This window comes from Schistocerca piceifrons, chromosome 3 (assembly GCF_021461385.2).
Source record: "Schistocerca piceifrons isolate TAMUIC-IGC-003096 chromosome 3, iqSchPice1.1, whole genome shotgun sequence".
NCBI lineage: Eukaryota > Metazoa > Arthropoda > Insecta > Orthoptera > Acrididae > Schistocerca > Schistocerca piceifrons.
Genome location: NC_060140.1, coordinates 783,483,873 through 783,628,051, shown reverse-complemented (window position 1 = coordinate 783,628,051; position 144,179 = coordinate 783,483,873).

Here is a 144,179-nt window from a genome sequence, read left to right as displayed (position 1 = left end):
TATATTAATCATGCGTGGCTTCCTGAACGAGCTATTTTAGTCACAAAAAATATCTATGTTGACGCTATTAACTTCAAAATACAACAGTCATTGCCCGGCAATGAGATGTTGTTCAAATCGATCGACACTGTTACCGATCCTGACGAAGCAGTCAATTGCCCTGTTGAATTTTTGAATTCGCTGGATTTACCAGGAATGCCTCCACATAACTTGCGATTGATAATTGGCTCACCTATCATTTTGCTTCGGAATTTAAATGTACCTAAGCTATACAACGGTACAAGATTAGTCATTAAAAATTATGGGCAATGCTACGATTTTGAATGGCAAATTTGAAGGTGAAGTTGTTCTCCTGCCACGAATCCCAATGATCCCTTCAGACTCACCCATTCCATTAAGACGTCTGCAATTTCCAATCCGCTTGGCATTTGCCATTACTATTAGTAAGTCACAAGGTCAAACAATGTCGATTTGTGGGGTTGGATCTGGGAAATCCGGTCATTTCACATGGCCAATTATATGTGGCGTGTTCTGGCAGTGGAAAACCGTCAAGTTTATTCATTTATACTTCCTCAGGAATTGACTAAAAGTATTCTTCATCAACTTGCATTAAGATAAAATTAAACAAACATTATTGATTATAACGAATTGTTTTGGGAAAAATTGATGTCATTTCAAAATAAAGTATAATGAAATTATTATATTATTTGTCTCTCATTTCATACTTTGTTTAATATCATAATCGCTTGAAATATCATGCAGGACAACGTTTGTCGGGTCTGCTAGTAATATATAAAGAGAATGTAAATGTGATTATTAGTAGGAGACAGTGCTTGAAACCACTGGCTCTAGAGCTAAAAAGACCGAAAATGTTAAGTAGGAGTACAATGCAAAACCTATCTCATCATCTACAGCAAGTTTTGAAACGATCTACTAATGAAACTAAAGTTTCAGACGTTGAAAAACCCAGTGGTATATGTCAAGTCTGTCCAAGACTCTAAAATCGGAAGATAAAATGCTTCTATCCATTGTCAAAAATTTTTGTATAATGAACATGCTGTAGTATTATGTGATACGTGCAAAGCCTAGATATATGACGAAGATTAAGTCACAAAAGGTAAAAAATAAGAAATAATTGTTTTCTTTGGTTTTTCAGTTTTTTTGTGACTCGGAAGACTGGAGATTGTAATTGTCCTAAGATTATTACCAACAATATAGATAAACTCATTGTTGTGTACTGCAAATAAATGTATTAAATATTAAAATATGTGTGTTTTATTATAAAAGTAACAAAAAACCTACTAATTTATACATTTCAGGTTCATTTCAGACTGCTTGCTGAGTGTGAGCAAAATGTTCGACACGCAAGCAATCTCGAAACTTTTAAAGGCGCGAGTTCTCGCTTGTTAAGAAAGAGAGAGGAGAAGTGGTAAATATTTACATAATCAAATTACCTTCCTTTAGGAATGTGGAATGCTTTGATATGACTTTCAACACGAAGAGCAGCAATCATTCGTCGTTTTACCTTTCCAGTTTTATTAAAGTAAAACTAGACTTCGGCTTGTAACTAGCCATTGTCAATGCAAAAAAATACATGAAGTACATAGGCGACAGTGCAAAAATCACAACTCGTTGCATAAGCCATATCGCTTGTACATTAGATTGCGTACCAGTACATCAGAGTGTTGCATTTGAAATGATCGTGTGGCATTTATTGGCCGGGATATCCCTTTCGGGGTTCGGCCGCCGTATTGCAAGTATTTTTAATTGACGCCACTTTGGCTACTTGCGTGTCAATGATGATGAAAATGGTTATGAAGGATACACAACACCCAATTTCCTGCCGGGAATCGAAGCCGAGCCCCCTTGCGTAGTAGTCGGTAGCGCTACCGCTGCACTACGGAGGCGAACTTCCGAGTGTTAATACTTGCCATAGTACGTCAATCCCTGCAGTTCATTCGAGACTACTGCACAATGGAGGTAGACGGAGAACCCATCAGTTGGCTGTATAAACTGTGTAATACGTAAAATTCATAGTAAAGCCGTTATGGTCTCTAACAAAACATAAAAAATTGCATAGGAATAAAATAAATTGAAATACAAGTAAAATTATTGACGTTGCTGTCTTACTTACTGTTACATTTAACAGTTAGTCTTGAAGGTGTAAAAAATGCCAGATTTGCTCCTTATGACTCAATAGTTTTGTTATTCTTTATAACGAACAGGTAACGCCATATACGTAAAAAAAAATTTAAAATATTTACAAAACACTAGGAGGCATATGATGCATGGTGCGACTATTAGAATTGATTTGATTTAAATATTTTTTCTTCTGTACTACTTTTCTCTTTATTTCATCATCGTGACGAGGTATGTGGTTCCTCTTGCTTAGTGAATCGTTCATAGATGGCGCCAAGTATCATTAAGATATTTCGTTGGTGTGAAGTATAGGTCCCAATGGGTACGAAATAGGTGCTGCCTTCTTCCCAGTATGTAGTAGCCATTAACGTACGATGTTCATAATGTTGAATATACAGAATTTTTTCCATGTCACATTGGTTTAGATCCATGTACATCGTTAATAACAGCAATTCAGTGTATGTTTTTATTGAATTGCTTTGAAGTTGCAAAGAGGTCAATACCCTCTACATCTGTTACGGAATGGTAAATCACACCATTTCAAATCAACTCTAATATTCGCAGCATGGTCGATGCAGCAATGACAACATGAAAAGCACGCTAACACTTACTAATAACTTGAATACAAAGTATTAATATTCCACATCAATTTTTATGTAATAGTTCGTTAGGAACCACCTTTTTCCTTCTTAGATCATCGTCAGGTACGTTATCTGATGATGGACTAAGAAGACGAAGCCAGTTCAAAACGAACTGTTAATTAAATATTAAAGTGGAACATTAATACTATGTATTCACTTTATTAATATGTCTGTGTTCCTCCAAGAACCGGTGGAATATTTCGCAGATACAGACTAGCACCGTCATTGTGGCACTCCTGGCTAAAGGAAGTCTACTACTATCAAGCATTGTCCTTGATCTGAGAAAGAAAGCTCTGAGAATATATCTGTGGAGCACAGGATTGTATGGGAGTGAATCTTGGAATGCGGGGAAAGAAAACAAAACAGAATCGAATCTTTTGAGGCGTGATGCTATAGCAAGTTGCTGAAAATTAGGTGAATTCAGAAGAAACGGGGAGGTTCTGCACAGAACAGCCAAGGAGCGAAGCATGTGACACACACATGCGTTTTTCTAAGACTTTTCCTCAAGTTTTTCTTGGTGCATGAGGGAACTGTAAGGGAAAAACCATAGATAATACGAAATTGGAATATGTATTTTCAGAGTTATCATTCTTCTGACAGGTTTGATGTTGCCTACCATGAATTCCTCTCCTGCACTAGCCTCTTAACCTAAGAGTACCATTTGCATCGTATTTGTTGAATGTATTCCATCTTCTCTCTTCACTTGCGGTTGGTACTCTCCATAGCTCGTACAAGTATCCTGGATGTTGTACCGTAATGTCTTATCTTATCTCATATGATCCAGTTCTTTATTCTTGAAAGTTTCTACACATTCCGTTTCTGGCCGAGCTTGCGGAGAACCTCCTCACGTCTTAGTTTAACAATCCATCTAAATTTCAGCATACATATATACCACCACATCTCTAACCCCTCGATTCTCTTTTTTTACAATTTTTTCACAGTGTATGATTCACTACCGTATAATACTGGATATGAAACGTACGTTTCCGGATAATTTCTTCCTCAGATTAAGGCCGATATTTGACATTACTCTAACTTTGCCTACTTTTAGTGTCGTCTTTGCTTCATCCGTGATCGTCATTTTGTTAACTTCATCTACTTCATAATCACCCGCCGTGATGTAAAGTTTTTCGCTAATTTCGTTTCTGAGAATCCTCAGTACTTTCGTCTTCCTCTGTTTGTGCTCAGCCCATTTTTCGTACTCATTAGACTAAACATTCCATTGAACCACTCCTGCAGTTCTTTCTCACTTTCGCTGAGGATATATCAGTGTCATCATCGAATCTTGTCACTAATTTTCTTTTTTCCTGAAATTTAAGCACACTCTTGAATTATTATTTCCGCCACTCCTTCTTCGATGTATTGATTGAACAGCAGCGTCTAGAGACTGTATCGCCTGTTTACATACTTCAACTGCGCAATTCCTTGGCAGGTCTTTTACTCTTAGTGCTCCCTCCTGGTCCCTGCAAATCTTGTATATTATCCGTCTTTCCCTATAGCTTACTCCTAATTTTCTGAGAATTTCAAGTATCTTGCATGTTTTGAGATTGTCCTGCAAATCATGTATATTATCGATCTTTCCCTATAGCTTACTCCTAATTTTCTGAGAATTTCAAACATCTTGTACGTTTGAGATTGTCGAATGCTTTTTCCAGGTGGACCTCAGTGAAACAGATTTACTAGTGCTGGATAAGTTCTGTGTAATCTGTCTTCGCTACCTAACCCTACTACCATCTGTAAAATGCTCAAAATAATACGAAAATATTAAACTTCGAAATTTAGTTTCTGCAGAAGCATATAAGAACTGAGCTGTGATTCTAAATGTGTGGAATGCTATGAAAGTACTCTAGAAATTTTTGGTATTCACACGGTCTCTGTACGTTATCTTGTTTCAGCTGGGTCACATACAAAACGCTTAGGAATATTGGGCCAAAACAGAAGTTATATTGAGTGAATGACAGGTCACATACAAAACGTTTAGGAATACTGGCCCAAAACTGATGTTAGAAGTTATATTGAGTGAATGACACAGGTACATGGTCTGGTGAACAGCTGTGAGGTTGTATCAGTTTTAGCAGTCACCTCCATTCTGCACTCATTGTATCGTACCGACGTCAGCTGGATTTCGCAGTACGTGTAACAGAATGGGCTGTGAAGTGAATAGGGCTGGGTCTGTGAAGATGTAATGATAATTTAGCAGTGACACAATTTGTTAAGACTACTGATGATCACAATCGCTAAACTATTAAGTAAAATTATTCTAAAACGATAATTTCAGAAAGCATAATAACATAAGAAATATCTTACTGGTTCGAAATTAATAATAATAATTCCCTGAAACAACAATACGAACTTTCCAGTGAAAGAAATAGCATTACATGTTGATCACTAACAGTGGAATTGGATCACTGCGTATGAGGGGTACTCAATTTAGTAATGAAACACGTTTCTTCGTAATTTTCGGTTGAAAAATACATTGTGCGGCTGGTCCTGGCGGAGGTTCGAGTCCTCCCTCGGGCATGGGTGTGTGTGTGTTTGTCCTTAGGATAATTTAGGTTAAATAGTGTGTAAGCTTAGGGACTGATGACCTTAGCAGTTAAGTCCCATAATATTTCACACACATTTGAACATTTTTTGAAAAATACCGTATCTGTTGTGGGATATTGTGGAATATTCCCGCTTCAGCTCCTATAATTTCATGATGTTCCGATGGATAGCGGCGCTATGCGAAGGCTATTACATAGTGTCGGTAAAGGAGTTGCATTTCAATCAGAGAGCTGTCATTGAGCTCCTTTTGACGGAAAATCAGAGCGACGTAGATATTCATAGGCTCTTGCAGAAAGTATGTGGAGACCTGGCAGTGAATAAAAGCACGGAGAGTCGTTGGGCGGGGCACCTGTCTGGTCCGAGCACGGGACTCACAAGCCGAACCACACGCCACTGTTAAGCACTAATGAAGGACTGGGTCCCTTACTTGGAGTGCACATAATTCATTAAGGTCAATCCAACACATTTATTTCAAATAACATAAATGAAATTACATTTGAATCTGTCTGACATTAAACAGGAATTAAAAAAAAAACAATTTCAATTTCAGCTGATTTAGTGCGTGAAGCGCGAGTTAAGCCAATAACCAGGTAAACTAAACAACTGACCGTGATTCAAAAGAAAGAGGAAAAGAGAAAAACAAAATTGAATCAAAACACCCCCCTGACAAATATCCAAAAATCATTACAATACTACTCAAAAGAATACACTGAAGTGGGGAGCAGTCATTCACCCGACAGAACACTTCAAAATGAGTTCACTAACACAGCTGCTTGCCCCAGAAAACAGCAAGACATTAAATACACTTCATTTGACGATTAACAAGTACTTATTAACATTATGCCACTCCTGTTTGAACTGCAGTGTCCCAAAGAAACAGGCGCTTATTACGAAAGAACGATTTTTTTTTGTATGTTTCAATTACAGCATTAAGGAATTCCAAATCTTTCCCCTTTCTAGGCGGAGGCTGAGCCAGAAACACAGAATGCCACAAAAACACAGCTTTGCTGTGAAATCTTACAGGACACCCGGAAGCAGTAACAGACAAGGGGTCGGCACCCACAAATAACACAGGCTACGAGTCAGGCTGGGAGCACATCCTACGAGAACTTGTTCACACTATGCTCACCCCAAACTGTAGACATTCCGGCCGAACATCCACTTGCGGTGGCTGCCAGAAGGGCGAAGCAACCAACAGGCCCACGCCGTGCTTCTCACACAGGCACCTCAATTTGTCCTAACATCTAGATCAACACCAACTCCGGACTCCCCTCTCTCTGCGAGGCTTGGCACAGTTTATATGAAATGCCTTCCAGGCAACCAGTAACCGCCGCAGGAGTTTCACGATTAGGTAACAGCCCCAGCGTAACAAATATCACACATGTGCTTACGCCCGAGCTACAACTCCTCCAGTGTCACCGGCAGCCCCCAAATCGACTGCCTCTCGCCGTCCCGCGCGCCCCAGCCGAAAACGCAAAGATGCTCATGCCCAGGGAGGCGCCAAAGATAACAAGCCGATCGCTGATGATCGACCAGCGATCTGGCCCACTGTCATCGCGACAAAGTCGCATAAACCTGCCCGGAGGGCCGCACACAGCTTTGATTCTGGAGTGCTGCAACGTGCAGACAGTCTTATTCGAGGTGATCGTCGGATCACAGTCAAACACCGAATGAAGGATCCTTCCCGCGGGAAGCAGTACGTCGATGGTTGGGAGGTTGCTGACAAAGCAATACATTGGCTCCGCCGTCCATCAGTGGAGTGGTAAAACGCGAGCATAGAGGCTCTCCCAGTACGGTAGTGTAAGACTGTCGCACTGAACGGACGTTATATTGAAAACTAGGTATTTGTACGCAAAAGAGTGGGAAATAATATGGTATTGGAATCCTGAATTAAACCAACCTATTTTTACAAAAAAAAAAAAATGTTGCATTACTTATTAAGCGCCACTAGTGTTTAACAAGTCTCACAATCCATATTGAGTTATAAGTCAATAATACTCGAAATCGTCAATGAGAGATTAGTCAAGAAATTAACACTAAAACCATAATCCAAGAGGTATAATATGATATTATAATTCAGACATACATATTGCACAGTACATCATAATCGAGCAGGTAAACCGTAATTCTACCTTAAGGGGGGTAGGACGTCAAACGGGCTGTCTTGGAGCAGGAGAGTCACCACAGGACCCTTTTAATTTCTACTGTCTATACTTTTTGAAACAAATGCATAAAACTTTGTCGCCATGACCAGGAAGGATTGAGGACTCACTGTCATCGCAGTGAAAGTTAAAAAAAGGAGCAAAATACCTCTTTTTACATGTGAAATTTCATCATTTTTTTCTCTTATTACTGGCTGCATTTGTTGCTATTGGTACACTTTTCTTCCTAAGTAAGAGAGATTCCTCGATGAATTTTTCATAGCATACAAACAGTAGTTACAGGTGAAACTTCCTGCAGATTAAAACTGTGTGCCGGACCGAGACTCGAACTCGGGACCTTTGCCTTTCGCGGGCAAGTACTCTACCGAGTGAGCTACCCAAGCACGACTCACGCCCCCTCCTCCCAGCTTTAATTCCGCCAGTAGTAGTTACAAGTGTATAAAACTCTAGAATTTTCCAAATCTATTAAAAAACTGTGGAAATAATTGAGATAATTAACTACAAAACTTGAATATTTTCTAAACATGATGTTTAAAATGTAACAGGTTACTCATTTCTTCATAAATTAAATAACCTCTAGAGTTTCATACACATGTAACTATGGTTCGTATGATGGGCAAAAGTCATCGAAGAATCTCTCTTACTTAGGAAGAAATGTGTACCTATAGCAACAAATGCAGCCAGTAGTAAGTGAAAAAATCATTGCACATGTAAAAAAAGGTGTATTTTTATGTTTTTGAGCTTCCATTGCTATGAGTATGAATCCTGAATCCTTCCTGGTCATGCTGTTAAGATTTTATGAATTTATTTGTAAAATTATAGACAGTGGAAATTAAAATGTCCTGTGGTGCCTCTCCTGTTCCAAGTCGGCCCGTTCGACGTCCTACCGCCCCCCCCCCCCCCCCTTAAGCCAAAATATTACAACAATTGAAAACCTTGCTCACAAACAGACGTCATCCGACTACACGAGTAACATCATCTGGTGAGAGTATTACAAGCTCCGGCTTTACTTTGAGCTTCCATTAACGAATAGAATAATCCGTAATGGCACACAGATGCGAAAGAGGTAACCAGTGGATGATATATACAGACTCGACTAATGGGCACCTGATCGGTACCACGATCCCATTTATGTTCGAGTGGTACGTGATTTTCGCGACATCCCTCTACAAAGTAAGTTATTTTCGTTTATTTTCGTGCTCTTTCTCCCTCTGACAGGCCTTCCTTTTGTCCCGGCACGAGCAGTCGCCTGGCGTGGCGCTGGGACGGTGAGCCAGTCGGCTACGCCCCACCCGCGCCGTCACACGGCAGCCAGTGGGCCCTCTCATTAGCGCCGTCATTAAATCAGGCTGGGATGCCGGCTGCTGCTAATGTATCCATCCGCCGCGCGCCCACAGAATGCAGTGCGGTGCTGTGCAGCGCCCTGGCGACGCACGCGCCACATCGATCAGACGCTCCAGAGTCCCGCCGCTACAGCCGCGGGGCCTCACCACTCACTCAAACCCCTCCTCCAGCGCACTGTGCCGCTACCTCCCACGGCGTCACCGTTCACAGATGCCACCCGAGCGTGACACTGCACTACGGATGGGAAAAACTGACACCGGTATTTTATTTCTCAATAACTGATATTTTTCAATATTTCTTCGGTCTCGGTTATACACTACTGGCCATTAAAATTGCTACACCAAGAAGAAATGGAGATGATAAACGGGTATTCATTGGACAAATATATTAAACTAGAACTGATATGTGATTACATTTTCACGCAATTTGGGTGCATAGATCCTGAGAAATCAGTACCCAGAACAACCACCTCTGGCCGTAATAACGGCCTTGATACGCCTGATCATTGAGTCAAACAGAACTTGGATGGCGTGTACAGGTACAGCTGCCCATGCAGCTTCAACACGATACCACAGTTCATCAACAGTAGTGACTGGCGTATTGTGACGAGCCAGTTGTTCGGACACCCTTGACCAGACGTCTTCAATTGGTGAGAGATCTGGTTAATGTGCTGGCCAGGGCAGCAGTCGAACATTTTCTGTATCCAGAGAGGCCCGTACAGGACCTGCAACATGCAGTCGTGCATTATCCTGCTGAAATGTAGGGTTTCGCAGTGATCGAATGAAGGGTAGAGCCACGGGTCGTAACACATCTGAAATGTAACGCCCAGTGTTCAAAGTGCCGTCAATGTGAACAAGAGGTGACCGAGACTTGTAAGCAATGGCGCTCCATACTTTCACGCCGGGTGATTCGCCAGTATGGCGATGACGAATACACGCTTCCTATGTGCGTTCACCGCGATGTCGCCTAACATGGATGCGACCATCATGATGCTGTAAACAGAACCTGGATTCATCCGAAAAATTGACATTTTGCCATTCGTGCACCCAGGTTCGTCATAGAGTACACCATCGCAGGCGCTCCTGTCTGTGATGCAGCGTCAAGGGTAACCGAAGCCATGGTCTCCGAGCAGATAGTCCTTGCTGCTGCAAACGTCGTCGAACTGTTCGTGCAGATGGTGGTTGTCTTGCAAACGTCCTCATCTGATCACTCAGGAATCGAGACGTGGCTGCACGATCCGTTACAGCCAAGCGGATAAGATGCCGGTCATCTCGACTGCTACTCATACGAGGACGTTGGGATCCAGCACGGCGTTCCGTATTACCCTCCTGAACCCTACGATTACATATTCTGCTAATAGTCATTGGATCTCGACCAACGCGAGCAGCAATGTCGCGATACGATAAACTGCAATCGCGATAGGCTACAATCCGACCTTTACCAAAGTCGGAAACGTGATGGTACGCGTTTCTCCTTCTTACACGAAGCATCACAACAACGTTTACCAGGCAACGCCGGTCCACTGCTGTTTGTGTATGAGAAATCGGTTGGAAACTTTCCTCGTGTCAGCACGTTGTAGGTGTCGCCACCGGCGCCAACCTTGTGTGAATGCTCTTAAAAGCTAGTCATTTCCATATCATAGCATCTTCTTCCTGTCGGTTAAATTTCGCGTCTGTAGCATGTCAACTTCGTGGTGTAGCAATTTTAATGGCCAGTAGTGTAAATCTTTTTTACTAATAAGTGTCTAAAAACCGAAACATCAATTAGCCAGAGTACTGAATACAATGTTTTAAAATAAACAGTTTTTGAAAAAATAATAAGTCTTATTAGTTATGTAATAGTTTTGAAACAGTTAAAAACAGAAAAGCGGTAAGTGCTATTTTAGTAACAATGTTGACAGAAATGATCAACAAACACACGGCTTTCGAATTAGTACAGGGCTGCTGACACAATAACGTGTCTTTTGTCGTGTGTATTTGCATACGTTAAGCGTGTACGTGCAGTGTGTATGACTTGCACCACCCTCCCCCTAATGCCGGACGTTGTGACCGAGCGGTTCTAGGCGCTTCAGTCTGGAACCGCGCGACCAGCTACGGTCGCAGGTTCGAATCCTGCCTTGGACATGAATGTGTGTGATGTCTTTAGGTTAGTTGGGTTTAATTAGTTCTAAGTTCTAGGAGACTGATGACCTCAGATGTTAAGTCCCATAGCACTCAGAGCCGTTTGAACCATTTGAACCTCCCCCTAATCACATGGTCTCTGCGGTGGTTTCTTGCTCTCATCGCCGGACAGCCGTTGCATTGCAAAGTGGCACCAGCCCTGGTCTGGAAATATTTTTTAAGGAGTAACATAACAGTGAATTTTAATGATTAATTGCTTAAAGGATTAAAGATTTGTCTCTCTTTTCAATGAAATAATAAAAGAGGCAGGAAATTATGATATCAGTACGAAACAACAAACTTAACAATGTGTTCATAGTCTACAACAAAAATAGAATGTATCTGACCTTTTGCCGCTGTCTACATGATATGCCTTTTATCTGCTTGTAACCCTCGAAAACGAACATATTAACGTGTAAAACAGAGTTCTCTAACTTCAGTTTTCTCCCTTTAGCATCATGACTATTCGTAAAGCCTAAATAATTATATTAACAGCGATTACATCACGATTCCTGAGTAGAGTTTAAAAACAGATTGAATCAATAGAGGAATACTGGTGTTTTTCTCCTTTTGTAGTAGCAACCACTTATCACTTTAAAAGAAAAGCAAAGGACGATGGCCGCACTGAGTTTTCTTTTATTTGTCTAATTAATGTAATATTGTGATTCTATATATCTTCATACTCAGAGAATTACTTTTTTTTCCAATCTGTGCTCGGTGTCTACGTTTATTACACGAAATACTGGGATTCAAAATCCTAAAATCGGTTTTTTCATAAGCAGGTTACTTTGAAGTGTTTCATCACTCAGGTTAAATTCAACGTCCTAATCATTGTTGCAACAGTCCATTGTGAGACTTGGCCTTCTGCATAATATTATTCCATACTTCCCTGTTTAGTGCCGAACTCCTCCAGTTTTAAATGCCAGTTTTCCTTATGTCCTCTCTGACACTCTACTCCCTCCTTAGTTTTGGCCTTTCTATTCTTCTGGTTCCTTCAGAAACTGCGCTGAATATCTTCTTAATCATTCTGTCGTTCACTCCTAGCACATGTCCTGCCCATTCCAGCCTTTTAATCTTAATGTAGCTGACAATATCTGGCTCAGTATATTAATTATACAAAGCGTATTTCAACCTGCTCCTCTACATACCATGTTCTTCCACTAGTCGCCGGCCGCTGTGACCTAGCGTTTCTAGGCGATTCAGTTTGGAACTGCGCTGCTGCTACGGTCGCAGTTTCGATTCCTGCCTCTGCCATGGATGTGTGTGATATCCTTAGGTTAGTTAGGTTTGAGTATTTCTAAGTCTAGGGGACTATTGACCTCAGGTGTTAAGTGCCAAAGTGATTAGAGCCATTTGAACCATTTTCTTCCACTAGTCCAAGAATATGTCTCAAGATCTTTCTTTCAAATTTTGTTAATGTTCATGTTAGAGCAACTTACTTAAGGACCGGCTTTTCCTGAGCAGCAACTTAGATTTCAGATATTTTCTGAGGCCATTGTACCATTTGTTGGCAGATAACATACGTTTTTGGATTTCAGAGCGACAGTGTTCTTACTGCTTACTTCTGATCCGAGGTAAGTGACGCTACGCATGACATCAATCTTACATGAACCAATTTCTACGGATGGGGAATCATCTGGATAATCTTTCATAGTCACAGGCATGTACTTAGTTTTCTCTTCATTTATTTGTAGGTTCATAGCATCTCTTTCTAGGCTTGTGAAGGCTTGTTTCATTGTTCTTCCAATTATATCAATATCATCTGCATATGCCAGCACCTGAACTGATTTACATAGGGTTGTACCTCTTGTATTGATTCCTGCATCTCTTATAACCTTTCCCAAGGCGATATGAAACATAACGCAGCATAATGTGTCTTCGTGTCTTACCCCATTTTTGGTGATAACAGCACCTGATAACATATTCTTACACTCAGACTACGGCTGTTTCCCATAGCAGAATCCTAATTTATTAGGAACGTGTAACTCTTCTACTGCTGTGCATAGTTCCATTATGTCAATTTTGTCATAGGCTGATATGAAGTCTACAAAGGGGCGATGTGTATAAATTCCAAATTGTTTGTATTTTTCTAATATTTTCCATATTGTCAAGAATTGATCAACAGTAGATCTTTTCTGGCGGAACTCACATTGATAGTCACCAACAGCATTTTCATCGTAGGGCGTAAGCCTATTAAGAAGGAATTTCGAAAATATTTTACATGCTGTAGGTAATAATCAGATTCCCCTGTAGTTGGAGCACACCATAGTATCGCCTATCTTGTAAATTCGGAAATTTGTGGTAAGGTCTTATGGGACCAAACTGCTGAGGACATCTGTCCCTAAACTTACACACTACTTAATCTAACTTAAACTAACTTACACTAAGGACGACACACACACACACACCCATTCCCGAGGGAGGACTCGAACCTCTGACAGGGAGACCCTTGCGGACCGTGACAAGACGCCTGAGACCGCGCAGCTACTCCGAGTGGCACGCCTATCTTGTGTATTTGGCATATCACAGCTCTGTTAAAATCATAAGGGATACTTTCATCTATTCAAATTGGCTGTATCGTGGAGTTTTCTCCGCCAGGGACTCTCTATCACCCTCATCGACTGCAGGTCGTCGAAGTGGCGTCAAATTAAAAAACCGGCACCCAGCGAACGGCCTGCCCGGCGGGGGGCCCTAGCCATACGATTAAAAAAAATCTATCCGAATGTTAACTACAAGTTGTGAAATTGTTTGACAACTCCCTTTCCTACAATTTTAATCAGTTCCGCTTGTATTAAAACCATTCTTGGGGACTGATCCTTCAGCTTCTTGATGGCTGCCTTCACTTCCTCAGCAGTTAGTACTGGTTTTTCCGTTTCTGCTTTACTTGTAATTACAGATGGTAAGATTCCTCAGTTCTCAGCTGTACGATTATTCAACGCTTCATCAAAGTGCTGAGCCCATCTTCTACACGTTGGTTCGTCACCATTCAAAATTGGATCCGTGTTTCTATGTCAACTCGGGTTAAGCGACCGTGCAAAAACCGATACAACAGAAAATTAGTTGTTTCAGCAACAACCGCCGTTCCTACGACTACACACCTCACTTTCACAGACTATGGTGAACGACTCCCCACCGGTACATGTCAACAGGCCTGTTTCAACGGCGCAAGCAACTCCATGCCTTCGGCTGCATCTTTCGTGCTCTTCCTGCTATTAACAAAATCATCCCACCTGGTGTGCCAGGCTTGTTAGATAGGTAAATAAGCTGAGACTTCAAGAAGAATATAATAATGTGGTGTCACCGCCAGAAACCACACTTGCTAGGTGGTAGCTTTAAATCGGCCGCGGCCATTAGTACATGTCGGACCCGCGTGTCGCCACTTTCAGTAATAGCAGACCGAGCGCCACCACACGGCAGGTCTAGAGAGACGTACTAGCACTCGCCCCAGTTGTACGGACGACGTAGCTAGCGATGCACACTGACGAAGCCTCGCTCATTTGCAGAGCAGATAGTTAGAATAGCCTTCAGCTCAGTCAATGGCTACGACCTAGCAAGGCGCCATTAGCAGTATATTATCTGAAATTACAGAGTCTCACTTGTATCATCAAGAACGCTGTATACAATGATGGATTAAAGTTAAGTATTCCAGAAGCTACGTACTTTTCTTTATAGCATTCATTACGTATCCTGTTTCAGACCTCACGCCATCCTGCGTAAGCTTATAGCGCGTGCCTTTCGGCTTCCTCTCATTGTGTCTAGGCTGTCTTGTCTAGACACAACAAATAATCCCCATTTCAAAGAACGAAGGCGCAAAGGGTATGAATATTAAAGAACTGCGAGGTTAACAAATAATTTACAGAAGACTGGAAAAACTGGCAGAAGCCGATCTCAAGCGAAACCAGGTTGGGTCCCGGACAAATGTTGCCACACGCGAGGCATTATTGACCATGTGATTTCTCTTAGCAGATACATTAAGGAAAAGCAAACCTACGTTCATTTGTAGATTTGGAGAGGAGGAGGTATACTAGAAAAAGGCCGGAATGTAAGGGAAGAGATTTCATCATGGTCGGGTAGAGATTCAAAAAATGGTTCAAATGGCTCTGAGCACTACGGGACGTAATATCTGAGGTCATCAGTCCCCTAGAACTTAAAACTACTTAAACCTAACCAACCTAAGGATATCACACAAATCCATGCCCGAGGCAGGATTCGAACCCGCGACCGTAGCAGTCGCGCGGTTCCGGACTGAAGCGCCTAGAACCGCTCGGCCACCGCGGCCGGAGTAGAGATTCCAAAATCAGATATTGGATTGTAAGGCATGCCCATGACTAGATATAGACCAAGATCACAATGTAGTAGTGATGAAGAGTAGGACAGTCAAAATAAGTTAAAAGTAAGGGTGGTAACTTTTAAGAGTGCAACGGGAATTCCACCGTTAAATGCAGAGGAGAGAGCTGGTAGGTCGAAAGAGTACGTTGAAGGCCTCTATCAGTGGGAAGATTTTTCTGACGTAATGGAAGAAGGAAAAGTACCCGATTTACAAGAGGAAGGGGTTCCAGTATTAGAATCAGAATGTAAGAGCCCTTTGGAAGACTTAATATCAACTAAGGCAGAAGGGTTTGATAACATTCCATCAGAACTTCAAAAATCGTTGTGGGAAGTGGCTACAAAACGACTATTCTCGTTGGTTTGTAGAGTGTATGAGTCGGGCGACACACCATCTGACCTTGGGAAAATATCATCCACACAGTTCCGAAGACGGTAAGAGCTGACAAGTGCGAGAATAACCGTACAATCAGCTTAACAGCACATGCATCCAAATTGCTTACCAGAATAATATACAGATGAATGGAACAGAAAATTGAGGATGCGCTAGATGACGATCAGTTTGGTTTTAGGAAAGGTAAAGGCACAAGAGAAGAAATTCTGACGTTGCGGTTGATAATGGAAACAAGACGAAAGGCAACCAACACGTTCATTGTTTTTGTCGACCTGGAAAAAGCACTCGACAATGTAAAATTATGCGAGGTGTTCAAAATCCTGAGAAAAATAGCGGTAAGCTGTAAGGAGAGACAGGTAATATACAACATGTACAGAGAGAAGAAGCAATAATAAGAGTGGACGACTAAGAACGAAGTGCTCTGATTGAAAAGAGTGTAACACAGGGATGTAGTTCTTCCCCCCAACTGTTCAATGTACACATCTAAAAAGGGATGCTGGAATTAAAAAAAAAGTTCAGGACTTTAATTAAAATTCACGGAGAAATGATATGTATGATACGATTCTCTGAGGACATTGCTATCTTGAGTCAAAGTGAAGAAGAATTATAGAATCTGCTGAATGGAATGAGCAGTCTAACGAGTTCAGAATGTGGACTGAGAATAGGTCGAAGAAAGACAAAAGTAATGAGAAGCAGCAGAGATGTGAACAGCGAGAAACTTGACATCGGGGTTGATGGTTACGAAGGTCATGAAGTTAAGGAATTCTGCTACATCGGCAGCAAAGTAATCAATGGTTACGAAGGTCATGAAGTTAAGGAATTCTGCTACATCGGCAGCAAACTAACCAATGTCGGACGGAGCAAGATAGTCATCAAAAGCAGATTACCACTGGCAGAAAGAGCATTCCTGGCTTAGAGAAGTATACTAGTATTAAACACAGGCCTCAGTTTGAGGAGGAAATTGTTAAATATGCACATTTGGAGCAGAGCATTGTATGGAAGTGAAACATGGACTGTGGGAAACTCAGAAGAGATCGAAGCATTTGAGAGGTGGTGCTAGAGACTAATGTTGAAAATTAGGTAGACTCATAAGGTAAGGAATGACGAGGTTCTGCGCAGAAACTGAGAGGAAAGGAATATATCGAAAACACTGAGAAGGAGGAGGGACAGAATGATAGAACATATGTTAAGACATCAGGGAATGGTGTCCATAACTTCCATGACATCCATGGTACTACAGGGAGCCTTCAAGGGCAAGAACTGTAGAGGAAGGCAGAGATTGGAATAACTGAGGACGTAGGTAGGAAGTGCCACTCCGAGATGAAGAGGTTGGCAAAGGAGAGGAACTCATGCCGGGCCGTATCAAATCACTCGAAGATGGATAACTCAGAAAAAGAAACAATAAAAAAGAATAAATGATTCAATTGCTACTCTGAGATGAAGAGGTAGGAGTAAGATATGAATCCGGTCAGAAGACTGATGGCTAAAAATAATAGGGGGAACAGAACGTTATTTACAACTTTTACAGAAATTGGACAGCATTTACGAAAGTCGAAGAGAATGAAGCAGTGGTATAAGGGCGGAAGCTCATGAAATGGAAGCAGTGGTTAAGAAGGGAGAGAGGCTGGTTTGTAGCCCATTTCCATTAGTACACTGAGCAAGCAGTAAAGGAAACCTAAGAACAATTTGGAAACGAAATTTACGTTGAGGAAGAAGAAATTAAAACTTTGAGGATTGACGATGACATTGAATTTTCTGTCAGTGGCAGTGGATAACTTGGAAGGGCAGTTGAATTGAATGGGTAGTGTCTTGAAACAAATATGTAAGATGAAGACCAATAAAGGCAAAATAAGTGTAATGGGATGTGGTCGATATAAATGAGGCGATGCTCTGAGAATGACTCGTGTAATAGAAATGCATTCACCAGCGCCAAATGGTCTCACATCTGCACGATGCCTGTTGCATGGGTTCTGAGACCATTCCCAGCTCCTTTAGGCGTTTGGCTGAGCTTCTGAACACACCTAGAATCGTTAGCAACTTGATAACTTGACCCTCCATTTGAAGCAGCGTTCCAAGAAACGATCGCGAACCTTTATTTTGCAGCCTAGAGGAACGAAACCAGAGGCTGTGTCGATCTCAGCTGCAAACATTTTACTTCCGCAGTCTGGAAAAGAATTGTGGGGCCCTGCCTCAATAGGTCACTTGTGCACTATGCAAAGGAATCCAGAGACGGCTGAGTACCTATGGCGCGCATAAGGGAGGTCTCTTTGGAACAATGATGAATTTCCTGGTGACAATGAAGAGAGATCAACCTTGCACATCAGAAACAGAAAATTCTGAATATGATGACAAACTATTACTGCATGGGTATTCAAGGTATTAAGAACAGAAAGCTGGCTGAAACTAGAAGTGAAAAACAACAAAATTCTAAACTCAGAGTGGAATTTAAGTCTCGAGGAGAAGCTAGACGCCAGTGGTGGCTACATATGTGGGTTGAAAGACCTCGTTAATGTCTAGCAGTTTCTAACAAGCTGAATGAGACGTGATCTGTGTAACGTTAAGCTACGAAGGTGGGTCAAACATGGTAATCGGATGCTTTTATAGACCACCTGCTGCAGAAGCCTTAGTAGCACAGCGCTTCAGATACCAGTTGTAGAATATCCCGTGTAAGTTTCCCGCCCACACCATTGTGACACCGTGCCATTGTAATAGGGGAGATTTCGGTTTGCTTTACAGGATGTTTCAAAATTAAATCGACAAACTACGTAGGGTATATAGAATGTATCTTGAGGAACAAAATGGGTATAGGAACCAGCGCCCGGAGACATCAGCTAACGAGGCTGTAGAGCGTCGAAGTTAAATGCATGCACCGGCGCATGCCGCTAGGTCTCCACTCGGGCAGCAGGCATCTGTTTGTACGAGAACAGACCGCGGGAAAAAGTCTCGCAATGAAACTGACAGCAGTCTGGACGTTAGATGGCACTGAAAGTGGCCACGTCTGTCAATAGCGGTAGAAGCAGAGAGGAACAGCAAAAATATAGCGTTATGAATCGTCGACACGACAGAGTTGGCCCTCTAAGCGTACGTTCACCATGACTTGCAGAGGACACATACCTACCTGCTAGAACCTGCGCTGTGGCACACGCAGTACAAAGATCCCACTCAGTGGTTTGGCGGGTGCTGCATGTTCAGAAGACACAGGCGCTGTTGACCAACGATTTTGATGTGTATGGAATCCTGAAACTTGGCACCAGGTATCCGTATTACCTTGCGTATGTGTTGCTCACGGATGAGACATCCTTCAACCGTGAGGGTTTCCTCTACGCCCACGATTGTCGTGTGTGAGCGGAGGCAAAACTCGACATCATCCAAGAACGCAGGAGTAGCTGACCATCAATGTGTGGGCTGGAGTAATCCACGACTACTTGATTGGCCCATATGTGCTTCCCTCTCGACAGCTACACAGCATTCACCTTGAAAGCGCCACTGGGATTACTGCTGGAGGTGTCTTCTGCAGTCTGTCGACGTACGTTGTTCCAGCAGGATGGAGAACGTACACCAATCGAGCTGCCATAACACCGGACGGATTTTTGGGTCTCTCTGGACTCGTCGAGGTGGCCCTGTAATGTGACCGCCTCGGTCGCCTGACCTCAACCTGTGGGACTTCATCCTTTGGCGCCAGCTGAAGTATGTGGTGTACGAAAGCCCGTTTGGAGTCAGCGAAAGACCTTGTGGCTTGGCTACATGTAACGTGTGAGTCAGTTCGCATCTTGCCCTGTATCTATGAGCAACTGTGGCAGTCATTGTTAAGCAGATGTCGGCATACGGCGACGCTAGGGGCAGATATTTTGAGCACTTACTGTAATTGTATTTCATTCGTGAGAGTTGAAAGCATTGTTACGGGGAGTACCAGCGATCCGATTACCTAATTTAAACAAGTGAAGAAAACAGTCTCGACCGCTATGGAACATTTAGTTTTTAACGTTTGTTGGTCGTATTTACTTTGTAGAATGTAATTTCATTTCCTGTACCACCAGAATAAATGGTAATGTACATTCATTGGATCCTGTTGTCTGATGCCTACCACAGCCTCTATACGTATGATTCCTCCCCGTTTCCTTGCATTCGTGGTCTCTGTCCTTAAATTCAATGAAGGCGCTGACGTCTCGGAATAGCTGTCGTTGTTCATGCAATGCGGCCGATATCGGCCACTCCAGCAAAGTAGACGCCGATGGCTGCTGCGTAGTCTACACCCGTAGCATCAGTGTTGTCGTTCCTCTATATTAGACCGGGAAACATCGAAGATTGTATAGAGGGATCGCCGGCCGCTGTCGCCGAGCGGTTCTAGGCGCTTCAGTCTGGAACCGCGTGACCGCTACAGTCTCAGGTTCGAATCCTGCCTCGGGCATGGATGTGTGTGATGTCCTTAGGTTAGTTAGGTTTAAGTAGTTCTAAGTTCTAGGGGACTGATGACCCTGATGTTAAGTCCCACAGTGCTCAGACCCATTTGAACCATTTGTGTAGAGATTTCCGGAAAACAACATACTGTGGATAGAATGCCGTGTCAGACACCGTCATCCAGAAAGTATAGCATCACATTCATATGAGAGAAGACCTGTCTATGCAGCACCTAGCACCATCTGCCTCCTATCGTTCGTGGCAACCAGTAGCGATCACAGAAGATCAAAAGCCACAGCGCACGACCTACCCGTGGTCTGTTCGCGTACGACAGGCGTTCAATGAGTAACGCAAGACATTTGTTTCTCGAGAAGTTTTGGTTTAAAAAAATTCGGACTTTGTTTAGGACATTGTGGATGAAGTCCGTATAGTCTCATTAGGTTCCGATATGTAGTGGAGCTTTACGTAACCTTAAAAATGGCGTCTGTAACAGGCAGTGAGCTGCAATTTTCTTTTGAAGGAAAAAGACAGCACCGCTGATATTCATAAGCGCTTGCAGAATGACTACAAAAACCTGGCAGTGAACAAAAGTACGATGAGTAGTTGGGCGAGGCGTCTGCCATCATCGCAACAAGGTCGCGCAAGCCCATCCGAACTCCCCTGTGCTGGCCAGCTGCGCACAGCTGTGGCTCCTGCGTTGTTGAAACGTGCAGACAGTCTCATTCGAGGTGACAAACATATCGCTTTCAAACATCTCACAGCTCAACTCGACTTCTCTGTTGGTAGTGCTGACTCACTCGTCCGCCAGTTTTTTTTTTGTTTTTTTTTTTTTTGTCATCAGTCTACTGACTGGTTTGATGCGGCCCGCCACGAATACCTTTCCTGTGCTAACCTCTTCATCTCAGAGTAGCACTTGCAACCTACGTCCTCAATTATTTGCTTGACGTATTCCAATCTCTGTCTTCCTCTACAGTTTTTGCCCTCTACAGCTCCCTCTATTACCATGGAAGTCATTCCCTCATGTCTTAGCAGATGTCCTATCATCCTGTCTCTTCTCCTTATCAGTGTTTTCCACATATTCCTTTCCTCTCCGATTCTGCGTAGAACCTCCTCATTCCTTACCTATCTGTCCACCTAATTTTCAACATTCGTCTATAGTACCACATCTCAAATGCTTCGATTCTCTTCTGTTCCGGTTTTCCCACAGTCCATGTTCCACTACCATACAATGGTTGTACTCCAGACGTACATCCTCAGAAATTTCTTCCACAAATTAAGGCCGGTCTTTGATATTAGTAGACTTCTCTTGGCCAGAAATGCCTTTTTTGCCATAGCGAGTCTGCTTTTGATGTCCTCCTTCCTCCGTCCGTCATTGGTTATTTTACTGCCTAGGTAGCAGAATTCCTTAACTTCATTGACTTCGTGACCATCAATACTGATGTTAAGTTTCTCGCTGTTCTCATTTCTACTACTTCTCATTACCTTCGTCTTTCTCCGATTTACTCTCAGACAATACTGTGTACTCATTAGACTGTTCATTCCGTTCAGCAGATCATTTAATTCTTCTTCACTTTCACTCAGGATAGCAATGTCATCAGCGAATCGTATGATTGATTTCCTTTCACCTTTTAATTCCACTCCTGAACCTTTCTTTTATTTTCAGCATTGCTTCCTCGATGTACAGATTGAAGAGTAGAGGCGAAAGGCTACAGCCTTGTCTTACACCCTTCTTAATACGAGCACTTCATTCTTGATCGTCCACTCTTATTATTCCCTCTTGGTTGTTGTACATATTGTATATGACCCGTCTCTCCCTATAGCTTACCCCTACTTTTTGCAGAATCTCGAACAGCTTGCACCATTTTATATTGTCGAACGCTTTTTCCAGGTCGACAAATCCTATGAAAGTGTCTTGATTTTTCTTTAGCCTTGCTTCCATTATTAGCCGTAACGTCAGAATCGCCTCTCTCGTCCCTTTATTTTTCCTAAAGCCAAACTGATCGTCACCTAGCGCATTCTCAATTTTCTTCTCCATTCTTCTGTATATTATTCTTGTAAGCAGCTTCGATGCATGAGCTGTTAAGCTGATTGTGCGATATTTCTCGCACTTGTCAGCTCTTGCCATCTTCGGAACTGTGTGGATGATGCTTTTCCGAAAGTCAGATGGTATATCGCCAAACTCATATATTCTACACACCAACGTGAATAGTCGTTTTGATACCACTTCCCCCAATGATTTTAGAAATTCTGATGGAATGTTATCTATCCCTTCTGCCCCCAAAGCTCTTTTAAATTCCGATTCTAATACTGGATCCCCTATCTCTTCTAAATCGACTCCTATTTCTTCTTCTATCACATCAGGCAAATCTTCACCCTCACAGAGGCTTTCAATGTATTCATTCCACCTATCTGCTCTCTCCTCTGCATTTAACAGTGGAATTCCCGTTGCACTCTTAATGTTACCACCGTAACGGTACTCAAAGGAGTGTGTCCGCTGGGTTGAACGAACATCCGTGCGGAATTACTTGCGAGTTAAGGGGCTCATCACTACAGTTTTTCTCGAACAACTTCACACTCAGTCTGAAATAGGTTCAACACTTCGAATGGGGACCAAAACGGCAGTAACTGGAGTGGCACCACACCGGATAAAAACGTTCAAAGCTTCATCCTCCGCCGGTAAAGTCAAGGCTATCGTCTTCTAGGACTCTGAAGGGATTTTTCTGTTTGACGTCCTTCCTGAGAGAGCAACGACCAACTCTGAAGTGCCACGTGCTACCCTCAGAAAATTGAAGAAACGACTTTAGCGTCTTCGTCGCCCCAAAAATGCAAACAAACATCTCCTTCTCCAAGAAAACGCAAGGCGTCTCACAAGTCTGCGTACCCGAGAGGAGCTCACAAAACTGCATCGGACTGTTCTTCCTCTTCTACCCTACAATCCGGATCTCGCAATTTCCGAATTCCACCTGTTTGGCCAAATGAAAGATTCATTCTTTGGGAAGCAGTACGTCGATTTTAGGGAGGTTATTGAGGGAGCAGCACGTTGGCGTCTACGTCACCCAGTAGATTGGTACCGTGCGGGCACACGGGGCCTTATACTAAGGTGGCGTAAGGATGACTTATTGAACGGAGATTATGTTGAAAAATAGGGTTTTGTAGCCAAAAGAGTGGGGAATAATATCGTGTATTGGAATTCTGAATGAAACCAACCAGATTTCATAAACAAATGTGGTGTCTTATTTACAGAGCTCCTCTTGCAGAATGTCACGCCTGCTGCCGAAGGAGAGACCTGGCGGTAGGGGCCAGCCCCTTAGCTCAGACGTTCTGTAGCGTCGTTTGATGACGTTTCCTATCCTCATATTTTTTCCTCAACACTCCTCGATGTCTATCGGTGTAATTTAGACTGTAAAATGGGAGCGTTATCTCATCAAATCTGGTATCATGGACAGGCATTCGTGACAGATTATTTTGAATTTCTCGTCCGAAAATAACTTCAAGCTCATAGAGAATCGACTCGCGACGATAAGAGCTTCGAACTTCTAGTTTATAATTGGCTGGAACTTTTAGAAACAGTAAATGTAGAGGAGGTTATTAGCGATAATAAGGCTGTTAAAGCATCATTGAGTATATGTATTAGAAGTAATGTTAACAAACGTACGAAAGTGTAATTGATTAGCAAGAGTGATAAAAATAAATTGCAAATTATCTGAGCAGTCTACTTCAAATAATGAACTCTGAGGACGAAGGTGTGGAGCAAAAATAGACAAAATTCAGAAGCATTATGCAGTACGCCTTCGAACAGTACCTGCCGAGCAAAGATGTGTGGGATGGTAAAGACCAACCGTGGCACAACAACAGGGTTAGACCTTTACTAAGAAAGCAAAGAGAACTTCATATCTGATTTAAGTGAAATAGAACCTAGTTGACAACTTCAAACAAATTTTTCACGTCATCGTGGGGTCAAGTAAAGAAACTGTTTCGAGGGCACCTGAATACCCGGCCTAGAGCTTCGGCGTCTACTGTGAATTCGCTAAAGTCGTTGCCCATGAGTGTAAGATATGCTCATCAGAAAGTCAATACAAGAGGGTATAAAACCCAATGTGGCTTCTATCTTCCGCCCACCACCTACATGTTTTGTCACCTTGCTAAACACACCATGAACCTCACATAGAGACTGATAATGAAATGCACTGTAACAGTCGCGTAAAAGTCAGTACTTTAATTTCAATTCTCAAGCTAATGCACGTAATTGTATCAAATTTTCAAATGAAATTAATGTTAATTACTTTTTCAGTGTGGAGAGAACACCCATCACATGTTGAAAGCGGCCTAAAAATTGCCTACTAATGCATTTTATTGTACGCCTCTATGGCGTTTACAGGCACCCATTGTAGCGTGCAAATTTCATATTAGACCGACTTCTCAATCTAAGGGAATAAAATTAACATACATTAAATTTCTGACAAACCGGTCCCATTTATTTTTTACTCGAGCACTAATAGTTTGCGAGATGTGGAGGATAGAAAAAATGCTGATTGCTAAAAATAGCGTAACGGAGTTTAGGGGAAGGTGGTTGACGGTATAAGCGTGATCTGACCTAGTTCGCCGGATTGTGGTCATCCACACCCCTCCATCTTAGCCTGGAAACTAAAGAGTGAACTGGCGAGTTCCCGTTCTCTGTACCTCACTGTGCCATAAGATACAACTAAATGCTGTTTCACAAAGCTACATCCACCCTTCCGCAGTGCGCAGACACGCTTGAGGAGTCTTAATCCTCCACAGGATGCGTTAACATCACATGAAATACAGATATGTGTTACTAACAATACTAAATCAAGAAACACTTACGTGCAAAGTCTAACTAAGGCTCTGCACATTGTTGTACACTCCCAGAGGAGAAACTGCTTTTTAGTAATAACTGGAAGTAACTCCATTACATAAACGCCAGGTCAGTGATGTCATTCATCCCACTCAATTTTAATAAAATATCGTGTGGCAAGACACTGACTTTTATAATCCAACCTGATGCAAAGGTCATCAGTTTCCTCATGAAGTTCAAACGGCCTCATTTCGCGAAATGGAGTTTTTTGGTCTCGAGGTTCCAAAAAAACATTTTTATCATATTTGACTCCTCATAATTTTAATAATATGGGATCAAAGGGATTTTTCAGCTATTCATTATTTAACCTAAAAATCACGTTCCAATGGAAGCATGCATACGTCTGTTCTAACCACTCTCGGTGCTTGGGCCGTTTGCGATTCCGATCAATATCTCCTTCTCTGTAAAATAACTGCAACATTCTAGGTCGAAGTATATATCGATATAGACGTTATAGTTGCCCACCAGATGTCTCAAGTGTATGCTTTTCGCAAAAATGTGGTGAAATAAACTGTTATGGCGACACCTCATCACAGGAGTTCAACGAATGACAATGCACAGCGCGATTACTTTTCTAAAAGTTGGTGTAAATAGAAGCAAGCTGAGATGAACAGGACGTCTGATACTTCTAATCATAAGACACCACTCAAGAATGAAGTGACTGAAGCTATTGCAGATATGTACAAACGTAAGACTGACGAAACTTTAATGGAGATATGTCTTGGAGCATGTACGCAGACCATGAATGAAGCACTTAATTGATCAGTTTGGACTTAACGCTGCATAACACATGTTTTAGAGTGTAAAAGTGGTCCAAATTGCTAACAATCGGACGTGTGCGTCATTTTTAACGATGTATGTAAGGGTGTCCTGCATAACATGAAAGTCATGGAAGTCGTTATCGGCACCACGACTTGCTTACTCCCACTGAAAAGGGACGAGACAGAGAGGAATTGTCCATTATGAAGAGGTGTACCATTGAAATTTCAACCGAGTACTTTCGGGGAAGGGTCGGACAACGTATTAATTCCCTCACACAAACGTCTCACGAAATGGTTACGATGAAAAAATTCGAGAAATTGGAGCTAATACAGAGTATTACCGACAATCGTTCTTTCCACGCGCCATTCGAGAGTGGAACAGGAAAGGAGGATCAGTTAGGTAACAGAAGTACCCTCTACTGCACACCGTCCGGTGACGTGAGGACGGGCGCTCCTTCCACTGCAAGATTGAAGCTAGAATTGCGGAGAGAGGGGTTCGCGCCTCAGAAAATGAGATCTGCGAAGAGAGGAAGGTTTGCTTTAAGGCCCAGAAATAGCAGTTTAGGGGCAAGGTGAAAACTTTTAAAGTTATACTCGTACACATAAAATCTGAACTCATACCTTTAAATGGGTCTTTCACGAGACATCGTTTGTTAAACTGGTTCGCATGATTTAAAAAATGAAAGTAAAAAATACGGCTTGATAGTATTCGATACTGTGTTGAATGTAATGAAATAGGCACTTTTAATTTAGGAGTGAACCTCACAAATAAATAAGTTTTCCAGAATATGTGTTTTTTATTTACATTTAAAAGCAGCAAAATCCGTCGATTTTCACTATCTATGTCTTCAGGTGGCAACCATTTTGAAATTCACTTCAGGAAGTATGCGTTTCGAGGCTCACGCCACAGAAAATTAATTTTGATAATGTACGTGTGCTTAACTTTGATTACAGACTGTTATTTTACCCTCAGTCGGTCGAATCATTTAGTTGCACAATCCGCACCGAAGTATTCTGAGCGCCATTGTGTGCTACAGAGGCTCATCAATTTACTAGCCAAAAATTATCTACATAGTATTTAAAATACGTACTTTTGTTTGTTAATAAATATTTGTATAAAAATACACAAAATAATGTGGAACGTGAGCATAAAACAAGTATCCGATACCAGAAAACCGTCTTAATAAATCAACACGCATTCCCACTCAATTGCTTGGCTGAGAGATTTATTATTTATAGTTTTGTAGGGAGCATCACAAAATACTCTCTGATATACGTCCGAATTTCGGTATTTGGCGTCCGGGTGTCCGTCCTCTGTGCAGAGTTTGCTGTGGCCCAGGTGACCATAAATCCATTTCCTCATCCGGAAATTTGACCTAGTGACTAACCATCTTATTAGTCATGTCTTGTCGTCAACATAATTTATTTTCGCAGTGGTTACTACTAGCAGACCGAAGGAGTCCATTTTCACGATTCATTGCCAACATGTATATGGAACATTTGCAGGAGGAAACCCTAGAATCATCCAAATAAAAGTATTATTCTTTTCGCCCCCGTCTTTTTCTGTCTTTACTTTCCTCAAATTTCATATTACCTGCTTCCACAGCCTCCTCCACTTCATTTTGCCACTTGTATTGTGGGAAACCCCATTTCTTCTGTGGTATCCTATCTGGAATACTTTCTTTATCCATCCTACTCATATGGCCAAATCATATCGATTGTTTTTATTGGGTGTTGTCACAGACATCCCTACCCATTTTCATCCTTTGCTGAATTACGTCCTTTCTCACCCTACTGATCTTTTTTATGCTAACGTCCCAGGCTTCTGTTCATACAAAACTACGCTCTTGACTATCATCTTATAAGTCTCATCTTCGTTGTTGTTCTTATTTTTTGTTTCAAAGAACAGAGTTTATTTCCCTTGTTCCAGCTCACCATTTATTAATCCTGCCAGTGATTTCATCATTACTTGTGCCTAGAAGAAAGAGAGACTTTTGTAAATAGAATTATTCATCCAGAAAAAGTTCTCTATGAGTAGATAGAAGTTCTTAAACAATTTCATTGATAATTGTAAATTTTTAGAGGACCTCTTTAAGCCTCTTTAATGTAACTTTTCTCAACTGTGCACCCCTCTTTTATTGCATCTCTTTCCCCCACCATCCACGAGCAGTTCCCAATGAGCTGATGGAACAGAAAAAAGAAAATTACTTAAACAATTTTGTTGAGAATTTTAAATACTTGTGTGCATCTCTTTAAGCTATTTTTAATATAACTTCCCTCAATTATGCCAGCCATTTTTATTTCATCTGTACTCTATCCCATCACCCCTCCCCCCTTACAAATCCTTTTGTTTTTTAGCCTACAGGGCTGTTTTACATATATGTTTTACTTTGATCTGTTGGTCATCCAGAAGGGATACCCTCCTGAATATTATTTTTATTTTTTACTTTTATTAAATTTTTATAATACATGGCAGGATGAATAATGTGTGAATCACTTACATGTAATTCATGCATCCACTTTCATTTATTACATTTCTATTACATGTTTCAACACTATCAACCAAAAATTATGGTTGATTAATTCACAGTTTTGATGCCCATATACTGCGTTTTCCTTTTAACTTTTAGCTATCTTTCTTCACCTTCCCCGTTCTCCCCCTCTCCCTTAATTATATTTTCAAATCCTTACAACTTAGTCTTCTTAACCCAATTTCAGAACTGGTGTAACATGAATATTGTCCTCTCTATAATAGACATTTCTTAATCACACCCTCATTTTTGGACAGTATCATGATTAACATTAAATATGATCCTAAATAATTTTGGGTTCTCTGGTCAGTAACCCTGATCAAAATCTGTATATTGTTATCTGTGTTCCATTTTTTAAAATTTTTCTGTTAAGAAACAACATGTATGTTAGGGTGGCTATAATTATTATGGTTTCTCTGTTTAACATTTCTGTATGTTCTATAGCTTTGTAGGGTCAATGCTCCTTAGTTACATACTCTTGTAACATTTTATGACTATCAATTTTTGAAACCATGTGTTTGATACTTTTATCACATATTTCATTCCTTTCCCTTGCCCTTCTTCCTATACACATCTACAACCCCATAATATTTCATTATTTTGACAGTTTAATTACTTTCATTATATGTTTAAGGTCAGGGTTAAAAGGCCAGTCTTATTTTTCCCATTTTAGCTTCTTTTGTCTCTATGTAATTGTTGTATAACATGATCATTTCTCTGTATTTTGATTTTCTAACTGAGTATTGTCTTCCTTTACTAATTTTTAGTCATAAGTTAAATGGTCTTTTACGATTTTGTCTTGTGATTAAGTAATAATTTTGATGAAGTTTATTTTTTAACCAATATGGCAAAGTGTATTTATTAATTTTTATCTCCATGACAAATAGAATCTTAATCGTTAACTCACTGAGATGAAATATTTTTATAATCAATATGTTAAAGTTTAGATTCATATCGTACTTCTTCATAAAAATTATTCATTAGATTTCGCCATATGTCTAAAATTCTATAGATTTTGCATCTACGTATTTTGCACTCATTTTATATTTTCCTTCACTCCTAAAAATTGTATTTCCTTCTTATAATTTATATTTAATATGTATTTTCATCTGGTGTGCCTTCATTGATTTAAATTTCATGGATTGTACTTCATGTGTTTACAGTTTTTGAATGGATTGTTAAATAGTTTATATATTTTTACTTTCATCAGTCCTATTTATCTGTTACTTTCTATTTTATGTTATTCCCGTTTTCATGTAATCCCAGCCAAGTGTTAAACTGTTAATACTTCAATTTTATAATCTGATTGTCATATAACTAGTTAATGACAACTTCTTTGGATTCAGTCTACACTGTGTTTGACCTTGAAGTTCTTTGATTTGTTCTGCAGTACATCACTTGTTATTGTTGTGTCAATGTGCAATCGTATTTTTTTCTTGTTACAATTTTCGAGTATAAATTACCTTGGCAATTATGCTTTACTGTGATAACTTATCTTAAAGCATATATTACATCTGATACATCTGTGATAATTTTCGTGAGTATTTTGATCGATTTTACACTTTTTCTGTTTTTCTTATTTTGTTTAGCATTGTGTGATTGTCCACTTTTGTATGTTGTACAGCTGCTGTTGATGATAGAATCTAAACCAGTAGGAAAATACAATAATGTTATGGTAGACAGCACAATGTTACACATTATTCACAAGTTGGGAATGTGGTTGCATGCTGAAATATTGTGTCTGTTATAACGGTACTTTGCGGGCAGGTGTGTCAATTAGAATCATATTAATTAAAATTGGGGATAAATAAACTCTATTTTGGAAGAATTAAAAAGGGGAAAGTAATACGAAACTATAATAACTGTACAGTATTACTAAGAAGCAATATAATGAAAAGTAATAAAAAGCAAAGTAGCAAGACCAAGCGGGACAGAAAGATATAGGGGCGTGTTTGTTTTTTAATACATATAAAAGATCATGTAAAACATTATTGAGCTCTCTACCTTCAGTTATCGCGATCGGGCTAGTGGATGAAACAGTGGTACGCGACTGCGAAATTTGTTAAGGAGATTATTTAAAGACTCTTCAAGCACGTTTAAAATACATTACGTGTGACGAAGTGATCAGAGACGTTAACTGTTGGGTGAAGTGAAAATGATTCCGACAACATAAATCGAACCTTGTATTAGCTGGGAAAAATACTCTTGGGAAACTATTACGGTTGTGGAACCCACGAAAGTTGTACGCAACGGAAAGCTATAGTTTACGTAATTCTGCATTTTTTTTAAATTGTAAAAGGCGTGTGCGTGGAACATTAAGAGAATCTTATTCTTGGACGGTTGCGGGGGTAACTGATACAAACAACGCGCCAGCATATAAATAATTCGCTTATGTACTACTAGATATTAATTAACGGGGACCTAAAATACTAAAAACAGTGCGTACACCGTTAAATTGAATCCTGCGTGTGAAGGACAATCACATAGAACATTTAGAGAGCGAAAAATAGACATTGAAGTGCCGAATTGAGAGCCTGGGCCGTGTCGATATTTGGACATTATATGACACGTGTTATTCAGAGCACGATATCGACCATCCTAATACTGAACAGAAGGATAGGATCATCACCTCCAATCCCGATTCATATTCCATATTTAGTTAGTGAAAAGAAAAGTGTTAACAAACAAACTACCGTACAATTTTATCCACGATTTTGGCTTCATTACGTAGTCTTGACTACATGATAAGCAATATCTGAGGAAGTTGTATACAACGTATCGTCATAATATCTAGCCAACCAATATTGTGGGACACCATAAATGTAAATGCATGAAATTGTTCTTGCAGCGGATGTATAATGTGTGATTGCGACGAACTATATTGAGAAACGGAACATCCATTACGTACTTGCATGTTTATCTGCGAAAATGGTCCTTGTCGGGACATCAGCATAAAGTTCAAATAGAATCGCTGTAACATTGCAAACCATTCAGATCAATCGAACATCTAAATACGCATAATGCTGGTATCACCAGGATGTGTTTTTTCTCCTCACCCCCGTGGCAGTAATTGAATTAAGAGTCAGCCGGGAATAACATTTAAATCAGTTGACGACCATTGAGCTAGCACCACGAATTTTCAAACGTCCACTTCCATGTATGAAGGCGAGTGACATTACGAGTGCTAGCGTCGTAGGGGTGTCGTAGTGATCGCATTGAATGACATTGAGCGGTCACACAGTGGAACACTGATATCAGGCTTTTAACCCATGAACTATTTTATCACGAATTATGCCAGAAGAAGTGGAAAAATCACGATACCAATGAAAGGAGATCAGCCGTTTGAAGGCTTTGCGGTTGAAGATCTGGGCCAACATGGCCTGAACACCTTCCGTTATACAAATTAATTTCAAATTAACAGTGAAAATGAGCAATATTAGTATAAATTGGAGAGAATAAATTTACGCACTGATGCCTCCACCTACTCGTTGAAGTTTGAGAAGTTTGTTACTCAGCTTAATTGAGTGACCGAGGGATGTGGCTGTCTCAGTTTTTGGCTACGATTTTCGTCATAGGGTGCCAGCTCACACCTGTTGTAAACTCAGTTTTTAGGCTGAAATAAAATACAGAACAACAATGCAGGCAGGTATTGCGGTGAAATTTAAAATATGACCACAGGTGTTGCGTCCCATAGTGCTTAGAGCCATTTTTTAATCTCTTTTTTTGTTTCTTCTCTCATACTTTCTTATTTAAGGTCCTTTCTGATATCTACGTTCCTTGCTCTGTCCATTCTTGGTTTTCACTCAACTGCTCTGAGAAATTTCATTTCCCCTGCTTGCAGTCTGCTCCAGTCCCTTTCTGTCATTGTCCATGTTTCTCCTCCACAGGTGATATACATCACTGAAAAATGTAGGTTGGTTTTCAATAAACGGAGGTTTTTGCCATTAAACTGACACGAGTCTTCAATCCTTCCGTCTAACTAATGATGTCAAAGTGAAAGGAGTAGCTAACAAAAGATGTCTTTAATTTAGTTCTGAGTTTCTAAAGAGTCTCAATTTATTGTCTCTAGTTAATCCTTTTAAAAACAACTTCAGGAACCACAGTCTACGAACTACAGAAAAAACATGAAAGTAAGATTAGAAAATGGCAGTTTGTGAACCTTATCCACAATACCGTATCACATCAACTAGCTTGGGTTCCGATATCCCGGAAGCCATGGAAGAGATAGTTACTTAGTGCAGTGCTTGATGATTTCTGAAATGCATCTGACTCAGTACACACCTACATTCCATATTTAACTTACGATTGTATAGGGTATGAAGCGAAATTGGTGACTGGATTGAAAATTTCTTGGTACGGAAGTTACAGTAAGTTAGCTTGGATGGTTAGTAATCGACAGATGTAGAAGTAACCTCAGGTGCGCGCTACAGAAATCTCTTAGGAGCATTGCTGTTAAAGATAGTACATAGATTGTCCATTTGCTTTAAATATTCAGAAATGTGAAACTGTACATTTCACAAGACTAAAATATTTTTGCCGTATCATTACATTATCATTAACGTAAAAACGTACTCGTATTATTCATACCAATATCTTGATGATACCATTTGTCGAGAGATAAAAGAGAAAAGTAACATAGGCTCAGTTGAAGACACAGCAGGTGGCCGACGTCGGTTCATTGCTAGGTTACTGGGAAACATACAACTTGTCTGCTAAAGAGGTAGCTTACAAGACACTTGCGATCAAGTGTTTGAAATTCTTACACAACAGGACTAACAGATGACATCGTACACACACAAAAAAAGAGCAGAACGAGTGGTCAGAAGTTTGTTTGACCCTTGGAAGAGTGTGAAGGACATGCCGAAAAAACTGAACTGGCAGACGCTCGAAGATAGACGAATACGATCCCATGAAATAAGCTGCTTTGAGGAATCTATGAATATACTACAACCATTTACGTAGCGCTCTCGTAAGTTTGCGTTCCTAAGCTCCATAATAATTCGAGTGTCAAGAAGTCCCAGGAACTGGCGCTTTGGGAAGTAATCTGCCACGCACTTTAAAGTGGTTGCAGATATAAATGTAAACATAGAAGTATCATGTTAGGTGTCTCATAACACTGGGGAACTCAATGCGGTGATTGTCTGCTAAGTTGCTCGAAGTACTGACTCGCAGTATCCTTGTAGCGTTCAATACGTATGAAGCGTGGCTCTGGGAAACGTTACATTTTCCTATTCAGTGCGCCTCAACTTTTGGTGCTCATGCAGTCTGAAGACATGTGCTACGACGTAGTTCATTCCTGGACATGTACAACTTTTTCGCTATTACTCATTAACAATCTGACGGCTTCTTATTTGATGACGACGAAGTAAACAGACACTTGTTATTAAATAGTCACTTCGTTTAACGGATCATAACAGACTGAGATGCGCGCAGCAGTGAAGTTTACAGTGACCCTGAGGCACCTACAGGCAGGCTACACCAGAAATGGCAAAAAAAGTGTTCCCCACATTTAAAGGCTATGTAATGTGATACGCAACGAGAGCATTATTTATGTGAAATAAGTTATAAAACCACAAACAGTGTTCAAATGAAGGAAAGTCTACGAGAAATTCGATCAAAATGTCAACGCTTGTTAAATGTGCAAGTGGTAATTATTAGCAAAAAAGGACCTTGTGTTAGGTGATCGCTAGTGTGAAAGCCGGAAGCAGTGTCGGGGGACAAGGGTTGTTCTGGCTCCTGGAGATAATGGCCCGGTCTTCCCATAATCCAGGAAAATGGGTGGTGGTCTGATACGATCAGGCTGTTTGCATAGGGCTGGCCGTAAGTAGCAAGTTGTAGCTAGTGTGCCATGAGTCGACACTCCTTTGACGTGAAGTAACCTGTGCTGGGCCCTAGTGTCACCCCGAGGTGGTGGCAGGAAGTGTGTTTGGCAGCTGCTGCGGCATTCACATTACAGAGCAGTGTGAGACGGATGGAAGGGACTTATAGCAAAGAAGATGTCCAAACAAATTTCGTACTTGTAGCCGGTCGTCATTTAATTCACCCCACGATATTTCGACTGGGCGCCTGCCGGCCTTCTTCAGGTGAACCATTGAGGACTGACGAAGACTTTTCTTTTCCTTTATTGAATTTCGATTCCGCCGCCCCCCCCTCCCGCACCCCCACCCAGGGGGGCGGGCTGCCAGCAGTTCAGTCCGCCGCTCTTCAGCCTGCAGAATTTTTAAGCCATAATAAGAAGATAATAAACAATAAATTGTAAAATGGCGGAAAATTGTGGAAGTTAAAACATAAAACAAAGGGTTGGTGATGCTAATAAAATACACAGGAAGCAGACAGGTAAAATAGTAGACAGACAATTAAAAAACACGGCGACATTCTGGTTTCCGTTCGCAAGAGATATAAAAATCATACCCAGCCACAGTATGATTTCTGTTCACAACAATTCAGAAAAGACGCACAACACTTAACACTCACTTGAAACACTGCACTAAAAAGTTGGCACGAAGATGACACATCATAGACAAGGGCAGGTGTGGGGGGGGGGGGCAGGACAGATGAGGGGTAAAAAGGCGGCAGGAGGGGGAAAGCGAAGTTGAAGGGGGGGAACCGACGGAGGGAGAGGAGTCATAAAGGGGAGGAAGCAGGGCAGACGTGAGAGTGGGTGGAGAAAGGCAGAGGAGGGGAATCAAAAAGTACTCGGGGGAGAGAAGGGAGGCAGAGAGAGAGGGTACGCGGGGGAAAAAAAAACAGGATGGAAGGGGGAGGAGAGGGAGCACGGGAAAAGGGCAGAGGAAGGGAGGGGGAGGTGAGGATCAGAGTTGATTGGAGGGATAAATGGAGGGAGACGAAGACTTTATCCTTTTCCATATACATAGAGCGCTGCGAGTGTTCTGCGCGTGCGTCAAAATTCAAGTTCACAGACGGACGAGAAATCCCGGCTGCAGCGCCCTCGCTAGTGGAACTACAGAACTCAGCTGTCCTCTGCATTACCGGTCGCCGTGGCTGTTGGTGCACTCTGTCGTCTTTGATGACAACAAATCGTGGAGATGATGGCGTTCCATGTACTGTTTAGTCGGTATTCGCTATCTTGGTTCATCAGGTTTTTCCGCCAGACTTATTTCCACGGATTCTTTAAAAATGCTTTTGTGGGCACTTTTAAAACAGTAGGAATCCTTTGCAAGTTTCAGATGAAAATGGTTTTAAGTCCACCATCTTAGATTGCAGACCTTTTGGTATCAGTGATGACTTCCTATTTCGGAAGGCTGGAATTTGCCAAATACTTTGTCGACATGTTACATTTTACATACGACTGTCCACTGATACTGTGAAAGAACGCAGCACTGATCATTAACGTTGTACTCGCCTTCTGCAGCCAAGCAATTCCACTATTGCTGAACACTGTATTTCTACGGGACGTTCAGTGAAGTATGAAAGAACTAAGAATCTGACCACAGCAACATCTTTTTGGGACTCCTTTATTAAAGAATCCATGGAAATACGCCTGGCTCAAAAGCTAATCATCCGTGATAGTGGTTACCAGTGGGACAATGCATGGAACCCCGTTATCTCTACGATTTGTTCTGATAGGAGACGACAGAGTATGCCAGCAACCGTGGCGAGCGGGAATGCAAAGAACAGGTGAATTCTGCGGTTCCACCAGCGATATTGCTGCCGCCGCGAAGACGCATATTGCGGAACGGAGCAAGTAGTCGGCAGTCTTCGATGGCTCACCTGAGGGTGGTTGGTAGTTCTCCAGTCGAGATATCGCGGAATGAATTAAACGACAACCAGCTACAAGCCCGAAATTTGTTTGAACAATTAATTCGCCAGGAAAATTTTAGTATTCGTGGAGGTGATGTCAATTGTCTGTGGGACCGGCCTGAGTACGCCAGCGCAGTGAAGTGGTTTAGTCCTGCTGGATAAGACTGGTTTCTGTAGATTGGAAGGAAAAGGTTTCCAGCTTGGGCTCCATGACGACGTTACCGATGATATATTTGTGGCACTGCATGAAGAACTGAGTCTACTCAACAGAACAATGCAGTCGGACACTGTATGGGAACGGTACGTGAACTTTGCTGAATATACCACGGTATGAGAATGTAGCTTCCATTACCTTTCTCTTTTATGCAAAGTGGAAATCCACCCTGTGTTTACGTGCGGTATGCGGATGGGTGACTAACTAATGGAGTTTGAATTAATATGTGCTAAGCTAAATTGCTGTGGCAAGAGGGCGTTACGATATTGGTGACTGGGACCGGGCAACTGTTGTCCTTTGTAGGCGCGGGAGCCCTGTGCACTCTTACGTACGTTGCATGACTCTTGCAGTTGCATCAAGTTGCATTGAGAACTCGTTTGACATTTCAGTTTGTACTATGATTGAGATTGTCTGTCACTGCCGCATGTAAATTCAAGCAAATACATGAGCTAAACTGCGGTAATTTGTGGGTCCTTGAGTTACCACTTGCTATAATGCTCAGTTAAAATCTGCCTTGTTTGGAAGTGATAAATTTAAGCTAAATTAGCAAAAGCATGTCTTGATCTGGTTGAGGAAACCAAATAAAGAACACCATTGGTGGCTCCGCCTCTGTCGGGTTGCTTCAATCGGCAGGCGCGGATACCTGATTGGGTAATTTCAGCGCTAAATAACTGGGAAACGGCGCGACGTATCGGATATTTTCTTAACAATTATTTCTCAGCACAGCCTCCCCTGCAAGGCCCTTACAAGGTTTTCAGATTGATTCTGACCACGCTGTATGTATCAAAGTCAACCTGTTTGAAGCGATATAACGTGGGGCGACTACGTAAAAAAAGACACTTGAAGGGGGATTACCAAAATCCCGTAATAGATGTTGCTTACGAAAGTACCGTTCGACCGATTCATGACTGTCGCTCGTTACTCTAGGACTCCAAGCAGGCGGAATTCCAATAAGAGAAGGAGGGGATTAGTGTTTAACGTCCCGTCGACAACTAGGTCATTAGAGACGGAGCACAAACTCAGATTAGGGAAGGACGGAGATGGAAAGTGGACATGCCCTTCCTTGGAACCATCCAGGCATTTGCCTGAAGCGATATAGGGAAGTCACGGAAAACATAACTCAGGATCTCCGGACGCCGGTTTCAACCATCTTGCTCCCAAATATGAGTCTAGTGTGCTGGACGCTGCGCTACCCTCTCGGTGAAATAAGAGAAGCGCGTTTCGTCACAGATTCGCTTAGTACGAACAAGAGTTAACGGAGGTGTTCATCTGCAGTGGTGGCAGAGATGCAAGGAGCACGGTGCAGCAGGAATGGTTTAGGATAAAATTCTGTGAGCGCTCGTGTCTAGAAGAGTCAGGCGATATATTTCTTCTCGCCACACACCTTGGAAAGTTTCCAGAATGAGATTTCCACTCTGCAGCGGAGTGTGCGCTGATATGAAACTTCCTGGCAGATTAAAACTGTGTGCCGGGCCGAGACTCGAACTCCGGACCTTGCACTTGCCCGCGAAAGGCAAAGGTCCCGAGTTCGAGTCTGGGCGCGGCACACGGTTTTAATCTGCCAGGAAGTTTCACCTTGGAAAGTGGTTGTGGTGGTCAGATGAGAGAATTCGTATGGAGGCTCACCGTCTGCAAAGAGGGAAAACGAGAGAGGTATCCAAAGCACCTTCCGCCGTACACAAATGGTGTCGATAGAAACCGAGGAATTCACTCAAACGTGTGCATTCCAGCGGTGAAGACGTTCACAGCTTTGGGGCTCGCAAGTCCAGCGGCGTAGCAAGAAAGTAATTTCGAGAAAAAGAAGACAGGGTATAGCGCTAGATTGTTTTAATTGAAGTATAAGATGGTGTGGTAGGTCCGCTGTTGTTTTCTGTCTACAAAATGGTTCAAATGGCTCTGAGCACTATGGGACTTAACATCTATGGTCTTCAGTCCCCTAGAACTTAGAACTACTTAAACCTAACTAACCTAAGGACATCACACAACACCCAGTCATCACGAGGCAGAGAAAATCCCTGACATTTCTGTCAACATAAATGATCTTTTGGATAGGGTGGATAGCAATGTGCGGCTGATGATGCTGTGGTGTACGGGAAGGTGTCGTCGATGAGTGACTGTAGGAGGATACAAGATGACTTAGACAGGATTTGTGATTGGTGTAAAGAATGGCAGCTAACTCTAAATATAGATAAATGTAAATTAATGCAGATGAATAGGAAAAAGAATCCTGTAATGTTTGTATACTCCATTAGTAGTGTAGCGTCCATTAAATATTTGGGCGTAACATTGCAGAGAGATATGAAGTGGGACAAGCTTGTAATGGCAGTTGTGGGGAAGGCGGATAGTCGTCTTCGGTTAATTGGTAGAATTTCGGGAAGATGTGGTTCATCTGTAAAGGAGACCGATTATAAAACACTGATACGACCTATTCTTGAGTACTGCTCGAGCGTTTGGGATCCCTACCACGTCGGATTGAGGGAGGACATGCAAGCAGTTTGTTACTGGTAGGTTTGATCATCACGCGAGTGTTACGGAAATGCTTCAGGAACTCGGGGAGGAGTCTCTGGAGGAAAGGAGGCGTTCTTTTCGTGAATCGCTACTGAGGAAATTTAGAGAACGAGCATTTGTGGCTGACTGCAGTACAATTTTACTGCCGCCAACTTACATTTCGTGGAAAGACCACAAAGATAAGATGAGAGAGATTAGGGCTCGTACAGAGGCATATAGGCAGTCATTTTCCCTCGTTCTGTTTGGGAGTGGAACAGGGAGAGAAGATGCTGGTTGTGGTACGAGGTACCCTCCGCCAAGCACCGTATGGTGAACATGTCTGTGATATGGTCGGTCGGCAACTTGTTCCTTCAGACCCTCCTGCAGCACAGTCGATTCATTGATGTAGAAGATGTAGAAGAACCACAGCCGTGTATTTTTGACATCATAACTAAAACTTACCACAACGAAAGCCAGTGTGGCACAACATTAGACGAACGCACTGTGCGTTAAAACGATTTCGGCTGCAGGCAGTAGTGGAGAAAGGAAGAAAGTAAAATCTCGGTGCTCACAGTAATACCGAAAAATATTTGTCATTTACACACCTAGGAGTAGTGGTAGTGAAGATGTTTGCATATAAAAACTAAGATTTCTATTCACCAGAGCCATGGAATCTGAAGGCAGCCGATAATTTCTCGAAAGTAGTTGCTTTTCTTATCGGTATCTTGCTTCGTCTTTTCCTATTGAACAAGGTCTAATAGGAATCGATAATTATCATGGCTCATTCGCAGTTAATTTATTCATCCTCAATAAGCATGTTTTGAAAAAAAACGGTCTTGTGCCCTCTCCTCCCTTCAGCTTACCGGTATTTTTTACTCACGAAGGTTGTTTTCGTCTTTTTATGGTGTTTCCTGCTAGGACGCACAATACAATGGCCGTACGATGGGCGCAGAGAAAGAGACGTGTAACCAAGCACCACTGTGCCTCACCGACATCACAGGATAGGATATTGCCATGTGAGTGCTTTCGAATGGGGCTTGATTGGTCTGTCCTTCCGTGGTTCCGTGAAACTGCGGCTCGTACAAGGGCACGCTGCTTCAGCAGTGAGGCGTACGTGGAACCACTGGGGAAATGAGGGCAGTACACGGCGCCGACAGGGTATTGGACTACACAATGAGAACACAGCACGAGTGGCCGCCATCTTGTCCGCTTGGCCGTAACGGACGGAACAGTTTTGTCCAATTTGTTTGGAGCACTGCAGCAGATGTAGTAAGTCTGTGTCGACGTTTCAGCGTATTAGTGACACGCCTGCCATTGCGTCGGCTTCCATTGACTAACGCTGCGGACTGCAATGGTCACGTGAACGCCGACAGTGGCGTGCTGATTGGCAAAATGTAGCATTTTCGAACGAGTCCCGTTTCAACTTGTCCTACAGTGATGACCCCATAAGCGTACGACGCCGCCGTCGTGGACGCAATCGGGTACACCAAAACTACAGTAGCAAACAAAAACTACGTGTGGTAATTTGAAGCGCTATTGGCTGTAACAAGCGATTTCGCCTCCTACGTCTGGAGAGCAACGTGAACACGTACCGCTACATCACGGGGGTTTTACAGCCCGAGGCACTGCGCATCCTGCAGGCCGTTCCACATGCAGCATTTCAGCTGGATAACGGCCGGCCGTATGTAGAAAGGAATGAATGTGCAAGACCTGTTCGAAGAACGACGAGTATTACTGCTTCCCTGACATGCCCGTTCGCCTGACATGTCGCCCATTGAACATGTCTGTGATATGGTTGGTCGGCAACTTGCTCCTTCAGACCCTCTTGCAGCACAGTCGATTCATTGTGAACACGTCTTCAAACCACGTATTCCACAGCAGCATGTTCAAGCGCTCTTTGATTCCACGCCACGATATCTCGGATTGCGGCACGTGGTGGCGCTACTCCGCACTGAATTTCCACAACCACAGTACACATACTGATCTGTAATACTAATCATTCGTGTGGTGTCATTACCCTAATCGGCGAAATACATTTCGTTGTGATCACATGTCCCGGTCTTACTGTCTCAATTTTTCCTAACAGTAATGTTGATGAAAGGAGAAAATATAAAAATGCAGTAAATGAAGCAGCCAAAAAGGAATACAAACGTCTCAAAAATGAGATCGACAGGAAGTGCAAAATAGCTAAGCAGGGAAGTCTAGAGGACAAATTTAATGATGTAGGGGCTTATCTCACTCGGGGTAAGATAGATGCTGCCTACAGGAAATTTAAAGAGACCTTTGGAGAAAAGAGAACCACTCGTGCGAATATCAAGAGCTCAGATGGAAACCCAGTTCTAAGCAAAGAAGGGAAAACAGAAAGGTGGAAGGAGTTTATAGAGGGTCTATACAAGGGCGATATACTTGAGGTCAAAATTATGGAGATGGAAGAGGATGTAGATGAAGATGAAATGGGAGATACTATACTGCGTGAAGAGTTTGACAGAGCACTGAAAGACCTGAGTCGAAACAAGGTCCCGGGAGTAGACAACATTCCATTAGAACTACTGACGGCCATGGGAGAGCCATTACTGAGGAAACTCTAGCATTTGGTGAGCAAGATGTATGAGACAGGCGAAATATGGTTCAAATGGCTCTGAACACTATAGGACTTAAAATCTGAGTTCATCAGTCCCCTGGAACTTAGAACTACTTAAACCTAACTAACCTAAGGACATCACACACATCTATGCCCGAGGCAGTATTCGAACCTGCGACCATAGCAGTCGCGCGGTTCCAGACTGAAGCGCCTAGAACCGCTCGGCTACATCTGCCGGCACAGGAGAAACACCCTCAGACTTCAAGAAGAATATAATAATTCCAGTCCCAAAGAAGGCAGGTGTTGACGGATGGGAAATTACCAAACTATCAGTTTAATAAGTCACAGCTGTAAATTACTAACGCGAATTCTTTGCAGACGAATGGAAAAACTGGTAGATGATCAGTTTGGATTCTGTAGAAATATAGGAACACGTGAGGCAATACTGACCTTACGACTTATCTTAGAAGAAAGATTAAGGAAAGGCAAACCTACTTTTCTAGCATTTGTAGACTTAGAGAAAGCTTTTGACAATGTTAACTGGAATACTCTCTTTCAAATTCTGAAGGTGGCAGGGGTAAAATACAGGGAGCGAAAGGCTATTTACAATTTGTACAGAAACCATATGGCAGTTATAAGAGTCGAGGGACATAAAAGGGAAGCAGTGGTTGGGAAGGGAGTGAGACAGGGTTGTAGCCTATCCCCGATATTATTAAACCTGTATATTGAGCAAGCAGTGAAGGAAACAAAAGAAAAATTCGGAGTAGGTATTCAGATCCATGGAGAAGAAATAAAAACTTTGAGGTTCGCCAATGACATTGTAATTCTGTCAGAGACAGCAAAGGACTTGGAAGGGCAGGCGAACGGAATGGATAGTATCTTGAAAGTAGGCTATAAGATGAACATCAACAAAAGCAAAACGAGGATAATGGAATATAGTCGAATTAAGTCGGGTGATGCTGAGGGAATTAGATTAGGAAATGAGACACTTAAAGTAGTAGAGGAGTTTTGCTATTTAGGGAGCAAAATAACTGATGATGGTCGAACTAAAGAGGATATAAAATGTAGACTGGCAATGGCAAGGGAAACGTTTCTGAAGATGATAAATTTGTTAACATCGAGTATAGATTAAAGTGTCAGGAAGTCGTTTCTGAAAGTATTTGTATGGAGTGTAACCATGTATGGAAGTGAAACATGGGCGATAAATAGTTTGGACAAGAAGAGAATAGAAGCTTTCGAAATGTAGTGCTACAGAATAATGCTGAAGATTAGATGGGTAGATCACATAACTAATGAGAAGGTATTGAATAGAATTGGGGAGAAGTGGAATTTGTGGCACAACTTGACAAGAAGAAGGGACCGGTTGGTAGGACATGTTCTGAGGCATCAAGGGATCACAAATTTAGCATTGGAGGACAGTGTGGAGGGTAAAATTCGTAAAGGGAGACCAAGAGATGAATACACTAAGCAAATTCAGAAGGATGTAGGTTGCAGTAAGTACTGGGAGATGAAGAAGCTTGCACAGGATAGGGTAACATGGAGAGCTGCATCGAACCAGTCTCAGGACTGAAGACCTCAACAACAACAACAATGTTTCGTTTTCCTATGCGTGCTCCAGGAAACGTGGGAACTGGCAGTAACGTCTCTTGTTGGATTTAGATGCTCAAATGGCTATAAGCACTATGGGCCTTAACATCTGAGGTCATCAGTGCCCTAGGCTTGGAACTACTTAAACCTAACTAACCTAAGGACATCACTCACATCCGTGCCCGAGGCATGATTCGAACCTTCAACCGTAGCATCAGCGCGGTTCCGGACTGAAGGGACTAGAACCGCTCGGCCACTGCGGCCGACGATTTAGAGGCCGGTGCCCTTGAAGAATCGATGGCGTCGAAAGAAAGGTGCATCGCAATTTCGAAATACACTCTTCGCCAAAATGATTTAGTGGTTTAGCTTGCACGTTTCATAGCAGGTGGCACGTCGAGAGGTACCACTTGCCGCACTGGACGGGGCTTGTTTCCGCGCACGTCGCCGCCGCCGCCGACCGCGGCCGCGGAGCACGGTGAGCGCTGGTGACGCGGCGCCGCCCCGTGACGTCAGAGTGGCGCGACCCACGGCGGCCGAGTCGTGGGCGGAGCGCGCACTGCGGACCCGGCGTGTCACCGTGCCGCTGTTTCGTTGTCCACGCGAGACAAGCTGTCCTCATTACGGCGCGTAACCTGCGCGCTGTGCGCTGGCTCGCAGCAGCTGCGAGTGGCTGCTGCGCTCGAATAAATCCACGTTTCCACAGGCAACGAAAACTCACGGGTGCATTGCCCCACCGTCGCCCTTACTAGCCAATGGTCCCACGAGCGTGTTCTGGTTCCGTAACACCATCGTATTGTGTACTTCGTCAGTCGAAATAAAGAGTGCACGCATAAATGTCATTGTGTAACAAGACACAAAGACATTACCTGCCAATGAGCATTGATTTAAATCAATGGGAAAAGTCGAAAACTTGTGCGAGACTGGGATTACAAAGTAGGTCTCCTGCTTACTAGGCAGATGTGCTGACCACTGCACTATACGGACTGAGTGGGCAGCATAACTGCATAAGACTACCCCTGCACACCTCCAGTCAGACCCAAACTCTCACCTTGTCCACACAAGTATTGGGACAACCTGCGTACGGGGACAAAGTACCGTTATCCATGATGGCGGCCGTGACGTCACAGACACACCCCCAGTGAAGTCATCCAAGATGGCGACTGTGACGTCACAGACACAGCACCAGTGACTTCAATCAAGATGGCGGATTTTGGCGAGAAGTTTGAATTTTGGCAGGAAAGTGCACGCCCCTATTCCCCAGAAAAAAGGCGAGAAATTCAGATTCCAACATGATAATGCGTCACACCTAGGAAAATGGCGGGAAAAATGGACTTGTCTTTATTATTTAATCAATTTCAAGCACATGTGCCCACCACGAGCTCTAGAGCCCAACTGCCTTAGTTCATATCGTCGCTACCAGAGAACGCCACTGCGACATCATCCGAGATGGTGGATTTTGGCGGGAAGTTCAGTTAGGCGAGTATTGATAGTTCTTTTGGTGGTTCCAATGTAAACCTTCCCACAACTACAGGGAATCTTATAGACACCAGGAGTAGCTAAAGGGTGTCGTGCATCTTTCGCCGATCTTAAGCATTCACTAATTTTCTTGGTGGGTCTGAAGATTGTATCAACTCTGAACTTGGCCAGCACTTTCCCGATACGGTCCGTAATATTGTGGATGAATGGAAGAAAAACCTTCCCCACCGATGGTTGTTGTTGTTGCACGTTTTCGGACATTTTTCTTCTGGGATGGAGTGCTCTATCTATCTCCTTGTCAGTGTACCCATTTTTCTGGAAAGCGGTTCGCAAGTGGTTTAGTTCCTCTTGCAAATAAGCTGGCTCACAGATTTTATTAGCACTCCATCCCAGAAGAAAAATGTCCGAAAACGTGCAACAACAACAACCATCGGTGGGGAAAGTTTTTCTTCCATTCATCCACAATATTACGGACCGTATCGGGAAAGTGCTGGCCAAGTTCAGAGTTGATACAATCTTCAGACCCACCAAGAAAATTAGTGAATGCTTAAGATCGGCGAAAGATGCACGACACCCTTTAGCTACTCCAGGTGTCTATAAGATTCCCTGTAGTTGTGGGAAGGTTTACATTGGAACCACGGAAAGAACTATCAACACTCGCCTAACTGAACATAAAAGGAACTGTCGACTGGGACACACGGACAAATCGGCTGTAGCGGAACATGTTTTTGAAACGGGTGACCATGAAATTAAAGTTAGTGAGACGAGCGTGCTAGCTAAGACATCGCATTATTATGCACGTATGTATAGAGAGGCTGTAGAGATTTTTAAACACCACAATAATTTTAACAGGAAAGAAGAAGGCTTGAAGCTAGATAAGATATGGCGATCGACTCTGTACCAAAGATGTGACAATCGATTACCTTCGATCGAGAGTAATTACGCCAGCCAGAGATAGTTTTACTGTTGACAACACGTGACGAGTGGTGGCGCCCTCTACGCGCTCTATATAAACAGGACCTCCACGGCCTAGCAGCCAGTCGTAGACTCACCTCAGATGATGTTGCCCGCAGCTGGCAACGAAACGTCAGGGAGAAGTATTTCTACTATTGGACCACGGCCTCTTAGCCCGGAAGTTTTAATTACTGAAGACGCCGGCCGTGAAAGCCTACACGCTATGAATAGTCTGCTCTCTTTCTCGCGCGCGCTTTACAACCGGACATGCGCCGTGCCACCGGTCCGCGGGTGTCCGACCGCTTACGTCACGTACCCTCGGCCACCACCTCCATACACGCGCCGGACACAGTCTTCTGTAAATATGCTAACTAAACTAACGCCTACATTGCGCATCTAACCTAGTAATTACTTAACTACTTAACTCCATTTCAATTTTAATCATATTCAATAATTGAATTTACAATTTGAATATTCAATGATCAAATGAGAAGTTCCACATTTTCCCACTATCAGCGTGGTGTTCATTCATGACCTAGTACCCTCCACCCCTAGAATTGTGCATACCTATTGGCCACGTGATTCGATTTCACATAGGTATGAAAAGGTGTTCACTATACTTTCAACTGTCTAGTTTCAAATACTTTTCATGGTCCAGACCGCCACCTCATCCTTCCAGCGCCGAGTTTGTATTCTGCCAGTAAACAAAGCTCACTTGCGTTTTCGCTACCAACGTAAGAAAATTTGCTGCAAACGAAGCTCACCACCACCACTAACCTAAATCGCCAACCGCCACCGCTTCCTAGGGGAGGGTGGTAAAAGGACTCAGCCTGCACGAGAGGCAGGAGTGTACTTTATTTATTTGTGAGCAATTGATTAAGAATGGAGTTATGTATCACAGGACATACGCTCTGACATGCCCCACAGCATACAGACCTGCAAACTACTCCTACATAACTCATGTATAAGGCTCTACACATACTTTAGCTAAGTGTAAACTGTTAAAAATAACACATTGCACAACCTACAAAGATGCAAACCACTCATAATAATGCAATGCATTTACGCGCAGACAGCAAAAAAATTCCTAAATTGTCAAAATAATAATCCATCTAAAAGACTCTGCTTGGTATTCGTCAACTGCCGAAATCAAACACCAGAATTTATTTAAACAATTAGAGGCAGCACCACTACCAAGTGTATTCGCCACTGAGTCCATAGCCCAACTGTCTTAGTTCACATCGATGCCACTAGATGACGCTGTAGTGGCGTCATGTGATGAAGCAAGTACCGTAATCTTAGATGGCGCCACCTAGTGGGTTCATCATGAGCTCCAGACCCCGACTTGCTTAGTACATTTCCTCGCCATCAGAGGACGCCACAGTGACACCAAATGATGACTAAGTACAGTTATCCATGATGCCTGCAAACAGTGTTTTTTCCACGAGGTCTAAGACTCAGTACCACCAGCAGAGGGCGATGTCGTCCTTTTCGTAACGTAAACTAAGATGGTGAGGGAAAATGGTGGGAAAACGACTCAGCCTGCTCTGGGCTGCTGGGGAGAGTAAGGATGGAGTGCACTCTATTTATTTTCAAACTACTAATTTAACGTTAGGTTATATCTATCACACTGATACAAAAGATCCACCCTGATGTGCCTGGAGTCATGTTGCACAGCCCACAGACACGCAACCAACTCGCAGTTTCAGTACACAATAGCAAACTGCTCCTAAATAGTTCTTCATACTGATGTGTAGACACGCTCAGTACTCGTAAACTGTCCAAATAGGGCATAGCAGGGTGTACTGAGCTGCTAACGAAATAATGCTATCAACAAGAGCACTGTCCACTGCCACTGTCTAGTAGAGTACACAGGAGGTAGCGATAAGTGACGCATCAGTGGAATGTCAAACTGTGCACAGCCCCTGCTCAGCTTCCGCAAGCATGAGATGGCAGCACCCCCATTCATACGTACCACCTGAGAAATTCCTATCCGCTAGACACAGATGATCACGCAATCACACGTACGGTCGACGCGGCCGTCAGCTGTCAAAGTACTCACAGACCACCATTTAGGGCCGCGCGCCGCAATACTCACAATGTGAGGCAGCCTTAGCTCGGGTCCCACGCGTTCCGCCACTGTCCCCGAGCCGGCATCGTCAAACATCAGTGAAAGTTGCATACCACTATACAGTCACCGTTATACTGTCATAGCATTCCAAAGTGCGTTCACATCAGTCACATATTCCATTCATCTCCAGGCGCCACTTGTCTGTACAATTGAAGGCAGAATAGCACAGAGCATGTTCACACATGCGTTCAACCGCACGTACCCTCACACATCGCCATCTAAAACCTTTTCACTCTTATTCTTACATCACATGGCTTTGTCAAAAAAATATCGGCCAAGTCCAGCTCTACATGATTTAATAGTGCCCCAGACATAGTTAACGCCCGCTTACTTGCTGTCTCAGTTTGTATGCTCCAAAATTCCTGCCCTAACAGAACCTGTTTACCAAAATATCGCCAAATCCAGTCTTCCTCATGGACATAATGGGATAGATAGCCTTCCTGCTCTCAACATACGAAAATGTTCTCATCGCTCCTATATCCCACCACAATCTATGGAGCATTTTCTTTCTGGGGCTTTCTGTCGTTATTTTGCAAGGATGGCTAAACTGCATCGACAGTTCCCTCAATCTATACACCCCCCTACAGTCGCAACACTCAGTAGTTATAAACTATTTTACACTGATCACCATTTCGCACTGAAAACTAAACATATCAAAGTTGTCTCCAGGTCATCAAATTCATACGATACTTGCAAGAATATTGGAGCATCAAGCCGATCTCCTAACATGCAATTCATATCCCCCACCATACCGAATCATCCCCTTTACATCAGCAAACCAAAGTCACTCTCCCAGAACAGGTTCGTTTCACCCCGTCACAAACGCGTTACTGTTTCCGCTTTCTTGCTCGCATTTCTACAGACATCTCCATACTCCTCGATTAAAAGAACAAATATATTTTCGCCATAATATTATAAAATTACAGTCCTACTTGTCGATATCAAGCACACAGCAGTAGCCACCCGATCGCTAACACGACATAATGCACTACATATAGACTGCAAAATTATTTTGCCACAAACACCAAACTTTAACGAGGTGTAGCGTGCTGTAAACCATTGACTAACTAGAAACAAATAGTGTAAACTTATATTTGCACCCTCGAATACCGAAGTCGGTGATGTAACAGATTCCAGATGATCAGTATTGTTTACAAACCAACTACAGTCTTTTCCACGTCTAGAGAACAAGTAAACGTGTGTCCAACACACCACAATCGATATTCCCTCAACTAAATAAAGACACCAAATGTACAGAAGCAGTCGACTGAACAATTTACATGGGAGGGAATAACGCTCCACCGCAAATGCATCATCTTCTCAAAGTTACACCTGATCACGAAAGCCGCCCAACACATGCTAAGTATTAGTTGGCTATTCGGTCATCTAGAAGATGGTAAAGTTAACTATGACACATTCCTACACTCCAACAGGCCTCTGCATTCAGAAGACTGCTACCATTAACATGCGAACGCCAATCAATACCACCACAGACTTTCCATACACGAACACATTCTAGAAAACCCCTCACATATATCTCCTATCATTATAATTACAATTAAATCTTACGATCGCGGTCTCAACTGAATGGTATTCGGCAATGAGCGAAGTATTGGACATACGCTGTGTTGAATGCTGTGGCTCTGGAAATACCTGTACCTTCCATACCACTAGACATACTCTTCCCTTCGCTATCACAGTATTCCAAGTCAAATCCATACCCTCCATACAACAGCACGTAGACATTTCCTTTACACAAACAGATATACTTTATAAACCTGATGCTCAAATCGAACATATCACACACCCAGCACTAATACTAAGTATAATATTACCTCCTCAATAACTGATTACATACGGCACCAAATAATACTAACCGAAAATCAACGATGCCTGTGCATGTCTCTTAGGTTCTTCCTGCGAGTCACACCACCGTGTCACTGACCTAACCGAGCACATGTTAAAGAAAAAAATGGCGATCCCAACAACTACTGCATGTTATTATCACAAGCGCCGATCGTTCTACAGGTGCACCCAACTATCCATGTTGAAACCTTTAACTGCTTTACGAATCGATGTACTACATTACCTCTGAATGAGGTGGTGTTTTCCGGACAAATACCGTGACGGTGATCGTAGAAATGTGTGTATTAAGAGCCAACGATACAACCTCGCGATAAACTCAATGAACTTGGAAAGTCATTCGGCTAAGGATCTGCTGTTTGTGACTCCATCTCACCGCAAGCAACTGGATAAATCAGTAGTTTTTGCAACGCATTCTGTCTAGAGACCATATCAGATATTCCACGAAATATCCTCTGGCTTAGAGGCGATGACAGACAGTAGTAGTACATGATGTGCTGATTGAGGTTCTAAGAAGAAAAATATACAATAACTTCTCAGATCTCTAGCCTTACGCTATATATTAGAAATTACGTCCATTCAAACACATATTAGTATAGGCTCACATCCACAAGTCAATCATACTTCACGCACTCCCATATCTCTAAACGAGTCACCTTCATCGACTCTGTCTGCTACAGTAAAATTACAACCTCCTTTTAATCACACCCTACACATCCTCCAATCGCACCCATTTCTACAGCGTTCCACAAGTGCTAGTTCCAATTTCAGTCGGAGAAAGACATATCCAACACATTCTGCAGCTCTTGTAGAAACATATCGAGCTGAGTTACTGCAACAGTACCGTGTTTTGAGCATTCGGTGAAAATGCGCGCAATTTGGTGCGTACCCAAACTAGATACAAGTACTACAGATCCCCAACATGCTGTCTTCGTTATTCTGTACCCACCGCAACATAGAAAAATGACGAACTATAAAAGCTCATCCTATTTACAAGTCATCCAGGTGTCGATGCAGGCGCTATGACGTATAGCTACGATGGGCCTTCAGTACGAAGAAAGACATTTCACAATACTCCCCCAGAATAGCGTAGCGTACAGCCAGCCCGGCATTCCTAATGGTTCACCAAGTCCGACACATCAAACCGCAGCTACCTGTGTGGAGGCGATCATATTAAACATACAAACACCGCATAGACCACTTTAAACTTTCATCACCTATACTCGAAGCGAATTATCGCATGAGACGCTCCCTCTGCTCCTGTTTCAAACACTGTTTTCTAACACGCTTTTGTATATTGCCACGACTTCGAGGTCTGTGTCAGATTCTAAACTGACATTAAGACGTTCTGATGCACGACCTCTCACAGAAAACTAGACATCACGCATTGTAAATCATATTCTTACGACGGATATCATAACACTGAATCATTTTTAAATAAAACACACTTATAACATAGGGAAACTAGAAGAGTTTGGCAGCGTTGTGGAGAGTTTCCAAACTACCGTCCGAAAGTGATTCATGACCTCTACATTTAAATTCATATGTCATCGTGACGGCATGTTTCCCCAATTTCAGTATCATAGCTAAACCATACCCTCTCCGCGGTACGAGTATCATTGCGAACATCGATAGATGACTGAGCAGTACGTCCATTAACTTTTAATTCTCGGACACATAAGTGATCAAAGTATACGAGACAGCGCTCTACGTATTTCTGTCACCTCGAGCATAGTGTTTACTTTACGATCTATCTCTCAGCGTATGGGAGTCACAGAGCATTCCCCCCGTCTTAGGGTAAAAGACCAATCTCACACAGTCATTGACCAACCCACCCTGCCGTCGCGTTCGCTGTCACATCCGAATGCTCCGCAAACGTGCATACCGCACAATTCCATCACCGGCCAATGGGGCCCCTTTCAAATTCCATCAAGTGCTGACACTACGGTCTCACACAAGTACATGGCGTCTCCATGCTCTTGCCAATTATTGCCCCTTATATACTCTAACAGGATCTGTATCTATGCTAAACACGTACAGTTCTAATGCATTCTTGTGGCTGTTTCACGTGTCATAGAGAAGTTATAGAGGGTGAGTCACTATCTATTGCCACCAACAATAACTCCAAAAGTGTGATAGGAGCTAAGATGTTTGTGGGACAAAAGTTGCATGGGACAACAGGGGCGATATTATGACGTTGATTCTTTGTTGCTAGGTGGGGTCGCTTCAGAGATATGAAGGTCAACTTTGCTTTTTATTGAATCAGATGCTATAGTTTGGTACTTATTTTCTGATAGCGGTTATTGAGACGAATCCAATGATGTGTAACAGTAAGGTCTTTGAAGGTCAATGAAGGTCAAAAAGTTGGTATGAAGGTCCATTTACAGAACGTGTTCGAAGTGATGACCATTGGTATCAATGCAATGCGGCATTCTTCTTATCACGGACAGAGTGGTAGTCCTTATCACATCGGCACTTATCGAAGCACATGCTCTGACAATTTTTTCTCGCATTTCTTCAGGTGTTGTTGGAACGTCTTTATAAACAATGTCTTTTACGAATCCCCACAAGAAAAAATTAGAGGCTTCAAGTCTGGCAAACTAGCCGGCCACGACATATCTCCTCCGCGTCCAATCTCATCAAAGAGTGCTGCAGTGCGCAACCCGCCCCATCTGCTCCTTTTTAGAGGGCTGCGTCCGCGCTGTCGGTATCGTAGTGTGTTCCTCGCTGTGTCGTTTGGAGGATTCATGACTCCGCTCGTCTCGGTACGCGGCTACACGACGAACCGTTGCAGCACGCCGCACTGTTGAAACAAGTACTGTTGGAGGAGACGCACTCAGTGAACTCCATCTGACGAGACCACGGCTGTGCGTGCAATGTTCTAAGGGGGGAGGACTAGTGACATAGTGACAGACTGACTACCGCTACTGCTAATTTTTTCGCTGTTACAGGCGTTCTCTGCATTCCGTGCTGAGGGAGGCTTTTATTATTGCTGTACGGCTCGCCAAATCCTGGTGCCTGTGCTGAGGCACGGCATTTTAGTCAATATGAACCATTCTAATTTTTGAATACTTTTAAATGAAAAAAATTCATTTTTGCACGCAATGTATCAAATGAAGTAAAAGTTTGCACGAAATTTTAAAGATTTTTCAGAGCTAAAAACGAATTGAGTAAGCATTGTGTACGGTTGATTTTAGCCCATACGTTGCAGTGAATGAAATACAGAAAGATATCGAAATTTTATGTAAAATTGTGAGCGGAATTACATCTCATTTCGGTCTCGAGTTATTGGATTTTATACCGATGGATGGTCGAGCGGGACGCGCCCGTTCACGTCCTTGCGCATCGCTAGTCATGTGGTCACAACAAGCGCCATATCTCATTAACTGGTGAAGATAACGAAACGAGGTTTCTGTAAATGATTCCACGCAATGAGGCACATATATTTTGTATAATAAATACGAGACAGCCTTTTTTCACCGAGATGTGCAAACAACTCGTCCGTAGCAGTGACAGGTTGGCAGCTGAAAACGCATGCAGACGTCCATAGCACTGTACGAAAATCCAAGCAGCGCGCTTATAAACGTCCAGAACACCTGGGAACGGCGTAGCAGGTCATGTATACACGTCCACAGCAGCGAAACGACTAATAAGGTAGCAGGTATCTACTTCGTCCGCATCACCGCCGAAAATTAACCTGGTCAGAAGCCTGATAGAACACACGCTTTCTGTTTGCCTGTGAAATGAAATGATTGTGTGGCATTCCTATTGGGGGAAGTTAGCCCGCCGAGTTGCAAGTCTTATTTCAGGCCACGCCCCATTGGGCGACTTGTGTGTCGCTGATGATGATGAACACAACACCACATCCAGTCAACGAGCGTAGAAAATCTCCAACCCCATCGGAGATCGAACCTGGGCCTACTGCATGGTAGGCAACCACGTTGCCACTCACCTAGGTAGACGGACTGTTTGCCTGTACACCACAGCGAGCGACATGGATGCATGTGTGATTACAAGGCAAACTTTAACTAATCCGTACTTCTGTTCAGCTTTATTTGCTTCATGAGTGTCATAGCAGTGTGATCTGGCTATTGTCTGAATCGCAGACGCCTCCTAAAATGATACAAGCAACAATCCCTTCACCAATTACCAAATCAGAGAGACGGCCAAATCTCAGTCCTGCCACTTGAGTCTTACACATTATTTCACGACTGGTAAAATGTCACCAAATGTAAAGCACTGTGCAGTGGAAACTTATCGCAACCCAGCGACCCGACGGCCGAGCGGTTCTAGGCGCTTCAGTCCGGAACCGCGCTACTGCTACGGTTGCAGGTTCGCATCCTGCCTCGGACATGGATGTGTGTGTTGTCCTTAGGTTAGTTAGGTTTAATTAGTTCTAAGTTCTAGGGGACTGATGACCTCAGATGTTAAGTCGCATAGTGCTCAGAGCCATTTGAACCATTTTGAACCCAGCGACCCTCAGCGATTTCATTTAGTGTCTAGAAGGCGCTAACATGACGCACTAGTTCGCAAAGGATTCGAGATGCGTAGCCATCTGATACTAAGAGACAGCCTTATTGTAGCTGCTGGGATGATTCGTTGATGCTGAAGCTGCTCACAGCGTAATATGGCGCGATGGAGCGCAGAAAATTCTGATTGCTGCTCTGTAGCTCTTGTCGTGGTTAACTTCACAATATCTCACGCACCTACGTCTTTTTCTCATAGCCGACTCACACAGGTTTTCGTCCTGTACCCTTGTATCCGATCACTAATCCCTCTCGCCGGGAAACCAGAACCCGTTCGTACTTAAACACTTGTTTCAGTGAGGCGCAGTTACTGTATCGACTAGACCTTTTTCAGTTGTTAGGGAGCTTAATAAGGTTAATTCATGTACTTTCCTTCACCTTCAGCTTTTCAGCTTTAAAAAGAGCGCTTCCAAGACCTGAAAAACTTCGCATTACTTCATATCTTTCTCCAGCTAAGGCAAAAGGGACGGTGACATTCCTGCAGGGAAGTGGCGTCCTCGCCGAAAATCAGCGTCTTGACTTGAAGAACCAGCAGCAGTATTACTCTTCCAACTCCTCTGGAAGCTTCCCGACGCCCACGTATTCCTATCTGAGGAGAACTCGCCGTAATGTCAGTCACGTTCGCACTCAATGCTTTCGTGCATAGATCCTCCTCCGGTGCGCACTTCGACCCCACTATTAGCTCATTAACATCAGTTACGTGCAATCGGAATATTCGATAAGGATTTCCCAATGCAACACCTTTTATTAATTTGAATAATTGTACCCACAGCAGCTCCTGAAATAAATTATTCACTAATGCTGGTGGAATGTGGCTGAATAGAGCGTGAACGCTACGAACTGGGAAGGCCTAACCATTAGAGCGCACATGAACAAGAACACGTTGTGTGAGCATGACCCTTGAAACGCTTTATTTCCGTTATAAAACCTGTCTGCTACTGCGCTTTGCAGTACAGCAATCATGAGAAACACATAGGAACAGAATGTACTAGCATACCGAATGCAACGCTTACATGAAGTGTTCAAAATGCCCCGTGTTTAACTATGATACGCGCTTCAACACTCAGTAACACTGAACCCCGACGCAGGGATGATTTCTCGAGTATTGGACATATTACCGCAACGTTCCTCCTGATCTTTGAAGCTGTCCGACTCTGTTTGTTGCAAAGGAGGTGATACGACTTTTCAAATGCTCCAACAAATAAAAGCCTAGTGTATTTGGTCTGCACAATATGAACGCTACGGATCTGATACACCACTTTATGTCCATATGGCACGGAGTTTATTTACATGCTGACAAGAAATAACAGAGGAATGCGGTTCAATTTTGTTGCGAATGATGTTTCGTCGCACCGATAAAAGAATATCTCCCAGCACATGAGATAGAGTGATCTCTAAGACAGTATCGTAAGTTCGTCCATTAAGTATAGGTAGGAGAAACTAAGGCCGAAACATCACCAGCGACGCAGGCCCAAATATTAATCGAAAGATTTATACTGACGTTGGGACTTAAAGGTTCTGTGGGAATTTACGTCAGCCTATACATGATGACTGCGAAAAGTTACAGCCTGATAATGTCTCATACGTGAACAGCTCTGTTGAACTACAAGACAAGCTGTCAGTAAGAAGACTGAATTTTCTGAATAGTTTGTCGTCATTCGCTGGTGTTTCCTCTTGCTCTATGTTCCCCTTGACTATTGTGTTATCAAGAGCTGCAGAAAACAGAATATGGAAGTAAAACTTAGCCTCACACAATTCACATCAGTTATTTTCTTCTTGCAAGTGTAGGCACGTGTCCTAGAAGACTGGTCTTACCTTTTTGCTACACGCTGTATAAGTACAGCAGAGAAAAAGAGTCTGCGGCATTCTAGTCAGTCAGTATCACACGGGGGCAAATAGTTACAGGTTCAGAGGTTGGCACTGGAGGTTTCGCTGTTGTCCGACAGCGGCAGCGACAATGATCGGCAACAACAAAACGCTGGCCGCCCGAGTGCCACGCCCCCTGTGCTGAGGCGCCACAGGCGCCAAGTATCACGGGGATAAAGGAGATACAGTTCTGGCAGTTTCTGCTGAGTTCTTGCGCAGTTGGGGCTAGCACCGATGGCAGCAGTTAGATTCATCATAGTGCAGTCGCAACTTTGTCTATGAAAGCTGTACATAGGAAACGGTCCTAAGGCTTATGTTAGTTAAAGTGTTTAACTTATCCAGGTCTCACCAAGGAGTCGTAAAAGGATTTCGTCAAGGAGTTGTTGTGCTAAAGTAAAGCACAACAAAATATTTCTCTCAGACCGTGTGTCCTCTCATTCTTTTGATTTCTCCCACAGGACCTATACGCCGTGTGACGGAACTTTTGGCAACGAGATATTGCCTGCTCACTTCAGAATGAAGCGCAGTTGTTGGGAAAGTTTCCAGTGCTCCATCCTCCTTCTCACATGTGCCTTAAGCGGAAAGTGGCAGGCTATCGATCGTCAATCATTTACCTGTACACTGCTGGGGCACTCAAGTAGTTCTTCACCTATAAGAACAATACCGGTCGACGAATGTGTCTTCGGCCCTTCTTCCGATCTCTGTTTGGCCCCTACGACCATTACAAAGCTTGTCGACCTCGATCGTTGCCTAGATAAAGGATTTGTGCGCAGGTATTCCGTCACGATGCAGTCTGCCGCGATTTTTAGAAAACCGGTCTATACCGAAACGTTCTGCGTCGTACAACACATCTGTTGCTGCTTCACTTTCAACACTCGCATCACACGACGTTGACGTAAATCTACATCTACATCTACATCCATACTTCGCAAGGCCGTGGGTACTTTGAGTACCTCTATCGGTTCACCGTTCTATTCCAGTCTCGTATTGTTCGGGGAAAGAAAGATTGTCGGTATGCCTCTGTGTGGGCTCTAATCTAACTGATTTTATCCTCATGGTCTCTTCGCGAGATATATATAGGAGGGAGCAATATTCCGCTTGACTCCTCGGTGATGGTATGTTGTCGAAACTTCAACGAAAGCTCGTACCGAGCTACCGAGCGTCCCTCCTGCAGAGACCTCCACTGGAGTTTATCTATCATCTCCGAAACGCTCTCGCCATTACTAAATGATCCTGTAACGAAGCGCGCTGCTCTCCGTTGGATCTTCTCTATCTCTTCTATCAATCCTATCTGGTACGGATCCCACACTGGTGAGCAATATTCAAGCATTGGGCGAACAAGTGTACTGTAACCTACTTCCTTCGTTTCCGGATTGCATTTTCTTAGGATTCTTCCAATGAATCGCAGTCTGGCATCTGCTTCACCGACGATTAATTTTATGTGGTCATTCCATTTTAAATCACTCCTAATGCCTACTCCCAGATAATTTACGGAATTAAGTGCTTCCAGTTGCTGACCTGCTATGTTGTAGCTAAATGATAAAGGATCTTTCTTTCTGTGTATTCGCAGCACATTACACTTGTCTACATTGAGATTCAATGGCCATTCCCTGCACCATGCGTCAATTCGTTGCAGATCCTCCTGTATTTCAGTACAATTTTTCATTGTTAGAAACTCTCGATATACTACAGCATCATCCGCAAAAAGCCTCAGTGAACTTCCGATGGTATCCACAAGGTCATTTGTGTATATCGTGAATACCAACGGTCCTACGACACTCCCCTGCGGCACACCTGAAATCACTCTTATTACTTCGGAAGACTTCCCTCCATTGAGAATAACATGCTGCGTTCTGTAATCTAGGAACTCTTCAATCCAATCACACAATTGGTCTCACAGTCCACATGCTCTTACTTTGTTCATTAAACGACTGTGGGGAACTGTATCGAACGCCTTGCGGAAGTCAAGAAACACGGCATTTATCTGGAAACCTGTGTCCATGGCCCTCTGAGTCTCGTGGACGAATAGCGCTAGCTGGGTTTCACACGATCGTCATTTTCGAAACCCATGCTGATTCCTACAGAGTAGATTTCTAGTCTCCAGAAAAGTCATTATACTCGAACATAATACGTCTTCCAAAATTCTGCAACTTATCGACGTTAGAGATATAGGTCTATAGCTCTGCACACCTGTTCGACGTCCCTTCTTGAAAACGGGGATGACCTGTGCTCTTGTACAATCCTTTGGAACGCTACCTACTACTAGAGACCTACGGTACACCGGTGCTAGAATGGGGGCAAGTTTCTTCGGGTACTCTGTGTAAAATCGAACTGGTATTATATCGGGTCGAGCGGCCTTTACTCTTTTGAGCGATTTTAGTTGTTTTTCTGTCCCTCTGTCATCTATTTTGATATCTACCGTTTTGTCATCTGTGCGACAATCTAGAAAAGGAACTACAGTGCAGTCTTCCTCTGTGAAACAGCTTTGGAAAATGACATTTAATATCTCGGCCTAACGTCTGTCATCCTCTGTTTCAGTACCATTTTGGTCACAGAGTGTCTGAACATTTTGTTTTGATCCACCTACCGCTTTGATATAAGACCAAGATTTCTTACGATTTTCTGTCAAGTCAGTACATAGAACTTTACTTTCGAATTCACTGAACGCCTCTCGCATAGCCGTCCTCACACTAAATTTCGCTTCGCGTAACAAGTGTTAACTGGCATGGAATAAAGTTGCAGCTCAGGAAAAGGACATTAATACTACTCAGCGAGTCTGCGAGGCGTGCCACATGCCGGAGGAGGTGAGGTGTAGCACTGTTTCTCGTCTCGCCAATCGTTGACATTGTTTTGAGATACCGATGCGATACAAATGCATCGACCAACTGATCAGAGTGGTGAGGAATGAGATGGAGGGGCTTGGTAAGACTAGCGATCTATATCACATCCGTGCTATGTAAACCTCTGTGAAATGTCTTGTTGAACAGTCGGGTTTCTGCCGGCTATTAGTGTCTTTCTTGCACGATATTACAACTGCGTGACTTGCAGTCTTCTTCACATTGTGTCTGATACTGATTCCAGTGTGAAACGAGTCCAGCATTAATGCCTATGTTGTGATAGGCACTCCGTTGGCGGTCTCCACCGCGTCAGGCTCTGTGTCCGTGGTATGCTCCGACCAATAGCAGCGACTTCAGCGTTTTCTTCTAACCGTGGCTGTTCTGAACGCTGTGCGCGTATCACAAAGTACGCAGAAACCCAATTGTTCAACTTGACGACGCCTCGCCGCGAAAGCTCGAAGGATTACAACTGTTGTGCCGGGTATTAGAGTTTCTTCGCGTTTCATTTTCATATGGAGTGCGAGAATACTGACTGCTTAAAAGGCTGTGTGAATGCTGTAGTTAGTGTAATCTGTCTTCCTGATCTTTGTGGGAGCCATACGTAAAGGCCAGTAGTATAATCCAGACACTTCGCAAATTGCTGGTCCTGGAAAAATTGTCAGTAAGGTTTCGTCGAATTGTTGGAATCTAGATACAACTGTCTGTCAATTCAGAGTTTCAGCATTTCTTAGACGACTTCCCATAGATCATATAAATCTGTGGCCATTCGTGCTGCCCTTTCACGTACGTTACATATTCGATACCATATTTGGTAAATATCCCACCCACTTGAATAGCACTCTAGAATGCATCGCACGAATGTTTTGTAAGTTATTTGCATTGTAAAATGACTGTAATCTGGCAGTATCCTATTAATCAACAGAGCCACATTTCGATTGAACTTATTATCATTCCATTTCAGATCTCACAAATTGTTTATATGGTTTGACAGATTACAATTGAAACTTTTAGTCACTTGAAACGTCCCCTTTAAACAATTACAAATGACTGTGCTTATACTGACACACAATATTTTTCTAGCGCAACGCAATCTGACTTTCAAAAATCCCTACAAAAGAATGGCCCTGACTGACATTAACCTATACCTTTCACAAATCACTTACCTCACAAAAATCTTCGTTACTCGAACTACAGCAGTACAGTGAGCGCCACTACTGCCAGCTAAATAAAAGATTTAAACTACTGAAGGCACTAACTACCGATAGGCATAGTTAACAAAATTAAAGATTTTAATAGAGAACAAACAATGTATTTACCTTAATAATCATAACATATATAGCAGTTCATGACAAATTACAAAACTCCGCCATCTCTCTCCCCACATCCACCACTGCTGGCGGCTCACCTCCAACTGCGCAACGCTACGCGCTGTTCACATCCAGCTGCCGCTGCCCAACACTACAATGGCAGACAACAATGCAAACTAGCCACAGACTGCACACAGCACAGCCAGAGCGCTACGTAACGTTGCCAATAAGAAAACCTAAACAGCCTACTTACACACTGTAGTTGCAGGATATTTTTTTGATACGGGGTAATATCTCCCTGCGTTTTCTTAGGTGTACAGTTTTATAGTTCTGAATCTGTAAAGCATCTCATCGGGCTTAATGCCCATTTAAAAAAAAGAAAAAACGATTTGCCCAATGTTTGTGAAGCACATTCTGCAAAAATGAGACGTTATTATTGACATTGCCATGTCATAAGTATTAAATACCAATAGCTAGTGTCTCAAAAAACTTCTCTAGAGGAACCCTAGACTTACTTCTGCATTTTTTGATGACTCTCCAACCAAGATAATAATATGTTTCTGCCTAGATATCGCTAGTCCAGACCAATATTTCGTTTGATATTCCATATGACAGTGCTTTCGCTGATAAACTTTGGAATGGTGTCGAGACAAATGTTTTTCGGAAGTCAAAAAATAAAGCAGCCACGGGATCATTAGACTTCGGGACCGCAATGTTTATTCGGTCAACCGCACTACAAGTGTGACATGGAATCCAACAAATCTTACTGTTTTTAGGGATCGCAATCTCCTATAGTATTCTGATCACGGGAAAAAATAATAATAAATGAAACCGTCAAAAAAGACTATTTTATGATACTTTCAAGCTTCTGCTATAAACCTGACTCGTTTCACGACTCCAAACTTCGGCAACTATGAGGTGAACTACTTCACCTCTACCATGCGGCTGATCTTGGCTTCCGTATTTCAAATAGTTATTGTGACACCTATTGCAACTGAAGAAAAGAGTGTCAGGACAACAAAACTGGCATCAGGGAGAGAACTTTGCCGTATAGAAGCTGGCTCCTGGTGTAAGTGTGTGCACAATATTGCCTTTGTCTCACTGAAAACTGGTGCTAAAGCTAGCACTGAAAAATGACGCGCTTCTGGCGATCCACTTTCATCTTAATTGGGACACTGCTCCAATGCACGGTTTTTGTATACTAGCGCTCAAAAGCATCTCTATGACACGTTTGGCTTGGTACGCGGTACTGTATAGCCTTTGGGTTTGAATGACGCTCTCGACAATACAAGCAGGCGCGCGCCTCTACTACCTGCATTGCCGCGAGGGACTTCCTCGTATATCACGTATGAATGAAACAACTACCACTGCAGAATACCTAACTAAAGTGAAACCTGACTAACATGATACTTTCTAGCAGCCTGCAATCTAATCGCTTTTGTGGTCTTTCGACGGAAAGACCACTAGTCACAGCACAAATTTCGGTAAACGCTAATTTCAAAGCAAAAAAAAATCATTTTTGTTATATCAGTGAATGTCTATGTTTCATGTCCTCACAGAACATTTCCTTATATATCTAGAACTGTTTCAATGGAAAGAAATCTTTGTCTCTAGTAACACATATTTCTACAAGCTGAGCATGTAAGTTGTGAATTTTATATATTGAGTGGTACTTCTTATAAATGAACACTCCTTATGATAGGCATGATTCTGTCATAAAGACTGTTCATTTATAAGAAATACCATTCAACACATAAATGTCACAGCCACCAAGTTCAGCTTCTTTTAAAGGGCGAATTGAGGTTATTGTTAATAATAATAATTTCTCATTTTACTAATAACTATTAGTTAGTATAATATGTAGGTTATGCACCATGTTTATTATACAAATTCATGTGCTTTTAACAGAAAATCACATGTCAATATATATAGAATATGTTTGTTAGACGAAAACTCGTAATTCTAATGTGTAAACAATTCTTCAAAGTCTTAACGCTAATGTAAAATGAAGAACATTTTACCTATTAGCCTTAAAACTGGTAATGGCTTTACAATAAAGAAATGTTGAATACCACTTGCTGAAAGACCATTCTGAGGAAGTCGATCAAAGTCTTGTATATTTGCAAAGTTTTCTCTACTTGCGTTTTATCTATAAAAATTCCATCTTTTCGTTTGGTTATATTTGATGAAAAGAGCATTTTTTAAAGTTAAATGATCCATGGTTTTTGTTCTGTTGAAAGAATATTGAAACAAGCTTACAAACATGAGCAGATTGAATTAGAAGGTTCTGACTCACTTCTGTTTCAGTAACTCACTCATGTGGTTACTCCACTTTCGAGCCACAACTTACTCAGAACCTACCAATGCAATCTACTATTATCTAGTTTTCAGGTGTAAATCAATTTTTTCTCACAAAAAAAGATGAAAGAAAGAAAAAGAATTTTAATAATTTTTTTATAAAAGGTGCATGTAAGAAAAAATAAATGAATTGTTTAACGAAGGTAAAAAGATTATTCGCTTTTGCCTAAAATTTTCCTAATACTTCCTTCTACAGCAGCGATAAGATTTTTATTAACTTCTAGATTTTATGTATTTTGAGTGATATGTTGGGAATATATAGTTCTACCACCTTCACATATAGGTTTATTTTTCTGGTATCCGTTTTTACATTCTTTACAAATCCAACATTATCCATCTCTTCAATAGTTATATTTCTAAAATTCATTATTTTTCTCTAGAAAGTCACCACAAGGCTTTAGCTGTTTGATATTGTCCAATTAAAGATTATAAAATTTTATAGGAAAAATTTAATTTTCAAAAAATTTTAGTTTTTTATATTCTCTGTTTCTGAAAACACTTTTGAATGAAATACAAACAAACTGTAAAGATTTATTTAAGTTTTTCTAATGTTTTATTCACTTATATAATCAAAAATTTTCAGTAAGTATTCTGTGCTGTGCACCAAGGTTAAAATTGATACATACATTAAAGTATCTTTGTCTATGAGACATGTTTATCACATAGATAGGATAGTTCGTTATGAAATTATCTGGAGATGAGTAAGCGTTTGGTTTAGGTAGTGTAACCCATTTAAAATCGAGAAAAGCATCGTGTATTTTGAGTAAATTATTTGGAGGATTAATATTCCACATTTCCTGTGGGAAAATTGTTTTTTTCCATTTTTCATGTATATATTCAGTACACTGATGTGGTCGAATAATGTTGAAGAGTCATGTGCCTGATTATTTTTTACAATTTGTCTGAAATGTAACAAATACAAAATATGGCATATAAATTTCCACTGAGCTATAGCAGTTCATCATATCTTTTCCCAAATTATTACCACTCAGTCCTGCAACTTCTACAGATGGTAGTTCATAAAATAACATTAGGACTTTGATTTTTCAGAATATTTTCTCATTGTTCTAACTCTTAAGTGGGTTCATATGTAACAAATGGTACACGAATTTCTATCAATTCTATTATAGTTTTTCCATCCTTTGGAATTTTTGGAACATCTTCTGCAACAGATTTTTTATTACCTTCAATAATTTGATTAATAAATCCTTGCTCACTTGCTCTATTATTTTCTTTTATATCCATGTTTAATTTTACATAACTTTCAGTAAGAACTCTAATTAAAATATGAGTATAAATATTTGGATTTTTCGAAGCAATAATTTTTTTCTAAATGTTTAAAACTATATTGACCAATAGGAATTTCCATTGTTTCGCCACTGCAGTAAAGTTTATTATTATTCGATATTTGTTGTGAAAAAAGGTGAATAAAAACCAACTAGTGAAACATTTTAATAATTATCTCTTCTGGGAGTGGTTAATCTTTTTTCAAAATAGATGAATTATTACTTAACTGAAATAATCTACTCATTTGCCATTAAAAAAATTATTAAATAAATGACAGATTGGGAACTAAATGTTAAAACTCCAGAAAAGAAACATGGAAAGCTTTACCAAATTCAGTTTGATTTACAGTCATAGGACCATGTGGTTCTGGAAAAACATTATTGATAAAAATTATACTCTAGCTTCAGACTAGTTGAATTTTAATAAAATTAATCATTTGTATGTTTATTTAAAAGTATCAAAATTTGTAAAAAATTGGACAAAAAACTGAAGATAGAAACAATGAAAAATAAGTAAGGTTTTTGTACATATAAATTTTTTGGTAAATTACCTATAAAATATAATAGAGATAAATTAACTAATGATGGTAGTACATATGAAGGTACAAATAATTTAATGAACCTTTAAAACAAAAAACAGGTAACTTTGGAAGATGTGAATACACCATTTAGTGGTTCAGATTTATCAAATTAAACAGATGTAAAGTATCGTTCAGGAGCGTTATATTCTGATAATTATCCTAATAAAATTAAATCTGCTTAGAGGAAATAAATTTAAATATTCGATAAAAGAAATTGTTAGTGGCTTTTTCCTCTATTGATCTGAAAAAAATTAGAAGATTCATTACAATGTGAGGCAGGAGAAATTGGTGAAGTAGAAAACTATTAAAAATGTTGAATAGATTTGGGTGAATGATGTTACAGATTTAATAGATAGCTTAACAGTAATTCACGGTGAAATGTAGATATCAAACTGTAAAGAACTTCAGTCAGCTGCAAAGGAAAGAAAAACCGATCACATATTAGTCTGAAAGAGAAAATAGCAACTATTGCAGTTTGAGGAATAACATAGGGAAAATGGAAATTAGTATTGGGCTCAGAATGGGACAAAAATGGTTGAGGATTGTTTAAATATTAAGTCTTATGAATTTTATCGATATAAATGAATAATTTTTGAATGATTATTTTTCACTATGAAGTGGCAGGACTAAACCAGTATCAACTAAATTGAAAGTCAATAACGAACAAATAAATAGAACTGAACCATTTTTAAGTGGTGTTGGAAAACATTTTATGTCTGTAATAAATTTACTTACTATATTACGTATTCCTGATGTGAAAGAGATTGTATTTCAAAGAAAAAGTAAAGAAGGTGCATTTCTTCCATCACTATCAGCTGCTACCAATATTGTTGCACTTCCTGGTGGTTCTGCAGGAGTCTCAAATTCATTAATAAACTAGAAAAGAGCTAATGCACAATTGGTAGAACAGTGAAGACAGAATTCGAATATGGAAAAGGAAGCTAAAGGTTCGTATGAAATTTCGAAAAACAATGAGGAACTGTGATAATCCTTTATCCAGATTTGACATTAAAGATTAGGTATTCAATTAAAAATTAAAAGTTTCCGTGCAGTTCTTATGATTGATGATTTACCTAATGAGCCAAAAAAATTTGGAGTGTGGAATAGTTAATTCACATACATCTTATAAACCTGGTACTTACTGGATGTGTTATTATAAGAATAAAATTAAAAGATGTGCAGACTGATTCATTTGCTGAAATTATTCCAAAATAATTCGTTAAATATCGCAGTTCAATTGAGTTATATTATAATGGACAAGGAATTCATAGTTTTGATGAAGTAATATGTGGGCATTTGTGTATTTGTTCTTATACTATTATGCATTAATTACAAATTTAATGATATTTTGACTTTAGTAAATGGACATTTTTTGAAATATGGTACAGTCTAAATGTCACACAATTAATGATCATAAAAATTTAGTAGACATATAAATTGAACATCAAGCAAAAGTACCAACTTTAATTAAATGAATCCTTTTTTAGAGTTACGTTTTTAAAATCACGAAAGTATACATTGAAACTAAACGTAGCAGAACTGTGAATGTAAATGATCTATCAAATGGCTATGATGCTTTTTCTAAACAGTACTTAGAAAAATAAATTGTTCCACATTCTGCATATATGAGTATTATAATGTTGTTGAAAAATTATGTTACTGAAACACCTTTTACCGAAAAACAGTCACAGCAGACTCATCAAGATAATTTTAACAATGTAACAAGTCTTGATGAAAAAATGAAAAGCTTGCACACAGATCTTACATTTGCTTTAGGTATGTGTCATAGACTATAAAATATGGTAAACAATAGACAAACAATTGGTTTTATTTTTATGATTGGAGGTGGGAATTTAAGGACATGAGACCTGGATAAACTGATAGAACCAGAGGTTGTACAGAGTTTCAGGGAGAGCATAAGTGAACAATTCTCAGGAAGAAATACACTAGAAGAAGAATGGGTAGCTTTGAGGGATGAAGTAGTGAAGGCAGCAGAGGATGAAGTAGGTAAAAAGCTGAGGGCTAGTAGATATCCTTGGGTGACAGAAGAAATACTGAATTTAATTGATGAAAGGAGAAAATATAAAAATGCAGTAAATGAAGCAGGCAAAGGAATACAAACATCTCAAAAATGAGATCAACAGGAAGTGCAAATTGGCTAAGCAGGAATGGTTAGAGGACAAACGTAGGGATGTAGAGGCTTATCTCACTAGTGGTAAGATAGATACTGCCTACAGGAAAATTAAAGAGACCTGTGCCAAAAAGAGAACCACTGGTATGAATATCAAGAGCTCAGATGGAAACCCAGTTCTAAGCAAAGAAGGGAAAGCAGAAAGGTGGAAGGAGTATATAGAGCATCTATACAAGGGCGATGTACTTGAGGACAATATAATGGAAATGGAAGAGGATGTAGATCAAGATGAAATGGGAGATACGAAACTGTGTGAAGAGTTTGGCAGAGCACTGAAAGACCTGAGTCGAAACAATCATATCTTAGAAGCTAGATTAAGAAAAGGCAAAGAGCTGCATCAAACCAGTCTCAGGACTGAAGACCACAATAACTACAATAACAACTACAAGATTGAGATAGGTCTGCAGAAGTAGAATATTGTTTACTTATAAAAGTTTTTCTACCTAAATACAAAAAGCAGTAAGAATGAGAATATTAACACTTTAATTTTTTCTCACTGTGTGTTATCAATAATAGATATTGTCCCTAAATTCAGAGATCAATTAACTGATTATAATGATAATTATTTTAATACAGAAATCTGTATCTTTTATGAATAGTTTCAATGACAGAGCTACAACAATGTTTCATTTTTATTTCTACATTTATATTAGATTTTATTTTTCTCAAACCTAGTAGATTTTTGTGCCAAAATTGAAGCAATCAGTACCAATTCGTGTAAATATAGTCATTCTGAGACTTCAACCGATAAATTTACTTCACAGATAAGTACAAAAGATGAATATAAAACGACGTGTAGCCAATGTGTAAATGAATAGTACATAAAAATTATAATAATAATCGAATTCCTAGTGTAAGTGGGAGAAATGTTTCTATATATTGTCATAAAAATAATTTTCAACGATATTCGAGTGAAGAATATTCAAACATACTGTATCCAATTGAAAATGAAGAAAAACGTGAAACTGATCGAGCAATAAGCTTGTCAAGAGAAAAAAAGATATAGATTATTTCAGAAAAATCCTTCACATAAAGATAACCATAATTCTAAATGTATAAAAATGTGTATTAGAAAAATGTGGATAATAAGAAACGACAATCAACTTATTTTAATTTTAAATATATATTAAATAAGACTTCTCACTGATCAGCTTTGTAAAATAACATTTTACAAATTTTGTGAATTTTATTTTCTAAGAATGGAAGACCAAATGGTGCGATTCACACTTGTTCAACTTTGTTATTATTGTAAAAGAAATAATTTAACAGGGTGTAGTAATTTAAATGAAGTCAATCTAATTAGATTTATTAAAAGATATATAACTAATTTAAATCTAGAATGAGTAAACTTTGGAAGCAACTCACTGATCATAAAGTTAAAAATGATGATAATGTTTTGGAACTAACGAAAATAAAGTATTAAAAAATATTTCCGTTTTTTACTGGTCCTGTTAGCAGGAGAAAAAACTGAAACTAATGATGATAAGCCATTGAAGAAATTTCCATTTTCTAACAACATCTTCAAGAAACAAACCTCAAGACATAATGAAGACAAAGCACTAAAATTTTGCCATTTTCTACAAATGGTTTTACGAATCAAATATTAGAACCCATAAATAAATGTTATTTCCATTTTTACCCATTTATTTGGGAAATCAAGAGACAGAATAGCAGTTACCAATCATTTAGTTTGTACTGCATTTAAAAACAGATTACAAACTACAAATTTGGAAAACTCAGTTGAACCTAATCATTTCTTAACTGCAATAAATCCGAAAATCATGAAAATTGTAAAAGATAATCCAAGCATACATGGTGGATTGAAAATAACTCTAAGCCTTTTTTGAGAGTACCAAATGCCGGCAAATATAAATATTATGGAATTTTAGTTCCAAATTGAAAAATATGGTATCACAAATGAAAGAGAGATAATTAAACAATTTTAGACTGGTAAACAAAACATTTTATCAAAAATGGGTGATGGACATAAAATAGAACATCGGATTACAACTAGGAATTAACAGATATGTTCCAATGAGATGATCATTTTACACTTAATTACAGGATATAATAGAAAATCATATATTAATGTAAAAAGAAATGCCAAAAATGTTTTCCATAGGCTATAAAAGCTGCCTTATATCCTGCAGATAAAAATACTGAAAGAGTTATGAAATATAAAAACGTTGGTCTTAATCTTGATCAGAAACTAGGAAATTTTTAATTTGCTACACTGGTTGATCATAGTCCAAAAATTGAAAATACAATTAATTCACCTATCAAAATTAATTCATTTGATAGAACTATCAAATGTATCCACTAAAAATTACGAAAAGTAAGAAAGACTAACATGTAAATTTAAATATGTAAATGGACACTATAAAAATCCTGCTGTTTGTAGAGGAGAAAACTGTCATTAAAAAATTTATTGAATCTAAAGGTTGAAGAAATTGGAAATAATTATTCTGAAGCTGATGAAATGAAACTCTTACTTCACTAACAAATATAGTGGTTCATCATCATGACAATTTAGCCAGAAATTTCATAAAACCAATATGAAATAAATGTTATCTACAGTTAAAACATCCTAGTTTATTACCAGTTTATTTACATTATTTACCAGGATATGATCCACATCTGCTTATGAAAGATAGGTGTCATGATAAGAAAGAAATAGATTTAGTACCAAACAACAACGCCAGAAAAGTTTAAAAATAAGATTTATTGGCACATTTAAATTAATGGGTTCTTCACTCTCATCCTTTTTGAAGAGAGATGAAATGAAAAACCTTAGAAAATTTTTCCCAGAGGAGTTATTCGATTTAGTGATCAGATAAGATGTATATCCATATGACTACATGGACTCTTGGAAAATACTGGAATGACACAACTACCAGCAAAAGAATTTCATTAAAGTAAATTAAATGACTGAATTGATGAAGATGCAAAAATAATTTGGAAAATATTTATTATTGAAGTTCTAGGTGAATATCATCATCTATTTCTTAAGACTCATGTCCTGTTACTTTCTGACACATTCGAAAATTTTAGAAAAACTGTGTTGTAGCATATGATTTAGACCCATCTTGGTATTTATTGCACCAGTATTGTCTTGGGATGCAATGTTCAAAATCACTAAACACCCACTGGATTATTACATGATCATGCTATGGTTCTAATGGTTAGAAAAGGGACTAGAGGAGGAATATCACAGTTTTGTAAATGATATGTTAAAGCAAACAATAAACATATGAAGGATTTTGATAGTAAAAGGTTATCAAATTATCTAATGAATATAGATGCAAATAATTTATGTGGATATACTATGATTCATTATTTACCATATGATGAATTAATATGGGATAATCTAGATTCTTTTCAAAGTACAAAAGTAAGTGAAATTTCGCATACTGATAAAATATGATGTTAGTTGAAGTAGATTTAGAGTATCCAAATAATTTCGTTATTTACATAAGGATTTACCACTAGCTCCTGAAAATTAAATAGTGCCTGTAACTAACGAAAGTAAGTTCTTAACAATTTTGAATAATAAAAAAAAATATGTAGTTCATTCTAGAACTCTTAAGCAGTACTTATCCTCAGGAATGAAAGGAAGAAAAATGCACACAGTTTAAAAATTTATACGATCAGATTGGTCGGGGAACTATATAGATTTAAATACTGAAATGAGAATTAAAGCCAAAATTTATTTTGGAAATGATTTCCAATAATGTGAATAATTCGATCTTTCCAAGATATTGGAAAATATTAGAAATAGAGTCGATATAAAATTAGGGCCAGTTGGTCAAAAATGTGATAAATTAATAGCATAGCCGAACATTAAAACAAGAACTATATTTAGTGAAACTCTTGCTGCTATTTATGTAAATTAGACAAAAATCATATTTAATAAACCATTCCTTGTTGGAATAAGTGTACTTGATTTATATAAAGAACTAAGAATGATTTTCACTGTAGACTAATGAAACCAAAATATGGAGAAAATACTGAATATTGTTGTCAAGGTACAGACAGTTATATCTGTTATATACAGACTGAAGGTTTTTATGAAGTTATGAAATAGATGATTCATAAATTTTAAACTAGTGATTATCCTCAAAATAATATTTAAAGTATTCCACAAATTAACAAGAAAGTGTGGGAATAATGAAAGATTAATGGAATGGAAAATAATGGATGAATATTGTGGTCTGATGGCAAAAATGTATACTTATAAAGTTGGTGATTAAATAGGAAAAAAATCTAAAGGAGTTAAGAAATGTGCTGTCAAGAACAGAATAATCTTTGAAGACTATGAAGATTTTTTGTTCAACAATGGAAAACAGTGTAGATGAATCAATATGATATGAGGCAAAAAACACAAAATATGCACACTTGTAATAAACAAGAAAGCATTGAGTCCTCATGAACATAAAAAATATGTCTTGAAAAGTAAAATAGAGGTATTACTGTACTGACATTACAAATGATAAAAAAATTTAAAAATTTCATCCATTAACCATAGTTCATTTACTTAGTTTCTTACATTCACCTTTAATAAGGAAATATTAAATTTTATTTTATTACATTCACCTTTTGTGAAAAAAGTGAGTAAGACCTGAAAAGTGAATTATGGTACATTGCATTGGTAGGTTTTGGGTAGGTCTTTGCTCAAAGAAACTATTTGAGTCAACTAGTGAGCCAGTAGTAGCCAGAACCTACCAATGCATTCTACTAACATTACGAAAAATGTTCCTCCAACGAGGTGCAATGACCTTTTAGCATTAAACACTAATATACACAAGCAGAAAACTTTAAATAGTTACGTTTATTGCCCCATTTGTGTAAGGACCTCATATCTTCAGTACACAGATATCGAGTCAACTTTGCTATGTGGAAACCAATGAATTTTTTTGCAAGTGGGAAACAAGAATATTGATATATAGGATGCAACTTAAATTTAATGTGTTTTCTTTGTTTCTAACATGGAGTCTACCTTCCATCAGTCCCAAATACGTCGCTTACTTTTCCACAGATGGAGCAGAGGAGTGACCTACAAATATCCTGACATTATCTATTATAAATAATCTCCCACATGACATAAATGCGATTCTGCAAAAACTCAACCTACTGACGACTCCCTGTCTTGCAACATCAATGTACAGAGCTGTTCAATTATATTCAAGTCTATATCCATTGTATCGTTCCTGATTAATTTCATAGTGTTAAGATGGGTTGAAGCACCTCTTGCACTGGTGTGATATGTTAGAACTATTATTATTTGATATTTTACCACATTTCTTGTACTGATACATGAAGCATTGTGAATCTTAGGTCGCATTTGTATATTCACTAATGTTCAACCACACCATTACACTGTTTACTATATCATTTAACATTAGATAGTAAGTAGACTGTAACTGTTCACTGTATACACATCAATAGGTCATACCCAAAAGTGTTAAAAACATGGATAGCAAAGCGAGTTCGGGATGACATGCCACAAACTCGAAAATATCTCAAGCACAGATATATTCTGAATCTCTTTGAACGAAAATAAAATTACCAATTGCTTTTCACTTCTGATAACTTGTGTGGCCAGAAGTGACTGTTGATTGTTCTTTAGTATATGAGTAGTTCCAGAATTTTTTCTTTGTGACCTAGTTTTTAACTACTGGCGTCGAGTTGTAGGTAATCACGTAATGTTACTTAAGTTTTTCAGCGATAATGTGGGAAAAATCTTGACAGTAATGAATGCTGACATGTCACAAACACTGCGAGCAACAACACTTTTTATTTGTTAGCGAATGCATATATTGTATATATGTTGTTTCACAGGATTCTGTATAATATTCAAACCTCACTGAAACAGGGAATTAGTAGAAACAATAGCAAGTGCGCCTAAAGCGATTTATATTAAGATAAGGTACTCACTAGCTGTTTTGGCTGTACCTGATAGATGCTGACTGTCTCATGACTGTACTGGTGACACTACTAGCTCTGGCGACAGTGCTTCAAGTAAAATTGCAAGCACCGATGAGCAATGTAAATGTCCAGATATTGTGGAATCTCAGTAAACTCAGATTCAGGCGCAAACCGTTGTCCACAGTTTCTATGACATTTAGAAAATGTAATAAAACGCCCCACAGTCTATATAAAAAACAAAAGGTATGATACTAAATCACATTACTAAACAATTACCTGTATAGTTGCTGAAAAGTGAAGGAAATAGATAAAAGTGACAAATTATTACAATAAACAGGAGAGTGTATGGTCATGAGAGTGAGATAGAATATCCTACAGAAACTGCTTAAGCTAAATGCAGCTGGTCTTCTACCTAGACATTAAACTGAAAAACCTTTCAGATAAACACTGGAAACCACAACAAAGACTCGTGTCACACCGCACAACTCATATTTTCTGTCTTTGACTCCCATAAACGAAACTAAATGGATAAAAGGACAATAGAGAAAGAAAAACCTAAAAGCACTATATTGTGGGGCGGTGGGTGGAGTGAATAGCTTATTATATAAATGTTTGTATGTTGAATCACTGCAGTTTCCCGGCCGATTCACCATAAATGGGATGGCTGGTGGAATTATTATTTGTTTATATAAAATGTTGAATGTTTTTCCCGGCCGATGCACCATATGTGGGGTGGCGGGTGGAATTATTATTATGCTGTTATATTATGTTTAATGTTTTTCCTGGCCGATTCACCATATGTGGGGCGGCAGGTGGTAATATTTTTGCTGTTGTATAATGGTTGGTTTGTAATGTAATGTAGATGCAGAAAAGATGCATTTCCCGGCCGTTTAACCATACTTGGGGCGGTGGGTGGAATTAATTATTATATAAATGTTCCTATTATTTATACTGTCTTTTGCCGTTCTGAACACTGGCTCTCTAACTACAATATTGGCAACCAGAAAGTGATTAGCTAAACGTGAAGCCAGTAATTAGAATCCCTAGTGCCCACTTCATCTGAGAAATACACTTATAGCTACAGCTTATAGCTCTGAGGAATTAGGAGATTGTCTGGGATTCATAATCAAAAACGATTGTGGAAAAACGTTCACTATATTCTGAAAGTCACAGATGAAAAAAAAGAATCCACACAATTCAACTACCAGTGCAGTTCAGAGTCTAATGCGCTGATGCAACTATAACTGTCCAAATTAAATGTTTAAGTGAATGCTCGCCATAATTTGATGATAATGTTCATCAAACACCACGCTAAATAATGGTAGAATGTTTGTCCCGCGACGGCACGTGAAAATACGACATACGCAAACTGAAGATAGATCATTAAAGTCATCCCAGAATTAACACTTCACTTGAAAATGATTTCATGGTTATGCGTAACCCGAGTAACTTAATACGGCATCCGAGGCTGTTTATAGCAATGATACCGACGCGACGCAACTCCCGACACAGATGGTGTGCTATTCGGTGTCTGGAGAGAACTGGGGCCTTTCTTCCTCGCGCAGCGTTCTTATATATAAAGCCGCGGTGCGGACGGCTAAGAGAACGCCTGATCAAATCGGCTCTCCCGACTAGCCGCTGGGCTAGTAATGCACCACATTAAGTTATTGAATAAATCATCGCTTCCATTGCTGATGGCCGATGAAGCTCTCAATTTAAATGTGCAATCAGCACACAGGTAAGTAATCGTAATAAAAGTCTGACGTGGCTAAGTCAAATATTTTGAGCGAGAGAATTAATTTAATTACACTACACGCAGTAGACGAGCTCTGAACTTGCCCTTTGGAGATAAGCTATCGCTATTGTTTTATAGTTATTCAATTGAAACTTCTCACATCCTTATGATTATAGCGGATTTCCCTTCTACGTAAATTTAAACATCCAAGCCTTATTTATTCGCCTACTTAATCTATCTAGCTTCCTTATGATTATAGCGGATTTCCCTTCTACGTAAATTTAAACATCCAAGCCTTATTTATTCGCCCACTTAATCTATCTAGCTTCCTTAATTTCTAAGACCAAAATCAGAAAATCAAGAATTTCCACAAAAATTTTAATTTCTGAGATCCAAAGTACTGTTTCTATTAAATTATTATGGAAAAGGAATCTAAATATGAATTCTTAAGTCTCTAGCTCTTTTCTGTTGCGCCAATGATTTTTACAGAAAAACATCCAAATTTCGAAAATGGTTAAAGTTATTGAACTGACATTCAACACATGTTGATTTAGTATTAGTCCTGCCATGCTAGAAACGTTTCAGGTTATTTACTTGATTTTTAAAGTATTGTGCAACATTTATGACGTCAGAGCTAGTTACAGCGGACACACAATGGAAAGACTGATGTGAATTTTATACAGTGTGAGTAGGCTGCTTCCCTACAATATGTAACACTTTCGACACTACACACTTACACTTCAGGCATACACACGCATTTAGGGTTTCCATACCTAGACGGGACCTTGTCAAGACACTCTGAGATGAGGGTGTAAAAATGAAGTAAAAAGTTTATTTAATGTAATTATTTTTTATTTAGAACTCAATTGCAACGAACTTGTTGCGACAGAAAGATTTTATTGAACCTTTTTTTTGGAAGATTTCTCCTGTTTCAGAAAGTTTTCTCACTTTTATGTATTTATAAAACGCAATGCAAGTCTGCTTGTAGTTAAACTAGCACTGTAAGCTTGATTCCACAGTTCCTGGCAGCAGTCAATTTCTTTCGTCGATCCACTGGGCCGACATCAGCGAAAATAAGCTTTCCACGGAAGGGTTGAGTGCGGGAATAGAAAACAAATACCCTCGTAATTTTAGCAATTGACATTGTGTTTCGGTTTCCTTGAGAAAGTAAATCCAGCTTTTTTCCATGGAGTGGTTACGCTTCCATTCCTCCAAGTCACACTTAATTCCGAAAAAGCTCTTCAGATGCATATATCCCTGAAAACAATTGTCACCTGAAATCTTCACAGCATTTTTACTCAGGTACATAGTAGTGTTTTCAATTATCACCCAATCTGGGGTTTCAGATAGCAGCATCAAATCAAATACTTGATATCTATTAAAAGAAGTACCCCATTTCTCTATGTATTCAAATGCTGTCGTTTAGAAAGTCATTGCCTTTTCCCCATATTTCGAAATAAATTAATTACTTGGTTAGGGTTCTAGTTCTTTAATTTGTTCAAAATCATCACCCTTTCTCTCATACATCTTTGATTGTCAATTAACGTATTTCTTATTTCTATTACCGAGACTTCATTCTTCTTGCGCCTTTCGAATTTTTTTTTCCAAACAGAACCATGTTGACTGCTAAAACATGGAAGTATGTATCACAAACCGGACTACTAAAAAAAATCTGAAATTATGTTAAGTGGTGAGTCTTCAGCCTCAAAAAATTGTTTTAGTGGAATCTGAAGCTTAATAATTCTCTCAACTGTGTGCATTAAGGACAACCATCTTGTTTTTGAGTGAGACAGAAGATTGTGATAATTGGCATCAACGCATAAACAGAACTCTTTCAGCTTGTCTATCTTTAATGTGCTTATTCTAAAACATTTTTCATGAGGATTATTTGAATGTCGACAGTTAAGACTCCGGCAGCGCTTGATATAGTGTTGTGGAGAATAGTGGCAGGGTGTCCAAATCCTTCTACATTTCTTTCTAGTTCTTGTTTAATTTGGTGAACACATTCCGCTGGCCGCTTCGGTAAAGCCCTTCGTAATTTGTAGTGATATTGTCTCTACAAAAACCGATTAATTTATCTAATAGAATTTGCAGTTGTATTAAAGTGTCTAGACAAAACTTGGAAGCGGTCTCTGATGTTTTGTTATTCAGCGAATAAAACTTCTATAGCTTCTGTTGGATTTCGTCAGTTTCAGTAAAGCATTGAACAACTAAAGGAAACATCTGTTCAGCCTTGTGGTTCGATGCGTCAGTGAATATGGAATAAAATGAAATTTCTTGCAATTGTTTTACGCATTCGGACGTGGAGAGTGGTGCGAAAATATTTTTAACAATCACTGCCGCTTTCGCCTTGGCTACTGACTGCCTTGCCGTGACTCTGAAGTCAGGATACATTGCGGAATTCAGTTTTACTGTACAGGCCAGGGAACTGAAGGATTCTTGATGGTTGACAAATTTATATGGTGTTGGTACTTCTGCAGCAGCAACGATCAATCTGTTTTTACGACTCTTCGTAGAAGAGTGATGCCTGACATCTGCTTTCCGTCTGTGAGTTATTGAGATGAAACAGCTACAAACCCCACACCACGCTTCCTGATCCATACATTCTTTTTTTGACACAAGACCAATGTTTTGTGAAATAATCTGAAAAGTGATACTTTCTGTTTCGATGCTTAGATATTTTCGTTAGCTCTGATAAGTTTATTGGAGAGCGGTGTGCTGACCACATGCCCTTCCACATCCGCATCAAGTGACCCCTATGGTCTGAGGATGACACGGCGGCCGGTCGGAGCTATTGGGCCCTCATGGCCTGTTCGGGAGGAGTTTAGTTTTTTTGTGATAAGTTTATTAGACGGTAAGCAGTCGACAATAACGCTTCAGTTATCGAAATACACGCCACCATACACTTCATGCCCTATATACCAGCAGTAAACACTGCAAATATTACTAACTTGCCCTCGTCGATCGTATTATGTTTAGAAAGAATCGTCTTATCAGATAGCTATTTAAATGGAAACGGCATGATTCTACATAAATAATTCCAGCCCCGTTCTGTGGGAGAAGCCTGGTATTTTCTGGAATGATGGCGCTAAATCTAGATGATGGATACGCAACATGCAACGCCATCTGCTAGAGGACCATGTCAACATAAAATTGTTCACATAAATAAAGCTACGTGCGCTAACAGGTCACGTTACTACAGTGCTTGAGGTGAGCTCGTAACAATATTTTGCAGAATCGTGTCAATGCTTGTTGTCGGGATGTCGGGACAAGAAGGTTCTTAGCGGTGAAGGTCCCGATACATCGGAGTTGATGGCAACTCTACACGCGCTACACTGTGAAAGTGGTATGGTCATTTTACGAAAAGAACAGCTGTGCAGTCTCGAAATGCAGCCTCACAGCTCGTCGGATTATGTTCGCTCATGCCGTACATGGAAAGAAACAGAAAACACGAATATCTACGTCTGTATTCTTTACCAGTCTTACTGTATACCAAACATATGAAAGGCCTGAAGTGGCTGCCTAACAATATGCTGGAGTACTTAAAACAGAATCTAGTTATCAATTAAGTCACGTAATGCTACAGTTGTCTAATAGAGAAGTTCAGCGGAATAAAAGTAAATGACGTCTAGAAGTATATGAGAATTCTGAAATCAATAAGAATTCTGTGCTCCAGATTTCGGGAGGGGGGCGGGGGAAGGGGGGAGCGTACTATCAATTGCCGACCATTCCCCACCCCTCCGCCTACTGAAGCCTAAGTCCGTGATGCGCATTACGGTACGGTACAGTCTAGGTAGCCGCTTCTGTGGATCCTGGCACGTGCTGGCTGCTTCGTGTCCGTACTGGCATCAGTGACCATCTCTGGCGACTATATCTTAAACCAAAACACAAGCGCCAATGGATAAATACTTAGTAAGTTGGAATGACAGGTCGCTACAGGCTGTTATAGTGCGCAAAGTGCATGATGGTAATTTATTGAGCTGAATAGAATTTCTAGTAGTTGGCAGCAAATATTCGTTTGAAAGGGGTACGTTCTTGCGAGTCAATTCTGGATGAAGCTTCTACCGGTTCTCGCACTCCAGCTACAGTCATCAAACACTAAATAGCACCCCTTTCTTATGCGTCCAGAAATAAAACTTGCAATCCTCATCGTTGTTTTGCATGTTGGGAGGTTCTGGACAAGAGGACGCTGTTATGGTATTGTTGGCTGAGATACTCGAGATAGAGACAGAACACTATGCTTTGCTTTTAAGTTTTTACATTTACGAATACCATAAGCACTGAAATTCCTACATGTTTCCAAGCCCATTGCGTCCAAACATTGTAAAAAAAAAACATTTGCAAGGCTTACTTACGTAGGCAGTATTATTACCCTAAAGCTGTGGCCAAGAAAAGAACTGCAAAGCAGTCGTGTTACGTGACATGGTCAATAGTAAGTACATTTATTGGTTGTTCTAAGGAATACTGCATAGCAGAGCAGTAGAAGGGATGTTAACAAATAGACAAGCTCTATTTGTCGGTGTTCACGTAGGAAAGTATCAGCGACCATGAGTCGGTTTGATCAACGTACAAAGGGCAATTACAACAAGTAGAAAGGTTTATACGTTCAGTAAACAAGGCCAAGAATCAACAGAGTCTCGTCTCAAGGACGAAAGGAAGGGAGTTTGCAAAGGACCAACGCTCGAGTTTAGAGGAATAGATGTTCAAAGACTATTTACATGTCTACGTACTACAACAGGTCGTGCTGGGAGCTTGTTAGGAGTACAGTCTCTATAAAGAAACTTGTAGGAAACAGCGACTACTGCACGTTGAGTATAAAACAGAGCTTTGTATTATACAATATACCTACTACACAAAGGAAATGTATGAAAAGGGCAGTGCATCAAGACGTCCCTAAATACTATACTAAAAAATTTGAAAAATGTGTCTCAAAACGCAAAGATATTCTGTTCATACGTAACCGCTCCCAGTATTACTGCAGTTAATGTCAAGACACGTATGACATGGCAACTGAAATTAAAACCAGCGAAGTAAGATTAGAAAGCCTATACTCCACTTTTAAATGTTGGTACACAAAGGAATGTCTGCCATTGTTACTGCTGCATTTTAATTCTCACAACTTTGCAATGTTGAGTGTCATAGATATTAGTGTCAGCAGTGTTTTTTTACCGCTTACATTACTAAAAACTGGACCAGATGCGAGACTCCACTGGAAACCCTATTAGATTATACTCTGCATTTGTTACTGAGTTAGCTAATCATTTAACCATGATCTACCACAGGCACTCCTAGCGAAAAACTTAGTAAAGCAGTTGCAACATAGAACAAGTCATACGCATATACAAGAAGGGTAACAGTTGTTCCCACAAAATAACGGTCCAATATCCGTGACCCATATTCTGATCCAAAACATAACAAGACCTCTCCATGCAACGAGAATGGATTCGCCAAACATCGACCATGCAAATCCTGCTCTAGGGTTACTCACATGACGTCCTGAAAGTCACGGATCGAGGTACTCAGATGGATGTGGTACCGAATGAAATTCGAAAATAATTAGATTCAGTACAAAGCCACATTTATTAATGGAAGGACGATCATGTATGGAACCAAGCAAAATTTGTGACTGAATTCAGGATGAGAGAACTCAGCAAGTTATTTTGGATCGAGAGCCATCGACGAATCTAGAAAAAGTAACTTCACACGTGCCACAGGGAAGTGTCCTGGGACCCTTGCTGTTCATATTATTGTTTAGTGACCTGGCAGACATTATTGTCAGCAGCTTCAAACGTTTTTACAGATGGTAAAGTCGTTCATGAGAAAAAGCTATATCATTATTCAGACAGATAGTGATATCAGAGTGGTGTAAAGATTTGTAAATTCCTTTAAATGATCGGAAATGTAAAATTATGCACTTCACAAAGCGTCCTATTCCATGACTACAATATCAATGAGTCAATATTTGATGCACTATTAAAACAGAAAATGATGTAAATGAGTCGCCGATCACTGTAGATTTGTTTTATGAGTTTCGTGTTGGAAGAAACAACGCTAACTGCTAAGTAATTACTGTTCTTGCAGTTTCGATCCTCTAGGCTTACATCAGACCTCAGAACCATATCTTACCATGTGAGTAGGTAATCAATAAAAATTACCTTTATGATAATTCCTTGTCGATTTTCAAATAAGCGCGGTCAAATCTGCATTGAAGTATCAGAGATGAACAAAATTACCAACTGAGGATATTCTGTGGCTCCCAGTACAGTAAATAGTGTCATTTGGAAAATGAACACCTCTCTTCAAATGATCTGCTTAATGTCATCCATTACAATCTATCAACATATAGTATTCTTCACATGTGACATTTCAAAGACAAAAATCTTGGAACATACTTGACATTATAGATTTAAAACTTGTGACGCTATCGTTGTTGTCGAAAACTCGTGTTGTTTGTACATAACGTGCAAGATAAAAGCGGTTCCGCTTCGTAAACAAAACACAAAGATTTTAGTGTTTGCATCCCCTCTTGATCTTCGGATCACTTGACAGGTGTTGTTAAGTGTCGCTCTTCAGTTGTTGCTTGTTGCTTGAGAGTGCTGTGACCGTTTTTGTCGTTATCTGATTTTTCGAGTACAATATACGGTATTCTCCTTATAGCATAAGCTTATATCTGCACTGAGTCATTTACGAGCCCCCCCCCCCCCCCCCCCATGAACCATGGACCTTGCCGTTGGTGGGGAGGCTTGCGTGCCTCAGCGATACAGATAGCCATACTGTAGGTACAACCACAACGGAGGGGTATCTGTTGAGAGACCAGACAAACGTGTGGTTCCTGAAGAGGGGCAGCAGCCTTTTCAGTAGTTGCAAGGGCAACAGTCTGGATGATTGACTGATCTGGCCTTGTAACAATAACCAAAACGGCCTTGCTGTGCTGGTACGGCGAACGGCTGAAAGCAAGGGGAAACTACGGCTGTAATTTTTCCCGAGGGCATGCAGTTTTACTGTATGGATAAATGATGATGGCGTCCTCTTGGGTAAAATATTCCGGAGGTAAAATAGTCCCCCATTCGGATCTCCGGGTGGGGACTACTGAAGAGGATGTCGTTATCAGGAGAAAGAAAACTGGCGTTCTACGGATCGGAGCGTGGAATGTCAGATCCCTTAATCGGGCAGGTAGGTTAGAAAATTTAAAAAGGGAAATGGATAGGTTAAAGTTAGATATTGTGGGAATTAGTGAAGTTCGGTGGCAGGAGGAACAAGACTTCTGGTCAGGTGACTACAGGGTTATAAACACAAAGTCAAATAGGGGTAATTCAGGAGTAGGTTTAATAATGAATGGGAAAATAGGAATGCGGGTAAGCTACTACAAACAGCATAGTGAACGCATTATTGTGGCCAAGATAGATACGAAGCCCACACCTACTACAGTAGTAGAAGTTTATATGCCAACTAGCTCTGCAGATGACGAAGAAATTGAAGAAATGTATGATGAAATAAAAGAAATTATTCAGATAGTGGAGGGAGACGAAAATTTAATAGTCATGGGTGACTGGAATTCGAGTGTAGGAAAAGGGAGAGAAGGAAACATAGTAGGTGAATATGGATTGGGACTAAGAAATGAAATAGGAAGCCGCCTGATAGAATTTTGCACAGAGCACAACTTAATCAAGCTAACACTTGGTTTAAGAATCATGATAGAAGGTTGTATACGTGGAAGAACCCTGGAGATACTAAAAGGTATCAGAAAGATTATATAATGGTAAGACAGAGATTTAGGAACCAGGTTTTAAATTGTAAGACATTTCCAGGGGCAGATGTAGACTCTGACCACAATCTATTGGTTATGACCTGTAGATTAAAACTGAAGAAACTGCAAAAAGGTGGGAATTTAAGGAGATGGGACCTGGATAAACTGAAAGAACCAGAGGTTGTACAGAGTTTCAGGGAGAGCATAAGGGAACAATTGAAAGGAATGGGGGAAAGAAATACAGTAGAAGAAGAATGGGTAGCTTTGAGGGATGAAGTAGTAAAGGCAGCAGAGGATCAAGTAGGTAAAAAGACTAGGGCTAGTAGAAATCCTTGGGTAACAGAAGAAATATTGAATTTAATTGATGAAAGGAGAAAATATAAAAATGCAGTAAGTGAAACAGGCAAAAAGGAATACAAACGTCTCAAAAATGAGATCGACAGGAAGTGCAAAATGGCTAAGCAGGGATGGCTAGAGGACAAATGTAAGGATGTAGAGGCCTATCTCACTAGGGGTAAGATAGGTACCGCCTACAGGAAAATTAAAGAGACCTTTGGAGATAAGAGAACGACTTGTATGAATATCAAGAGCTCAGATGGAAACCCAGTTCTAAGCAAAGAAGGGAAAGCAGAAAGGTGGAAGGAGTATATAGAGGGTCTATACAAGGGCGATGCGCTTGAGGACAATAGTATGGAAATGGAAGAGGATGTAGATGAAGATGAAATGGGAGATACGATACTGCGTGAAGAGTTTGACAGAGCACTGAAGGACCTGAGTCGAAACCAGGCCCCCGGAGTAGACAACATTCCATTGGAACTACTGACGGCCTTGGGAGAGCCAGTCCTGACAAAACTCTACCATCTGGTGAGCAAGATGTATGAAACAGGCGAAATACCCTCAGACTTCAAGAAGAATATAATAATTCCAATCCCAAAGAAAGCAGGTGTTGACAGATGTGAAAATTACCGAACTATCAGTTTAATAAGCCACAGCTGCAAAGTGCTAACACGAATTCTTTACAGACGAATGGAAAAACTAGTAGAAACCGACCTCGGGGAAGATCACTTTGGATTCCGTAGAAATACTGGAACACGTGAGGCAATACTGACCTTACGACTTATCTTAAAAGAATAATTAGGGAAAGGCAAACCTACGTTTCTAGCATTTGTAGACTTAGAGAAAGCTTTTGACAATGTTGACTGGAATACTCTCTTTCAAATTCTAAAGGTGGCAGGGGTAAAATACAGGGAGCGAAAGGCTATTTACAACTTGTACAGAAACCAGATGGCAGTTATAAGAGTTGAGGGACATGAAAGGAAGCAGTGGTTGGGAAGGGAGTAAGACAGGGTTGTAGCCTCTCCCCGATGTTATTCAATCTGTATATTGAGCAAGCAGTAAAGGAAACAAAAGAAAAATTTGGAGTAGGTATTAAAATCCATGGAGAAGAAATAAAAACTTTGAGGTTCGCCGATGACATTGTAATTCTGTCAGAGACAGCAAAGGACTTGGAAGAGCAGTTGAACGGAATGGATGGTGTCTTTAAGGGAGGATATAAGATGAACATCAACAAAAGCAAAACGTGGATAATGGAATGTAGTCGAGTTAAGTCGGGTGATGCTGAGGGTATTAGATTAGGAAATGAGACACTTAAAGTAGTAAAGGAGTTTTGCTAATTGGGGAGCAAAATAACTGATGATGGACAAAGTAGAGAGGATATAAAATGTAGACTGGCAATGGCAAGGAAAGCGTTTCTGAAGAAGAGAAATTTGTTAACATCGAGTATAGATTTAAGTGTCAGGAAGTTATTACTGAAAGTATTTGTATGGAGTGTAGCCATGTATGGAAGTGAAACATGGACGGTAAATAGTTTGGACAAGAAGAGAATAGAAGCTTTTGAAATGTGGTGCTACAGAAGAATGCTGAAGATTAGATGGGTAGATCACATAACTAATGAGGAAGTATTGAATAGGATTGGGGAGAAGAGAAGTTTGTGGCACAACTTGACCAGAAGAAGGGATCGGTTGGTAGGACATGTTCTGAGGCATCAAGGGGTCACTAATTTAGTATTGGAGGGCAGAGTGGAGGGTAAAAATCATAGGGGGAGACCAAGAGATGAATACACTAAGCAGATTCAGAAGGATGTAGGTTGCAGTAGGTACTGGGAGATGAAGAAGCTTGCAGAGGATAGAGTAGCATGGAGAGCTGCATCAAACCAGTCTCAGGGCTGACGACCACAACAACAACAACATTGACGTTTTATTGTGACCAAATCCCGGACTTCACGATTTTTGCAAAAAGTGTGTTCTGAATTTTATGACAAAAAGACATACCAGAGGTTATGTCTCTCATTCTAAGCCTAATGATAAGCCATCAGTTCGAACTATCGAAGGGGTCTTAAACATTATGCAAAACATTTGCATTACCCCCCAAAAAAATTTCAGGTGTCTTTCTCAACAGATACGTTTTGAAGTTCTGTATATCTTTTTACCTTATTTGCTTCAGTTCTTACTCTTGAATTCTCACCGTATTTCATGCGCTAAACCTACACTTTCAGCTGATAAGAGAAAGAGGCATAAGGCCGACGGACTACTATTCCCGTAACGGAGATACTTAGCGCCAATTTCTGCTCCGATTTTGCTACAGCATGGAGCTATCCCCCGAGCAAGACAATCACAGTTATGATTTTGCAGCAAACGCGGGAATTTGCCGGCCAAGACTGCCTGCGAACACAAATTCGAATTACTCAGAGTAAGATATAAATATGAGAGGGGGCTCATGCCACCTCTCATAACGCACCGTTCAAAGTATTGGACGTAAGTTGAGAAAAAGGGAAAGGACATGGGAGCAAAATCAAGCTAGCCTGCAGCCTGTATCAAAGCAACCTTCTCCTCTGTCAAAAGAAACATTAGATGACCTGAAATCTTTGATGCCATTCATAAGTAGCAGTGGCAGGATGTACTACGCCACTTTCGTCAATACTTTGGCATGCACCTCCGATGGGGATGATTACACTATTGTGAGTTCGAAGATGGGGAGAACTAGTGTTTGTTTTAAATGACGTAGCATCATTCTTTATCTCATAAAGTTCTAATTTCTACTTTGTTTATAACTTCTAATGCATGTGTACAAACAAGTTGTAATCAATTACACAATCACTTAAAACTAGTAATAACTAAACCGTTTTTACATGTTGTATCTGCATTGTTTCTTGAACAGTTTGAAAGTATCATCTGCATGTTGTACATGAAATATTACTACAAAATAAAAGAAACCTAGACATACAGTATTCTAATTGTGTGTTCATTCCTCTTACTTAATGTTCTAATACTATCTAAAATGAGTATATATGGGCCACAATCTACATAAAATAATAAAATGAAAGAAAAAAATGTTAGTACTGCAATTTGTTGCAGTTTAATTCTATTGAGAATTGCGCAGCAAAACTTCAATCAGCCGTAGCTGAAAATGGAGATTTTGGACATTGGCCTTTTTAGCACCAAGCCACAGATATATCTATCAATTAATGACATCCATCTCTCCCTCCACATCCACCACTGCTGGCGGCTCATGTCCAACTGCCCAGTGCTATGCGCTGTTCACATCCAACTGCCCGACACTACAATAGCGAATATTCCAACAATGAGTCCAACCAGCCACATACTGCACACAGCGCAATAAGCGATTTTCTTACAGAGCACTACGTGGCGTCACCGACATAAAAATCTGAACAGCCTACTTACACAGTAATAAGACTTCGTAATACGAACTTTAGATTGCAAGATTCTACGTCTAAAACGCAAATGTGTATGTAATTGCACGCTGATGGCGCTCAGTCTTCGTCCGCAAACCAATCGCTTTGTATTGCAGTGAAATAACTGAAAGACTAACTCTATATGCATCAATACCAAAAAAATATTGATCATTTCCAGCTACACAGAAACAGCAATCAGCTTACATAGTTATTATTACTCAATTATTTTTAACAATATGGAACATGAAATTACGGAAGCGACACTATCATTTTCAAAGATATACGCTACATTTTGATCTCTGATACGTCGAGATACATGTTAATTTGTTGCAATGCTGTATGTTTTGTAGGTATTGCTTCCCACATCCTTGTTCCATTCGTGAATGGCGTGTGGGACGAATAAAAATCGGTATCCCTCCCTAGTAGCTCTAGTTTCTCCGGTATTTTCGCTGTTCTGATTTCGCAGCTCGTAGTTACAAAGACGGAAGTCTTGTTACCCTACTCTTCCCGGAACGCACACTCTCCGAATTTCAAAAGTAAATGATGGGCCATTTTTATCTGTCTGTCTGTCTCTCTCTCTCTCTTCTATTAAATTAACGTCGTTAGGTTCTCAGAAAGTGAGCAATACACAACCGCTTGTTGAAGAAATGTTCGGTAAGCCACTTCTTTCTCAGGTACTGTAAATTACGTTTCCTCAAGATTCTTCAAGTGACTCTGCTTTTGCAGAGAGTACGTGTCATATGTTCAATACACAATCAGTCACTATGGATGGTTACTTCTTGATATTTTACGACACTTAGTGTTTTCAGTGGATTGTCGCTAACAGTGTAATATAACAGTAGTGTAATTAGCCTCTTTCAGCCGAATATGTTAGATTCCCAGAATGAAATTTTCACTCAAGAGCGGAGTGTGCGCTGATATGAAACTCCATGGCAGATTAAAACTGTGTGCAGGATCGAGCCTTCAATATGGAACCTTTGCTTTTCGAGCACTTTCCCGCGGGTCTTGGTCTGACACTCAGTTTTAATCTGCCAGGAAGTTTCATGTCAGATTTACTTACGTTCCAGCTATTAGGCTCTGCACAAGTCATGGACAAACTGCAGGTCCTTCTGCAAACCGGATACAGTCTTCCAGCGTTAGTGGACACTTGTATTTTTCGATTACCCTGTAAGCTTATTTCGTTGTCAATTGCTATTGCACATAAGTCGGATACTCCTAAGAACAACATATTGACTTCTGGCAGCAATGAAATACTGAATCCAGTCATAATCTGCTCTCCTACTTAGTAAGCACATTTTTTGTTCTCTTGAACCTGAACCTTTCCAAAACAAAAGTAATGTCCAGCTGGAGATGTGAAAGTCAAGGACAGTCTACTAGAAGAGGTCAGTGAATATGTCTACCTTGGCCAGATTATAAATATGAAGGGAGACATAAGGACAGAAATCTATCGACGCATCAAGCTTGGCTGGCAAGCATTTCGGACGAATTCAAAAGTATTCAGATCAAAAATGCCAGTAAATCTGAAGAAAACAGTATTTGATCAATGCATTCTTCTTGTGATGACGTATGGCTGCGAGACATGGACACTGAACTCATTTACAAAAGGGAAACTTAGGACAGCATCAATGCTGGGCTATACAAGAAAGGACAGGAAAAGGGCAGATGACATCCGGTCTGTGACGAAGGTTAATGACATCTTAGAGAGAGTACGTTCCTTGAAATGGCAGTGGGCTGGCCACGTCGCAAGTAGAAAAGACAACAGATGGACGAAGCTAGTACTGGAGTGGAGTCCGAGAAAGCACCGGAGGCCTAGAGGAAGACCACCAGACAGATGGGACAAAGACATCAAGAAGATCGCTGGTAACACCTGGCAGAGAACTGCCCAAGACCGTCCAACTAGGAGAAGACTTCTGAAAGCCTAGCTGAATCCACGACTCGAAGAGCCCACATCATCTAACGATTGAATTGGCTGATGATGATGGTGAAACCACTCTGAGGAACTGTATGAAATTCCTTCCCGAAGTGAAGGAGCACGGCATCGGCGAGGATAGTGTTGCCTACGGCGCTTTTATAACAGGACGAGCAGAGAGCGCTCAGTTCTGTAGGACCCATCCTGGATGAATCTCTGTTGATTTTTCATTTTACAACAATGTCATATTACCTAAGCAGAAATCTAGTTCCATAATTCTGCAACAGACTGACTTCAGGAAAAAAGGCATATAATTACAGTATGTCCATCTGTCTTACTATCTTTCCTAACAACGGAAGTGACCTGTGCTTTACTTCTGTCACTAGGTACCGGGTTGTAATAATTAAAGTGTAATTACTCACGGAAGTCGATGTGGGTTGTGATAATCACACGGTAGCGAACTTTTATAGATATGCTTATGCGTTAATGTGGGAAAATCTACGCTGCTAAGAAACTTGTTCCAGTTTCGGCCAGCAGGTACAAATCTGACGATGTACCTCATCGAAGTCTCCGGTGATAGTATTGAACCAATTTGTAAGCAGTATTTATTAAAATAGTCAAAATTATGCCTTTCTCACTTGTTTGAGCTTTCCGCCCACGTTCCGTTGTTAATCGAATAAAAATGGGCACATTTATATATGTCGTTTTTTTGCATTAACGGCGCCATATTTGCACCTGGTGGCCATAGACTGAACTAATTTTTTCAGCGTAAATCGTTTCCCCATTGATGCACTGGAATATCCCAAATTTCGCCACCATATGATAAATACAGCCCACACTTGAGCTCTGCACTTTATAATCGCCCACTGTGGATCCAGAGAGGTAAAATGAATTAGTGGTGATCTCGTGAATCGAAACTGGTTGCAAAACAAAGGGGTCCATTAGCAACTGTCGGTGTATGTTTCTAACACGACTACCTTAAATTACACTACTGGCCATTAAAACTGCTACACCAAGAAGAAATACAGATGATAAACGGGTATTCATTGGACAAATATATTATACTAGAACTGACATGTGATTACATTTTCACGCAGTTTGGGTGCATAGATCCTTAGAAATCAGTACCCAGAACAACCACCTCTGGCCGTAATAACGGCCTTCATACGCCTGGGTATTGAGCTTGAATGACGAGTATAGGTACAGCTGCCCATGCAGCTTCAACATGATGCCACAGTTCATCAAGAGTAGTGACTGGCGTATTGTGACGAGCCAGTTGCTCGGCCACCATTGACCAGACGTTTTCAATCGATGAGAGATCTGGAGAATGTGCTGGCCAGGGCATCAGTGGAACATTTTCTGTATCCAGAAAGGACCGTACAGGACCTGTAATATGCAGTCGTGCATTATCCTGCTGAAATGTAGGGTTTGACAGGGATCGAATGAAGGGCAGAACCATGGGTCGTAACACATCTGAAATGTAACGTCCACTGTTCAAAGTGCCGTCAATGCGTACAAGAGGTGACCGAGACGAGTAACCAATGACACCCCATACCCTCACGCTGGGTGATACGCCAGCATGGCGGTGACGAATACACGCTTCCAATGTGCGTTCACCGCGATGTTGCCAAACACGGATGCGACCATCATGATGCTGTAAACAGAACCTGGAATCATCCGAAAAAAATGACGTTTTGCCATTCGTGCACCCAGGTTCGTCGTTGAGTACACCATCGCAGGAGCTCCTGTCTGCGATGCAGCGACAAGGGCAACCGCAGTCATGGTCTCCGAGCTGATGGTCCATGCTGCTGCAAACGTCATCGAACTGTTCGTGCAGATGGTTGTTGTCTTGCAGACGTCCGCATCTGTTGACTCAGGGATCGAGACGTGACTGCGCGATCCGTTACAGCCAGGCGGATAAGATGCCTGTCACCTCGACTGCTAGTGATACGAGGTCGTTGGGATCCAGCACGGCGTTCCGTATTACCCTCCTGAGCCCACCGATTCCAAATTCTGCTAACAGTCATTGGATCTCGACCAACGCGAGCAGCAATGTCGCGATACTGTTAACCGCAATCGCGATAGTCTACAATCCGACCTTTATCAAAGTTGGAAACGTGATGGTACGCATTTCTTCTCCTTACACGAGGCATCACAACAACGTTTCACCAGGCAACGTCGGTCAACTGCTGTTAGTGCTTGAGAAATCGGTCGGAAACATTCCTCATGCCAGCACGTTGTAGGTGTCGCCACCGGCGCTAACCTTGTGTGAATGCTCTGAAACGGTAATCATTTGCATATCACAGCATCTTCTCCCTGTTGGTTAATTTCCGCGTCTGTAACACGTCATCATCGTGGTGCAGCAACTTTAATGTCCAGTAGTGTATGTTAGCAACAGGCTTGCAAGACGGCTAACAGTGGAACAACGCAGTGCAGTGGTTGCCCGTAGGAACCTCCTGTCACTGCGGACGCCCTGGAGGCGGACCACGTACAGCGAAGCGCGTTCAGCCGTCAGTGCTGCCAATGCCGCCGGCTGCGCCTGTGGCAGCGCTAATTGGGCGAACGTGGGGGCACAGATTTACCGCAGTCTGCCGACGGCCAGTCACGAGTGACGGCGGCATAACAAACGGTCCGCCCACGCGTCCGAGCGCTCTCTCACAGCACCGAGGTCAGTACATCAGTAACGCCAACAGCGCGCGAATTCACAGGAGCCGAATCTCGAACCAATCTCAGCCAGAACGTCAGTTATCGAGACCTTCCCTTCAAATAATAGCACATAAATAATAGAAATTAAAGGATTGTACATATACAATTTAAATTTTTGTACGTTAATTTTGGTAAGTCAGTTAGTCAGGATTCATTGTAAGTTTAGGGATTAAGTTTACATGTTTAATCATACAAGAGGACTGTCAGTAACGTCCCCGTATAGAGGAGTCACTTATGTGAAGGAACGGGTATTTATTTTAATTTTTTACTTATAACCGATTAAAAAGCAGAAATATCAATTAGCCATAGAAGCAGAGCTAAACTTTTTCGTTTTTAAACAACCTTTTTTTTTAAAAAAAGTAAGAGCAATTTTTATTCGTAAAAATTTCATTGGTTTTAAGTAGTGTTTTATTATAGAAAACGGGAGAAGCGATCAGTGCTTCTTTAAGAACAATACCGACAGAAACGAGCAACAGACACGTGACATCAGGCAGTAATGTCCCTGTCGGCGTGTGTCGAGGCTTCAGGCAGGTACATGTAGTCTCCAAGAGTTGCCCCCACCTGATCTGTACGGTAGTCTCTCGCTGTCCTCGCCAGACATCCGTTGTGTTGCAGAATGACACTAACTGTAGTGCGGAAATATTTTTACGAAGCAGCGTAGCAATGAGGTACGATGCGTCGTTTGCTTAAAAACTTAAGGATATTTGTCTACCATTTCTGTGAAATAATAACAGAGGAAGGAAATTATGGTAAAACAAATAAATTAAAAATTTAACAACAGTTCATTCAAAGTGTGCAGTAAAAAATAGAAAATCTGATCTCCTGCCTATGCTTAAGTAATATTCCTGTATTTGCCCGTAGACCTTGAAAACAGATATGTTAACACGAATAACAGAGTCTTTCAATTCCAGTTTTTACTCTTTAGCAGTGACTATTCGTAATGCCGAAATAAAGGTATGATACCCGATTACAACATGATTTTTAAGCAGTGTTTCAGAAAATTAGAATCAATGAGTTAACACTTCCGATTTTTTGCAGGGTTAACCACCTACCACGTTTCTAGAAAAGCATCGAACTGCGGACGCACTAAGCTTTTTTTTTCATTTGCCTATTTAATAAAATATTTTGATTTTATGTAGCCAGAAATTGAGTGAGACAAATTGTTCAGTCTTTGTTCTACTTCTACGTTTATAATTTGAAAAAATACGGATAAAAAATCGGAAATCTGGTGTTTTAGAAACCGACTTTTTTAAACGGTTTTAACACTGGCGTGAAAGAAAGCGATATAACCAAAAATCGGTTATTTCAGTTATAACGGCCACCCCTGACCGAAAATTCCGGTTTCATGGCATTACTTCTTAGTTCATTAATCCAAATTCTCAAAATGGAGGCTGATAAGAAGCAACAGCTGTACGTTTCAATGGGTCTAGGCTTCTATGATAAAGCAGCCCTCCCCTAAGATGTTAGAATGTAGGAAGGCGCCCTTACGCCGGTAAAATGAAGTCTGTCTCCGTCATGTAGGTGTGTCTTGCTGAAGTTGTTCTTATCGCAGAGTTGCTCTATGGTCTTATTTAAAACAGAAATAAAACGTCCTGCTGTTTTCCTGCGACGCACACAATGTTTAACGAGTGAGAAGTGGCAGTAAAAATTGAGTTTTCCACTCTCTGATGAATATTCTTCATCGATAATATATTGATTCAAATTTCGTACTGAGAACAGATTGTCAATTCAACGCCTTCATTTAAAAGCTTAGTTGTAACATTGGTCTTTAACGGACAAACAGTCTTCCAAGACTGCCCAAGAAGGCGGACAACTTTCAAGTGACGCTTGTGCTCTGCATTCATAACGCAGCCTATCCTTGTCCCCCCCCCCCCCCCCTTACACAGAAGTTGGCAACAAGATGTAGTTACAAATAGTTCCTTCTTCCATAGTGGTTGGTTACAGGCACCGCTGCCATAAAATCTAGACTGTAGCAGCAGAAGAAAGCCATTTGGTCAACTTCTGGCTAAATTTACCTTCTACGAGTGAAAACACCGGGGGGTTCGGTGATGATTGGGCAGCCATATCGTTGTATCCCAATAGCCCCGTGATTTCTGTACAAGGCCGCATTACGATCAAGGTTTATGTAACCACTTTGGCTTAACAAGTCCATCACTGGGTACAATGTTTGTTCCGCAGGCATGGGGTACTGTTCCGAAATGCCACGCGGGTGGCCGTGCGGTCTTGGGCGCCTTGCCACGGTTCTCGCGGCTTCCCCCGTCGGAGGTTCGAGTCCTCTCTTGGGCATGGGTGTGTGTGTTGTTCTTAGAGTAAGTTAGTTTAAGTTAGACTAAGTAGTGATTGAGCCTAGGGACCGATGACCTCAGCAGTTAGGTCCCATTGATCTTTCCACAAATTTACATTTCCTTTTTCCAAAATGGCAGGGCCCTTGTTCACAGATACGCATCATTTAGGACTGGTTTTGTGAGCAGAAGGATGAACTATTGCATCTTCTCTAATTACAACAGGCACCAGATTTCAACAGTATTTAGTATACTTTGGAACCATGTCTGAAGGGACTTGTCGTGCTTAGGGTCGTCGTAGATTTCCGCTCATTACAGCATGAAAGAAATAGAAAAAAACACACATTAACACACACATATAAGCTAGTCCTGTCAATAGTCGGCCGCGGTGGCCTTGCGGTTCTAGGCGCTCCAGTCCGGAACCGCGCTGTTGCTACGGTCGCAGGTTCGAATCCTGCTTCGGGCATGGGTGTATGTGATGTCCTTAGGTTAGTTCGGCTTAAGTAGTTCTAAGTTCTAGGGGACTGATGACCACAGCAGTTGAGTCCCATAGTGCTCAGAGCCATTTGAACCATTTGTAGTCCTGTCAATAGATTGCCACTGAATTGCCCTCTCTGTTTATTGATTGAATAGCCACTGAATTGCTATTTATTTATTTAATGGGATAATAATAATTATTAAAAGGTGGCAATTTTATTTAAGCATTGATTTTACTCTTTCGATTGTTGCGAGTCAGCGATAGTGCAATGCTGCTCGCTTTGGAGAATACACATTTTATACGAATTATTTGGTCCAGAAAACACTTTTGCGATCACGGTTGCGATTTAGACGGTATTCGCGTAATTGTACCGATTAAAAGTTATCGTTTCCGAAAGACGCAGGTTCGATTAAAGCTGTGTGCACTTTTGCGCGTATAACGAAAATATTCATAACACGTCGCGTAACAAAAAGAAACATGCGAATCACAACCGTGATCAAACGAAGGAAATATATGATAACATAAATGTTCTTCGCTGTTATTCAGGACAGGCTCAGATTAGACCTTGCAATTTTTAGGTATAGGAAATCACAAGACGTTACACTTTAGAGATATTTGTTTTGAATAACTTGTATTTACCTTCTCTCTCTCTCCTTTTTACAGCCTTTATACCTTCACATCGATTAAGGAACTTTTCCTTCTCTACCGGCCAGTACGAGAACAAACTTCAGACTCGACAAAATGTCTTACATCGAATTATAACATGCTTAACCCTTAACAATCATATATAGTTTCGTAGTACAAACAATGCTAATTTATTCCATGCACTAGAAAGTCTTTGATACACTGAGCACAAAAATGAAAATAATAAAATTATAATTACATTTTTAATATCATAAATACTTCTTTAAATCATGAAAATAAGGTTTGACATCGTCGTAATATTAATTTTCATCGATGTAGCACTACAAACTTTGCACTGTTTTTCGCAAAACACAGGTACTGCGATATCCTACTTAGTTTCCCATACCAGGCAGTGACTTTCAATTAAAAATGTTCTCCCCTGTAATGGGAATTACCATAATGTGTGTACTAATACAGGTTCTGACGTTGTAACGACGACATATGGAAGTTAGGGACTAGCCGCGAACCGTGCACCTATAGCCGAAGTGGTTAAGGCGACTGCTCACGTAAAGCTGTAAATCCACATTCTAGTCCCGATCCCGGTCCGAAACAAATTTTCATTACCGTCTTTCCTCTATACAAACAGCTGATAGTTATTTGTATTCACACTGTGAACACATTTTATGTCTTACTTAACGGGTATAGTCACCGCTGCACCTGTTCTTTTGGACATGCATGCGTGTCCAAAAAACACTGCATCGTTCTTCTTAACAACACAGACACTACTACATCGTATTCATCCACGGATACTGGGCAGTGAATTTCAATTTAAAACGTCCTTCCCTAGGGGAACCACATAATATGTGCACGAGTACAGGCTGCGATGCAGGAACAATAACACATGTAAGTTTCGGTCTGGGCATGATTAATGAGCAGATAGCCAAGGTGGTTAAGGTGACCGGGAGCATAGACATTGTGTACATGTTGTAATTCACATCAAAATTTTTGCATCATTTCCAGAATACAGGCATGAACCGCCCACCACGAGAGACCCGCCACTTTTCGATGTCATCCCCAATGGCATGCAAATTAAGGAGATCCCAACCGCTTCCGAGCAATATTTACAGTGCTCGGGTATTTGTTATAACAACAAATTAATTTGTTGCTAACCAAAAGTTTTCAGCCGATCTGAAGACAACAGACATGCGTTATGACTAACGTAGCCCTCACACACCCACGCGCATTCATACGTATACACACACACACACACACTCACACACACACACACACACACACACACACACACACACACACACACACAGCAGCAGCAGCAGCAGCAGCAGCAGGAGCATAACATCAATAATTGCTCAGTGCACTCAAGAACAAATAAAGCAAATTACAATTGCCCCAAATGATCAGAAGATGTCACACAACAGCATAACATCTGTAAGAAATACAGTTTTCAAAAGTACCTGCAATCTGTATCAACCACTCCAGGCGTCTGCTTTCCGTTGATCATCGAAATAAGATACTTTGACAGTATGGAAAAATCATGCTAGAGCGTAGTCTGCAGAAGACATTGTTGGTCGAGTGGCACACACATCTGGAAATTGGTATAAAGTCACGCTGGTAAAATGGTTGCACCACATTTATGTCTGCGCTTTACGCCGCATGTGTAGCACTCATCTGATGTGTGTGTCCTTGCAGTTGTGGTAGGGTCATTCCAGGAACATCCATTGACATGGAAATAATGCTCGTGAAGAAAAAAAATAGTAAACAGGCTGTGAATGATTACATAGCTTTTACGTCTGCTGTGTGTACTTCGAGCAGTATATTCCCCATTATATCTCAGTGCACGAGTATTTGTTATAACAAGAAATTAATTTGTTATCATCCCAAAAGTAATCGAACAATCTGACAGTGTGAAAAAGTCTGTAAGTACTTTAATGCATGAAGTGTTTGTAGTACTTATCGCCATGCTTTGTTGCTTAACACTCGGAGAGTGAGAAGCAGAGTAAGACCATCTGACATAAAAATGACGTCACGTAGGGATAGAGCGAGACAGAGGGTCAGAGACACTTATGCCTGTATTGCGGTATCTGTTGCCTGTGTATCACTAGCCTTTTGGAAGGAAGTCCGTTGTTGACATGGATATGTCTTCCCTTTATTATGTTACAAATTAGTGGGCACCTAAATCACTTAACATCCTTATTCCATCACTTAACCTTTTGTACATGACTGAAACGAGTTAGTGTGAGTTTTCGGGAGAGCAGTCAGTAGTACTTAGCTGATGCAGTTTTGTCTGCTCCTGTAGTTGTACCAATAGCGTTAGGGTAAGTAAAAAGGTAGTGAGGTCTAACTTGCTCATCAGAGCACACAAAAGAGTTAGGTTGGCAGTAGCTAAGACGTCCACGTCTTTGGTGTGCCCCTCCACCACCACCCACCCACACTCTCCCCAATCAGAGGGGTAGCGGAAGCGGCACACTCTGGTTGAATGGGTTACTGATTGGCACATAAAGTAACTTTACCAAAACTCATGACTGAATCAAAATGCACACTCTTGGTTCTTATAATTTCATTTAACAAGTTTAACCTACATTTTTAGAATGAACACTAATATACCGGCCTGGGAAACCAAGTCCCCTTTGGTTCTACCACAGACAAGGATTTCAGCTGATCCATGCCCACGTTGTTGTTAAAAAAACTCAAAAAATGTTATTGAAGCTTCACACGAAATATAATCCCACTCTAACTAATGTGATTTCCTATGGTTCCAAAAGAAATTGCAATGAAATGACTAAAATTCTGCACTTCAAATGTTTCAAATTCCATCATGCTTGGGCTACCTATAAATCAGTCCGTAATTCATGCAGTCCCAACCCAAACACTAGCACTTTCAGCCCTAGTGTGTTGCTATCCCTGGGAAGGGGCGGGGGTATTAGGGGGGGAGGGGGGTTTAGCGGTGGGGGGGGGGGGGCATGCAGCACCAAAGATGTTGACATCTTAGCTGACAACCTAACACTTTCGTGTGTTATTGTACTGCCCTGATGACAAAACTAGACCTCTCCACCTTACTATCACCTAATGCTTTTGGCGAAACTCGAAGAGTAGACGAAATTGCATCAGTTAAAAGCTACTGGCTACTCTTACGAGCAGTCATATTCACTCGATTCAGTCATGCAAACAGTTTAAACGATGAAACAAGAATCAAGAATATGGGAGTGATTCAGTAGCACATTTATTTTTAACATAATAAAGGAAAGAAAAGGCATATCCATCCTCCTTCCAGGAGTTTGTGCGTGTAAGACGGATCTGATGGAGCCCTCTCATCCTGTCAGAAAATTCCTAAACAAATCTCCTGTGGTCTAAGTAGTTGAATGAGTAGTCTTACCTATGAGTCTAGTTTAATGAGTAGTCTTAGCTATATGAAGTTATTATTTGTGTCAAAGCATCTTACTCTGCTTCTCACTCCTCGAATGGGGAGGAAATGACACATGATTGATAAATACTACAGGCACTTTAAGTACTACAGTACTTACCGACGTTGTCTTTTCCTGACGTCATCAAACCGTTCGCATACTTTAGGGGTTGTTAATAAATTGTGTACAATAAATGCACTTGCCCTGAGTTACAATAGGGAACACATTGTTCTAAGTACATACTTCAAACATAATCAGTGTGTAACAGTTTACATCCTGTTTACTAGTTTTTCTTGAAGAGCATTATTTGCAAGTCAGGTGACTGTTGCTGAAACGACCTCACCTCACGTGCAAGGAAATACACGGCAGATGAGTGCTATACATGTGGTGAGAAGCGCGAACACATTACTGTGCTTCATGAGAAACAGCGTGTGACAACATGCATGCAGATTATATGCTAAAAAAGTACATGCAGAAGAGATCAGACTATGTTACTCCACTATTCAGTACAGAGCAGTGGCCTTGAAAGGGTAATATATACTGCAGGTACCTTTGAGCGCTGTACTGCTTAATGACGCTGCAGTGGTGAATTCAGTCGTCCGATCGTTTGGGGCAACAACAAATAAACGAACATTGAGCAACTACGGACATTATACTGGTGTCTCTCTGCATTTGCATGGTGCTGGGGTTGTGGGTCAGACGTCTACATTACCAAGAAGTGACGCATGTGCGACATAGTCAGATCATTCGAGTACTTTTGTGTTGTTACAACCCTCCGAGCTCAGGGGTTGTAATATGTTAAAACGACAAAGAAGTATGGTTTGGGAGAGAGGCGTAACTCATGTTCCAGGGTACAGAGAAACACCGGTAAAATGCGCCATTTACGTTATTGCATCGAAAGTACACAGTAACCTTCCGCTGATCCCAACGATGATGTGTGTGCATGATTGGGTCAGCATCAATGTCCATGCAGGCATGTGCTGCGTCGGCGTCCGACTGCCCAGACTTGCGTTTCTTCTCACGCCACGGCTAAATAGCTACAGCGCGTGTTGGTTGCGCCGGTTGCCGGGGACACGGCTGGCTTCTCCTTCAAGCGCAACTCGTGGATCCCATGTGCAGCCCCAAGGGGAAACAGCCGTCCGCCGTCATTGTAATTACACTTAGCAGCTCCGGCTGTCGGCCCAGGGCAGCTCGGTCAGTGACCGCAAACAGCTCTGCACCCAGGAGGCCACGGCTTCACACCCTGGCCCCGCCTCTGCGGACGGCAGCTCGCATTCCGCCGGGCAGAGAGCGGGGGCTAGCAGCCCTCTCATTCCTTGCGTCGGTGCAGCCCCGAGGTGCAGCTATGGCGCATCAATGCAGTAGAGGTTGGTAGTACTTTCTTCATTCTCTCCTGATCTAGAAGCAGACAGAATGGCGACATGACACCAGATTTGAGCCTGCGGGATCACTCATTTATGTCTTTGCCCTTCGCCTCTGATGTAGTTTTTCTGGAGGGGACAATAGTCTATAATAATTACAACGTAAGCTGTCCTCAGCCCGCTTCGGCCCCAAGACACAGGTCACTAGCCGCTGTTGCAACTGCAATGATGGGTTGTTCACAGCATGTCTGTGACCTGCGATACCCTGATTACTTTACACCTATATGCAGTGACTGCCGGGCCATGCCTTCGCGCCTGTGATCGGTGTCTTAAACCTGCCTCGCTAAATCGTTTACTAAATGTAAACATTGCTAGCACCTACCATCCGATTGGTCCCTTAACTACCACCTTCCAGCCACATCTGCTTGAAATTTACAAGTATTCCCCGCATCCTCGACTGTACTTGTTTTCGGCCCAGGGTACTTCCTCGCTTGTGCCCCCCCCCCCCCTCAACTCCCGTAATTATAATAATTTACGTAGTGAGGAAAATCTGAATTCACCATACAGGACACACTTTGCTACCACAACATACTCGTTATCGTAACATCATTCACTAACTAAGACTTGAAAGTAATTGCTTACCTGACGAATGCTGGTCAAACATCCTACTGACAACGGGTGTGCTGGAATGTCCGCAGGCTGTACCCTCTTGCGTCTTACCCAGAAATACAGTACGCAAAAGCCTACTAGAGACACTGCATGGGGGCTTAATTATAATGCAATAATTTTAGTAGCTTTTTGTCCGGTTACGAAGTCTCGTAACCGGTTGGCCCTGACTAGTATTAGTACGCAATCTGACTGCATAAAATAACAATAAAGAATGAAAGGAAATTTCCGTTTACACAACTGATTAATTAAGTCCCCTGCAACTATAAAAGCTATGAAACAACAAAGCACAAGTGTAACTGTTCTGTGTGTGGAAGTGTGATTCAACGTACATGTATCTGGCACGATTCTTCCTCAATACGACAAGATATTTTAAACACCATTTACAATGAACTAATTGAAAAACCAGAAATATTATAATTGCACATAGAAACCAGAATTACAAGCCTAATACATGAACACGAGCCAGATGCTTTGTTGACTGAACCTGTGACCAAGAGGCATTGTCGTTGAGGAAATGTGAAATTTTTTTTTTTTTACCTCCATATATACTGACGAAAAATACACTGTGATCATTGCAACCTCTTCCTTCTATACATTACACCAACTGAACAGCATCTACTGTCTCGCCCAACAGAACAACAACTGCACACGACATCCTCTGTACTAGTTCTGCTCTCGACATCCTCTCAACATGAACTGCCCACGGCAACCTCTGAACTACTACTGCCCCAGTGGAGGCGGCGGAATAATAATCTTTGGCGCAATCTCTGGCGCTGTGACTCAGTGTAGCCACCTTTCATATGCCCCTCCTCCATGGGCTAGAATTTGATGGTATTTTTGCCAGCATTGGTGGTGAAAATACCACCAAATTCGTCCAAAAAAAAATACAGACAAAAATAAAGTATGATATTAATAAGTAAATCTCACATAACTAAAAATATTTTGGCTTTGCAACCTCTTTGTGACCCACCTGACCCAAATCTTCTACTAATTATGAATTATAAAATACATTTTGGTTACTTTGACCATCATTATATAAAAGAAATGCATACATGACCTCTAACAGCTTTTAGTTTGAATAACTTACAGTAAGTAGGTACGAGTACGGAGTGTGAATGATCACATAAGACTTTGAATGAATAAATCGTAATATTTCACAGTGTGTACACCACTTCAAGATTCATGGTAAAACAGAAGCAAACATTTGGAGTATTTTTTTGTGTGTGTGTGTGTGTGTGTCAAGTGTCACCTACTATATCAATTGCTCACGAAGAATGCAGTGTAATAACTGTCAATGGTCTAAACCTAGTGTTGGTATTTCATGTCGTTAGCTTCCTTCCCATTAGCTTAAATTTATACAGCTCCCATAAAACCTCCGGCTCATGAGTCTTCAATGAAGTTTCTTATACCAATGTCGTTTGTAGAATTATAGCAGTTCATTTTCTTATCTTAAAATATAAGGCACTGAGCGTAAGCAAAACATACAATAGCGAGTAAATATACCAGTAGAGAACACAATGCCAACAAGTGGATGTAGCACAAACCCTACAACGAGGCTCTGTCATGCGAACAATTTATAATTAATACCATAGTGTAACCTAAACTCCATGTTCGTACACAATATATCAGCATTTCTATATACCAAATTAAAGAATAGTTATGACAACAAAATAGAAATGTGTAAATATGCAATCCATACGCAAAGCAGCAAGTACATATCTTACATAATAAACAGGTCATTAGCATCATATCAGCATAAGCAAATAAATGTTCATATGTAATCTTAATAAGTAAACATGAAGGCACATGCAGATAAATCGCAAAGTATAACATACATACATAACCATATCAGCACAACTAATCAGGTGACAATTATAATTTAAATAAATAAGCACAGCTGGCACGTAATTAAAAAAAATATGACGTCAGTGAAAAAGCAGAGCAGCCAAGCGATGCATAATATACATAAGTAACAACCCTGTTCATTAATCAGTCATTGTCAAAATCAGTTAACACAAAGTATAAATCACGTAATCGCAAGCAGTAAATTACGTTGAAAGTACATACCTAAGTTGAAATATGTTACCTGAAAAATAAACTCAATTAATGGTTCAAATGGCTCTGAGCACTATGGTCATCAGTCCCCTAGAACTTAGAACTACTTAAACCTAACTAACCTAAGGACATCACACAACACCCAGTCATCACGAGGCAGGGAAATTCCTTGAACCCGGGCCTGGGAAGCGAGAACGCTACCGCACGACTACGAGCTGCGGACAAACTCAATTAATAGTTACCTTTTTAGTTTATTACTTTCTTCTTCGAAATTACATTCTTCCTGAAATTTTCTCGATAGCAAGTCCTCTTAACGACGGACACACACAGAATTTACCTGAAGTTCTTAAATATTTTATACAACTGTATCCTGAAAAAAAACTGAACGTTAATGACATAATTTACCAAGTCACTATAGCTTTATACCGAATTTAATCGGAGAAATTAGACTGTGTATTTGTTTACGGCTGTCAGTGCATTCGCACTGAGCGCTCGATCAGCTGTAGGCACGCGTGACGTAGGAAGTAATTGTTTGCGGTCAACGACTGCCTTGTGTGGCGCGCAGACTTGACTGTTGCTTTGAGCATGTGCCGCCGCCATAACACGGCGCGGTATCCTTGTATTCTCTGCGTGTTACGTGTACCTGTTAATTTCTCAAAAGTATGTCATTCCACAAAAATTTTAACGTTCGATATATGATGTATTCCCTTACAGCGCCGTGATTTAAGAGTTTCTACTTCGACAGCGTTATCATGAATAATTTTGCGAACACTATATGGACCGTCATAAAGCAGAAAAAATTTGCGACACAAGCCTTTTCCTTTGTGAGACAAACGATGAGACTTAACACCTTTTGACCAACTGACAAGGTTTTTAAACGACCAGGACGTTAACCCCATACCTAATATAATTTGTGTACTGAGTAATGGAACAATAATAAAATTAGCAGATAATTCATGTCCTTGACAAATGAAATATAAGTTGGTCTGTTGTTTGCCTTCCACAGTTTTTCCTGAAATAGCTCCTCGAATTGTAGTTTTAGAAACAGGTAACACAGGACAAGCAATAGTTGTTACACATATAAGAAAAACTGATTCACTAATAACATTCAATCGACTCCCAGAATCTAAAACCGCCGTGTACTTATTCTTACCCACACATAATTCAATAACAGGATGTAAAAATGCGTCTACATTATTTTCCTTTTCGTCTAACAAATTGTCTCTCATGTCTTCCATGCGTACGTAGTGTAAAGTCGTAGTGTCATGACTTTCTGAACCGTCTATATTGCTGACAGAAGCCGAAGCTACAAGTCATTGTCGATTGTTTGCGCCACGTCTTTTGATTATTCGCATCATTTCGCGGATAAATTTCTACGATTTGCACTAGTCTCTCTGAAGTTCTGTCACGTGGAGGATGCCAATTAGGTCCCACCTGTCTGTTACATGTAAATTCTTGGTTGTGTCTGTTATTAAAATTTCTATTTTCCTGGCTATCTGCATGACAACTTCTTGTGAAATTTCGACTGTCACTTCTGAAATTATTGTTATATCTTCTACCCAGGTTATTTCTGTAGTAAGAATTTCTATTATTGTATGAATAATTTCTGTCTCGATGATACCGATTACTGTTTCCGTATGATTGATCATACGGTAGGAATTCCCGTTATTATAATTATCTGTGTAATTTCTGTTAGAACGTCTGGTATTGTCATAAGGCTGGTATCTATTGTCCTATCTGTTTTGTCTGTCATTTTCAAAATTACCGTTATAACGTCCGTTCCGATCATAATCCTTTTTCTCTGAAAATCTATTGTGGTTACCGTTACTGAAAAAATTACAAGAAGTTACGTCGTCGTTGTCATACTCAAAGTTCTTGTAGCACAAGTCTTAAAAGTTTCTACGACGTCTTTACATCTTCCGGCTAAAGAAATGTGTCTTATCGATTGTGGCAGCTTAGTTAAACAAATGCGAATTAATTCAGTCGGGCTGTAAGGATTGGAAAGGAATTCATTCTTTCGAATCATGTCTTCAAAGTATTCTGCCGGCGTGCGGAACTCAGACTGTTTAACATTACGCTGCATAATAAGACTATGTTTGACTCTGTCTTGCGTGTTTTCGGACCAATATGCCGATAGAAATGCATGATAAAAATAATTTAAATTATTACAATCTCTAATAAGTGCGCACATCCGCGTCGCCGGTTCGTTTTCTAAATATCCACACATAAATTCCAGTTTGTGACTTAGTGGCCAATTTGGTGGAAGTGCGTACATAAATTGATCTAACCACGAACATGGATGTATGTCATTCTTAGAATTGCGAAAGATCTGAAATTTCCGAGCAGTAAATAAGTGTTTCTAGTCAAAAATTTCGCCTCGTGGCGACAAAGACCTACCGCGTCTGTCCCAGTCCGAATGTCGATTATTGTCAAGTTCGCGCTTCTGGCGCTCTCTTGTTGCATCTCGTAAATGAAATAAATTATTTTCTTCAAAACCCGCTGCTATCTGTGATTCTAAATTTCTTCTACTGTTTTTTCCTACGATTTCGCTGTCAATGTGTTTGACTTGCTTTCGTAACGCCTCAAATTCTCTTTTAACGCGGTCATTAAATTTTCCATGATTTTCAACATGTTTATTTAAATTCTGGTACTCTTCTGTTTCTGCAAATGGCAATGGAGCTGTATCATCTGGACCTCTGTCCTCATTTAAACTAAGATTTGTCAATTTATCTGAAATATCTTTCCGATAAGTCACCTGTTTGTTCTTTCTGTTTATTTACGTCTTTCGTAAGTGTCGCGACTCGGGTTTCAGTATTGACACATTTGGTAGTTAACTGTTCATATTGTTGTGTTAGGTTATTTATTCTGTCATTTGGTACGGATTCCTCGATTCTTTGAAATATTTCTTCCTTATCGTCTGCATGTTGAAGATTTAACTCTGAAAATTTTTGTCCTACCACGCGATCTCTTTCTTCCTGTACTCTATCCTGTTCCTTTTGTCTAATTTCTATTGAAATTAATCTATTATTGTGATCATTCAAAATCGGTTGTACTTCTTCTCTAATTTATTTCTTTAATTCATCTTTCATGTTTTTAAAACGTGTCCCTATTCGTGATTCTAACCGTGTTTCCATTGTTCCCTTCTCTGTTTTTAATTGAGATCCTAACGGTGATCCCAAATTTAATATTGCTCTCATCAACTGCTCCATATTAACTGGTTCGAAATTCTTCTCGCCCCTAACATTTCCCGTAAAACTAACTTCCTTCGTAGTAGCAGTAAAGCTATTTGGGTTCGATACTATTCCAGAATTTTCTGTTGTTAATCTCGTATTCTGTGAATTTTTTGATTGTGAAAAATTTTGAACTGGTTACGGACTATTTTCCCGGCTTATTAAATTGTTTTCTACTTCATTATTCATCATACTGTTCTCCTGTGTTGGCGAGTTCGCCATATTAACAATTTCGTTATTCTGACTATCCATCGTTTTTGCCTTTTTCATCGATCGCGTAACCATTTACAAAACATACAAAACTCGTTACTATACGAAAATTACACACGATGTAACACTTTTATCACCAACCATACCATTCACACGAAATGCTTCCCGACAAACACGATTAACGAACAACTGAAGTCTTCATAATTGCACAAAATTGTCAACCGCATATACGAGACATCAAAAATTAAATTCTGCAAATATACCATTAGAAGAATGAAGGGACAACTACAAATGTTCAATTACCAAATCTACACATCAATATAGACCACAATTATTAAACCACAAATTACTACAGCAATACTACGGTCTGCTATTTTTACTGTCAAAGGAATTCCAAGGGACGATCCGAAGCAGCGGTCGCCACGTGCATGGGGGCTTAATTATAATGCAATAATTTTAGTAGCTGTTTGTCTGGTTACGAAGTCTCGTAACCGGTTGGCCCTGACTAGTATTAGTACGCAATCTGACTGCATAAAATAACAATAAAGAATGAAAGTAAAGTTTCGTTAACACAATTGATTAATTAAGTACCCTGAAACTATAAAAGCTATGAAACAACAAAGCACAAGTGTAACTGTTCTGTGTGTGGAAGTGTGATTCAACGTACATGTATCTGGCACGATTCTTCCTCAATACGACAAGATATTTTAAACACCATTTACAATGAACCAATTGAAAAACCAGAAATATAATTGCACATAGATACCAGAATTACAAGTCTAATACATGAACATGAGCCAGATGCTTTGTTGACTGAACCTGTGACCAAGAGGCATTGTCATTGAGGAAATGTGTTTTTTTTTTACCTCCATATATATTCACGAAAAATACACTGTGATAATTGGAACATCTTCCATCTATACATCACACCAACCGAACAGCATCTACTGTCTCGCCCAACAGAGCAACAACTGCACACGACATCCTCTGAACTAGTACTGCCCTCGACAGCCTCTCAACAACAACTGCCCACGGCAACCTCTGAACTACTACTGCCCCAGTGGAGGCGACGGAATGATAATCTTTGGCGCAATCTCTGGCGCTGTGACTCCATGGAGCCACCTTTCAACACGCAACAACTGGTGACCGACACGCTCAATAAAACTTTGTGGTCCTATTCATCCCGGATATGGTGTAGATGCTGCCACATATGTTCCATCGAAATTCCCCCTTGCTATGACTTTGCCAATCTGTCCAAGGATTGCAAATGCACTGGACTGAGTGTGTCATTTAGATAAGTTAAATTTTGAATGAGTAATACCTTTAGAGATCCTTCTGGCCAATACAACGTACTCCGCGACAGTGTCATAACAGTTGAGTCAGGAAACGTAGCCGGAAAGGGAGATTCCGTTCCGACAACCTCACAAATCGTGCCATCAGTGATCATTCCGTTTTCACGAAGCTCGAGTTTTTCAACCGTACCGTTCGGCTTTCTTGGCAGCAATTCAACACACAGTTTCCGGCGTGAATGTGGAGTGTAGACAAAGTGCACCCTTCCTCTGCAAATACGTTCTTCCCACAAATCATCCCATGTACTTCCCCCAGAAACAAACTCGCTTCACACGTCCGCTATCAGTCCGTACTCGGCCACCCGAACAGATCACAACCTTCCCTTGTACGCACCATTCCAAATCTACCCGTGACATTACCAAGTGAGCCTGTCTGTCCTTTGACACTAGCAGTACTTGCCACGTTCTCACCTTCATCCACTTCCCCAGTATCCCCCATTTCACTGGAGAAGGCTGAATGCTATAGCAGTGAAATTCAGGAGTTTCTTCCTGCAACAGGTACATGGGCAGCTACATGTACCCTGTTCCATCCGTTTTCACGTACACCCTAACTATGTAGAAGAACAGTGCGAGATTCTCCAGCGACACTACCTTTCTGCGTCCCTAAATCCCATTATGAATTCCCTCGATGTAGCCAATACTGGACTAAGTTGCCCATTCACCACATGAAGCATCGCCTCATGTACGAGGGTTATTCCAAAAGTAAGGTCCGATCGGTCGCGAAATGGAAACGACTATGAAAATCCGATAAAGCTTTGCACAGATGTGTTGGGTAGTGTCTCTAGTATAACCCTAGTTAGCATCACGTCGCTCTTCTCGTTTCTGAGCTCGCAGTGAGTGCGTAAAGATGTCTAGAAAATAGTGTCTGCCGCCAAGTACGAGGGCCTGGTGAGAAATTTCGCCTGAAGCTATGCAGCCAACATTACATAACTGTCGTGCTGTTTCGTCGTCACGACAATTCTCAGCCGCATTCTGCAGGGGCAATGAAGATGCTCCTGCATCGTTTTCAAATGGAAATGTTAGATTACCCACAATACAGTCCGCAATTGTCTCCCCCTGAGTTTCATCTCTGGTCACATGAACCGCTGTCTTTGAAGACAACATTTTGACACAGACAACGAGGTGTAGGCCAGCGTGGAGAATTGGCGGAAAGCACTGGCGGCTGCCTTCTATGATGAGGCTATTGAAAAGTTGTCACAACGCTATGACAAAAGTCTAAGTCAGAACGGCGACTACGTAGAGAAGTAGCTGAAAGGTGTAGCTAATTGTTACAAGTAAAACATTTCTGATGTTCACTGTGGTTTCAATTTGGCAATCAATCGGACCTTACTTTTGGAATAACTCTCGTAATATCGCCACATCACGCCTGGCATGCGCAGATTGGTCCACTTGCCCACGCAGCAATTTCGCCAAGCTAAGTTCGTTGTGCAGTGCACTCAAATGCTTACGTATTTTCTCCAGCACGTTCCTGGTTTCGTTTCCACGCTGGGTGAGCCCTGCTACTAATCTCCACACTAGTCTCGTATTATTCAACAACCCTTGTTCTAAGTTTGAAAACCGCATTTTTTGCCACACCACAGCTGCCTTCACAGAACTTGCCGTCTGCTGAACCTGAAGAACTGTAACTTCCTGGCAGATTAAAAATTGTGTGCCGGACCGAGACGCGAACTCGGGACCTTTGCCTTTCGCGGGCAAGTGCTCTACCATCTGAGCTATCCAAGCACGACTCCCGTCCCGTCCTCACCGCTTTATTTCTGCCACTACCTCGTCTCCTACCTTCCAGACTTCACAGATACTCTCCTGCGAACCTCTCATTCTGAAGAACTGTGTTGTCTACCTGCTATTTAACTCCTGCATTTCTTCTTTGTCTGCTGTCCGGAATGATGTCATTAACACTTTTCTTCCAGCATTTACCCATCCCTCTTCTGCCAACTTATAGCGTGGGGAACCACATCCATCAATTGTGTGGCAACTGACCCATTAATTTACTGTAAGTGAAGTGCTACTCCTGGTCCTCTCCTTTAACTCCCTAAATAAATTATCCACCTGTGCCCACTTACACAATTCCGAAAAGGCATCTTGCAACCTATGTACCTCATTCCAAATGTCCCATAGCTCCACTGCCATTTTTAGTGCCTATTTATGATTAGTAAACCATACATTCGATTTTCTCGAAGACGTCACACTCGATTCCAGAGGCTGAACAACAGTTACCGGCTCTGCTTCGTCATGGAGACGTACAACAACAGCAGGACCAACCTCGTTCCTCAGGAAATATCCTTTTATCAATAAAAATACATACTCCCTGGTATACTAAACCAAAAAAAAAACAAAAAACAAAAATTAGAACTATGAAACGTAATTACGTGACCTTAACCTATACATCTCATCACGTACCTTACGCTCATAAATTCCAGGTTCCTTCTTTTTGTTCTTTGTAGCTTTCACCTTCCTGGTTGGTTGCCGGTATTTGGTGCTGATAACTTTGGTATCCCCACTACCATTCATTCAAACTGTTTCATGCAACTAACATAGTATACAGGGTGGTCCATTGATAGTGACCGGACCAAATATCTCACGAAATAAGCATCAAACGAAAAAAACTACAAAGAACGAAATTCGTCTACCTTGAAGGGGGAAACCAAATGGCGCTATGGTCGGCCCGCTAGATGGCGCTGCCATAGGTCAAACGGATATCAACTACATTTTTAAAAGTAGGAACCCCCATTTTTATTACATATTCGTGTAGTACGTAAAGAAAATGAATGTTTTAGTTGGACCACTTTTTTCGCTTTGTATTAGGTGGCGCTGTAATAGTCACAAACGTATAAGTACCTGGTATCACGTAACATTCCACCAGTGCGGACAGTATTTGCTTCGTGATACATTACCCGTGTTAAAATGGACCGTTTACCAACTGCGGAAAAAGTTGATATCGTGTTGATGTAAGGCTATTGTGATCAAAACCCTGGACGACATCCTCCAAGTGTCCGGACCGTTCGCCGGATAGTTACGTTATTTAAGGAAACAGGAAGTGTTCAGCCACAAGTGAAACGTCAAACACGACCTGCAACAAATGATGATAATGCCCAAGTAGGTGTTTTAGCTGCTGTCGCGGCTAATCCGCACATCAGTAGCAGAAAAATTGCGCGAGAATCGGGAATCTCAAAAACGTCGGTGTGGAGAATGCTACATCAACATCAATTGCATCCGTACCGTATTTCTGTGCACCGGGAATTGCATGGCGACGACTTTGAACGTCGTGTACAGCTCTGCCCCTGGGCACAAGAGATATTACGGGTCGGTGACAAATTTTTTGCACCCGTTCTACTTAGCGACGAGGCCTCATTCACCAACAGCAGTAATGCAAACCGGCATAATATGCACTATTGGGCAACGGAAAATCCACGATGGCTGCGACAAGTGGAACATCAGCGACCTTGGCGAGTTAATGTATGGTGCGGCATTATGGCAGGAAGGACAATTGGACCCCATTTTATCGATGGCAATATAAATGGTGCAATGTATGCTGATTTCCTACGCAATGTTCTACCGATGTTACTACAAGATGTTTCACTACATGACAGAATGGCGATGTACTTCCAACATGATGGATGTCCGACACATAGTTCGCGTGCGGTTGAAGCGGTATTGAATCGCATATTTCATGACAGGTGCATTGGTCGTCAAAGCACCATACCATGGCCCGCACGTTCACCGGATCTGACGTCCCTGGATTTCTTTCTTTGGGGAAAGTTGAAGGATATTTGCTATCGTGATCCACCGACAACATGCGTCAGCGCATTGTCAATGCATGTGCGAACATTACGGAAGGCGAACTACTCGCTGTTGAGAGGAATGTCGTTATACGTGTTGTCAAATGCTTTGAGGTTGACGGACATCATTTTGAGCATTTATTGCATTAATGTGGTATTTACAGGCAATCACGCTGTAACAGCATGCGTTCTGAGATATTATAAGTTCACAATGGTACATGTATCACATTGGAACAACCAAAATGAAATGTTCAAATGTACCTACGTTCTGTATTTTAATTTAAAAATCCTACCTGTTACAAACTGTTTATCTAAAATTGTGAGCCATATGTTTGTGACTATTACAGCGCCATCTATCACAAAGCGAAAAAAGTGGTCTAGGTAAAACATTCATATTTCTTTACGCAATACACGAATATGTAATAAAAATGGGGGTTCCTATTTAAAAAACGCAGTTGATATCCGTTTGACCTATGCTCCTGGCGTTCTAGCGTCTTTGTGCTTACCTTTTGCATATTTGTCCTAACATCCCTAGTTCTTCTGGCAACCTTTCTCGCCGACACACCAACGGGTCCTAATTTAGGAATCAAAACGTCAACGGGAGACGGCATTTTCCTGCCGTACACCACCTCAAAAAGCAACAAGCCCGTTGCGCATAAACCTACGAATTACAGTCACACTTTACATAAGTAAATAATGTCCCAATCGTCGTGCCTGGAACCTGTGTAATATCTCAACATCTTTGCAATTGTCATCCTCACTCGTTCGATTTTACCACTGGTCTGCGGATGAAACGGACACATCCGTTATTTCCTTAAACGCCATACGCGGCATAGATGTTTCATTAAATACGAGACGAAGTTCGTACCCTGATCAATAATTATGGTTTCAACCACGCCAAATTTTAATATCCAGTTGTTAAGTAACGCTTGCTTTACAGTACTAGCCAGCTGGTCCGGTATTGGCATTGCCAAAGATCGAGAGAAATGATCGATAATCGTGAAAACGTACCTATTTCCTGCAGGTGTTTTATTAAGTGGCCTGAGTACATCCAACCCTTAAACATGGAAAATGGACTGGACGCCCTTGGTAAATTTTGCAACGGCACTTTCTAATTCGTAATACCGCCCCTCCGGGCGCTTCACACACAGTCCTGACATATTGCTCCACGTCACGCTTCCTGCTTCTCCACCAAAACTGCTGTGTTACACGTCTGTCTGTCGCACGTCGACCCCCCCCCTCCCCCTCCCTTGATCCTAGGACGGGCCACACATGGTCCATCCGTCGGAGTTCTACACAAAAAAATACCTCGTGCATAACGAAATAATGCTGTGACTAAAATGCTTAAATGCCTATCACTCCTTATCCCTTGCAGGTGCCCGCTCCCACTCTTCAACGCTCTTCCCTAGTGTACTTAACGTCACTACACTGCAGCTTAATGAATCTTCATTTATGTGAGGTCTTCTTGGTTAAGTGCCCACCAAGTGAATCTACAATATGGATTTTTCAAATCGAGCAACCATTTCAATGAGGCACGGTCTGTCACGACCTTAAACTTCCCACTATACAGATAACTTCGAAAATACGCAATACCGTATATGACCGCCAACATCTCTTTCTCCGTTGTGGTAGTTACGCTCCACCTTGGAGCGTAAGCTACCGGATGTTCCTGACCATTTACCATATGTCCCAAAACACCACGGACTGCCTCATTTGAAGTACCACACGAAAGGATAAATTCTTTCACGAAATCTGAAAACAACCAATATTGGATCTGAAACTAATGTTGCTTTCAGTTGTTCAAATGCATCCTGACATGCCAGCGAACAATGGAATTTCGTTCCGTTCTTCAGTAGCTTGTTCAAGGGTGTGGCTATTTTCGCAATGTCTTTTACGAATCGTCTATAATAATTTCAGAGGCCAATGAACGACTGTTCATGCTTAGTTCTTTATGGTATTGAATAATTCCGTAAGATGACGATCGATGTGTGCACCACGCTCACTAATCACCTGCTTCAGATAGTCTACTTGAGTTTGCGCAAAATAGCACCTTCCACTCTTAAAGTAAAAGGTGCCGATCTTAGTTTACTAAAGTCATCCTCCAAACGTTTCACATACGCCGGTAAATCTTTTGAAAAGACAATTATGTCATTCAGACAGACCAATCAAGGTTTTGGGCCTTAATCCACTCAGTACCACATTTAACAACCGCTGAAAAGTTGCCGGTACGTTCTTTAGTCCAAGTGGCATGCGTTTGTAATGAAAACGTCCTGCTGGGTCTGTAAACGGTGTTTTCGGCCTGTCCTGAGGTGCCGCATCCAATTGAAGGTATCCGCTCCTGAGGTCCATAGTTGCAAAGAACCCATGCGACCCAGATTATCGAAAATTTACTTGATGGTTGAAATTGGATAACCATCCGAAATGGTTCGCGCGTTTGGTTATCTGTAATCACAGTAAAATCTGTGTCTCCGTGTCCCGTTCTCCGATTTCTTCGGAACAACGACAATATTTGTGCTCCAGGGATTACCACTCTGTTCTTAGATCCTATACCATAGTTGTTGTTCAATAAATTCTTCTACTAATGATTGAAGCTGCTTTGCTGTACGCTATCTCTCGTCAGTATGTAATGTTGCGTCAGCGGCGTTGCCGGTAACCCTCCATTCGCAAAAAATAAATCACTAAACCTCAACTACAAGTTTGCCATAAACATTCGATCATTGCCCTTCAAATGATGTTTCTTGTAACACTTCCGTATCGACGGTCTGCTTCTGGCTCGAACTATCGAAGTCCTCATTTTGCAAGCCTTCCAGAGTGGCTACTATTGCAACCTTTGACAGTGTCATCTCCCCTCCGCCAAAGTTATAAACACTAACCGTTTCCCATTGATGTTATTCGCATGGCCCAAACTCCTGCGGGTAAAACAATTCGAACTATCCAACTCTTCATTGCTTAAGAGCGTTTCAGCCATACATAATGTTTCCCTCTCCAAATCGGTATCCTCTGAAACCCACACTATCTTTCCCATACCTGCTGGTAATTTATCATGATAACCCATCTTTACTGAAAATGTAAGCAGTTGAGTTGGTCTCACCCCGATGATACGTGATCCTTAAGTGTCTCAGTTGCTACTGTTTCTTCCAGTTGCAACAAAGGCCCACTGAGTTCCAGCGTGCATTGCAAAAGATCAGTCTTAGCGTGATGCTTGTCGAGAAAGTCTAGCCCGAGAATCACTGAATAACCTGTGCCTACACTTGTCAACACCTCTGTGCATTCGTTGAACTTAGTTTCGCGAGTGAAAACTTCAGCAATGATTGCACCCTACTATTGCCAGCCCCACGTCACTTATACCGTCTCCTCTTTCCCCACGAGGTCCTGACTGATAACTGGCACATTCGCACCTGTATCCACCAAAAATTTCACTTTCCTGCCGTCCAATACGCTGCATTCCGTCTGCGCACTAACTTGTGCCGTGTAAGGGTCTATCGGGTTGTCTTACGACGGTCAAAGCAATCCGGTCTGTGTTTAATGGCGGCTTCCCTTGCAGGTGCTTTCGACCCTTCCTATCTCTACTCTAAAATGCCCGTTGGCCCACTGTGCCACACGCGCAGCACTCTGGTCGTTTACACCGCTTCTGTACATGCCTCTCCTGACCACATCAATTACACTTGATTTCCAGAAGCCAACATGTGGTGGTCCACTCTCTGTTTTGTGACCATATCCACTTCTTCTATAAGTGTTGCGATCCTAAGAGCTGTCTCTAAGTCCTGTGAGGTCTCCATCCGTACCCTCAGTGATATTTCAGAGGGTACAGCACGTAAAATAAAAAAAAAATATAAAATATAAAATCCACAGCTCTGTTTTCTGCCTCCATTAACAGAACCCTATCAGATTTTGCATTTTGCTTCTGTACGTATGTCTTTACGTTTAGCTTAGGGATTCTATTCGAGAATACTCCCAAAAACTCGTTGCACTACATCCTAAACGTACTTACTTTCTCCCGAAAATATGGCACTCCGTTCTGCTTTTGGTACCGCTGGCAGAATCCAGTGGCCCCTCTTGGAACTTAGGTGTTTTACTGAGTGTCTCGTGGTAGACAACATATCCTCTGGCGTCTTCCATCAAACGCATATTAGAAACGTACAGGGTTACTTAACCTGAGCACTCATGTGCTTCCACAGCGTCCCTGACATTCTTACCGATAAGTGTCACGTCTTCCATTGCATTGCCCGAGGAGAGTTAATCAATATGGCCACTACAGGGCCATACGCAACTGAAGGCACTCTTATTCCGGACTTACTTCCCTGTGACTCTGATTATGACTGATCGTGATTCTTTCACAAGCCTCTAATTAACGATTAAGTTCGAAATTTCTCTGTTTCATGCCTTCAAACTGCTCTGTTAACGCTTGCACTTGCTGAGTTAAAGCGTCAAGTGCATCTTAGGTAGTAGCATGTGTTTGCACCATCGTGTGTACTCTACTTCCACCTTAATTAAACTGATTCTTTTAAAAAACATACTCCCATTTAACCCTACACAAAAAATAATCACAAATTAAATCCTCTCTCTAATTATCGCCCATTTACACTCAGTGCAACCATTAGACGTATGACCAGTATGCCTACATACAGAATAAAGGGCTGCTACAGCTCTGGCGCGCAGAAACTAGTGCCGGGACAAACTTCAAAATGGATACCTCACCTACGCTAAGTTGTCATGTCCACCATTACTTCTAAACTGATTTTAAGTCAATGGGCTCATGTGACTTCACAAAGGCAACTCTAAGTATCACGTACCCTAGCTCACACAACAGTCTCTGACAAAGTAACACACATCAAAAATTATATGAATAAAATTTCAAATCATCGCATACCATTGTGCTGAGGTAGACGACAAAACCCAAGTGCCACTACCTCAATCACCATTCAGCAAAACCACCTCTCTCACAAAACCTAGTGTTTAACATGGACAAACGCTTCTTTACGCAGCGTATTGTGATGGAATGCGAAACGACTACTTCCTGGCATCAAATGGTTACAGCCCACCAAGCTCAAGGGTTGCAGTACGGCCGAAGGACTGAGAGGTCTGGTTTGAGACAGAATGATGACTCACGCTGATGCACGCAGAGAAACACCGGCAAGTGTCTCGCTGACTTTATTGCATCGGAGGTACACAGTGCCATTCCGCTGATCCCGGTGATGATGCTGCACAGTATGCACGAGTGCGTGTGTCGGCGCCAATGACCATGCCAGAATCTGCTGCGTCAGCATCTGGCCGCTCAGCCTTGCATACATGGAGCTCCTATTCGCGCAACTGCCAAGTGGCCACCACATGTGTTGGTTGCGACGGTAGCCCGGTACACAGCTGGCTGCTCCCTCAAGAGCCTGTGTCGAGCGCTGACGCCATCATTACAGTGAACTTCAGCAGCTCTGGTCATCCACCCAGGGCAGCTCGGTCCGCAGACAGCTCTGCAGCCAGGAGGCCACGAGTTTGCACTCATGCACCGCCCTTATGGACGGCAGCTTGAAATTCGCCCGACATTGTCACCCAGAGAGCGGAGGCTAGCAGTCCTCTTGCTCCTCGTGCCGACGCAGCTCCTAAGTGCACCTATGGCGCATCCATGTAGCAGAGGCTAGTGCCACTTGGCCACGGATATCTATTACCAGAAGGTCGTAGTGGTTGGCCTGCAACATAAACAGTCATCATTCTATCAAGGTATAGAAATGGACATAATTGCGACGTGACTCCTGATATGAGCCTCCAGGCATCTTCTATCAACTCCTCAGACGCAGTTCCTCTGGAGGGGACAAGTGGTGTGCCCATTAATAATTACAACGACTGCTTTCCTAGGTCCGTTTCGGCTCCTTCACAGAGATCACTAGGCACTGTTGCATGGGGGCTTAATTATTTAGAATGCAAATATTTTTAATTTTAGTCGCTGTTTGTCCGGTTACGCAGTCTCGTAACCAGTTGGCCCTGACTAGTATTAGTACGCAATCTGACTGCATAGAATAACAACAAGGAATGAAAGGAAATTTCCGTTAACACAATTAATTAATTAATTAAGTCCCCAGCAACTGTAAAAGCTACGAAACAACAAAGCACAAGTGTAACTGTTCTGTGTGTGGAAGTGTGATTAAACGTACACATCTGGCACGGTTCTTCCTCAATACGACAAGATGCATTAAACGCCATTTACAATGAAGTAATTTAAAAAAACCAGAAATACTATGATTGCACATAGAATTTAGAATGACACTCTAATACATGAACACAAGCCAGATGCTTTGTTGACTGAACCTGTGACCAAGAGACATTGTTAGTTAAGAAATTAAAAAAAAATAAAAAAATGTTTTTTTACCTTCATATATATTGACTAAAAATACACTCTGATCATTAGAAAATCTCCATTCGAACAACATCTGCTGTCTAGCCCATCAAAACAACTGCACACGACATGGCCTCAAATAATACAGCTATCAACATCCTCTCAGTAAAAGCACTAACCACCACAACTTCTGAACAAGCACTGCCAGTGGAGGCGGCGGAATAAAACTCTTTGGCGCAATCTCTGGCGCTGTGACTCAGTGTAGCCACCTTTCGTATGCCCCTCCTCCACAGGTTAGAATTTTATGGTATTTTTGCCAGCATTGGTAGTGAAAATACCACCAAATTCGTCAAATAAAATACAGACAAAAATAAAGGATAATATTAATAAATAAATATCACATAACTAAATAAATGTTGGCTTTGCACTGACCCTTCAATAACCTAATATATAAAATACAGTATGGAATACAAATGCTTGCATAGATGTGATTTTACATAATAGTTTACACAAGTATCATTCAATCAATGGCACCAGCAATGACGAATAGGTGTAGGTAAGAGTCTCATAACATTTCACAAACAGTAAATATACAAATAATCAGTTTATACAATTATTCACATAAAATCCTTTCAATAGTTCAATAAACAAGTAGCACTCCTCAGAGTAGTTGACAGTTCCAACAGTAGCACCCAGCAATGGGTAACAGGTGCAAATAGCAGTCTCATAACATTTCATCAGTAGTATTTAAACAGCTCCAACAGTGGCACCAAGCAATGTTGAACAGGTGCAGACAGCAACAAGTGACATTATTTCAGTAGAAGCAGTTCCAACAGTGGCTCCCATCAATGTTGAACTGGTGCAGACACCAACAAGTGATATTTCGTCGGTAGAAGCAGTTCCATCAGTGGCACCCAGCAATGTTGAACAGGTGCAGACGCCAGCAAGTGACATGATGTCAGTAGAAGCAGTTCCATCAGTGGCACCCAGCAATGTTGAACAGGTGCAGACACCAACAAGTGACATCATTTCAGTAGAAGCGGTTCCATCAGTGGCACCCAGCAATGTTGAGCAGGTGCAGACACCAACAAGTGACATTATGTGAGTAGAAACAGTTCCATCAGTGGCACCCAGCAATGTTGAACAGGTGCAGACACCAACAAGTGACATCATTTCAGTAGAAGCAGTTCCATCAGTGGCACCCAGTAATGTTGAACAGGTCCAAGTAACAGTCCATAATATTCACTATCACTAATCAGACAGTTCATCAGAGTTCATTAGCAGAAATTAAACATATCCAAGTGGCACCCATCATGTTGAATAAGTGCACGTAACAGTCCATAATATTCACTATGACTAATTAGACAGTTCATCAGAGTTTATCAGCAGAAATTAAACATCTCCTAGTGGCACCCATCATGTTGAACAAGTGCAGGTAACAGTCCATAATATTCACTATCACTAATTAGACAGTTCATCAGAGTTCATTAGCATAAATTAAACATTTCTAAGTGGCACCCAGCAATGTTGAACAGGTGCAAGCACGAACAAAAGTTTGAAGGCACACACAATTGCTTTTACAAAATTGTCATCAATGCTCTTACACTAAACATACAAATTATAATAAACACACAAATCATATCAGATAATTGTCATATTAAATATTACAAATACACAAATATCAGTAAACCTATAATATTTATTGGTGTCAGTGCAAGCCACAACAAACAAGTAAAATAATATTTAGGAGATAGGTCGGTACCAATTATTTGGGATTAGGAAAGGAAAACACACAAAACACACTCACTCACCTTTCATCCACATTACGTGCTACTGTGTAATTGAATAGTGTTAACTGTGTAAATGCAATTATGTCAAAGATTTGATGTTCGACATGTGTATCAAGTAGTAGTGGCAGCAATGTATAATAGTCAATAATAGTTAGTCAAAGTCATAGTCATCATGTAGAGACCAATGTTTGCCAAGCCAAATCAAATGTACGGTGGCTGAACAACTGTCAGTGTGCCAAGATATTCAAATACTTCCTCTCTCCAAAAAAAGTATATACTGCTTACTGATTTAACGAAGTGTGTGTGTAGACAATCTTCGTTCTACTTGAGTGTTCTAGTCTGACATCTTCATCCTCCTTGTTCCATATAAACCAACAAAAAAATATGCTCCTCACTTACTTTACCTCTTATCCACCAAAACTCCAATAATCATCAGCATCACATAATCTTAATATTTCAATAACACCTCTTATGTCGATACATATAAACCTTATCATCAATATCATTTACCTTACCTCTTGTCCACCAAAACTCCAATAATCATCAACTTGACACAATCTCAATACCTCAATAATACCTCCTCAATACGTCGACACATATAAACCTTATCGCCAATATCATTTCACTTCCATAACAACTCTTTCCTCTAGTTAGTCTCCTCGAACCAGTACAGATAAAATCCTAGTGCAAACTTCAATTCATTATCCCATACAATCCGAAGACACAATGTCCACACACAACCTCTGTGTAATCCATCTGACCCAAATCTTCAACTCATTATGAATCATAAACTACATTATGGTTACCTTGTCAATGATTAAATAAGAGAAATGCATACATGACCTCTTACGGCCTTTAGTTTGAATAACTTCCACTAAGTAAGTACGAGTACGGAGTGTGAATGATCATAATACACTCCTGGAAATTGAAATAAGAACACCGTGAATTCATTGTCCCAGGAAGGGGAAACTTTATTGACACATTCCTGGGGTCAGATACATCACATGATCACACTGACAGAACCACAGGCACATAGACACAGGCAACAGAGCATGCACAATGTCGGCACTAGTACAGTGTATACCCACCTTTCGCAGCAATGCAGGCTGCTATTCTCCCATGGAGACGATCGTAGAGATGCTGGATGTAGTCCTGTGGAACGGCTTGCCATGCCATTTCCACCTGGCGCCTCAGTTGGACCAGCGTTCGTGCTGGACGTGCAGACCGCGTGAGACGACGCTTCATCCAGTCCCAAACATGCTCAATGGGGGACAGATCCGGAGATCTTGCTGGCCAGGGTAGTTGACTTACACCTTCTAGAGCACGTTGGGTGGCACGGGATACATGCGGACGTGCATTGTCCTGTTGGAACAGCAAGTTCTCTTGCCGGTCTAGAAATGGTAGAACGATGGGTTCGATGACGGTTTGGATGTACCGTGCACTATTCAGTGTCCCCTCGACGATCACCAGTGGTGTACGGCCAGTGTAGGAGATCGCTCCCCACACCATGATGCCGGGTGTTGGCCCTGTGTGCCTCGGTCGTATGCAGTCCTGATTGTGGCGCTCACCTGCACAGCGCCAAACACGCATACGACCATCATTGGCACCAAGGCAGAAGTGACTCTCATCGCTGAAGACGACACGTCTCCATTCGTCCCTCCATTCACGCCTGTCGCGACACCACTGGAGGCGGGCTGCACGATGTTGGGGCGTGAGCGGAAGACGGCCTAACGGTGTGCGGGACCGTAGCCCAGCTTCATGGAGACGGTTGCGAATGGTCCTCGCCGATACCCCAGGAGCAACAGTGTCCCTAATTTGCTGGGAAGTGGCGGTGCGGTCCCCTACGGCACTGCGTAGGATCCTACGGTCTTGGCGTGCATCCGTGCGTCGCTGCGGTCCGGTCCCAGGTCGACGGGCACGTGCACCTTCCGCCGACCACTGGCGACAACATCGATGTACTGTGAAGACCTCACGCCCCACGTGTTGAGCAATTCGGCGGTACGTCCACCCGGCTTCCCGCATGCCCACTATACGCCCTCGCTCAAAGTCCGTCAACTGCACATACGGTTCACGTCCACGCTGTCGCGGCATGCTACCAGTGTTAAAGACTGCGATGGAGCTCCGTATGCCACGGCAAACTGGCTGACACGGCGGCGGTGCACAAATGCTGCGCAGCTAGCGCCATTCGACGGCCAACACCGCGGTTCCTGGTGTGTCCGCTGTGCCGTGCGTGTGATCATTGCTTGTACAGCCCTCTCGCAGTGTCCGGAGCAAGTATGGTGGGTGTGACACACCGGTGTCAATGTGTTCTTTTTTCCATTTCCAGGAGTGTATTTCACAGTATGTACACAACTTCAAGAATCATAGCAAAACAGAAGCAAACATGTGGAGTATTTCTTGTGTCAAGTGTCACTTCCTGTTTCAATTGCTCACGAAGAATGCAGTGTAATAACTGTCAATGGTCTAAACCTAGTGATGGTATGTCATGTCGTTAGCTTCCTTCCTATTAGCATTTATTTATACAGCTTCCATAATACCTCCAGCCCATGTGACTTCAATGAAGTTTCTTGTACTAATGTCGTTCGTAGCATTATAGTAGTTCATTTTCTTATCTTAAAATTTAAAGCACTGAGCGTAAGCAAAACATGCAATAGCGAGTAAATATACCAGTAGAGAACAGAAGGTCAACAAATGGATGTAGCACAATCCCTACAACGAGGCTCTGCCAAGCAAATAATCTATTATTAATACCATAGTGTGACCTAAACTATATGTTTGTACACAGTATATCAGCATTTCTATGTACCTAATTAAAGAGTAGTTATGACAACAAAACAGAAATGTGTAAATATGCAATCCATACGCAAAGCAGCAAATATATATCTTACATAATAAACAGGTCATTAGCATCATATCACCATAAGCAAATAAATGTTCATATGTCATCTTAATAAGTAAACATGGAGGCGCAAGCATTTACATCACAAAGTATAACCTACATACGTAACCATATCAGCACAATGAATCATGTGACAATTATAATTTAAATAAATAAGCACAGCAGGCACATAATAAAAAAATATGACATCAGTGAAAAAGCAGTGCAGCCAAGCGATGCATAATATACACAAGTAACAACCCTGTTGATTAATCAAACATTGTCAACATCAGATAACACAAAGTATAAATCATGTAATCGCGAGCAGGAAATTACGTATAAAGTACGTACCAAAGTGGAAATACGTAACCTGAAAAATAAACGCAATTAATAATTACCTTTTTAGTTTATTAGTTTCTTCTTCGAAATTACATTCTACCTGAAATTTTCTGGATAGCCAGTACTCTTAACGTCGGACACACACAGAATTTACCTGAGGTTCTTAAATATTTTATACAACCGTACCCTGAAAAATACTGAACGTTAATAACATAATTTATCAAGTCACTATAGCTTTATACTGAATTTAATCAGAGAAATTAGACTGTGTATTTGTTTACGGCTGTCAGTGCATTCGCAGTGAGCGCTCGATCAGCTGTAGGTACGCGTGACGTAGGAAGTAAGTGTTTGCGGTCAACGACTGCTTTGTGCGGCGCGCAAACTTGACTGTTGCTTTAAGTTTGTGCCGCCGCCAGAACAATGCGCGGTATCCTTGTACTCTCCGTGTGTTTACGTATAACTGTTAGTTTCTCAACAGTATGTCATTCCACAAAAATTTTAACGTTCGATATATGATGTATTCCCTTAGAGCGCCGAGATTTAAGAGTTTCTACTTCGACAGTGTTATCATGAATAATTTTGCGAACTCTATATGGACCGTTATAAAGCAGAAAAAATTTGCGACACAAGCCTTTTCCTTTGTGAGACAAACGATGAGACTTAAATAACACCTTTTGACCAACTGACATGTTTTTTAAACGACCAGGACGTTTAGCTGATTTCTCTCTTCTAGCAGCCGCAGATGTAATATTTTGTAGAGCCAGGTTGACAATTTCAGAATGTCACAGTTTCCGTGAAGGCGGAAAAGGAACGATTTCAGAAATGTGATTTGTCGGTGCTTTATTTTTTAATATCAATGTAGCCGGTAAAGAAGTTGAATCATTAGGAAGTTCATTCAGAATGTTCTGAAAAATATGAAGCTACTGATCCCAAGTTCTGTGATTCTGATGACAAAAAAGACGACACAATTTATTGATTTCCTTCATTCATCTCTCTGAAGCGTTAGATTGAGGGTGAAAAAGTGAAATGAAAATTGGTTTAATCTTACGACGCCGTAGAGTATGAAGCCAAATTTTAGAGCGAGACTGTGATCCATTATCTGATATAACCTTATCAACATGACCCACTTCTTTAAGAAAATGTTTGATGAAAGCGTTAGATACTGAACGAGCTGTTGCTTTGCGTAAAGGTTAAAAGACACATATTCTGATGTCAATTCCACTGCTACCAAAATGTACGCAAAACCATTAGTAGAACGAACCACTGGACCGAACAAATCGACTGCAGCCATCTCCTTTAATTTCGCTGGAATGATAGGAAACAACGGTGCTCTGTGAGAAATAGTTGGCGGCTTAGCTTTTGACATAATTTGCATTTGGCAAGAACAAATCGAATACGTTTTTCCATATTACTGAAGTAGCGATTTTCTCGTAATTTATGATTGCATTTTCTGGGACCAAAATGTGCATAAATGAAATGAGTATACCAAATCAATATATTAAGCCACTCATCAGGAATACAAACCAACCAAACAGAGTTGTCGACCGATTTTCGTGTGAAAAGAATAACATTGCGAACTAAATAATACTGTCTACTCGCTACGTTTTCCTTTCTCCTCCACTTCTCCTTAATGTCCTTCCCGATTGGATCCTCATTTTGCTCCTTAGCGATGTCCTGGAGCGAAGACGAAATGAAATTTTCAAATGCAACACCTTGAATATACATCAAACAATAATAATATTCTTTGCAGTCCTCCTCAGCCCTTTGTTTGAAACCCATAGGTGCACGTGATAAAGCATCAGCAATAATATTTGAAGAAACCTGTACGTAAACAATACTAAAATCAAATTCCTGTAGGTACAGCGCCCATCGTGACAATCTTCCATGTGTTAATTTGGTTGACATAAGATATTTCAGAGCTCAATGATCGGTGTAAACCTTAGTATGTCTGCCAAACAAAAATGTCCGAAATTTTGTGAAAGCCCAAACAACGGCCAAGGCTTCAAGTTCCGTAATCGAATAATTCTTTTCTGATGTAGAGAGAACACAACTTCCAAATGCAATAGTTTTCTGTACTACAACGCCGTTTTCTTCTATCTCTTGATATAAAGGTGCACCTAGGCCTTTGTATGATGAGTCCGTCACCAAACAAAAATCTTTAGATAAATCCGGATGTGAAAGAAGTGGAGCAGCAACTAAAGCATCATGAAGTTGTTCAAATTCTGATTGAGCTTCCTCATCCCAACACCAATTAGAATTCTTTCCAGATAGTTCACATAAACGAGGTGTGGCCAAATCGTCCAATTTAACAAAGCGTCTAAGAAAATTACGGACACCAAGGAGACTACAAACATCACGATTTGTAGTAGGAACAGTATAATTACGAATAGCGTCTAGTTTCTCTGAATCAGGAAGAATACCTTCTGTAGAAATAATATGACCAAGAAATTTCATCTGAGAACGACCAAATTCAGATTTTTCCAAGTTCACTGTAATTCCAACTCTTGCAAAAATACATAATAATGAATCCTAAATTTAGTTGTGCTCACTCCAATAATGTTAGCAATCAGAATATCGTCAACATATGAAGTAATATTATCACGAAGATAAACAGGTAAAATTTCGTTTAAATTACGAATGAATGCTGCAGAGGGTATAGTAAGTCCAAACGGTAATTTCCGAAATCACTTTTGGGTAAAAGTCATATCCGGTTATTCTTTATCGACGCTCTAGATAGATTGATAGCTGAAGAGTTGTTTTGATAGATACAACGAATAGTAAAAGAGAAGGCAGCAGTGCAGAAAACTAAAAGGGAAATAGCACCACTACAGCTCGGGGCCCTGTGCACGATACGGCACATATTCACTTAGTGTAGTGAATCCCCTGAGGACTTTTACATCTTCTGGCTAAAGCAATTTGTCTTATGGATTGTGGCAGCTTAATTAAACAAATGCGAATTAATTCAGTCGGACTATAAGGGTTGGAATGGAACTGATTCTTTCGAATCATGTCTTCAAAGTATTCTGCCGGCGTGCGGAACTCAGACTGTTTAATATTACGCTGCATAATAAGACCGTGTTTGAATCTGTCTTGCGTGTTTTCGGACCAATATGCCGATAGAAATGCATGATAAAAATCATTTAAATTTTTACAATCTCTAATAAGTGCGCGCATGCACGTCGTCGGTTCGTTTTCTAAATATCCAAACATAAATTCCAGTTTGTGACTTAGTGGCCAATTTGGTGGAAGTGCGTACATAAATTGATCTAACCATGAAGATGGATGTATGTCATTCTTAGAATTGCGAAAGATCTTAAATTTCTGAACAGTTAAAAAGTGTTTATAGTCAAAGATTTCGCCTTGTGGCGACAAAGACCTACCGCGTCTGTCCCAGTCCGAATGCCGATTAATGTCAAGTTCGGGCGCCTGGCGCTCTCTTGTTGCATCTCGTAAATGAAATAAGTTCTTTTCTTCAAAGCCCTCTGCTATCTGCGAGTCTAAATTTCTTCTCCTGTCTCTTCCTTTCAATTTGTTTGACTTGCTTTCGTAACGCCTCAAATTCCCTTTTAACGCGTTCATTAAATTTTCCCTGATTTTCAACATGTTTATTTATGTTCTGGTACTCTTCGGTTTCTGCGAATTGCAATGGAGCTGTATCATCTGAATCTCCGTCCCCATTTAAACTAAGACTTGCCAATTTATCTGAAATATCTTTCCGATAAGTCACCTATTTGTTCTTTCTGTTTATTTACGCCTTCCGTAAGTGTCGCGACTCGAGTTTCAGTATTAACACATTTAGTAGTTAACTGTTCATATTGTTGTGTTAGGTTATTTATTCTGTCATTTGGTACGGATTCCTCGATTCTTTGAAATAATTCTTCCTTATCGTATGCACGTTGTAAATTTAACTCTGAAAATTTTTGTACTATCACGCGATCTCTTTCGTCCTTTTCTCTATCCTGTTCCATTTGTCTAATTTCTATTGCAATTAATCTGTTATTGTGAGAATTCAAAATCGGTTGTACTTCTCTTATTTCTTTCTTTAATTCATCTGTCATCTTTTTGAAACATGTCCCTATTCGTGATTCTAACCGTGTTTCCATTGTTTCCATCTCTGTTTTAATGGTTCCTATTTGTGAGTCTATCCGTGTTGCCACTGTTTTTAATTCCGATCCTAACTGTGATCCCTGAGAGTCTAACCGTGTTTCCACTGTTCCCTTATCAGTTTCTAACCGTGTTGCCAAAGTTCCCATCTGTGATCCCAAATTTTATATAGCACCCATCAACTGCTCCATATTGACTGGTTCAAAATTCTTTTCGCCCCTAACATTTCCCGTAAAACTAACTTCCTTCGTCATAGCCGTAAAGCTATCTGTGTTCGATACTATTTCAGAATCTTCTATCGTTAATCTCGTTTCTGTGAATTTTTTGATTGAGAAAAATTTTGAACTGGTTCCGGACTATTTTCCCGACTTACTAAATTGTTTTCTACTTCATTATTCATCATACTGTTCTCCTGTGTTGGCGAGTTCGCCATGTTAACATTTTCGTCATTCTCCCTGACCAACATTTTTGCCTCTTTCATCGATCGAGTAATCATTTACAATACATACAAAACTCGTCAAAATACGAAAATAACACACAATATGACACTTTATCACCAACAATACCATTCACACGAAATGGTTCCCTCAAACACGATTAACGAACAATTTAAATCTTCATAACTGCACAAAATTGTCAAACGCGTATACAAGACATCAAAATTTAAATTCTGCAAAAATACCTTTAGAAGAAAAACAAAACAACTACAAATGTTCATTACCAAGTCTACACATGCAATATAGACTACAATTACTAAACTACAAATTACTTCAGCAATACTACTGACTGCTATTTTACTATCAGAAGATTTCCGAAGGAGGATCCGAAGCAGCGGTCGCCACGTGAATGGGGACTTGATTATTAACAATGCAAATAATTTTAATTTTTTGATTTAGTAGCTGTCTGTTCGGTTACGCTGTCTCGTAACCGGTTGGCCCTGACTAGTATTAGTACGCAATCTGACTGCATAGAAGAACAACAAGGAATGAAAGGAAATTTCCGTTAACACAATTAATTAATTAATTAAGTCCCCAGCAACTATAAAAGCTACGAAACAACGAAACACAAGTGTAACTGTTCTGTGTGTGGAAGTGTCATTCAACGTACACATCTAGCACGGTTCTTCCTCAATACGACAAGATGCTTTAAACGCCGTTTACAATGAAGTAATTTAAAAAAACCAGAAATACTATGATTGCACATAGAAACCAGAATTACACTCTAATACATAAACACAAACCAGATGCTTTGTTGACTGAACCTGTGACCAAGAGACATTGTTAGTTAAGAAATTTAAAAAAAATAGAAAAATGTTTTTTACCTTCATATATATTGACTAAAAATACACTCCGATCATTACTACATCTCCATTCGAACAACATCTGCTGTCTAGCCCATCAAACCAACTGCACACAACATGGCCTCAAATAATACAGCTATCAACATCCTCTCAGCAAAAGCAATAACCACCACAACTTCTGAACAAGCACTGCCAGTGGAGGCGGCGGAATAAAACTCTTTGGCGCAATCTCTAGCGCTGTGACTCAGTGTAGCCACCTTTCATTGATTCAGCTGCGGTGTATTGGTTCCTCACAGCATGTCAGTGCCCTGTGCAGCCCTGATTATTTCACACTTCTATACAGTGCCCGCGGGGCTGTGCCTTCTCGCCTGTGATTGGTGTCGTAGACGTGCCTCGACAGGTACCTGCGGTCTAGGGGTAGCGTCTTTGATTCATAATCAAAACGTCTTCGGTCCCGGTTCGATCCCCGTCACTGCCTAAATATTGATAAATAATTAGCATTGACGACCGACGACTTCCGGCATAAGAAGTCAGCCTCATTCTGCAAAAGGCCTTGTCAAAGAGGGCGGAGGAGTGGATAGAGGTTCAGGGCACTCTCTTGTCCTAGGGGTGGGAAATTGCCCCTAAAGGCGGAAGAATCAGCAATGATCAACGACATGAGGATGCAGAATGCAATGGAAACCACTGCATTAAAGACACGTAAAGTGTATCCACGGGACATGTGGCCTGTAATTGAAGAAGTGTCATGATGCTCTCCATTGGCAAAAGCTTCCGGAATAGTCCCCCATTCGGACCTCCGGGAGGGGACTGCTAAGGGGGAGGTTACCATGAGGAAAAGGACTGAATAATTTACGAAAGGATAACGTTCTACGAGTCGGGGCGTGGAATGTCAGAAGCTTGAACGTGGTAGGGAAACTAGAAAATCTGAAAAGGGAAATGCAAAGGCTCAATCTAGATATAGTAGGGGTCAGTGAAGTGAACTGGAAGGAAGACAAGGATTTCTGGTCAGATGAGTATCGGGTAATATCAACAGCAGCAGAAAATGGTATAACAGTTGTAGGATTCGTTATGAATAGGAGGGTAGGGCAGAGGGTGTGTTACTGTGAATAGCTCAGTGACCGGGTTGTTCTAATCAGAATTGACAGCAGAACAACACCGACAACGATATAGTTCAGGTATACATGCCGACGTCGCAAGCTGAAGATGAATAGATAGAGAAAGTGTATGAAGATATTGAAAGGGTAATTCAGTATGTAAAGGGGGACGAAAATCTAATAGTCATGGGCGACTGGAATGCAGTTGTATTGGAAGGAGTAGAAGAAAAGGTTACAGGAGAATATGGACTTGGGACAAGGAATGAAAGAGGAGAAAGACTAATTGAGTTCTGTAACAAGTTTCAACTAGTAATAGCGAATACCCTGTTCAACAATCACAAGAGGAGGTGGTATACTTGGAAAAGGCCGGGAGATACGGGGAGATTTCTATTACATTACATCATGGTCAGACAGAGATTCCGAAATCAGATACTGGATTGTAAGGTGTACCCAGGAGCAGATATAGACTTAGATCACAATACAGTAGTGATGAAGAGTAAGCTGAAGTTCAAGACATTAGTCAGGAAGAATCAATACGCAAAGAAGTGGGATACGGAAGTACTAAGGAATGACGAGATACGTTTGAAGTTCTCTAACGCTATAGATACAGAAATAAGGAATAGCGCTGTAGGCAGTAAAGTTGAAGAGGAATGGATTTCCTTAAAAAGGGCCATCACAGAACTTGGGAAGGAAAACATAGGTACAAAGAAGGTAGCTGCGAAGATACCATGGGTAACAGAAAAAATACTTCACTTGGTTGATGAAAGGAGAAAGAACAAACATGTTCCGGGAAAATCACGAATACAGAAATACAAGTCGCTGAGGAATGAAATAAATAGGAAGTGCAGGGAAGCTAATACGAAATGGCTGCAGGAAAAATGTGAAGACATCGAAAAGGATATCATTGTCGGAAGGACAGACTCAGCATATAGGAAAGTCAAAACAACCTTTGGTGACATTAAAAGATACGGTGGTAACATTAAGAGTGCAACGGGAGTTCCACTGTTAAATACAGAGGAGAGAGCAGATAGTTGGAAAGAATACATTGAAAACCTCTATGAGGGTGAAGATTTGTCTGATGTGATAGAAGAAGAAACACGAGTCGTTTTAGAAGGGATAGGGGATCCAGTATTAGAATCGGAATTTAAAAGAGGTTTGGAGGACTTACGGTCAAATATGGCAGAAGGGATAGATAACATTTCATCAGAGTTTCTAAAATCATTGGGGGAAGTGGCAACAAAACGACTATTCACGTTGGTGTGTAGAATATATGAGTCTGGCGATATACCATCTGACTTTCGGAAAATCATCATCCACAAAATTCCGAAGACGGCAAGAGCTGACAAGTGCGAAAATTATCGCACAATCAGCTTAACAGCTCATGCATCGAAGCTGCTTACAAGAATAATATACAGAAGAATGGAAATGAAAATTGAGAATGCGCTAGGTGACGATCAATTTGGCTTTAGGAAAAGTAAAGGGACGAGAGAGGCAATTCTGACGTTACGGCTAATAATGGAAGCAAGGCTAAAGAAAAATCAAGACACTTTCATAGGATTTGTCGACCTGGAAAAAGCGTTCGACAATATAAAATGGTGCAAGCTGTTCGAGATTCTGAAAAATGTAGGGGTAAGCTATAGGGAGAGACGGGTCATATACAATATGTACAACAACAAAGAGGGAATAATGAGAGTGGACGATCAAGAACGAAGTGCTCGAATTAAGAAGGGTGTAAGACAAGGCTGTAGCCTTTCGCCCTTACTCTTCATCTGTACATCGAGAAAGCAATGATGGAAATAAAAGAAAGGTTCAAGAGTGGAATTAAAATACAAGGTGAAAGGATATCAATGATACGATTCGCGGATGGCATTGCTATCCTGAGTGAAGCTGAAGAATTAAATGATCTGCTGAACGGAATGAACAGTCTAATGAGTACACAGTATGGTTTGAGAGTAAATCGGAGAAAGACGAAGGTAATGAGAAGTAGTAGAAATGAGAACACCGAGAAACTTAACATCTGGATTGATGGTCACGAAGTCAGTGACGTTAAGGAATTCTGCTACCTAGGCAGTAAAATAACCAATGACGGACGGAGCAAGGAGGACATCAAAAGCAGACTCGCTATGGCAAAAAAGGCATTTCTGGCCAAGAGAAGTCTACTAATATCAAATACCGGCCTTAATTTGAGGAAGAAAATTCTGAGGAAATACGTCTGGAGTACAGCATTGTATGGTAGTGAAACATGGACTGTGAGAAAATCGGAACAGAAGAGAATCGAAGCATTTGAGATGTGGTGCTATAGACGAATGTTGAAAATTAGGTGGACTGATACGGTAAGGAATGAAGAGGTTTTACACAGAATCGTAGAGGAAAGGAATATGTGGAAAACACTGATAAGGAGAAGGGACAGGATGATAGGACATCTGCTAAGACATGAGGGAATGACTTCCATGGTACTAGAGGGAGCTGTAGAGGGCAAAAAATGTAGAGGAAGACAGAGACTGGAATACGTCAAGTAAATAATTGAGGACGTAGGTTGCAAGTGCTACGCTGAGATGAAGAGGTTAGCACAGGGAAGGAATTCGTGGCGGGCCGCATCAAACCAGTCAGTAGACTGATGACAAAAAAAAAAAGACCTGCCTCGCAGAATCGTTTGCTAAATATCAGCATAGTCCACACCTTCGATCCGATGTGGCAGTTGGTCCCTTAACTACAACTACTGCCCAGCCATAGCTGCTCCAAATTTGCAACAATTCCCCAGATTGCTGCTTTTTCTTATTTGTGGCGCAGAAGTGTAATAATAAATTAACTTTTTATTATAACAAACACCTGGGCACTGAACATATTGCTCGAAAGTAGTCGGGTGTTCCTTAACTTACATGCAACTGATAACAGTTTCAGGAATGATGATATGATTTATCTGTCTGGAAACCAGAACCAAACGAATTGATCCATCCTTTTTAAGAACGACATGTAATGGGCTGGTATAAGGACTGACTGCAGGCTCAATAAAGCCTTGATCTAAGATGCATTTAAGTTCACTCTTACCCTTGTCTCTATAAGCAAAAGGAATAGCGTACGTTTTTCCACGAACTGGGGTGTGTTCTTTTACTTTAAATAAAAATTGTAAGCCTTGTATAGTTCCTGTGTGATGACAAAATACTGTATCATGTGAAGTCAAAATTTGGTGCAATTCTTCTCTTGCAACGTCATCTGTCACTTCAGCTTCGTTAACCTTTTCATTAATTATTTCTTCACTATTAATTATATCATCCATCGCGTCTCTGCATCTATTGTCGTTGTCATGAATGAACCCATTGTCGTCATAATGCTCAGTGAAAACATCAGAAGTAAGAAACCTTAAACAATTTGCGTCTGATTCAGATTTCGATACACACTCGAAAAATTTCAAACCTCTCGGCATTCCGGCAACAGTTAAGTTCACACTTCCTTCCTTAAAGTTTAAAATTGCCTTATGTGTATTAAGAAACTCCATGCCTAATATAATTTGTGTTCTGTGTAATGGAACAATAATAAAATTAGCAGAAAATTCATATCCTTTACAAATGAAATTTAAGTTGGTCTGTTGTTTGACCTCCCCAGTTTTTCCAGAAATAGCTCCTCGAATTGTAGTTTTAGAAACAGGTAACACAGGACAAGCAATAGTTCTTACACATATACGAAAAACTGATTCACTAATAACATTCAATGGGCTCCCAGAATCTAAACCCGCAGTGAACTTACTCTTACTCACACATAATTCAATAACAGGATTTAAAAATGCGTCTACATTATTTTCCTTTTCGTCTAGTAAAATATCTCTCATGTCTTCCATGCGTACGTAGTGTAAAGTCGTAGTGTCATGACTTTCTGAACCGTCTATATTGCTGACAGAAGCCGAAGCTACAAGTCATTGTCGATTGTTTGCGTCACGTCTTTGATTATTTGAGTCATTTCGCGGATCAATTTCTACGATTTGCACTTGTCTCTCTGAATTTCTGTCACGCGGAGGATGCCAATTAGGTCCCTCCTGTCTGTTACATGTAAATTCTTGGTTGTGTCTGTTATTAAAATTTCTATTTTCCTGTCTATCTGCATGACTACTTCTTGTGTAATTTCGACTGTCAGTTCTGAAATTATTGTTATATCTAGTACCCTGGTTATTTCTGTAGTAAGAATTTCTATTATTGTATGAATAATTTCTGCCTTCTTGTCCGATTACTGTTTCAGTATGATTGATCATTCCGGTAGGAGTTTCCGTTATTATAATTGTTTGCGTAATTTTTGTTAGAACGTCTGTTACTGTCATAAGGCTGGTATCTATTGTACTGTCTGTTTCGTCTGTCAATTTCAAAATTACCGCTATAAGGTGCGTTCCGATCATTTTATCCCTTTTCTCTGAAAATCTATTGTGATTACCGTTACTGAAAAAATTACAAGAAGTCCCGACGTCGTTGTCATACTCAAGTTCTTGTAGCAAAGTCTTAAAAGCCTCAATTTCGTCTTTACATCCTCCGGCTAAAGCAATTTGTCTTACCGATTGTGGCTGCTTAGTTAAAAAAATGCCAATTACTTCAGTCGGGCTATAAGGGTTGGAAAGGAATTGATTCTTTCGAATCATGTCTTCAAAGTATTTTGCCGGCGTGCGGAACTCAGACTTTTTAAAATTTCGCTGCATAATAAGACTATGTTTGACTGTGTCTTGCGTGTTTTCGGACCAATATGCCGATAGAAATGCATGATAAAAATAATTTAAATTATTACAATCTCTAATAAGTGCGCGCATCCGCGTCGCCGGTTCGTTTTCTAAATATCCACACATAAATTTCAGTTTGTGAATTAGTGGCCCATTTGGTGGAAGTGCGTACATAAATTGATCTAACCATGAACATGGATGTATGTCATTCTTAGAATTGCGAAAATCTTAAATTTCCGAGCAGTTAAAAAGTGTTTATAGTCAAAGTTTTCGCCTCGTGGCGACAAAGACCTACCGCGTCTGTCCCAGTCCGAATGTCGATTATTGTCAAGTTCGCGCTTCTGGCGCTCTCTTGTTGCATCTCGTAAATGAAAGAAATTCTTTTCTTCAAAACCCGCTGCTGTGATTCTAAATTTCTTCTACTATCTTTTCCCACGATTTCGCTTTCAATTTGTTTCACTTTCTTTCTTAACGCCTCAAATTCCCTTTTAACGCGATCATTAAATTTTCCTTGACTTTCAGCATGTTTATTTATATTCAGGTACTTTTCTGATTCTGCAAATGGCAATGGAGCTGTATCATCTGAATCTATGTCCCCATTTAAACTAAGACTTGCCAATTTATCTGAAATCTCCTCAACTCTTTCCGATAAGTCACCTATTTGTTCTTTCTGTTTATTTACGTCTTCCGTAAGTGTCGCCACTCGGGTTTGATAGTTAACTGTTCATATTGTTGTGTTAGGTTATTTATTTTGTCATTTGGTACGATTCCTCGATTCTTTCAAATATTACTTCCTTATCGTGTGCACGTTGTAAATTTAACTCTGAAAATTATTGTACTATCACGCGATCTCTTTCTTCCTGTTCTCTATCCGGCTCCTTTTGTCTGATTTCTATTGAAATTAATCTATTATTGTGAGCATTCAGAATCGGCTGTACTTCTTGTCTAATTTCTTTCTTTAATTCATCTTTCATGTTTTTTAAACATGTCCCTATTCGTGGGTCTAACCGTGTTTCCATTGTTCCCATATCAGTTTTAATTGTTCCTATTTGTGATCCCAAATTTAATATTGCGCTCAACAACTGCTCCATATTAACTGGTTCGAAATTCTTTTCGCCCCTAACATTTCCTGTAAAACTAACTTCTTTCGTCATAGCTGTAAAGCTATCTGTGTCGAAACTATTCCAGAATCTTCTGTCGTTAATCTCGTATTCTGAAAATCTTTTGATTGTGAAAAATTTTGAACTGGTTCCGGACTATTTTCCCGGCTTATTAACTTATTTTCTACTTCATTATTCATCATACTGTTCTCCTGTGTTGGCGAGTTCGCCATGTTAACAATTTCGTCATTCTGACTATCCATCATTTTTGCCTTTTTCATCGATCGCGTAATCATTTACAAAACAAACTGGTCACTATACGAAAATTACACACAATATAACACTTTATCACCAACAATACCATTCACACGAAATGCTTCCCGACAAACACGATTAACGAACAATTGAAATTTTCATAATTGCACAAAATTGTCAAACCCGTATACGAGACATCAAAATTTAAATTCTGCCCAAATACCATTAGAAGAATGGACAACTACAGATGTTCAATTACCAAATCTACACATGCAATATAGACTACAATTATTAAATTACAAATTACTACAACAATACTACTGCCTGTTATTTTTACTATCAAAAGAATTTCAAGGTACGATCCGAAGCAGCGGTCGCCACGTGCATGGTGGCTTAATTATAAAATGAATGCAATAATTTCAATTTTAGTAGCTGTGTGTCCGGTTACGAAGTCTCGTAACCGGTTGGCCCTGACTAGTATTAGTACGCAATCTGACTGCATAAATTAACTGTAAAGAATGAAGGGAAATTTCCGTTAACACAATTGATTAAATAAGACCCCTGCAACTATAAAAGCTACGAAACCATAAGGCACAAGTGTAACTGTTCTGCGTGTGGTAGTGTGACTCAACGTACATGTATCTGGCACGGTTCTTCCTCAATACGACAAGAAATTTTAAACACCATTCACAATGAACTAATTGAAAAACCAGAAATACTATGATTGCACATAGAAACCAGAATTACAAGTCTAATACAGGAACACGAGCCAGATGCTTTGTTGACTGAACCTGTGACCAAGAGGCATTATTATTAAGGAGATTTCTTACCTCCATATATATTGATGAAAACTACACTGTGATCATTGCAACATTACACCAACCGAACAGCATCTACTCTCTCGCCCAGCAGAATAATAACTGCACACGACATGCTCTCAACTAGTACTGCTCTCGACATCCTCTCAACAACCACTGCCCATGGCAACCTCTGAACCACAACTGCGCCAGTGGAGGCGGCGGAATAATTCTCTTTGGCGCAATCTCTGCCGCTGTGACTCAGTGTAGCCACCTTTCACACGTCATGCAAATGTAACAGTTTCAGGCGTAAGAGTTAAACAAGTTATCCTCATTGTGGTTTGAACGCTCTACCTTCCCCCCCAAGCGAGACGTGCAATGAAATCACTGACAGATACGCTTTTTCTAAGCTCCATAGCCCTGGTGATACTTTTAATGGCAGTTTACGCCTGTTCTAGAGGACCACAGCATGCAGCACGAAGTAAATCGGTTTTTGGTTGATACTCTATCGACGTACAACGTTCGGTACCGATATGAGGCTGACAACAGGAGAAAACTGGAAGCACGAATCCGAAAAGTTCTTCTACATACGCAGCACACTCTTCCTCAGCATGAAAATTCCAGACCACACACGAGCGCTGCGATATCTGCAAGAATCCGCAGTCTTGGGTACACTGTCGTCGATTATCCCCCACAAGTCCCTACTTGGCCCCATCCGATTTTCATCTGTCTGCAAAACTTAAAGGACACCTTCGAGGATTTCACTCTGATAGTGATGAAGCGATGTGAAGTCAAAGAATCTACAGTTACGGTGTAACAAACTGGTACCTTGTTGGTGACGATGATGCTGATATTTGGTTGGTGGGGCGCTCAACTGCGCGGTCATCAGCACCCGTACAAAGTCACAATTTGCTCACAGTGCAATTTTTTACACAGACCAAATGTACCTTGTTGGGAGAAATGTGCTTGTCGCCAGGGTGTCTACCTTGAAAAATAAAAATTAGACGTGAAGAATAAAGCTGTAGAACGTCAATAACGATTGATACGTTTAAAAAGCTAAAAAGAGTTCTCATATAAGATATTCTGAGGTTTTACTTTTCAGCACGGCCTCATAATTTTAACGAGAAAGAAGATAGCCTCGAGGTAAACGGATTATGGATTCCCCTGCAGAAAATCATCGCTACAGGACACTACAGGAGAAACACAGGGCTAATGACCAAGAAAGTGCTTCAGATCTTTGCACGACAGTTAAAAAAAATCTTCGGTCTCGGTCAGACTTCAGTCTAGGTTCATTCATGGGGGGTGAATCTTTGAGATATCCAGTAACTCGTGCTGGCGAGACGTTAGAAAAACCATTAATGTTATGTTGACGATACCCACGACATCAGAGAGTACCGCACCACAATCGATAAATCGCGGTCGAAACACTCGTAGCGTAGTAGCTGTATGGTTAATGAGGTCCGCCAGAGGCTACAGCTGCCAGCCCATGGGCATCACGTGTGTGGTTAGCGATTGGTTGATGATCCCTTAAATACCGGAGCACTGAACTACGGTGGACAGTTCCCCTCACTGCGCCGAGTCGTGTACGGTCTACAGTTACCGCCGGGTCTGCAAGCTGCAGTGTTCGTCCGTCTTCTTCGATACTTAGGCTCCTTAGGCATCGGAAGCCACCTCTTGACCCTACATAGACATTACTCAGGGACGCACTGACAGGATTTTAACAGTTTAAAGAACTTCTAGTAATTTCAAACGTGTAATTGTGCTGGACATTTCGCAAGAAGAAGCAGCATTTAACTTGAGTCTTTCTTCATATTTAATAAAGATCATTTTAGTACTAACTGTTGTGAATCTTGTAGACTGAAGATTAACTATGCCGTCCTCCCGCAAAGATGTCGAGGTAAAAGCCAACAAGCAGTAGGGGTAATATCGACTGTGTGTGTGTGTGTGTGTGTGTGTGTGTGTGTGTGTGTGTGTGTGTGTGTAAGCGCGCGCTAAACGTAGCATAATTATGAACCCCTAGAGACTACTTGATTAAACGTGGTACGTATATGACTTAATAATCAATGGTAATTATCGTGAGAGTATGACATACGCAGCAGTGATATTTATGGAAATGCCGTTTGGACGGAAGTGACATCTGAAAGTTACTCTCTACCGACTTGCAGAATTCCAAACAAATCAGGGATATACATATGGCGAGCTATCTGGAGCCGTGCGGTTAAAGGCGCTGCAGTCTGAAACCGCAAGACCGCTACGGTCGCAGGTTTGAATCCTGCCTCGGGCATGGCTGTTTGTGATGTCCTTAGGTTAGTTAGGTTTAGCTAGTTCTAAGTTCTAGGGGACTAATGACCTCAGCAGTTGAGTCCCATAGTGCTCAGAGCCATTTGAACCATTTTTTTGCTATCTGGACAATAATACTGCTGGTTTCACAGTTGTGGCATTCTGAAAGTTGGCGTGTGACAAATAATGTGTGCTACTAACAAACGATTGGAAACTCATCTACATTAGGGTCGAAACCAAAGTATTATAAGTTGCTGTGCTGTTTGGCGACACTGATGACAAATAAATGGGCGAAACAGTAAGAACGAGTGATATGTAAAACTCTAACCTGGAGGAATTTCAACCGTACTTAATAGATGAGTATATGCTTACCTTATATGAAATAATAGTTTGGAGGTGATAGATCTCTGCCGCACTTATTTGTTGTGGAGGATGGAAAAGTGGCCACCTGAAAGCATAACACTGTAAGGCCAAGATCAGTTTCAATGAGACTTGGTATACGTGTTACTTACAACAGGAAAAGTACAGTTTTCAGATTATGTGTTGGAATGGCGATGGCAAAGAAAGCGTTTCTGAAGAAGAGAAACTTGTTAACATCGAGTATAGATTTAAGTGTCAGGAAGAATTTGTGTGGCGTGTAGCCATGTATGGTAGTGAAACATGGATGATAAATAGTTTGGACAAGGAAAGAATAGAAGCTTTCGAAATGTGGTGCTACAGAAGTATGCTGAAGATTAGGTGGGTAGATCACATAACTAATGAGGAGGTATTGAATAGAATTGGGGAGAGGAGGAGTTTGTGGCACAACTTGACAAGAAGAAGGGACCGGTTGGTAGGACATGTTCTGAGACGTCGAGGGATCACCAATTTAGCGCTGGAGGGCAGCGTGGAGGGTAAAAATCTTAGAGGGAGACCAAAAGATGAATACACTAAGCAGATTCAGAAGGATATAGGTTGCAGTAAGTACTGGAAGATGAAGAAGCTAGCACAGGATAGAGTAGCATGGAGAGCTGCATCAAACGAGTCTCAGAACTGAAGACAACAACAAAAACAATGGCGATAAATGTTGACAAGTAAACTATAAGTTGCATACCGTCATACTTTTCGATACCTGCAACCAAACAACAGGGAGATTTCGTTCTTCTTCCCCTATCTCATAAATATATTTTGCATAATTAAGTTACTGTGCTGTTCTGGATTATCAGCAAGTGTTCTAAAAATATTTATTGACTGGTGACTCTATAGAGTGCTGTGTGCACAACGACCACATACGTGAAATTATAAGGAATGTAAGCGATGGCCGTAATATTGATGGTTTATTGACCGCAAAATCGATTTTAAATCATATAGTGATCACCTTCAGAGCAGCAGTGTGATTGAAAATCGATTTTGCTGTCAATAAACCATCAATATTACGGCCAACGCTGACCTTCCTTATAAAAATATTTATTCACATTACAATAAATCTGCATCAGCATAGAAAAAGATAGCATTCTATGCTCTGAGCTACTGTCAAATTTTTCCCCTCGTTCTTTAATACAAATTGGAAACAAACTCGCTGGTTAATTTTAGGAGCCCCTGGCGAGAAGCAAGCAGGAGCTGGCAACCGCAAGCGCCGCCACTGCCTCGTTCCTCACCCCCCACCTCTGCCCACAGTGTCGACCGTAATTCGCACCGGCTTCCCTCCGTGCGCTGCTTCATTCCAAGTTGGAAGAAATTATCCTTCCCGTAATCTGCAAAGTAAACCAGACCCGCTTTGCGGCCATTGTTTGCGGATTTTCCTGCCAGGAGGTGCTCCCAGCGGCGCCGGCAGGCAGACAAAGGACTGTCGCATGACGTCAGCCTACCGTCGAGTCAACAGACTGCCTCCAATGCGCGCCATTCGTGTCGGACATCCGCAATAGCACAGCTATTGCAAATATAATTTAGGCGTAAATTTTCTCCAGCACCTCGTATATTTGCAACAAAATAAACTCCTTTGTAGTCATACTGTCAATAGCTGATGTTTACTGTAGTGACGTAACAAGACTGTTACGCCACACGGTAGTAGCCAAAAGAAAGGCACGCTAACGCTGTGGCCGATAGTGCACGAACGGCAATAAGCAGACGGGCGTGAAGTCTGGAACATGAGAACTTATGAATGAATACGAAGAAAAGTATGTAGATGCTTTTTACTTATCTTTTCTTTATTCCTTGGAATACATCTCTCTTGAATACTCGAAGCTATAGGCACTGATACAAATGGCTCCTTGTTAGTTCGTAGTCATTAACTTCTGATGGCTATTCTGTCTCTCGGCTAATGAGAGAGAAAGGCTTCGTACAACTGGGCGATAGCTAGGTTCGCGTACAACTGGGCGGTAGCTTGGTTCTCGTACAACTGGGCGATAGCTAGGTTCGCGTACAACTGGGCGGTAGCTTGGTTCTCGTACAACTGGGGTCGAGTCCACTCTCGTATCACGAGACCTGCCTTGGTGGTGGCGCTAGGTCTGCGATCACAGTGGCGACACGCGGGTCCGACATGTACTACATGGACCGCGGCCGATTTAAACTACCACCTAGCAAGTGTGGTGTCTGGCGGTGACACCACATTCCTCCCCCGCAAATCGGCGAACGGTCGTGTAATAAGGCTTCCGCCCGCCGTGGGGAGGACCACATGTTGACGTATGCGATGAGGTGGGGAGCCTAACAACAGGCGAGGCTGTGCCACCCGCACCCGGCCATCCGGTCCGAGGGGAGCTAGGAAACGCCTGCAAAACTAGTCCAGGGTGCACGTCAACATGTGGTGTATGCGCCCGAGAGAAGACATGAGGGACCGAAGGGTCTATTTCCATGGCGTCGGGGTAGCCGACGCGCGATGACGTCATGTGGTCCGGAGCGGGCTGGAGTTCCATGGCGGAGGACAGCTGGTCACGGGAAGCGATCGGCGGCGCGTGACCCTGGGAGGCGCCTGGCGGCTGCAACGAAGCGTCGAATGCGGTCGGCGGCGGCTGCTGCTGCTGCTGCGGCGGCGGCGGCGCGTCGCCATGGGGCAAAATGGAAGGCATCGTCGGTAACACCTGGGGATGAGGCGAGCCAGTAGATGGGTCCCCAGGGCGCTGACCGGACGGCACCGTCGCTGAAAGCAGACGGGGAGCGGCAGAACCCGAGCGACGACAGAGGCGCAGCTGATTGAGATGCCGACGCACCTCACCAGAGGCCCCCAAAACCAAATACATCGCGCGGCCGAGGCAGCGAAGAATGCGCCCTGCGAGCCAACGCCGTGAACCTCGATAGTTGCGATAACATACAACGTCGCCTGGAGCAAAAGCAGGAGTGGGCCGCTGCGCAGGAACCTGATGCGGCGGATGCAGCAAAGACATCAAGGTGCGATGAGGACGACCGTGGAGCAACTCAGCCGGCGAGCGACCATCTCGGGGCTGAGAGCGATACGAAGACAAAAAGAGCAACAATGCGTCCTCCCGAGAATGCGACTCTTTCAATTTCAACATCTGTGACTTGAAAGTCCGGACCAAACGTTCAGCGGCACCGTTGGACTGAGGCGAAAACGGCGCGGATGTCAGATGTTGAATACCATTGGCCTGGCAGAAAGACTGGAATTCGGCGGACATGAATTGTGGGCCATTGTCGGAAACAATAGTCTGCGGAAGACCTTCAATGCAAAAGATAGCAGACAACGCTTGGATGGTGGCGGAGGACGTCGTGGAAGACATCCGGACAACAAAAGGAAAATTACTGAAGGCGTCGACCAGAACCAACCATCGAGCATTCCAGAATGGACCAGCAAAATCAATGTGCAAGCGTTGCCAAGGGGAAGTGGCTTTGGGCCACGCAAAGACTTTCCGCGGCGGTGCGGACTGTTGTTCGGCACACGCCGGGCACGAAGAACACATATTCGTAATCGCAGCATCGATTCCGAACCAAGTACAGTGCTGACGAGCAAGTTGTTTCGTTCGCACTATACCCCAATGTCCTTGATGAAGAAGCCGTAAAACAGAGGACTGTAACGAACGTGGGACCACGACTCTGGACTGATCATTATCAGAACGCAACAACAAAACACCACGTCGAACAAAAAGTCTCTCCTTGTGAGCAAAAAATCGGCGAACCAACGGATCCTCGATCCGAGACTTTGACAAAGGCCATTGCGTAGCAACAAAACGCAAAACAGTAGCAAGGACAGGGTCAGCAGCTGTGGCTGTAGCGACACGACGAAAATCAATCGGAAACGATTCGACCACTGCATCGGTTTCCGAATCAATGAACATGCAAGCAAGTTCGGAAGAATCGAATGCTTTATCCTCAGCAACAGGCAAACGGGACAACGCATCGGCGTTTCCGTGCTTAGCAGTGGACCGATACAAAATATCGTAGCGGTACTGCGAGAGGAAAATAGACCAGCGAATGAATTTCTGCGCTGTACGTGGAGGTACAGGCTTGGTCGGATGAAAAAGCGATGTCAAAGGTCTGTGGTCTGTGATGATGGTAAAGTGACGACCATACAAGAAATCATGGAACTGAGTAACACCAAACACGAGAGCCAAAGCTTCTTTCTCGATCTGTGAATAATTTCTTTGCGCAGACGAGAGCAATTTGGACGCAAAGGCAATAGGGCGATCATGGGAGCCAACTTTGTGCGCAAGCACAGCACCGATCCCGAAATCTGATGCATCTACCATCAACAAAAGGGGTTTCTGGGGATCGAATGGCGTAAGGCAAGTATTAGAAAGCAACGCCGATTTCAACTGGCGAAAGGCGCGTTCACATTCCGTCGTCCAGACGAACGGAACACCTTTACGGCGTAAGCGATGAAGCGGAGCTGAAATGGAAGAGGCATTGCGCACATATTTATGGTAATAATTAATTTTACCCAACACACTCTGTAGCTGTTTCACATTTTGAGGGGAAGGCAATTCTTGTATGGCACGGAGGTGCTCTGGACTCGGATGTATGCCTTGGGCATTAATGACATGTCCCAGGTATGGTAAGTCACGAGCAAAAAACACACATTTGTCCTTCCTCAAGCGAAGACCATTTTGCCGCAAGACCTGAAATAATGTTCGTAAATTCGCAAGATGATCTTCTTCTGTCTGTCCGGAGATCACTATATCGTCCAGATAGTTTGCTGCAGTAGGGACCGACGCACAAATAGTTTGTAAATATTGCTGAAACAAGGCAGGGGCGGATGCACACCCGAATGGCAGTCTTTTGAAGCGGTACAATCCAAGATGCGTGTTAACCACCAATACGCGCTGGGATTCGTCGTCCACCGGTATTTGCAAGTACGCATCGGCTAGGTCCAACTTTGAAAAAGTTCGGTTGCGCGTTTACCTTCAGTTCTAAATGTGCTTCATAGTTTTTAGCGCAACCTAAGCCCGGTGCAAAAATGTCTGCAAATTCGTCACACAGCCGGGAAACACTGTCTGTAGGCACAGTCTGATTCACTGAGAGGACCTGATTTACAATAGACATGTTAAACAACTTAAATAAATCTAGACCAAACAAATTCACTGCAGACGAAGAACGAAGAACGTAAAATGACACAAGTTTTGTTTGTCCCTTGAATGCTGCAAGAAGGCTGCACTGTCCTAACACAGGAATTGTCTGTCCGGAATATGTAGTTAGCTTAACATTTGCGGAACGCAACGGAGGTGCGCCCAGTTGTTTGTATGTGTCGTGATTGAGCAATGAAACTGCAGCTCCGGTATCGAGCTGGAATGGTATCACTTTGCCTTCAAAGTCTAAGTCCACAAAAAGTTTATTGTCCTGCTGACGACAAGAGCGACTGTTTTGCGCAATTGGAACAGACACTGGTACAGAATCACTTGCTAATTGACGTGATTTCCGGCGACGTCGACGCACAGTTTTTGTGGGACGATCACAGTTACTGTTAGAGAAAGTGTCACGGGACGAAGCGGAATTAACGACAGGAATGTCCATAGGCGAAGGTCCACGAGCCTGAGTGTCCTTGGTTCGATTCCGGCGCGAAGCAAAGGGCCTGGAATGATTGTGATTGTCTGATCTGAGCTTTTTCTGGCAAACACTTTGAACATGTCCTTTCTTATTGCAGAAAAAGCAAATAGCTTGGCGTGACGGGCAATGTTCACGCGAATGTCTAGTAGCACACCGCGGGCATGATTGCACTGCATTTGTGGGCTGGCGCGGCACCTCTGGGTTAGCACGCGGCGGTCGCTGGGTCGCCGTGCGCGAGGCCCGGTTACCGGGTCGCACAGCGCGTCCAGCGGGCCGGTTAATGTGACACACGGCTGGCGAAGTTTCAAAAGATTCCTGAGCACAGTCCAGTGTGTCCTGTCTATCCAATATGTCTATCACTTGTTGAAGGGAGGGATTAACTAGTTTCAAAATTTGCTCCCGTATGCGAACATCAGAAACGTTCTGTGCAATTGCATCACGCACCATTGTATCTGAATAAGAAAGACCACAGTCACATTCAAAGGCACAGTCCCTAGTAAGTCCTTGCAATGTAGCTACCCACTCCCTATTAGTTTGACCGGCCGTACGTTTTGTACGAAAGAACGTATACCTTTTTGCAACCACATTAACTGTTTCTTTGAAATAGGCATCTAATGCAGACAAAATTTCCTCGTATGACAAAGTTGCTACGTCGCGCCGGGGAAACAATTTCACTATCACACGGTATGTGGACACACCGACACAAGAAAGCAAAAACGGCTGCCGCTCATTACCTTGAATTCTGTAGGCAGCCATGTGGAATGCGAACTGACGAGACCACTCTTGCCAGGTCTCATCGGCTGCCACGTATGGTCGAAAGGGAGGTGCAACAGCTGGTTGTGGCTGCGGTAGCGGTGAAGCGGCTGCGGCCGCATCGGTTTGAATGGTACGTTGACCCTGGACGAGCTGTCCAAGGGCATCCAGTAACGCCTGCGTCTGCTGAGTCTGCAAGCGATAAAATTCGGACAGTACATCTGGAGCATGTGGCGAAGCCATGACACAATGAAATGTAAGCAATCAGAACAAAGTTTTTACTCGTCGCCAATCTGTAGTGACGTAACAAGACTGTTACGCCACACGGTAGTAGCCAAAAGAAAGGCACGCTAACGCTGTGGCCGATAGTGCACGAACGGCAATAAGCAGACGGGCGTGAAGTCTGGAACATGAGAACTTATGAATGAATACGAAGAAAAGTATGTAGATGCTTTTTACTTATCTTTTCTTTATTCCTTGGAATACATCTCTCTTGAATACTCGAAGCTATAGGCACTGATACAAATGGCTCCTTGTTAGTTCGTAGTCATTAACTTCTGATGGCTATTCTGTCTCTCGGCTAATGAGAGAGAAAGGCTTCGTACAACTGGGCGATAGCTAGGTTCGCGTACAACTGGGCGGTAGCTTGGTTCTCGTACAACTGGGCGATAGCTAGGTTCGCGTACAACTGGGCGGTAGCTTGGTTCTCGTACAACTGGGGTCGAGTCCACTCTCGTATCACGAGACCTGCCTTGGTGGTGGCGCTAGGTCTGCGATCACAGTGGCGACACGCGGGTCCGACATGTACTACATGGACCGCGGCCGATTTAAACTACCACCTAGCAAGTGTGGTGTCTGGCGGTGACACCACATTTACAACAGGATTTGCTGATGTTTTGTTTGGAATTTTACATGACTTCCCGAGAAATCATTTCTCTCCTTTCACACATTTATCACAGTTCTTACCATAAGAAACATGTCAGTACAG